This window comes from Hevea brasiliensis, chromosome 9 (genome assembly GCF_030052815.1).
Source record: "Hevea brasiliensis isolate MT/VB/25A 57/8 chromosome 9, ASM3005281v1, whole genome shotgun sequence".
In the NCBI taxonomy this organism is placed as follows: domain Eukaryota; kingdom Viridiplantae; phylum Streptophyta; class Magnoliopsida; order Malpighiales; family Euphorbiaceae; genus Hevea; species Hevea brasiliensis.
The window spans coordinates 17,201,005-17,309,081 of NC_079501.1; the positions used below are offsets into that span (position 1 = coordinate 17,201,005).

At 33.4% G+C, this 108,077-nt stretch overlaps 12 protein-coding genes, 2 long non-coding RNA genes and 1 other non-coding gene across 27 annotated transcripts; 4 read left to right on the top strand and 11 right to left on the bottom strand.

Annotated features, from left to right (window-relative positions):
- The first annotated feature begins 249 nt into the window (after positions 1 to 249).
- On the top strand, positions 250 to 1,196 carry LOC110665015 (uncharacterized). Its single transcript, XM_021824961.2, has one exon. It carries the CDS (start codon positions 331 to 333, stop codon positions 1,171 to 1,173), a length of 843 nt encoding a protein of 280 aa, XP_021680653.1. The 5' UTR covers positions 250 to 330; the 3' UTR covers positions 1,174 to 1,196.
- Positions 1,197 to 1,374: 178 nt separating this feature from the next.
- LOC110665014 (vacuolar sorting protein 39) lies at positions 1,375 to 10,915 on the bottom strand. The gene is made up of 12 exons (XM_021824960.2): positions 10,216 to 10,915; positions 9,718 to 9,929; positions 8,449 to 8,580; positions 8,213 to 8,356; positions 7,812 to 7,924; positions 6,490 to 6,925; positions 5,654 to 5,983; positions 4,930 to 5,151; positions 4,503 to 4,745; positions 3,519 to 3,971; positions 3,080 to 3,178; positions 1,375 to 1,935 (listed from the first exon to the last, which is right to left on the bottom strand). The coding sequence occupies exons 1-12, from the start codon at positions 10,655 to 10,657 to the stop codon at positions 1,735 to 1,737; spliced, it is 3,027 nt and encodes a 1,008-aa protein (XP_021680652.2). The 5' UTR covers positions 10,658 to 10,915; the 3' UTR covers positions 1,375 to 1,734.
- A 395-nt stretch (positions 10,916 to 11,310) lies between these two features.
- On the top strand, positions 11,311 to 13,624 carry LOC110665016 (protein AE7-like 1). 3 transcript variants are annotated; one of them, XM_058153203.1, is made up of 5 exons: positions 11,311 to 11,539; positions 11,719 to 11,824; positions 12,014 to 12,113; positions 12,812 to 12,884; positions 13,208 to 13,624. In XM_058153203.1, the coding sequence occupies exons 1-5, from the start codon at positions 11,428 to 11,430 to the stop codon at positions 13,306 to 13,308; spliced, it is 492 nt and encodes a 163-aa protein (XP_058009186.1). In that variant the 5' UTR covers positions 11,311 to 11,427; the 3' UTR covers positions 13,309 to 13,624. The 3 variants fall into 3 exon arrangements, 2 of the variants coding, with proteins under 2 accessions (XP_058009186.1, XP_021680654.1); XR_009151281.1 differs by having other exon boundaries at positions 11,312 to 11,539; positions 12,812 to 13,032; XM_021824962.2 differs by having other exon boundaries at positions 11,316 to 11,539; positions 12,812 to 12,857.
- A 3,060-nt stretch (positions 13,625 to 16,684) lies between these two features.
- LOC110665017 (CRAL-TRIO domain-containing protein C23B6.04c) lies at positions 16,685 to 20,152 on the bottom strand. 2 transcript variants are annotated; one of them, XM_021824964.2, is made up of 7 exons: positions 19,993 to 20,147; positions 19,762 to 19,873; positions 18,888 to 18,958; positions 18,254 to 18,430; positions 17,997 to 18,095; positions 17,645 to 17,890; positions 16,685 to 17,195 (listed from the first exon to the last, which is right to left on the bottom strand). In XM_021824964.2, the coding sequence occupies exons 3-7, from the start codon at positions 18,951 to 18,953 to the stop codon at positions 16,896 to 16,898; spliced, it is 888 nt and encodes a 295-aa protein (XP_021680656.2). In that variant the 5' UTR covers positions 18,954 to 18,958; positions 19,762 to 19,873; positions 19,993 to 20,147; the 3' UTR covers positions 16,685 to 16,895. The 2 variants fall into 2 exon arrangements, with proteins under 2 accessions (XP_021680656.2, XP_021680655.2); XM_021824963.2 differs by lacking the exon at positions 19,762 to 19,873 and having other exon boundaries at positions 19,993 to 20,152.
- A 6,970-nt stretch (positions 20,153 to 27,122) lies between these two features.
- LOC110652157 (uncharacterized) lies at positions 27,123 to 29,280 on the bottom strand. Its single transcript, XR_002494346.2, has 3 exons — positions 28,980 to 29,280; positions 28,822 to 28,880; positions 27,123 to 28,718 (listed from the first exon to the last, which is right to left on the bottom strand). It is a non-coding gene; the product is annotated as an uncharacterized LOC110652157 (long non-coding RNA).
- Positions 29,281 to 31,988: 2,708 nt separating this feature from the next.
- Positions 31,989 to 34,499, bottom strand: LOC110652158 (SCARECROW-LIKE protein 7). The gene is made up of 2 exons (XM_021807688.2): positions 34,337 to 34,499; positions 31,989 to 34,219 (listed from the first exon to the last, which is right to left on the bottom strand). Exon 2 carries the CDS (start codon positions 34,194 to 34,196, stop codon positions 32,376 to 32,378), a length of 1,821 nt encoding a protein of 606 aa, XP_021663380.2. The 5' UTR covers positions 34,197 to 34,219; positions 34,337 to 34,499; the 3' UTR covers positions 31,989 to 32,375.
- Positions 34,500 to 39,494: 4,995 nt separating this feature from the next.
- On the bottom strand, positions 39,495 to 46,474 carry LOC110665020 (succinate dehydrogenase [ubiquinone] flavoprotein subunit 1, mitochondrial). Of its 2 annotated transcripts, none has more exons than XM_058153206.1 (16): positions 46,052 to 46,474; positions 45,445 to 45,612; positions 44,914 to 45,001; positions 44,351 to 44,497; positions 44,113 to 44,253; positions 43,161 to 43,246; positions 42,972 to 43,064; positions 42,818 to 42,881; positions 42,495 to 42,638; positions 41,910 to 42,097; positions 41,440 to 41,614; positions 41,181 to 41,351; positions 40,801 to 40,870; positions 40,593 to 40,713; positions 40,475 to 40,512; positions 39,495 to 39,949 (listed from the first exon to the last, which is right to left on the bottom strand). In XM_058153206.1, the coding sequence occupies exons 1-16, from the start codon at positions 46,157 to 46,159 to the stop codon at positions 39,847 to 39,849; spliced, it is 1,905 nt and encodes a 634-aa protein (XP_058009189.1). In that variant the 5' UTR covers positions 46,160 to 46,474; the 3' UTR covers positions 39,495 to 39,846. The 2 variants fall into 2 exon arrangements, with proteins under 2 accessions (XP_058009189.1, XP_058009188.1); XM_058153205.1 differs by having other exon boundaries at positions 41,434 to 41,614.
- Positions 46,475 to 48,749: 2,275 nt separating this feature from the next.
- LOC110665021 (cholesterol 22-monohydroxylase CYP90B51) lies at positions 48,750 to 53,136 on the bottom strand. Of its 4 annotated transcripts, none has more exons than XM_021824971.2 (8): positions 52,663 to 53,134; positions 52,257 to 52,581; positions 51,997 to 52,149; positions 51,655 to 51,873; positions 51,471 to 51,563; positions 51,308 to 51,386; positions 51,116 to 51,225; positions 48,750 to 49,306 (listed from the first exon to the last, which is right to left on the bottom strand). In XM_021824971.2, the coding sequence occupies exons 1-8, from the start codon at positions 52,863 to 52,865 to the stop codon at positions 49,091 to 49,093; spliced, it is 1,398 nt and encodes a 465-aa protein (XP_021680663.2). In that variant the 5' UTR covers positions 52,866 to 53,134; the 3' UTR covers positions 48,750 to 49,090. The 4 variants fall into 4 exon arrangements, with proteins under 4 accessions (XP_021680663.2, XP_021680662.2, XP_021680661.2 ...); XM_021824970.2 differs by having other exon boundaries at positions 51,655 to 51,876; XM_021824969.2 differs by having other exon boundaries at positions 51,655 to 51,906; positions 52,663 to 53,131.
- A 5,906-nt stretch (positions 53,137 to 59,042) lies between these two features.
- LOC110665022 (uncharacterized) lies at positions 59,043 to 66,464 on the bottom strand. Of its 2 annotated transcripts, none has more exons than XR_009151282.1 (4): positions 66,312 to 66,464; positions 65,557 to 65,773; positions 62,230 to 62,594; positions 59,043 to 59,439 (listed from the first exon to the last, which is right to left on the bottom strand). It is a non-coding gene; the product is annotated as an uncharacterized LOC110665022 (long non-coding RNA). The 2 variants fall into 2 exon arrangements; XR_002496782.2 differs by lacking the exon at positions 66,312 to 66,464 and adding an exon at positions 66,014 to 66,177.
- Positions 66,465 to 66,630: 166 nt separating this feature from the next.
- Positions 66,631 to 66,702, top strand: TRNAE-UUC (transfer RNA glutamic acid (anticodon UUC)). The gene has a single exon. It is a non-coding gene; the product is annotated as a tRNA-Glu (tRNA).
- A 276-nt stretch (positions 66,703 to 66,978) lies between these two features.
- Positions 66,979 to 75,533, bottom strand: LOC110665023 (ATP-dependent DNA helicase DDM1). 2 transcript variants are annotated; one of them, XM_058153209.1, is made up of 16 exons: positions 75,402 to 75,533; positions 75,100 to 75,176; positions 73,762 to 74,025; positions 73,572 to 73,655; positions 72,732 to 73,078; positions 72,442 to 72,631; positions 71,538 to 71,713; positions 70,163 to 70,232; positions 69,889 to 70,078; positions 68,898 to 68,993; positions 68,719 to 68,813; positions 68,516 to 68,635; positions 68,258 to 68,377; positions 68,079 to 68,177; positions 67,891 to 68,001; positions 66,979 to 67,497 (listed from the first exon to the last, which is right to left on the bottom strand). In XM_058153209.1, the coding sequence occupies exons 2-16, from the start codon at positions 75,166 to 75,168 to the stop codon at positions 67,264 to 67,266; spliced, it is 2,265 nt and encodes a 754-aa protein (XP_058009192.1). In that variant the 5' UTR covers positions 75,169 to 75,176; positions 75,402 to 75,533; the 3' UTR covers positions 66,979 to 67,263. The 2 variants fall into 2 exon arrangements, with proteins under 2 accessions (XP_058009192.1, XP_021680665.2); XM_021824973.2 differs by having other exon boundaries at positions 66,979 to 67,500; positions 75,402 to 75,532.
- A 5,196-nt stretch (positions 75,534 to 80,729) lies between these two features.
- On the bottom strand, positions 80,730 to 84,560 carry LOC110665024 (sulfite exporter TauE/SafE family protein 3). Its single transcript, XM_058153211.1, has 12 exons — positions 84,177 to 84,560; positions 83,926 to 84,085; positions 83,553 to 83,753; positions 83,366 to 83,430; positions 83,236 to 83,275; positions 82,680 to 82,747; positions 82,510 to 82,596; positions 82,277 to 82,327; positions 81,619 to 81,840; positions 81,429 to 81,522; positions 81,215 to 81,355; positions 80,730 to 81,088 (listed from the first exon to the last, which is right to left on the bottom strand). Exons 1-12 carry the CDS (start codon positions 84,393 to 84,395, stop codon positions 81,009 to 81,011), a joined length of 1,428 nt encoding a protein of 475 aa, XP_058009194.1. The 5' UTR covers positions 84,396 to 84,560; the 3' UTR covers positions 80,730 to 81,008.
- Positions 84,561 to 86,799: 2,239 nt separating this feature from the next.
- On the bottom strand, positions 86,800 to 92,137 carry LOC110665025 (U1 small nuclear ribonucleoprotein 70 kDa). 2 transcript variants are annotated; one of them, XM_058153210.1, is made up of 10 exons: positions 91,816 to 92,137; positions 91,507 to 91,621; positions 91,337 to 91,416; positions 90,737 to 90,812; positions 90,579 to 90,643; positions 90,418 to 90,480; positions 89,044 to 89,125; positions 88,809 to 88,959; positions 88,264 to 88,335; positions 86,800 to 87,899 (listed from the first exon to the last, which is right to left on the bottom strand). In XM_058153210.1, exons 1-10 carry the CDS (start codon positions 91,912 to 91,914, stop codon positions 87,179 to 87,181), a joined length of 1,524 nt encoding a protein of 507 aa, XP_058009193.1. In that variant the 5' UTR covers positions 91,915 to 92,137; the 3' UTR covers positions 86,800 to 87,178. The 2 variants fall into 2 exon arrangements, with proteins under 2 accessions (XP_058009193.1, XP_021680667.2); XM_021824975.2 differs by having other exon boundaries at positions 88,797 to 88,959; positions 91,816 to 92,136.
- Positions 92,138 to 94,525: 2,388 nt separating this feature from the next.
- Positions 94,526 to 99,994, top strand: LOC110665026 (uncharacterized). Of its 3 annotated transcripts, none has more exons than XM_021824978.2 (10): positions 94,526 to 94,679; positions 95,976 to 96,130; positions 97,076 to 97,147; positions 97,279 to 97,353; positions 97,653 to 97,736; positions 98,715 to 98,784; positions 98,860 to 98,951; positions 99,104 to 99,145; positions 99,249 to 99,329; positions 99,711 to 99,994. In XM_021824978.2, exons 2-10 carry the CDS (start codon positions 96,014 to 96,016, stop codon positions 99,780 to 99,782), a joined length of 705 nt encoding a protein of 234 aa, XP_021680670.2. In that variant the 5' UTR covers positions 94,526 to 94,679; positions 95,976 to 96,013; the 3' UTR covers positions 99,783 to 99,994. The 3 variants fall into 3 exon arrangements, 2 of the variants coding, with proteins under 2 accessions (XP_021680670.2, XP_058009196.1); XR_009151283.1 differs by having other exon boundaries at positions 94,534 to 94,762; positions 99,087 to 99,145; positions 99,711 to 99,776; XM_058153213.1 differs by having other exon boundaries at positions 94,539 to 94,762.
- A 1,809-nt stretch (positions 99,995 to 101,803) lies between these two features.
- On the bottom strand, positions 101,804 to 105,071 carry LOC110665099 (proline-rich receptor-like protein kinase PERK4). Its single transcript, XM_021825090.2, has 8 exons — positions 104,324 to 105,071; positions 103,577 to 104,086; positions 103,337 to 103,423; positions 103,167 to 103,237; positions 102,795 to 102,871; positions 102,425 to 102,569; positions 102,136 to 102,297; positions 101,804 to 102,016 (listed from the first exon to the last, which is right to left on the bottom strand). Exons 1-8 carry the CDS (start codon positions 104,760 to 104,762, stop codon positions 101,804 to 101,806), a joined length of 1,704 nt encoding a protein of 567 aa, XP_021680782.2. The 5' UTR covers positions 104,763 to 105,071.
- Between the last annotated feature and the right edge of the window lie 3,006 nt (positions 105,072 to 108,077).

Here is a 108,077-nt window from a genome sequence, read left to right on the forward strand (position 1 = left end):
ATTACGAGTAAATATAATATATATTAAAAATATCAATATTAAAAAATAAAAACATTTAAAAAAAAGTAAAACTGAGAAAATTTTAATATATTCTTATTAAAAATATGAAATAATTAATAATATTAAAATAAAATTACGAAATAATAACTTATCCATTATTTTTTGCCAGCCGGATTCTGACGTGTCACACTAACCAAATTGTCGACTCCTATTGGTTAAGTTGGTTGAGAAGCACTGGATAATGTCTCAAGTGGCTTTCAAAATAAAAGCCCTAGCTACACGCCGAGTTTCCAGCAACCTTGAATCCGAAAGCAACGGCGTTGACGGCGCATGGCAGAGCAAGAAGACCTACAGGACATAGATCCCATCTCCACTCTTCTTCTACCGGAATATCATGAAAACGGATTCGACATGCTGGCAGACGGCGCAGCCAAACAACAGCTGCAGCACCGCCATTACCTCTCTTCTATTGACTCTACGATACTCATCAGGCAGCTCCCATCGCAAGGCCTCTCCTTCCAACTCTGGCCGGCAGCAACCACGCTCCTCACTCTCCTTGATCGCCACCGCTCCCATTCCGCTACCAGCCAACTCTCATCGATCCTCGCTGCCTTATCATCCAACAACTCGCCTCTCAATGTACTCGAGCTCGGTTCCGGCACTGGCCTGGCCGGAATCGCAGCAGCTATCACTCTCGGTGCCAATGTCACGGTAACTGACCTACCTCACGTGATTCCTAACCTCCAATTCAACGTCGACGCCAATGCTAACACGGTGGCTCTTCAAGGCGGGAGCGTCAAGGTGGCGCCACTCAGGTGGGGAGTGGATGGTGATGGTGATGTGGAGATTATAGGAAGGGATTTTGATGTAATATTGGCATCTGATGTGGTTTACCATGATCATCTTTACGAGCCTCTGCTTTATACGCTGCGTGTGCTAGTGGGCGTAGGCGAGCAGAAGAAGAAGAATGTGTTTGTCATGGCTCATTTGAGGAGGTGGAAGAAGGATTCCGTGTTCTTCAAGAGGGCAAGGAAATGGTTTGATGTTGAGGCTTTTCACATGGACAAACCGTGCGATGGGTCAAGAATTGGTGTTGTGGTTTACAGTTTTGTTCGCAAGAGTCAAAAATTGCAAACCGGGCTAGTAAACAATCAGTCATCATCAATGAAATGAATGCGTCTATTTTTTTTCATGCATATCTTTTATCTGTTGAAGGAAGTTCCATCAAATTTTAATCATTGGTCTTCAATTCAACCGTAATTATAGAATACCATCGTTATCAAGGAGGAAAAATTTTCACAACCTGCAACGGAGTACTTGACATACAACTAGAAGTCAAACTATTTTTACAATAAAAGCAACTTTATCAGACTATGGAACCTTAAAACACCCTCATCATATTAGAAACATAGTGAATCTAAAAGCCTTACATAATGCAAGCCACACATCCATTACTATGCACAAATTAAATATATATGGTTCTCTGCCGAATGAGAATTGAGAAATCACCATCTCATCATCCCTTCATGCAGAGACTACAGTTTTCGACTAGCCACACTCTGTGAACATGGCCAAGTGGTGCATCACTACCATAGTGGCCAACACGCAGGTTTCAATCAAGGATCTAATGATTACGAAACATCTTTGCAGCTTAAACCTGTTGCAAAGAAAAACTGCCATTCTCAAGTTGAAGTAGAGGAAAAGATGCCATTCACTGCACGTGAATACACAGCCTCATCGCTTCCTTAGTGGTGTGCCTTTACCCACAGCTTTCATACTCTGCGAGTCCTTAAAACAAACGAAGTGCACAAGTGTTTTCCCATTGGGATAGACTGCAAAAACACTCGTTCCAATTTTCTTGCTGCAAAGAGAGCACATACTATCACTGGTGATCTTTACTACTGTTTTCCTTTGGTTGTACAATTCCTCTTTCACCTGTTTCATGAGATCATTTGTTTAGAAAGGTAGAAGTAATAGAATGACGTACGAAGCATGCAATTGTAGAAAAATGATAGAAATGGCAAGCTTGTAGCAAGCAAAATTATCTGAGCAAGCAGCAAACTCAAAAATTAAATATATGCATAGATGTCATAAACAATGGGAAAAAAAAAGTTCAGAATACACAGTTAAGTAAGTGAATATAAAGACTATCAAGATTGAATAGTTTCCTGTGCATTTTGCTGTGACTTGAATTTAATACAAAAATGCAGCCCTCTATTGAACATCATCATTAGGCGGGCTTAAGAGAAGGGACTTTGCAAGTGAAGGAATGCAAAAAAGCACACTAACAACAATAACAGTGTGAATCATAAAAGAGATTGAATAAACACATATCTTGGACAGAATATTAAGCAGATTGAGAGTCTAAGGATTGTTCTACAGATTTGTGGCAATTAAGCAAAATTTTGCTAAGCATCTACAGCTGAAAATGAACCAATACGCTAGCCAAACAGTTTATGAACAGGCTTGACAAAGGCTTATTTGCACTTTTACTAGAACAAAAAAATGAGTTCAACTACAAATTTTAAGCTCGTTTAATAAATGAATGAACAGACACATAGATGAGCTTGGCTTCATTCTTTTCTCATGAACAGGTTAATTTTTTAAGCTCTTCTTATGTTTATTAATTTAGTCTTTTAAAGTTTGATAAAGTGTTTTCCCCCTTATCAAGCCAAGCTCAAGCTTCATTAGCAAAGCTCAAGCTTCCTTGGAATACACCCAAGACAAGGTAAGTAAGAGCTTGTCCAAGATTTTGCACGGTTCAAGCTGGGTATCAAGCTGCTCAGCTTGAATAGAGCAAAATCTGGCTGGTCTTGACTCGGCTGGTTATACTCCTATATACTTTTCTGGACCAGACAATTGAATACTGAAACAGTTTAAGTATAAATTTGGCATAAGAGATAGAAGATACAACAGATAAAAATAAAATGGCACAATTCTAGTGTCTTCATTACAAATATATTCTTGTATTGGTTAAGGTACCTTCATAAATTAATGCTATGATGATTTAGGATGTTTTGTGAACAATTTAGTATTAATGTATTTCCCATCAAACTTATACGCATTATGAAGTGGATACCTGCAAGCTCTCACTTTGCCTCAAACTCTTGATAACCAAGAGATTCCGGTATGCTTCGCTCGATTTTCTCATAAGAGGTCCAAGAAAAGGAAGCAAATTCTACAAAGGAAAGATGAAACATACCATCAGCATGGAGCTTATAGTCAATATTCTGACGCTTAGAAAAGCAAATTTAAAAATGGACGACAAATTGCATAATAAAAAAAAAATAATAACAAAAAGAGGAACTTTTCCCATCTATTTGAAGAAACACAATGTAGAAATAATAACATAAAGTTTTACTTTAAATATCAGAAAGTAGGTAACCTAGCTGGGATAAAGGCATAACAATCATGATCTAACCACATTGTGCCCCAAAACATGCCTCATCAATCTGGTTTAGATGGAGTAGGGCAATTAATATTTCAAGTCTGTTAGTCCTTTGTTGAATACTAAATACCTGCAATTTAGTTTCCTTTGGCAAAAGTTTGAGTGCCTGAGCTCCATTGATTCTGTCCCACCTTCTGCTCAGAAGGTCAAGGACCCCATCAAGCATGATCGCTGAACCTCCTTCCTCCGTAAATTCATCTGCATCACCATCACTTCTACTACTGTCAGTACTACTAAGACTAAAACGCATGTCCTCTGCACCCACTATTGCAGCAATTTTCTTAGCTCCACGACCTCCTTTAGCTTTAACTGATGTACCAGAACCAACCCTTGTAATACTTGTACTATGAGACGACACTACATTTGTAATTAGCTTTTCAAAGTTATTGATTGTCTTCCGGGGATTCAGATAAATTTGCAGAAGAGTAAGGTATATATTGCCAGAAGATTTTGCAGATGGTTGATGAGATGCAGACTCATAAACCCGATCACAATAGGACAATGCAAGTTCAGGAACATGAAGCTGTAAAGGTCAAATAATCTAAACCAGATATTTTTGGAAAAGAAAAAAAATAATGAAAAGATAGATAATCAAAACAAGAATAATCACAATACAGAAGAAACCTACTCATAACTACACTAAAACAAAGAGTTAGATCAACCTTAATTAAAGAACTGAAGTCCTTTCTATCTACGCCTTGCCATTTGGGGTGGCCAGGGATCAGACATGGGCTGGCATGGTCAAGTTCCAGGCCCAGGCCGGAACTGGAACCAGTTCATATCCGGTCCCGTTTGGTCAAATCTGACAGTGAAATTTTTTTCTTTAAAAAAAAAAAGTGAAAAAACCAGTTTCGATCCAGTTTAAGATGGTTCCAATCAAATCTGGTTTGAGTGTTCCAGTCCGGTTTTGGTCCAAACCCAGTCTGGGCCCATGTCTAGTACGGATATCCCAAAATTCCCAAATAAAAGGCAAACCTTACATGAGGTTTCCCTGTGAGTGATGTCACTCGTTAATGATCTCACTTAAACAAATTAGTTTACACCAAAACAATACCTTATGAACATAAAGAGATAAGGCAAGCTCATGCTGGTTCATTTTCCCCAATAAAATTGCACGCTCTTCATATAATGCATCTGCTGGAAGCCGTTGCAACAAAGCCTCAGGGTTATAACCTGAGATACTCTCCAAAGCAGACAATAATTTTTTCCTTGTTGGGGAATAAGCCTTCTCATCCCATTTCTGCTGAGCACTCAGATCTGTGTGCCATTCAAGTACTTCCGAAAGATAGATTTGTACCTGCCACTCATAGAATACATAACTACTACATCTAATCAATCATTTATCAAAATTAGCGCAGCAACAATGGTCATACAAGTCAAGCAGCACCATCTGTTTTGCCAAGTCAACAATAATAATAATAATAATAATAATAATAATAATAATAATAATAATAATAGTGCTAAAAGCAAGAGATCTTCACCATTTCATTCTGCAGGTTTCCAGAGATTCCATTTTCATTCATTGCAAGCATAAGTTCTAAATATCTGCCCTGCATGCTTGGAGCATGCTGCTTCAGATAAGAGTTGACCAAGTCTGCAGGGATATTCCCAGACAAGAAAAGCTCAATAGTTTGCGTTGGACAGCTTTCAAGAACAAGCATTGAGAACTCCAGGACAAGCATGGGTTCCGTTCCACAGAGAGGCTGCATAAGAAAATCTATCAAAATGGTGGCTGTAAAATCTAACCCATTAATCAAGATACAATCCATTTGTTTAAGCCGAGATGCCTTGAAAATCTCTTTTTTAGTCACTACATGAACAAAACCTCAAATAACTTTTTTCACCACATCTGTAGGTCAAAAGAAATTGAAAAAATTAATAAATTAAATGCTTAGACTCTAAATTTAGGATTGGATGAAATCTTTGCCATTTTTTGAACGCTGCAAGCATATTCTAGTTCACTTGTTTAAAGTTAAATTACTTGAATCTAACTGGAGTAAAGCTTACAAAATAACATGAAAATGGTTGGCATTCTTACACTATTATATATGGATAGCAACAGAACAGAAAGGACTGATAGAATGCCATCATTTACTTTTAAATTCTGTAATGAGAATTTGATCAATGCTTTTATGTGAACGTGTTCACTTTTTATAAAAATTAGGAAACCCAATAAAAGAAACCTAACCAAACAAGACAACCTACCTTAAGATATTCAATAATTGATTCAGGTTTGAACTTTGAGTTAAGTTCAGTTTGTGCTCGGCTTGATTTTGACTCTTCAACTAATTGATGCAAGAGCTTAAGAGATTCTCGGTGCATGGAGTTGCACTTATAAAGTTCCAATAAAGCAGTATAATGATTCTGTTTTTGAAGAATCTCCTCACATATCTTTAGGTCACAGTAGTTAAGACCTCTAAGTAATTCTAAAGCTGCCGAAGATTGTCCAGTAAGAAGAAGAGCTTGAAGTAGTGCCGTATCCAGTATTGACGCCATTTCCCTGGCAACTGAGTTAATGGAAATTGTACCACGCCCCTAAGTGACAAAAGATAGCACACAATGTCATAAAGCATAAGTCAGTAAAAAGCCACAGCACATGTATTTTGCTTTCATAAGTATATTGGCCATGCTGGCAAGCTTTAACACTAATTCTGATAAAGAAAATGTTTAGACATTGGGTACAACAACAATAAATGTAACATAGATGATAAATGCTATGCATATGCTTGTAAGACACTTCTTACAACAGAAAATTTGTCATTTGGATATTTGATCTGTCTAAAACTTTAATTGACAACTTCAAGCTCTGGTTCACTCTCATACATGGTCATATTACCTCTCCCCCACCCAAAACCCAGCCCCCCTCTCTCTCTCTCTCTCTCTCTCTCTCTCTCTCTTCATATATATATATATCAGAGGCACATACACAAAGAATGTTCAAAAAATAGTATTTCTCATATGAAGCTTAATTAGCGTGTTTTGCCAAACAAAGGAAGATTACTTAAATTTTATTAAGGACAGCCTTGAGAGTCCATATCTACCTTGTTGGATTTCTTAGACCTACTTGAGTCATACGGTCCAAAATTCTCTCCAACAGCATCAAAAACAACTTCTTCTGTTCCCTCAGAAGTGGCTTTTTCAATTATACTGAATCTCTTTTTCTGCAAGAACTTAATGAGAGCCATGAGAGTATTATGGCTCATTTTCTTGGATTCAAGGGCAGCATGCTCATCAAATTCAGTTAACTGCGGTGGAGCTAAGGATTCCATATCATCCGATACTCCAGATGAACCTCTTGAGAGATATGGAGCATCTGAAGAAATGTCCATTAGCTTTTCTGGTTCACGAAGCATAGATGTCTTGGGAAGAACAATAGATGGATACAAAGAAAGGACATATGTGATATCCACTTGGGATGCTAAAAAGTGTTCCATAGCCTCTTCATAGCTCCCATTCTCAAAAAGATAGTGAGCATATCTGCATGACATTGGCATAAACTCATTCAATGCAAGAGTATTATTAAGAAATGCAAAGGTGAACTGCCAAAAGAAAACACGAAAAGCTTAAGCACATATGCAACACAAAAAGATCCCATACGCCGCAATGTTCAACTAAAATATGTCTTCTCTTTCCCCAGCACTCATAAGCTATATTACTGTAAACTTTAGTACTTATGATCAGATAAACAACCCCACATTAAATAATCTCATGCCAGCATATTAGTTCACAACCAAGACTAATTTTAAATATTTTTGAACCTCAGAAACCCACATGATGTAGAACAAATAAAGAACAAGGATCAATCTTAGGAAAGAGAACTAATTCTCAATAATTTTATCAATCTCAATGGTAATCATAGTCCAAAACTACTGAGTAATAGAAAATTAGCTCTATTTATAGAGCTTACAACTCTAATCAAATTAGGAATAGAAACCCTAATAAACTCTAATTAAGAATACTAAATAAGATAAGCTAGGAAATAATAGGCCTACTAATAAAATTCCTAAATAATAAAAACTCTTTAAATTTCCTAATTCTATAATAACTAAAATTCTAAAATAAAATTCTAAAATAAAATTCTAAGTTTCTTATACTGCATTACCACTATTATCATACAAGGAATTAAGAACCCACATCCGGTTAGGCAACTAAGTTTTTTAGGAAAAATAATTAATTCATGAAATAATAAGAGATTGTATGTAATAAACTTGCACTAACAATCCTCCATAATTACTTGCAATGAAATATACAAATCTCACCCTTAAAATAATAAACTTGTAAAGGGAAAAAAGAAGAAGAAGAAGAAGAAGAAGAAGAGTTAAAAAAAGGTTCAAAACAATCATCTCAAAGGGAAACATCTTACCTTATATGAATTGACCCTTCCTTTGCTGCTCGCAAGCTTGAATCTTCAGGTGGAAGCAGCTTGCATAAGGCCAAGGCTTCCTCAAAATTCCCAGATGCTGTTAACTGTACAATCTGTGGTGCAAACTTAATCTTATTCCTGAAGCAAGATATCATTATCCCCTCTAAAGCTAGAATATGATGGTTACGGCTAAAACAATAACTGAATTGCATGGAAGCCCATAGTGAAAAGACAAAATACAATATTCTGAGAAAATGTTATCCAAGGTTCGTTTGAATTCCAAGGGAAGGAACAGTCAGATCCTAAATTTAACATTCATCCACTTTAAGTTGGTCTGCGCCTATGCTACAAGCTACAAGCAGATAGCATAAATATCAACTTATAAAAAGCATAAGCATTACCTGTGCCCCAAGTGGAACAGGGAAGAGCCCATATACAGAATTGTCTAACGCAACGATTACTGCATTATTGCTTTGAATAAGATGACGGACATTTTGAAGTACAATGGTCTGTATCAATGGATATGGAACTCGGAGAGACCGAATCTACAAAAGCAAATAGTGATAATGAACAAATGGACAGCTTTTCACGGAGCCAAAAAAAAAAAAAAATCTTAAGTACTAGTTGATTAAGCTACCTCAACACGTCTTGGAAGCAGAGCTATTGCATAAGGTTTCTGAATGACAATGACAGAAGGGGCCTCCGACCAACAAATCCTCTCTGCTTGAAGAAGCTTGCCATTTTGGTCCACAAAGACCCCAATGTTCTCCTAAGGCAGCAACAAAAAACACATTTTTCTCTTGTTGCATGTCTTTTGGATAATAAATGAAAATAATTAAATGATGCAAATTGGAACAGCCATCATGCACAGGATATACATATCAACCAAATTCTAAAATCTGTACATTTTGTAGTTCTCAAGCAAAGACATCCCAAAGCTATATTTTCAATCATAATATTCATTCCATTCACTAATATTATCAAGATACAAATTATTGACCTTCAATTTGTAGACACAGACTGTTATCTTTAATAGTTATTAGTGAAGAATACTGAGAGTGCTTTATGCAACAGCATTCCAGTTCTTTTGAAACATAGCAATAAGAGCAACATAAGTGTTCTGCAACTCATAGAATTGCATGCCAAGATTCCAACTTACATTCCCACTCTGGATAGCTCCTCAAAGTTTGTATAAAAGGAATATCAATAAATTGCACAGGGAACTCAAAAACTTGCTAGAAAATCTTAAAATGTTTTCTTTGTCATTTATAATTCAACATTTAAATTTTCAAAACTCACCATACTCAGAACAAATTCTATCAAAATTGATGGAATTTGAAAACAAATTTTTCCACCACTCATATTATATAATGATTGGAGTGGGTTCCCTGCATATTAATCTCTCTTTCTCTCCTAATTAAAATTCTAGACCCTGTGTATGGTCCAAAAAAAAAATTCAATTACAACATGAATTCTTAATAGAATTTATTTGCATTTGCTGTAGAATTCATATATACAAATGAATTTTATATTAGAATACATTGGAGATGAAACGAATTACTTGTTCATTTGATTCCAAACATAATGTGATAAAATAGATGTATTGGATTCCTGACACATAACTCAAGTGTAATGTAACACAAGGAACCTAGCATAGTTAAAAAGCCTAAGTTCACTTTTAAAGTAGACTAACTAACAAGTGCTGCCTTACCAAAACAGAAAAGGACATCTCAAGTTCTCAACCTGAATAGGTTACTAATTTGTTATAAGCAATAGTATTTAATTAAAACAGCATACACATATTAATACAATAACTAAAAGGCAGAAGTGATTTAAATAATACTCATTAATGAAGACATGGGAAATAAACACCAAAAAATGTCAACAATGGATATAAGGGAAATACCTTCCCAAGAAGGAGCTCCCCAGAAGGAAGAGAGACCACTAAAGGAGGAGCTAGTCTACCAGAAGGAAATACATCAGTCAATGCACCATTAGTGGCATTCAGTATCATGTACTCCTTTCTAATCCCTAAACAAATATTTTCACCACACCAAGACATGGACTTCACAGTATCTGGGACACCAAATTCCTTAACCTCCACAAATCCTCGTCCCCCTAAACATGGACAAAAATTCAGTTCCACCTAAAAATTACCAGCTCCAGATCAAGCTCGCAAAAACTTCAACAACCATTAAAGAAAATTACAAAAGGTAATAGATACTACAAGTCACCCATATTTTCCGAATTTCAGCAAATAAATAAAAGCTTCAAGGATAATAATGTGATTGGATTAACCACCACGTTTTGTACAAGATTATTATTGTAATTTCTAATTCCTTCCGGTACAATTTATCAGTAATAATTCAATACCAATTTCAATCTTAACGATTTAGATCATTACCATCATGCCGGAAGATGCTGACTCGCTTTTGCCTAGCGAAGCACAAAAATCCTCTTCTGTCATCCCATGAATACACATTGGCGCCTTTGGCCTTGGTGATGACTGCTAAAGTTTCCAAATTGGGAATTCTATGGAAGGCGATTGATTCAGAAAGAGATAAAAGTAGCTCTCTGGATGCCAACACCTCCATTGATAAGAGAGGCTTCTTTGAAAACCCAGTAACAGTTCTCTCCAGTGCATAAGTTTCCTTTCGCAGCTCTTGAGCTTGGCCAAGGTAATCTGAGGATGAAGATCGGTCGGAGAAGGAAGGTTCGGGGCCGTATATTCGAAGGGCCCCATCGGAGCAGCTGACAAGGAGCTTTGAGCCATAGGATTCGATGGCATCAATTTTCGTGGGGCACCCACTGAGAAGCTGGAAGGAATCGTAAGCACTGTGCACCATAATTGTAGTTTCGATATCGAGCTTGGAAGAAAAATTAACTATGAAAGAGGCTCAAAAATGCTGAATCTGATCCTCATTTTCCTTGTAGCGCTTGTAAATTTCTCTGGGCAGTTCCAATTTCCAGAGAACGATCACAGTGTTATTGTGAGTGGAAAATCATTAAAATCTAATCAAATAAAAGAGGAATAGAAAGATCAAATCATGCAACGAAGCAAACAAAATGCCTTTTTTTCTTCACTTTGGCTCTTTTTTTTTTTCAAGTAAAAGTACATGATTTATAATTAATTTTTTTATTTTTGTTTGTCTATTTTCTGTATCTGTGATTTTTTTTTTTTGCAATTTAAAAATTCAAATATTATAAAATTTATAGATTTTGTAACAAGTTCTTAATTCTAAATATTATTTATTCAACTTTTTCTATTTAGATTTACAAATTAATCATTTATTCCTAACATTTCTTTAATTGAGAATTGCTGTTGAATAAATAAAATTAAAGTGAATTAAATTAAATTAAATTAATTATAATTTATAAAAATTTAATTTTTTCATTTTTAAATGAAAACAAATAAATTAAAATATAAATAATCAGCTGGGGGCTGCGGGTGTGGGTTTTGGCCCAAATCATTAATCACTAGCATGGCCCGCTATGACTTCTCATCTTTCCTTCTTGCCCCGTGACTTATGGCAGGAAAAGGAAAGAAAACATCAACGCAGCAAGACGGGGAAGCCGAGAAAGAAACGCAGGAGAAGAGAATACAAGAGCTACAGAAATGACTCTGGGTCTCATCAATGCGAACCCTGTGGTTCACGCTAAAAAGGAAAGGGTCGCCCGCTCCGAAGATCTTCACTGTGATGACGCTGTTGATCCACTTGAAGTCTATGATATCCTTTTTCTTTTTCTGCACTTTCTTTCTTTTTTTTTCCTTTTTTCAATTGGGAATTTTAATTGTAGTCGACTCAGTTCAGTGATAATTGATCAATAGTGTTTTTTTATTCTTTTTTCTTTTGTTGGTTTTTTTTTTTTTTTAACAAAAAGAAGTGATCTTTGACTGGAACTGCAAATTTTGTAAGGGATATAAGAGATCCAGAGCACCCATATTCACTGGAACAGCTCAGTGTTCTCTCAGAGGAATCGATTACCGTTGATGACAAGCTCGGCCGTATTCTGTGAGTAATTTTTTCTGTTGTTTTTAGTATTGTTACAAAATAACCTTAAATTGAAGATTATGAGTTCCCTTTCTGAAAATTTGAATCACAAAACTTCTTTTTTTTTTTAAAAAAAAAATTTCAAGAGAAGGTCAGGTATGGTAGTGCTTTAAACCCAATAAGTTGGTTATTTGTTTATTTATGTTTCAGGATTACTTTTACTCCTACAATTCAACATTGCAGCATGGCAACAGTTATTGGTCTTTGTCTTAGAGTAAAATTACAAGAATGTTTCCCTCCCCATTATAAGGTCAGTGTTGGTGTTAATTGCTAAATTTGCTATATATCTATCTCTGTGCTCTTATCTGTGCTATGATACATTGGTACTATATCTTTGTTTTGTGGAATGACTAACTTACATTTATCACTTCCTGATATGTTTAGCAGTCTAAGTTGCTGAGCAATTTCCCCATTCATTTCATATTGCATATATAATTGATCATTTACATGCACTTGCTTGCAAAAATTATAGCAATCGATAAATTGGATCAATATGGATGTTATACTTTATAAGTGGACGTAGGGACTTTTTTACAGGTTATTTCTGGGTTGTTGCGGCACACAAGTGCTAATCCAATTGTAAGCCCAAACAGCTTCGCACGGGAGGAAAAAGTTAAAAATATTGCATGCCAATGAAATAATAAGCCCTACAGTGAATAACTAATCTGCCATCAGGCAGAATATCATGATGTGTTTGAATTTTCTACGGAGACCAAGTCATTGCAACTTTTCTTTTAGATGCTTGAATATTGATACTTAGTTCCAACGCCAATTTATTTTGGGTTCTTTTTGGCCCTGCATATTTTATGCTTTTTAACCATAGGCATCTCTGCATGTTTGGAAGAACACTCGGGGATAGTAATGCATTTTGATATGAAAATGATATTGAATAATTCATAATTATAAGATATTTTCTGATTCATAAGTTTGATGCTGCTTTTTCCACAGGTTGACATTAAAGTTTCTCCCGGATCTCATGCTGATGAAGAATCTGGTGAAGTTAAACTTGGCATTAATTTTGGTGCTTTTTGTTTTGCTACCTTGTCCATTTATGTTGCCTTCATGCTAGAAAGCATACATGTTAATTTATTCAACTAGTCCAGTTATCACCCTAGAGCATGTTCATACTCGTTCACTAACATATCTCAACCTTGATATTTATGTGAGAGGTATGTAGAGAGTATGGCTTTTGCTCTTTTCATCTCTGTGTGTGTTTGTGCCCTTTTTTTTTTTTTTTTTTTTTCTAGTATTAGGATGCTACATGTGATTGTCCCCTTTATGCTTCTAGTTGATCTCTGTCTAGCGCCCCTAGCTAATACTGTTTCTGCCATTTGTCTTTGGCAGTGAATAAGCAGTTAAACGATAAAGAAAGAGTTGCTGCTGCACTAGAGAATCCGAATCTGCGCCAACTTGTGGATGAGTGCCTTTACTCCAATGAACTTTGATCAAGCACACTCACCTACCTTTAGCAGCTGTACATAGAATTTAAGAAGTTGTTGTTGTTGAATGCAGTAAATGACTTGCTACATAAAATTGATCTGCTGAATTCAATTTATCCTATGTTTGTATGAGTATTTGTTAATTCTCATAGTTGCCTTTAGGAGTCACAATTGCAATTGTGGAAAGAAAATATGGGATACAACATAATGCATCCTGTGTAGTGTAGATTTCCCAGTAATCTGTGGCTTGTATCATTCAGTTAGAACTTGGACTCTCGTTCCTGAGTAAGCCTATCTATCAGATACTCAACATTTTCTGTCATTTTTGCGCTCGAAGAATTTCTTTTTTCCCTTTCAGTCTTCACCTTTATTGATTTCTGTTCTTTTTTGCAAGAATTGAATCTCCTATACAGGCAGATTCCCAGTTGAATAAGGATTGACACCACAGGCTTTCCAGGTGAGGCAGTGAGCTGCCACAGCTGGTGGGCATTGTGTTTTAATGCATTCTTGGTTTGCTCCCTATTGCCTGTGCAAGGCTTCTCCTATGAAAAGGCAATAATGAAGATCAAGTTTTCATTTCCTTTCTTTACACTTTGTTTCGTTTGAAAGGGGTGTAAGGAGGTAAAGCAAGGTAAATTAAAACTTTTTAATATTACGTTGTTTGAAATGAAGGTAAAATAAATGATGGTTTACTAATTTTATGTTGTTTGGATCAAAGGTATGAAAAGGCAAGTATTGGTAATAACTAATATTCAATTTATAAAAATGTTTCCAACACCCGGGTTGAGAAATTGAGGGTTTTTGAAGTTTTAAAAACATTCAAAAACCCTCTTTTACCTTACCTTCCCTATAAAACCTCCCTCCTAAACAAGTTTATATGTCTCAATTTTATTTAAAAAAAAAAAAAAAACTTTTACCTCTAAAAACTTGCTTCCAATGTATGGTAACATGGAAGAAAGAAAACTATAATGAGAATATAGTGAACAAAGGCTTCTACAATTTGAATTAATATTACCACCTGGGTTAAGGTACTAAAAATGAGAATAGAAATGATAAACCATATCTATTTCCATTTCAAATTCCCGTACTCATAATGGAATGACTCATTAACGTGGCAGTGTCTCCTTTTGCCTTAATGAGCTAGCTGGTTCTGTTTTCAATAACCTTTCGAGCATTCGATGCTGCTTGTGAATACTGTGCTATGATGCGCGAGTTTCAATCGCATTAATAGATGCAGAACAAGATTTTCCCATTAAGCTTAAGCATGAACTTCCAAGTCCCACATCATCACGAGTTTAACTTGAAACGTTTTAAAGAATTTTTTTTTTTTTATGTATCTGATACTATCCAGGTAAAATCAAGATAAGTAATTAATGCTCGAGTCAAATAACTCCAATGTGACGGTCAGAATGTCAATATTCATTCAAAGGGTCAAAGTTGAACGAACGGATGCATAAACCGAGCATTCCTAATCCAAAAAGATATTTCAATCCAAAGTCCAGACGAACAAAAAATATTTTTGCTCGATCTAGCTAACTGAGCAAAATAAATGCTAAACAATGACCAAAGTCAAAGATAGAAAAGCCATTTTTGGGAAGGAGGTGATCTCGGCATGTCAACCCTAGATTACGTCCACAATTAAAGCAACGACTACTATTCCAAAGCCTATAAATATTAGAGGAGAACAAGGAAGAAGGTAGACATATTTTCACCATCTCAAATCAACTATAATTTTTTCCTGTTCTCTTATATCCAATTCATTGACTTTAGTGTCAGTGTGGCTGGTTATAGGAACTCCCACTTCACTTTTCATTGTTTACAGATTCACATTGCAGTGGAACTGGACCCTTGAAACTCAGGGCAACATCAATATCTATCGCAAGATATAGTGTATTATATGTATTGTTTAAGTAGGACACATTACAACTTTTGTCAAGGTCTCAAAATGCAATTTTCAAATTACAAGATTATATTACAAAATACGTGTATAAATTACATACTAAGATTAAGGCTAACTCCAATCAAGTTTGGAAAAGAAGAAAATATTTGTTAAATTATATTACATCAACTGGTGGAATTCAAATACGTTTCACTATAATTTGGAATTCATATCTCACCATAATCTAAGAGTTTGATGAGAAGAGAGACAACATACTGCATTTAATTATGAAAAAGGAATTAAGGAAGAAAGAAGAAATAATACACTAGTACATCACTGTTTAAATCAAAAAGTACACAAGATTTAGCAGTAAGCAGTTCGCAAATTGCAGCATGAAAACATAAATGGAAGAAATGGTATATTGATAAGATAATGGAAACTAAATTAACAATAAAGGGGGTATTTTAGTAGGCGTTTCATGTTGATCTAAACTTTAATTTATTGCAAGAAAATCCTTCAATTTTAATTTTATTTTAAAAATCATTCCTTTTTCTTATAATAGAAGGTTTGTTGGTAAAAAAAAATATAAAATTATTATTTTATTATTTTTTTCTCTTTTCTTCGCTCCCGAATAGACATCTATAGTCTATTATTTAATTTAATTTAATTTAATTACTAGCAAGTTTAATTAATTTAATAAAATTTAGTTATAAACAACAAATAATAATAGATTAATAATAAATGGAAAAATTCAAATTAATTTTATTAATAACTTTAATAGATAAAAATTTATGAAAAATAAAATAATTTTATTAATTAATAATCATCTATTAATTTAAAAAAAGAAAAAGAGAAAAAAAATAATAAAATAAATTTGTTTGGTTTAATTTTATAGTAAAATTTATTTCATTTTGTAAATAAATTTCATGGTAGAATTTATTCACTAATGAATTTTTTTATTTGGTATATTTTATATTAAATATAAAATTTATTTCAAATGAAATAAATTGTGTTTGAAATAAATAAAATAAAATAAAATAATATATAATAAGAGAATAATTGTCACTTGAAATATATATGATTTTAAATTTAAAATTTATTTACAAATTATTTATTTATAATAAATTTATAAAATTAATTATTAAAAATTTTAAATAAATTTTTATTTAAATCAAACACTAAAATCTTAAATTTATAAATGAATTTCATAAAATTTTGTTAAGTTCATTGATGCCAAACACTACCTTTTTCAGGATAACAAGTGTAAATTACCTAACAATAAAGCTTTGCTTTTATTTTATTTTTCTAGTCAGAAAAATTGAAGGGCAAGGATGCTGAGAACAACGAGTGGAAATTACCCAACAATAAAGCTTTGCTTTTATTCTATTTTTCTAGTCAGACAAATTGAAGGGTAAGGATGCTGCGTACACAAGAATAGCACATGCGTTTTTCTAGTTAGAAAATTTGTAGGGGAGGCTGCTAAGGATAGGAGGAAAACACAGAGCAAAGGAAGAGGCAGAATTATTAATGTCTATCTCATAGTTAGCAGTACTCATAATTATTACAATTTAATGTCTTTTCATCTGAGCCTCACTATGATTTTCAGTTTCTCAGCAAACTCGGTCACGAAGTCCCTACGAGTTGATCTAATCCAGGCTTCACTGTCGTGTCTTTGGCTTTCTTTTATACAAGTACTAGGATCAAGCAAACCAAATTAGCTAGCTGGTGGTGCAAGAGGCGTTGGCTCTGGGGCCACCTGAGCACCCAAATGGCCATTAGCAATGTGGGTTGGCTTCTCATCAAATCCCCAGTACTTAGCAGTTTTCACATCATCCTGGGCCATCAACCGTGAGAACTCCTCATGATCGTACTTCATAGTGGCTTTTCCCCCAAACTCACCGGGAAGGTTGTCAATATCAAAGAAAGACCTCATGAGCTCCACACTATCTTTATTCTTTGGATAAACAAATTTCACCTTCTGGGAAGTTTTTGTATCTAGGAAGTACTTGACAGCCTATAGAAATGGAAGTAAAACAAGTTCCATAGGGATAAGGATGCTAAATATTATTTATTGTAACATAAATGCACTAATTTATATGCGTATCTGAAGGAGACTCTAATCTAATATTAAGATTATAGTTGTCTTTTATGATGTTCTATCTTATAGCTATATCAGCTAATCCTTTACACCCATTATAAAAGACAACCATAATGCTATATCAGCTAATCCTTTACACTTGATGCAAAAATATGAAACTTTTTCCCATTTTTAATTATTTAAGATAACTGACCGGCAGACTAAAATATGGGACTTTTCCGATTTTTAATGCAGGTATTTTCCAAGCCCAAACAAACATTTTCTCACGCATCTACACCAACATGGTAATCACTAACCAAGTTTGCGATCAGTGAGCATTCAATTAATCTCATAGACCAAAATGGATGAGCACAAGATCAACAAACCTTATAGAATGCTTCAAAAATTCTTGGTGGATTATAGAGAAATGCTATGGCAAGCCTTTCAGGGTAGTGATTCTGTAAAATGTTAATGATATCACGAGCTGTTCTGACCGAGACACTGTTGCTCAAGGATAAGCCAGTAAAGTCTATTAACCAAGACATTTGTTCTTGACCCTCAGCAAGGTTAAGGATGCTATTCTCAATAATATAGACCAAATGGCGGATATTGTCTTCTGCACATGTTGTGTTCTGCCAAGTGTAATAAAAAGTGTTCATTTAATATACTTGATTTTTTATTTTCTTGAGGGGAAATAATGATAAATATAGGAATAAAAATAATAAAAACTGGTATAACCTGCATCCCTGGCCTCATCATAAGCACAGTCCTCCCATATCGATCATGAAAATTTGCTCTGAAGACTTTACCTGTCTCACCTTCATGTGATATTTCATGCTGGACATATGACATGTCTAAATCGTAAGTGAAGGCTTAATTAATCTAGTACAATGAAAAGGCTATAAAAAGCTGAACCACACATAAAATACATCAGATGCCTATCATATATAACAGCATAGTAAAGAAGACATGTAGGAAATATACATATCACATACCCAGCGGATTTCTTCAGGCTTATAAGTTGCCCTCCACTTCAGTGTCTCTTCTAACATTTTGTGTGCCTTGTCAACATTCCAGTTTCGAGCTTCCAGATATCTCCTCAGGCAGGCATCAGTACAATACTTCAAATTACGTCCAGATAAAGGTCCAAGAGCTGCCTTGAGTTCACTGACCTGCTCATTGGAGAAAAAAAAAAAAAAGAAGAAGAAGAAGAGAGAGCAAATAAAACAGATTCAATGCCCTATTGAATTCTTTCTATCTTATTTGAACAAAGTAAGATTCATATTGCTCTGCCTTCAATTCCTTCAATCATATATTGGTCAAGTGAAATTTAAACATCATATCAATGCAGATGAAATAATTAAATTGATATGAGGTTTAACTCTTCTATTTTGTTCTCAAATATTCTTGCAAAATGATCCATGAATTTATAACTCAGTTGTTACCATAACCATGATGCTGGATCAAGCAACAAAATCAACATTTGATCATGAGGTGTAAGCAATTTATAATGGATAATAAACGAACGTAATAGCTATCAAAGATGTTATCTAGTAAAATTACATGGACCAGAAACAATTACAGGGAAGATGAAAGAGATTCAAGATGTCCATCCATATTTGTAATTACCTTGGCTTCTTGTTGTGCAGCATCATTCTCTTGATGATTCTGCGAGTGCTTTCTTCGAAGAAACATGTTGACTGTCAATGGAAGTCAACGGATAGTAAGTAATTATCATTAAAAAAACCGCTGATTTTAAGCCTTTTTTTTAATTGTTCCATTGGGGCTGCAAACTAAGATGGTAGGTTTTATCTAACAAAGGTTAAATCTAATCAATCATGCATATCGGCATTGCAAAACCAAGAGAAACAGAGACGGAACCAACATTTAGAAAAGAAGAATTGCAAATACCACATCCACACAAAATGTAACCAATTATAAATTTAATCTTACATGAAAACAGGATAAAAAATAAACATCGGATTCTATTATACCATAGACAATCCAATAGGTGAAAAAACTAATTAAAGTCAACCTCTTGCTCCCCTGACAGGCATTACCCACCTACCCACCCCCAACCCCACACCACACAAAACGCAAACGAAAGGAGAAAAAAAAAAAGGAAAAAAGAAAATCTGATACTAATTGTCAGTGTTTTGATCTATTTTATCAAACATCATCTATCAGCAACAGGAAAATTTACTTAGAAAATAAAGCTATATGAACATCAAACACCAATAACTAATACAGTACAATAGTTTACTAAATCCAAGCAATCCTAAAACTCTGGTCTCTGAGATTAATAGTCAACATTAAAACAGAGAGATTTCTGCTCTAAACTAAAACTATCTAAACCCATGAATCTGAACTACATCAGTGCTGGGAATTATATCTTTCATCAACACAGGTCCTCATAGGAATCGTCAAACTCAGAGTACAACCCAATATTACATTGAAAGACTCACGAATAAAATGATTCAACAGATCTAAAAAAGCAATCAACCTTTCCAAATTCAGCTAAACACGGAGATAAAGAAAATAAAAAATAAATAAGAAAGAAAAGATAAGAAGGGGAAAAAAAAAGGCTTGAAGCCTGACGGATCTTCTCCAAATTCCTAGACAACAAAAGTGAAAAAGAACAAAAGCCATTTAATCATGGTTTGGTCGATTTCAGAATTACAAGAAAAGGGCGACGACTGATGATCGCAGAAGAAACAAATGTTAACAAACAAACCTGATGAAGCTGAAGGAGGGAGCTTTGAGCAATAAGAGGTATTGGAAATTGGTGGAGAAAGAATGGATAAGTTTTCTATGTCCTTACAGAAACTGTACCATCAAGAAGAGAGCGGGAGAAGGAAGGAGTCCATTTTCAGAGGATTCGGCTTTTAGCATATTTATACTTGGAATATAATGCTAAGGATTTGAGTGGGGACCTACAGAGGCCAGCCCGCAGGGTCAGGGGGACGCCTCTCATCATGCGTTTGGCCTTTGGAGAGGGATGGGTCCCATTCATTTTTGCCCCATTTTCCACGCCACGGGTGTATGACTTTGTGAACTGAGAGATGGAATTTATTAATTTATTAATTAAAATTTTAAAATTGACGTAAAATTTTGTATTGATTGAATTATAATTTAGGTATAATTTATTAATTTAAAAATTAGTTTAATATCATTAAAAATAAAATTCATTAATACTAAAGCTGGATTAAAGTCGTTAATTCACAGTTTAACTGGTGGTACTTGTTTTTTTAAGCATTTATTTATGTGATATTTAAAAAAAAATAAACCGTATAATTTTATTATTGAAGTTTAATTTATTATATATGTAACTATTAAAAATCTATACATACTAAAATTCTATTTTTATTTTTAATTATAATTATTTTTAAAAATAAAATAATATTTAAATGTTTAACATATAATTTTTTAAGTTTTACGAGTAAAAATTATTTTATTAAAAATTAAAATTCTAAAATATCTTAGAAAGTCTGAATACTAAGAGCTAAAATATATAATAATTTGATAAAATAATTGAGGTGTAGTGAAATTAAAATTTTGAGTACTATTTAATTTAATGTAATGTAATGTAATATAATTTTAAAAGTAAAAAAATTAAATATAAATATTTTAATTAAATAAATAATTATGTTATATGTGTGTGTGAAAGGAGAAAGAGAGCATGGTTTAATGTTGGGAAAATTAAATTATAAAATATGGTGTAACAAAATAGAAAATATGGCGTAATAATGTGCAATAGATTGAATGGGGTGGGAGGGGCGTGAGTCCTTTCAACCGCACCATCCAGCTCTTCCAGAATACATCAAGTGGGTTGGTGAGGGCGCGAGGCTCGTGACCAAAAAAGCTTCTCTATCTCACACGCAACAAACAACGGCCAAGCCGGCATGGCAGGTGTTTTTTTTGAAAAAAAAATGTTTAATCTTATTATTATAATAAAATTAATTATTTAATTTTTATTTTTTAAAAATATATTATTTAATTATATTATTTTAAAAAATAAAATATATTGAAATTTTAATAAAATTAAATTACATATACTAATTAATTTTATTAAAATAAATTAATTAAATAATAAATAATAATTTAACTTACATTAAAATCCGTTATTTGATGTTAACAACTCAGTCTGTAATCTTTCACCTATAAGGACTTTTAATATCATTTAGTATTTAAAAATAAATAAAAATAAAAATCAACTCAGATTGGAAAAAACATTTGGAATGAGTAAAGGCCTAAACCTTGACCAAAGTTCGTGGTACAAATTTGAAGGTCAAGAAAATAAAGCTTCTAGAAGATCAGCTAGAATCAACTTTTGGATGTGAATTCTATTTATTTATTTATTTATTTTTATAATTTAATAAGGCATCACTTTTTTTAACACACATATATAAAGCTGAAATTCAAAATTTTATAATTTTATAAATAATTATAATATTATTAAATTAAAACTCATTAATATTAACTTAATAATTTTAACTTTCAGTCCTCCCATCTTCTTAAATTTTCATTGATTTGGACGTTTATAAGCCCATTTTTATCCGTTGATAGTGATCCTCAACTTTATTTTTCTTGGCTTTTTCTTTTACTGATTAGTTGAACAAATTAATAGCAGATTTAAGTTATTAATTTTTATTTTATTTTGCTGTTATATTTCCTTATATACGAGTTTTTTTTTTTTTTTGGATTTTAGGGTCTAATTCTTGCATGGGATGACTATATATATCAGTTGGATTATATTTATACATAATTAATTAAAATATATAATTAAAATACTAAATATATAAATTTTATTTTACATATTTAATTTAAAAATTATTATATTTATTAGGTTGAGTTTATAATAATTTTATTCATAAATTTTATCAATATGATAATAATAGGATATAGCTATTATGAATCTATTCTCACTTAAGAAAAATTTAAGAGTTTTTAAATTAAATATTTAATATCAAATTGAAAAATAGCTAATTCACATATATATATATATAATTGAAAAAATATACATTTTATTTTTTATGAATTTTACAATAAATAATTAATTTAAAGAAATGAATTTATCAATCAATTTAATGTAATAATTTTGCCGCACTTATTTGGTCATCTACTTTTGGATAAAAGTATAAGTAACAGTTATAAGGCATGAATGAAAATTTTGATGGTTTATTTATTTATTACTTAATTTTTTTAAAATTATTAAAAAAAAAGAAAAAAAAAAAAACAATGGACATTATCAGCGAGAACGTTGAAGTACCAAAAGGTGAAACCAATTTCCAAATGGCCTAGAGAACATTGAGCTTCACGGCCACTCCAATTCAAGCAAAGCATTAGTACATGTTCAGGCAAGTGGGCCAATGAGCCTTCCTCAAAGGAGCCGAAACTTTTTTTTCTCTCTAAATATAGAAGGTCTTCATTGAGCAGAAAAAAGCCCATAGACCCAATTACAAGAGGAGGGCCATGGCCGAGACAACAAAGGATAGAGCCACAAGAAACGAAACCGAGTTCAATACAAGAGGGCTAAGCTCATGCCTAACAGAACATGGTCTTCACCCAAACCCATGACCCGCCTGAAAGAAAGCTTCCTACGCTGCCTAGCATGAAACATCCAACAGAGGGGCAAATGGCAAGAGAACTCATCACATCCTAGATCTATCATTTGGGTTAACGCTGAGGTATAGATAATAACTTGTTACAGCACCAACAAGGATAATACTTGGTTCAAATGCCTGAAGAAAAAGGATCCCCAGATTGGGGCAGACAAGCTAGACCCAAAAAATAAGAAAATTAAGAAGCACTGACCATGGAACTGAAACTACAAGGAGGAGCGTAGAGCTCTGGCCTTCTCATTCTTCTATAGGCTATAAGGAACTAGTAATACCACTAATGTAACACCGAAATGTTCCCGAGGTTGCCCTTCCTCAACAGAGAAACTGAAAACCATCAAAGAAGCACACCAAGCAGAGGACCCTCCTAGATAAGCTCATCCTGCAAACAAAACCATCAAAACCTATGTACACCCGTTCAAAGGAAGGGAGGAGGAACCCACGTCCGGGTAGGGAAGGAGAAGCCGGCCCCTGCCCGAGAGGGACAGAGGACTACCGGAACAACCGACAGAGAGCGGAGACATAGAGTCTCAGCAACCTAGAACCAGAAGACTTTCTCTCTCTAAAATAGAGAGAGCCATTCTCGAATAGCTATATTTTTTAGAGTAAGAAGTCAGAAATTTGGCAAATCTAAAACTGAATATGTCATCAGTAATGTTAGACATTAAGAGATTTCAACTTCTCTATTTCGATGCTTAAAAAAATTGAACTTTTTTCGATTTGGGTTTCTTTCTCCCATCCACCCTTGTTCAATAATAAATAAAAGTAAATAAAAAATAATATTTTTGAGATACCGATGAATCATAAAATTCTAACAAAGAGTTAAGAATGCAAATAATTATTCCCTGCAAAGTTAAATTAGCTGTCTTCCATTCTCCATTGAATTGCGCGCTAATTGTTGAATCCTTCACAACTACAACTTGCTTTGTTTTACGATTTTTCTAAGCCGTTAATTAATAGTTAATCAGAAACAAGAAGCAATGTTCGTCACATCACACCATGATCTGTCCCACATAATTATAAACCCATAAACATAAAAAAGGCCCGGTTGTCAGCTTTTCAATTAATTCCCAGAGAAAATGATCATACTGGATGAACGGAAGGCACGTCCGCGCAAGTTTACTTCTTAACAAAAACCCTTTATCGTCCTCTATTTTTCTATGTCAATTTTCATGCTCGCCAACAAATATTAAGAAGAAGAAGATGGAGCTTGTTAGCAGAAGCTTCAGGCTTGAAAGAGGTTCATCGTTAAAAAAAGGTGGATCCAACAGTTCGCTCCTGATATCAGAATCCCTATCATCAGAATGCGCGCGAGTCGCCAGTTACCAGAGGCTGTCGGAGTCTATGAGAATGGACGGCGGCTATCGGAGGAAGAAACACAAGGCTTCCGGGTTTATAAGCAAGGTTTTCAGGATAATTTCAGGATATGATCACGAGACAGCAAAGCAAAGAAACGCAGAGGCAACTGAGGAAGATAAGAGGAATAAGAAGAAATGGTCCTCGTGGCTACCTGATCCTGAGAGGAGATGGCCAGTGCAGGGATGGTGATCTCATATTCTGATGATGTGCAGGTTGCAACTCAACTCCCAAGTCAATGAAAAATCACATGGACAAGCAAAGAATCTTTATTATTATTATTATTTTGAAAATTGGAATCTTTATTTACGAATTAATAATAAGAGGTTTCTTCTAAAATTTTTTACATTAAAGTCTCCAATAAACTCAAAGGTCAAACAAAAATCACAATGTTCCCTGCTTAAATAATGATGCAATATTCTACAAATATTCTACATCACTGATTATCGGAAATAATTAAGCTTTTATACAATTTATTTTATGGCTATTTATTATACTTATTTCTTTTTTATGTTGTCATTAACTCTCACCTAATTAGTAACTAATTACTATTCTTTTAAAAGAATAAAAAAAAACTGTGTATATGCAAAGATAGAGAGAGATAGAAGTCTTTTGTAATCACTTACTTGTTCATATTTAATTTTCTTTCATAGAAATAATATATTTCATTGGATAAAATGAGTTACAAGGCATAAGCCTACATAAAATGAACAACTATAATAAACCCAAACCTAGAAATTAAAGATTTAATTTTAAAAAAAAATCCTAGATTAAATTAGTCAAATCGGATTAACCAAACTTCATCAGTTACCAACCTCAACATCACCTTCTCAACCTCCCATTACCGGCCAATACTTGATCTGAAGAGTTATACAACAACCCACTAGGGGACAGGGGACCAACTTCAATATGCAGTCTCCCTTTTATATTCAACAAAAGTCTCATCCTAAATAGAGAAACTAAAAAAAAAAAAAAACTCTATATTGGAGACTCTAGAAAAAACTAGAAGAAGACAAATAAAAAGCTAAACTACTTTAAGAAATAATGAGGGGCCATAAGCGGCTGGGCCTCTGGAAAAACCTTGCCAAGATTGTGTTGGAAAGCAGGAGGAGCGTTTTTTGTTTAGAGAGAAAAAAAAAAAAAAAAAAGAAATAACCCATATTAAAATTTTTTTTGTTTTGTTGAATTTATTGATTATAATTTAAGAGTTCTTTTCTTAAATTTATTATGCGAGTATTTTAATTTATTTTCATCTTGTTTAGTGTCAAATTTTTTGCTTTGCTTCTGATTAGGGATAGTTGGAAGATTATTATTATTATTGTCATTATTGTTATTTTCATCTTGTTTAGTGTCAAATTTTTTGCTTTGCTTCTGATTAGGGATAGTTGGAAGATTATTATTATTATTGTCATTATTGTTATTATGGCAATGAACCTTGTATCTAATATTGTGTGCGGATTGATGTTCTCTAGTATTAACTACAAAGAAAGAACAATAGAAAGAGAGAGCAATGAAGAGAGTGCAATGATGAAAAAGGAGAGGCAGAGAGAGGAAAGGGAAAGAAGAAAAAAATTATGTGGAGATTGAGAGAGAAATTCAGAGGAACATACAAATAGAGAAGGGTGAAGAAAGACGAAGAGAGATCAAACAAAGGGGGGGGGAGAGAGAGAGAGAGAGAGAGAGAGAGAGCACAAAGAAACAAATAAAAAAAGAGAGAGAAGAGAAACTTAATCTTCCTACGTCTTGAAAGGTTTTTCAAGTATCTCCATTTACCCATACTCACCACTTTGTAGATCTGAGTGGATTTGAACCACCAACCTCTCAAATCCCCAATTCGGGATTTGAGCGCTCTACCCTTTTGAGCTTTCAGATCTTCCAAACATATAATATTCATTTACATACTTTTAAACTTTAATAAACCAATCCCATTGCGGATTCATTTTCTTAAGACAAGCAACATTAACCCCAATTCCACCACAGAGCTGTAAAACGCTATCTCATGCAGATATTGAATTAACCAAATAGAAAAGCTAATTTCCCAAATAAATTTAACATTATTTCATCACAAATTTCACAGGACACTTAAAGTCGCTAAATTTTCTTTATTTAAATCATAATAGTTTAATCTTGACCAACTCTTCACTTGATAAAGAATATCTCGACTTGATTAGTTAAATGTAACTTGGGGTATTTTAATAAAATTTAACAAAAAATAGAGTAGTTAAATTTTCTTTAGTTTACCATATCAGGAACTCAAAAAACTGATACAATCATTCCCTCCCACTTTCATTAAATCTTAAATGCTTTCCAGCGCAACCCTTGTCTACAATTTATTTCTAAAATGAAAATTTTTCATTTTGTAGAGAGTCGGGAGAAAATTAATTATTACAACTAATCGAAATATAAATTCATGTTTTAGAACACGATATTTAATCCCCAACAAAATCACAGACTCAGAAATCGCAAATTTGAAATTGCCATATCCCAACGGTTTTTTAAAATAAAATATAATTATATTAAAGTCATATATAAAAATAAAAATTTATTAAAATACAGGAGAATTTTGCAAAATACTGTTTCAATATTGCAACAGAACACCAGAGCAGAAACAAGAACTTTTTTTTTTTTTTTTTCAGAAAAGAAGAAAACAATCCCCCCCCCCCCCCCCATCCATAAACTTCAAAGGAAATTTCATTATATTTTAGAATTTGAGGAACAAAATTCAACGTATTTCGTCTGAAAACCACAATACAAAAGTTAACAAATAATTATAGACGTAGTTTATATATTAAAAATTACTTGGCACTCGAAATCAGTTTATGTTTATGTTAGCATCCCAACATGTGCCCAGATGTGCACAGCTTCAATCATGGTCATTACAAGTTAGGTGAATAAAAAAAATCTAAATTACTGATCAAATACCATACTTCATATAAACATCATATATGAAAAATTAAACTCGTAAATAGTAAACATTCACTATCTGGTTGAGAAGTGCGAAGAATATCATAAAACTTGATTTTATCACCTCAGAGGCCGCAGCAGAGCTGAAATCCCTCCTTAGCATACACTTTTCCTCCAAGAAATCATTATGAAGCCACTAGCAATCATCCTCCATGTACAAGCAAATGACCAGACTATGAAGCAAGCCTTCCATGCGCCAAACGATTTCCGATCCCAACAAAAAGAACAGATAAATAGGCACAATTGCATACACAATACATTTATTATTTTAGTAAAATACAATCAACTTACAACTGCAAAAACTGTAAACTAGTTCCTAAAACTCTCAAAAGGTAAACTACATCATTAGAGAATTTGGGCTAACGCACAGCAACATAAAGTTGCTTTGTTATATAACTATTTCAGTAACTGATCCAGCAAATTATAAACATTCAGCAAATTTTCAGTACTATTACTAGCTGTTAACTGATTTGATGATTGAGAGACAATAACAACAAAATATTGTTTGATCGGCATATGCTTGGACGAAACAAAATGATTATTTGCATTGGCATCGGGGAAAAAAGAAAAATAAATATTAACTGCAGATACATGCTTGCAAGATCATTAAATAATTGGAATTTGTTAATTTGCAGGATCAGGGCAACTCATGAATCAACATAGGCAGTGATTTCTTTTGTTTAGCTTTGAAAAGACAAATTTTATACCATTTTCTCCAAATCATAAACGCAATTTCTTTTACCTTGATAAGGTAACCCGGGTTTCGAAGAACTCCACAATCTATGAAAACTGCCAATTTCAAACATCCAAAATATTATTTAGTTATACCCATTTAGAAAATTAAAGCAATCAAAGAGAAGCATTGCCCCGAATAGCTAGCAAGCATGTTGCAAATGTAGATTTGAGCAATATAATTCAGGAAGGCCTTTTGAACAAATTCGAATACGGGAGATCAGTTAGAGATTACCTTGAGAGCAAAAGCCTTCAAGTTGTAAATTGTTGACGCGCTTCAAGAGAGCTCTGGTATCAGTTACGGATTGGAATTTTGGAGGAGAAATAAAATAAGAAAGCGGAACAAATCACACCAGAGAGAGGAGAACCCGGGCAATTCCCGTGCGATCTCCCCTCAAAAAACACGAAATCAAAAATTTTATTAAGAATTTTGGTGACCTGCCATGCAAGCGCACCTGTCATGGCAAAGGTCGGATGACAAAGATATTAACCGAGGACTTCAAGCCCCCCATGAATCAAACAATACTGGGCTTTTCGTCCTGATATATCTTATACATCCATATGTCACAAAACCCATCTCCTGCTATCCACATCAATCAATGAATTACATGTCTTCTTAGCCTCATATAATTGCATGATATAAAGGCTACCCAGCAAAGATCAGAACCAGTGATCAAGTACACGCATGCATATAGAAGTTCCAGCCAAATAAATCAACACCACCAGGAGGAAATAAACTGCAAGCTGAATAGAACCCATGGTCATCCTTTTTTGACAAACGCCACAAAACCTGCAAGACACCACAACAAATAAAACGAAAGGAATAGCCGTTTTGGTGACAGCAATATTCATTTCAAGCTTTCTTATAAACAACCAGAGCTAGGAATCCATACCCTTAAAAGGATCCATGCAGGGAAAATTTGAAGCAGCAGGCAACAGAACCATGACAAATCTAAAAAAAAAAAAAAAAGTTTAGAACTAATCAATAACACAAACAATAGCTTAAACCAGGCTAAGGAATATAAGATAAAAGAGAAGGAATACAACAAACCTGCTACTTGTCAAACCATAGATTCAAACGACCCAATTCAGATTACCCATGAAACTACCATCAGTATGTAGATCAAAGAGAGATCTACACGACAGCAGAAACCATGGACCTTGAAGAGAATCCATGAAGACGAGATCTGATTCAAAGAGATGAGCAGAATAGGAAGTAGATAACGAAGAGAAGAGGGGCGCCATCCTATTACTATATAGTGGGGTGTGTAGAATGGACGCACACGATTAATAACAAGCGGAAAGATCGATGGCTAAGAAAAGTTGAACGTGGCCAAGTTGGTGGCCCTCCCTTTCTTGCCGATTAGGTAGTGATACAGAAATGGAAAAATGAACTGGCAAGCAGATAACTTTCGTTAGCGTTGCCTGCACGCACGTTGGATATGCATTGACTTTGTCAAAGGCGGCACCTTTTTCTTTTTTTTTTTTTTTCCTAAATTTAATCATCAACTCCACCTCCAACATCAATCAAAATATAATATTTCATTTTTTTATTTTTTTAATTTAGCTAAGCTTTTCTCAATTTTAACTCTTATAAAAGGATGATTCTTGAAGCCTGCTGATTTTTGTTACTAAGTAGACTGTAGCTGACGTTTTAAAGCAGATTATAATTAATATTTAATAAAATTATATTTAATTATTATTGTAAATAAGTAAAAAAATTAATAATAATATGTATTTTATTATTTATTTTATTATTAAAATATATATAATTATTAATGGGCAGCCATGGTGAATATTCATCCTTCCTCTCTTCGTAGTTTTCTTTATAATTACAGAAATTTAATTATTCAAATTCTTTTCTGTTATAAAATTTTGAATAAAGAGAAATTAAATTAAGAATAATTTTTTATTAATAAATCTAATTAATTAGACATTCATAACAACTGCTTTAAAATAACAAGGTAACTGAATGCAGCCAAACTTTTTTGTATGCTTTTCGCGAGATAAATTTATGATTTGTCACTCGTTAAAATAATAATAATAATAATTTATAATTTATGCACATGCCTCTACTAAAAAAAAAAAATTAAAATCCTCAATGCCTCCAATCATATTTTCATATTTTTCTTTTAAAAATACACAGAGAACATAAGATTTATTATCAATACTTATATTTAGATAATTACTAATAGAGAAGAACCTTGATAATGCTTATTATCAATATTTATATTCAAATAATTGCTGATGAAGAAAAGCCTTGGTAATGCTTATGAATTCAAATATATTATATCAACACTCACACTCAGACAATTACAGATTAAAAGAAATCTTGACAATGCTTATGAAATCACATATAAATACATTCACAGTCGATGTGGGAGCTCGAAAGCTCTAGATTCTCATATTTCAATAGATAAAATACTTGTACAAGAATTGTCATTGCTTAGGAAAACTTACACTATGTTTGAAAACTTTATTACAGAGGAAAGAAAATAAAGGAGAGAAAATAAGGAAGGAAAATAAAAATAATTTCAAAGTTATTTTTATCTCTTTCTTTAGATATTAAAGAGAAAATAAGGGGAAAAGTTACTTTTTTAAATAGTAAAATATCTATTTTATCCTTTTTACTTGAAATTAAAGTAAATAATTATAGAGAAAAAAATAATTTTATTTTTTTTTTATACACTTCCTCTCTAAAATGAAAAAAAAATGAATAATAATACTCATTTATTATAATTCACCCTTATTTTCTATCATTCTTAAATTTTTCTCATTTTTAAACAAGAGATGAGAGAAAATATATTTTTTATTCTTTATAATTTTCCTTCTTTTCTTATTTTTTTCTAATCCAAACATAGCGATAAATATTATGGGACCTTAGGGCCAAACCCTTTACTACTGTTTTGGATCTGGGTTTCAAGTGAAAAAATCAGGAGGAAATTCTTTGTAAAAAACGCTCATCATCTCACATTGCATGGCTGCAATCCAAGGAGAGAACAACTTGTTTACAGATGACATATGTTACAGTACGGGGCTCATTTGCATCCGCTAGTTCAAAGGTTTTTCGCTCAGCCAAATCATTAGATCGTTGAAATTATAAGCGCAGTGAATGGAGAAAAGCAAGATTTTTTGTGGAAAACAAGAAAAATTTGAAACAAATAGTTGGAAGAGCAAGGTATTAGATAAATGAAAAATCAGAAAGTGCATCAGCATCCGGATTAAGATGACCCTGGCATATCAAAAAATTCTAAATACTGTCATACTTCCACTAAAAGATGACCCGGAATGGTCACCATCACTCGGACCAGGAACAACACTATCATGCCTTGTCATGGCTGGCCCTGGCCCATTGATTGAAGGAAAGCTGGAGGAGGATGATTTCCCCCCATTTTTTTCCTGTGTGTAATGTCATGAGATATCATATAAATCTCTATCAGCGTTAAAAGATGAGAGTCTACTTGCTGGATGAAAGGGACAAGCATTAAAGCCATAATGAAGAGATTAAAAAAAAAAAAAACTGTGCGAGTCTGAGATTATGCAATTGGCAGAGAGAGGGCAGGCAGAAAGGCCCCATGTACAAATTCAAGTCTTTTTCGATTTATAGATTTAGGGACAATGATAGCAGAGCAAAGCAATCAGAAGCCAACAAAGATAAAAGGAAGTTGAACAAGTAGATAAGAAGACCCATCTATTATATCATTTACTCAAAGACACAGATTTGTGTAAAGGTCTGCATCAAAAAACCATTTACATGTTCAAAATCACCCTGAACTGGTCTTCATCAAAAATACTAATTTATAGTCATCAGTACCACAGATTTCGACAGACTATATCTTAGAGCCATGGGTGTCTATATAAAACAACAATTACAGAACCTGCTGGATTCTTGTAGATTATAACACCCTTTACTGCTTCCAGTGATCTTTTTACCATTTCTATTCTGCCAGCAAGTCCCAGAAAATAATACAAATGGTAAAGAAAAAACATATGATGTCATTAGTAAAGTTGCTGAATCCTGAATCGTCTCTTTCTATTGCAGTATTGTGGAATGCGGACAAAACAAAGAAAACTAAAATCTCATATCAGAAATTAAAAATTTTATGTACAGAGTTACAAACATTTGAAGGGAGAGAAACATTTCTCGTCTCCTTGAATTTCATCATTTCCCTTTTTCTGTTTTTACAATTTGTTTCAAAACAATAACCCAACAAAAGCAATAACACCATATATCTAAAGACCAAACTCAAAGACTAACAACTAAGTGATTAATTTGTCCCAGAAAGCTGCAAAGGGTTTCTAAATGCATAATAATTGCAATTAAAAATAACAAACTATAACTAGGCCAAGACTGGTTTCAAATAATGGCGTATGGACACTAATTTGTTCCACACCAGAGAAAAAATACTGGGTGAGAACTAATACCAATCCAAGGAACATGCATCCATCAACGCCATGAAGAAACAGTGAGCAGTGGCACCTCTTTCCAGGCTAGAGACAGAAACCCAGGTTGAGATTCTATCAGAGAATACAAAGAACTGTAATTGTAGTTCCACAAAAGTATCTTAGCCTGACTCATGGCATAATGGCTAAGAGCAACTGACTCAAAACCACAACTTTCCATCAAAACCCTCCACTGCTCTTTATCCTCAACACGTTCTCTTCTAGTTTCCGCCTCCTCTGGCCCAATAACACCAGCAATTCTGCGACCCAGTAACAATTTCTCAACTTGGAGTCTCTCTGGTGAGTCCCTGCTCAAGTTCGGCTCGAGAGATTCAAACACAGCAGAGTAGTATCCCAGAGCGTTTTTGAAACGGTTCACGTATCCAACCTGATTCAAACTCGCTTCATACTCGCCTAAAGTAACAATCCTCGGGTTCAACGATTTGGCCATCCTTAGAGCAGTCTCTACAGCAACTGGAGTCTCAGCCAGTAAATTATACAACTGAAGCATGAAATTTACTGCTAAAACCTCATCAGGATCAACCCGGAAACTGGATTCGTTCAACTCTTGAATTGGAGTCAGAATCGGCTCGAACTCGAAGTTCAAATCTAGAAGCTTTGCGAAATCACGAAGCCTATTACCAGTGGCAAACAGAGAAGCCGCCGGAGATTTACCCAAAACTGGCGCTGGTATACCCGATATACGAATTCTTGCAGGTTTCCCGGCGGAGCGAGTAGCCAATGCTTGTAAAAGAGCAGCCCACTGAACCCCTTGAACGATCCCGAAATCGACTATGTGAATCTTGCTTGCTCTCTCGGTGGCCTCGATAATTGCCTGGTTCGCTGTTAAATGAGCAAACTTCGAATAAGGACACGCATCATTTAACGCTTTGTAAGAGAGAGTGAAGTCCTCGCAGGTAGTCTCGAATATGGTTAAGCTCTTTTCTGCTTGTAGAGAAACTCTGCTATATAAAGCTTCGGCAAAGTAAGAGGCTACTCTCTCAGTTGGATCTCCTTGCTCAGATACCGATTCCCTGACCTTAACCAGCGATTTCACTGCTTTCTCAGGTTCTGACTCGGCGAGTCGAGCACACTCTAGCAGAGCTTTCAAGAGCGGCGGCGCTGACTCGATTTCTGGCGAACTAGAAGAGATACCAATTGCGTCGTTTTTGAGAGTCGATGGTGGAGGAGGATTGGCCGGCTTGGCGTCTTTCACAACCGCTTGCGGAGGAGGAGGTGGCGGAGATGGAGCCCAGGCCGGGACTTGAAGTGGGTTAGGGCTTTTCTGGGTTTCCGAGAAGATGACTCTGTTGAGATCGGAGGGCGAAGAGCAAGCCCCGCTGAGACGAGTTGGGCAGGCGGTGAATGGATCAGGACCGTAGAGACCAAAATCAGCATTATTTTGCCACGCGTCGCAACCAGAAGGCAGATTCGAACTATCCGTTGAGTCTCCACCACCCATCAAACTATCCATCCACTCGTCCGAGTCGAACTCAGCAGCAGCCCCAGCACCGAAATCCGAAAACCTGAATCCAGTGGAGTGGTGATCCATCTGGGAGAACTGAAACCCGGGTTCTCCGGTATCTCCGCCGGGAGGAACCTGAAAGGGGTCTGCATAAGCGGCACCAGAGATCCCAGAAAAACCGAGATTGGGATTAGTAGACATTGTAGGAGGCCAGGGATTTAAAGGTAAAGAATTAATGCCTAATAGTTGCTGTTGCTGGTGGTTGTGATGCTGCTGTTGTTGCTCCTGCTGCTGTTTTTGCTTGATAACTTGTTGGGCTATTGCCATTAGATTTCCACTGTCAGCGCACATATATGCCATTATCCGGCTCGCCGGAAAATTAACTGCAGTCACATCAGCCCAAAAAGAAAAAACAATATTGGTGAGTAAAAAGAGGGCAAGGGAATTGAAGTCCTGAAATAGCAGAGTTAAAAAGAGGAAGAATATAGTACAATACATACACTGCTGGAGACCCAGAAAAAACGTAATCGCACGCAGTAGCTCACTGCCTGGATTAGCTTTGAGCCTGAACTAGGAGAGATAGAGGGAGTGATTTTAAGTATGTATCGATCTTTAATGAACCAAAGCGCCAATCAGTCCCTGCGGATGACAAATACTGATTGAAATCCATCCAAATGAAGGGGCCCCGCTTCTTCTGTACTTAATTTTTTTTTTAATTGCTAAATAGTATAAAATTAATAAATAAATTTTTTTACATAAAATTAGAATATTTCCGAATTTTAATTTTTTTTAAAAAAATTAATTTTTCTTAAATATTTTAAAAACACATTTTTATATTAATTTGAGATGTTCAAAATGAATAATATTGAAAATTCTTAATAAAATTAGATTTTAACAAAAATTAACAATGCAATACAGCGCTTCGTTGTCGCCGTCTCTACTGCGTCATAGCCCTTTCTGGCCTTCTTGGGAAGAGTTAAGCAGATCCTCACTGCCCATTTTAGAGGTTGCGCTCGGGCGACCTCACTGCCCAAAGCGGACTGCCCTACTCGTCATCTCCTCTTTACGGGTCTAAATTTAATTTCTATTTTTTTTAAGCAAAATTGCAAAAGGCTCTGTATCTATTTTCTTTTCTTTTCCTTAACTAGATTAGTATATCGGATCTACAACTGAATATTAACTATGAGAGAGTGAATGTATATTGCTTAAATTATGTATTAATTATTTATTAATTAAATATAAATATTGATTAATATAGTCAAGAAAAGTAAAAAGGCATTATATTAAAGTAGAGATTAAAAGAGGAGGGAAAGTTATAAACAAAGTTAATTAATTAATTAAAAAAAAAAAGGGCCAGGGGGGGGGGAGGGGGTGGGATGACATAGTAATCAGGATCCGTTCATTTTGGGCGGTTGTGGGACCCATGTGGGTCCGAATGGCTAAGGAAGGAAAAGTGGAAAGGAAAAATGGGGTCCACAGAGAGTGGCAGAATAAAGAAAGTAGCAGCGGTGGAGGATATTTGGAGGGCCCAAAACACAAAATCAGCACAGAGAAAGCAAAAGAAAGGAAGGTCTCTTCTCTACAGCTTAGTCAACTTCCAACGTCTATATTTTGTCGTTTACTACTAAAACTTGCACTTACCCATTATTTTAATTCTCGTCAATAAACGGTAACCAACCAGTAAGTTTAAATCCCAGTTTGTCATTGATACCAATAAAAACTTATTCACATATATGTGTAGGATAAGAGAGAAATTGTTGAGATGGGGCAGTTAGGATGTTAATCGGTGTATCAATTTCAAATGGTGGTTATAATAAATGGAAAAGATAGTTATATTAGTTGATTATGTATGTGATTGTGATGGAGATAATATATATTATATATTGCAGAGCTTCGCCACCTTTCATTTGGTCCGTTTGAGTATGTTGACTGACTTCTAATTTGGACCACATCATCTTATGCAAACTCCATCTCTAATCTACACGCTTAATTTGGGCATCGCCCACTCTCATTGTTGACTAATTGTGTTGTAAATATAATAATAATAATAATTATTATTATCATCATCACCTATATGCATTTAAATTAAATTAATTACTTAATTTTTATATTTTAAAAATATATATTATTTAATTTTTATGTATTTTTTTATTAAATTTTTTTTATCTCATTGTTAATTTTTTTATTTATTAATATCAATTAAATTATTATTTAATTTTTTTTATTTTAATAAAATTAATTAATTAAACTTTATATTTTTAAAAAATACATTAAGTAATTTCTGTAATTTTATTTTTTTAATTATTTAATTTCATAATTATTTTTTACACTTAAATTACAATAAATTTCTTTCTTTATTTTTTTATTTTCCTTTCTCCATGTTTCTTCTTTTACTCTTCATTCTCTCTTTATTTTTATCTTTTTATAAAAATAGTAGAAGCTATTTATATAAAAAAAATTAATAAATTTTACTCGATTTATAAGAAATCAAGAAAAATTATTTATCAATAGAGAAAGTACAAAAATAATATTTAAGAAATTTAATGAAAATATTTAAATAATTTAAAAAATATATAAATTTATATTTAGTCTTCATAAAGTAAATTTTCTATTTTTATTTAAGAATTTGCTTTTAAAATATTATGTTTTTAAAAAAATATGCACCAAGTAATTATTTTAACTAAAATAAAAAAACTAAATAATAATATTTTTATTCAAATTACGTGAATCAATTATTTAATTTTTTTTTAAATATAGAGATTATATGGTAATTTAATTAATGTTAACTAACTAAAAATTTGACAAAAAGATTAAATATTTTAACGAAAATAATATATTTATCAAAATATAAGATTAATTAGTTATTTTTATTATAATATATAGATTAAAAAGTAAAATTTTTAATAAATAATCATTGAAAATTGCATAAATTATAAATTTATTGATTTAGTTTTAATTTAATAGTATTTAAATTATTTATTGAAATGATAAAATTTTAAATTTAAAGGAAACTAGATGGGAAATCAACTAAAAAAAAAAATGCATGATATTGGAGTGATGGAAAGGTAGAGCGATGCGTTGGATAGCATTAGCATTGAAGTGATAGTGATATATGTGATGCCAGTGGTGACGATAATATTTTATTGTAAGATTATTGAATGTGATTAGATAAAATGGATTGGTGCAAATTATAATGATAGTGGTAATAGTAATTACTTTATTGTGGTAGTTGGTGGTAATTACAATTAATTATGTGAAAAATAAGTGAACAAAGGGAATTTACATGAGAAATAACAACAATAAAAAAAATTAAATTGTTATTCCTAAATTGAAATATATTGTATTTAAATCAAAATTTCATATATTAAAAAAAGAAGAAAGAAAATTACAAATTTTATTTTTTTTCAAATCAATATGTCCATCTTAAGGCCTAGCTAGAAAATAAATATGGATAAATCTGTTTGAAATTAAAAAAATAATAATAAATAAGCAGTTCGATATTTTTATCTTTTAAATATAATAAAATATTCAATTATTGCGAATGAAAATGGTACTCGTTATAAATATTTCACTTATTCATAATTCATTAAATTAGAGATATTTATATAATATTTAAAAAAATAAAAAAATTATAATATTAAATATTATTTTAGTATTATTAGATTAAAATTCATTGATAAAAATGAGGGGTTTTCATGAAAGATGAAAATTTTGTGGATTTTTTTAGTCAAAGTTGAGATGAATTGAAGTATTGAAGAAAGGAGATGGTTTTGTGGAAATAGGAGTCGTCCTTTGGTTTGAATGAAAATACATAGTAGTGGGAGACACTGCTCTTTTGAATAATCAAGAAAAGCTACTCATTGGATCGTCTTCCCCTTTCTTCATATTCTATAATTTTGAAAGCTAAAAACACTGTCCATTAGTCGTTTCGGAGGACAACAATCAAAGCCCTTTTTTTTTTTATTTTGTTAATCGGAACAACAATCAAACCCTATTAAACAATACAATACAATACAATGATGACTTAAAACATATATATATATGGAGAGAAAGAGCACCCACTCCGTCTAAACATGATTAGCCATCCTTTGTCCTTTATCTCTTTTATCAAAACATGATTATCCACATCCTCTCTCTCTCTTACTTTTAATTTTTTAATTGATTCTTATTTTATGGGACGGTGCTTAAACAATTATTTTAATAGGTAAATGATTTTAATTAATTAAATTATTTTAAATTTACAACGATTAACAATACTATATTTACTTTCTACTTAATTTAAAATCTTTTAATTCTATGATACTTCTCTAAAATTTTAATTTTTTATTGACTCATTTTCACATCTCATCTATCAAAATTATATCATCCGCAAACATCATGCACCAAAGGATAATCTTCTATATATGTTTCGTCAATTCATCTAAAACTAATGTAAATATGTAAGGACTTATAGCTAAATCTTGGTGTAATCTAACTGAGATAGAAAAATCTCTTGTGTCCCCTCTCACTATGCGCACAATAGTAGTTGCTCTTTCATACATATCTTTCAACACTTATATGTACCTAATAGATACGCTCTTTTATTTCAACACTCTCCATAAGACATCTCTTAAACACTATCATAAACTTTCTCTAAATCGATAAAAATCATGTGTAGATTTTTATTCACATCTATATATTTCTTCATCAAGTTTCTAATGAGAAAAATCGCTTCCATAATTGAACAACTAGGCATGAAGCCAAATTGATTGGGAGAGATAGAAGTATCATGACGTAGTCGATGTTTCACAACTCTCTCCTACAACTTCATAGTATGGCTCATGAGTTTAATTTCCCTATAATTTGAGTAACTCTGTATGTTTCCCTTATTTTTAAAAATATGTACTAAAATATTCCTCCTCCATTCATCAGACATTTTTTTTGAGTTTATAATATTATTAAACAATTTAGTTAATTATGCTACTCATATATCTCCCAAACACTCCAAAACAATTGGTATTCCATTGGGTCCACAGGCTTTACCCACTTTCATTCTCTTAAGTGCTTCATTTATTTCTAAAGATCTAATCCTTCTAGTATAATTCACACTCTTTTCTATTGCTCTGTAGTCTATATTCACGCTATTATCATTTTGATTATTATTAAAGAGATCATCAAAATAATTTATCCATCTTTTTTTAACGTCCTCATCTTTCACTAATACTTTTCCTTCTTGATTGATGTTCCTAACTTGATTGAGATCTTTCCATTTCTTTTCTCTTCTCCTTGCTAATCTATAAATATCTTTCTCCCATTCTTTAGTTCCAAGTTTGCTTGACTAACTGTTTTTTTTTTTTACTCTTTCTTTGCTATCTTGTACTATTCATATGTCTCATTATTACCATACTTACGTAATTTTTCATACTATTTCCTCTTTCTCTTCATTGCCTTTTGTACTTTCTCATTCCACCACCATCTCTTTTTTAAGGGTGGTTCATGTCCTCTATATTATCCAATTACTTTTCAAACTACTTTTTTAATATTTGATGTCATCTGTATCCATATATCATTGGCCTTCATATCCTTCTTACCTAACTTGAATTATTCACAAACTTGACATTCAAGACCTGATGTTAACATCATAAAATTCAATATGATTTATTTTGAAAAGAGCACATATTAGGAACCAAATAAGGCAGCAATTTATTATCATATTAACAGTTCTAAATGGAAGAACAGCCAAATTACATGCCACTTCAAACCAGTGACTAGGTTACAAAGGGAAAAATGCTCGCCAAACTATCAGTCAATCAGCATGAACTTTTTCGTACAAATTCAAAATCCATGTTTTCCATTATGATTTGCAGATACTTCCAATCTCAACATTGATGAATGCAACAATTATCGCCACTTTTGCTCCACCTACAACAATTTTATCGTATCTGCACTGCATGTTTATTAAGATCAGTAATTGTGTCCTCATAAAACCACCCCAATACACCATGCCCAGTTTCTTCGATAAGGAAATGCATCAGTAGACACGAGCTTTAGGTGGGAATGACTCAACCTCGTCATCTAGTGTATTCATGTGTACTGGCCTGTAATCGAGTCGGACCTTTTCCTTCTCCCAATATCTGCAAATAAAATGAAGAAAAACTATGTTAAAATAGCAACGAAAATCAATTATAATCCTCTGATATTTTACTACCTGCATATAAATAAATAAATTTCACTGCCCTCAATTACATTAACAGCTAACTAACAAGTCATTTCTCAGAGCCCTAAGCATGCTGGCAACCACCCCCCAACCCCAAAAAAACAAACCAATACTAAAGGATGCAAAGTCGTACAATGACATCAAAAGTTACTATCTATTACATCCTAAATGTATTCAAAGGATAACTGATTTCTCTTTCCATTTTAAGATATCATTTCTATTTCCTTAACCTACTAGTTAATTTGAGAATAAAATTTCCAACATTAAATTTTTAACGGATAGTGGACAATGCCTTGCCCTACATCACAAGATAAATATTCTTATAGACGCATGTCACTAAGCTTGAGAACAAATCAATTCCTTATTAAAGGTAGACTCATTTTCTACAGTTTGACTTCAATATTACTCATATAACAACAGCAGACCAATATCCAATACTTACCCCAAAGTGTGCTTCATCCAGTTCTCATCATCTCTTTTCTGCAAAATCAAAGCAAATTAATTTATTACATGAGAACTGGAAATGAATAGAATATCAGTAAATGATTATAAAACCATACAGTGAAATCTTCACGGGCATGTGCTCCTCTGCTCTCCTTCCGAGCCTCAGCAGAATGCATTGTGATGCAGGCATTTATCAAAAGGTTTTCCAGTTCTATGGTTTCTATCAAGTCAGAGTTCCTGTCAAAATAAATCAGGAAGTAAAGCTAATTTGATAGGTCAATCAAGAAAATAGTTAAAACATTGACGCCCTCAACAACAACAAACCATATTAAACTGCGATCTTTCAACTTAATATCATGAAAGCTCTCCCATGCCCTGTCGATCAGCTGGCAACCTGCAGTAGCAACAGATTAGGAAGAAACAGCCTTACAAGAGAAATATGCTACCAAGAAGCAACGACTAAAGATTGCAACATTACATAGTCATGCAATTAGAAAACCATAATAAGATGGAGATTTTGACTGTAAAATCTCGCCTTGCTCAATGCTAACTACAAAAGAAATGAGGGGAGGAGACAAGGGGAATGGAGTGAAGGTAGGAATAAGGGAAACAAAAGGAAAATCATGGCACAAACAGCACCAAAAAATCTCTAGGGTTTAATATTTTAAGGAACACAAAATATTAATTACTGTAAAATACTGTACCTTCTTCCAGAGTTTCTTGCGTACGGAACACAGCAGCATTATTTTGCATTATCCTCTGCATATTTAACCGAATTTGTGAAGTTGGCATTGATCCATTTGAATTCCTCAGTTTGTCCAGCCATGCAATGGTCCTCTCGCCAGCATCCTTTTCCAAAGGCTTCTGTTTCTCCCCTGTAAAGTAAGAAGTGAACTTGTCAAATTCTAAAGTCTTTTTTTCTTTAAATAAAATATTAGATTCTGCTAGTTCATTAGCTGAAACCTGGTCTCTGGATCTCTGCCACTCTACTTGCACAAGCTCGACCAAAAACAACAATGTCAAGCAGAGAATTTGCACCAAGCCGATTGGAACCATGCACTGATGCACAGGCCGCCTCTCCAGCAGCCATCAATCCAGGAACTACAGCATCAGGATCATTGCCTTTAACGGTGACCACCTAAAGAATTAATAAGCACACCTTTAAGCAGGACTTGAAAAGCAGGTTAATGGCAAGTTTCTTATACATTGTAAGAAGGATTACATCCTTCCATTTCAGGGGAAAATAATACCTGCTCATTTAGAGTATTCTTTCATAAACATTATGCTAGAAGCATAATATTTAAACCATAAAGCATCCACAATTTTTTACTAAACTTTTGTCTCAAACTCTCAATGGAACATCAAATCAATGTTAGCCACAGATGCTGTTGCTGGTGGTAACAGATTCTTAAATATGTGACTCACTAACTCACCTCTCCATGGTAATTTGTGGGAATTCCACCCATATTGTAATGCACAGTAGGTAAGACAGGGATGGGTTCCTTCGTAACATCCACACCAGCAAAAATGGCAGCAGTTTCAGAAATACCAGGAAGCCTTTCTTTTAGTACATCTGGGGGCAAGTGATTTAAATGCAAATAGATATGGTCCTTCAAAGCCCCTGCCAAAAATTGACATCAAACTTGACTTCAATGCTAGAACAATTATTGATACAAGAAATTTGGCAGTTGCTGATTCCAAAAATAAGTCAAACTTTTTTGCAGCATATTATTATACAAAACATAGGTAACTGTGAGAATAAATATTTCTTACTACTGACGCATAAAAAAAAAAAAAAAACTACTATGCTAATGGAACTAGAACCAGAAATTTTACAGTTATGCAAACCATAGACATAAGTAATTCAAGAATGGCGCATCAGCAAATCAATGCTTTAGGCAAGATCATAGAATAAGTACAACAGTTAATATGTACATATCTCATTGCTAAAACAAAGACTTAGCACAGAACTGCCTCCCTGCAAGATGCAAATATCTAATTATGGAAAACAGTCGTACCAACACCACGACCCTCCCGAATCTCCATGGTCATAGATCTTGAAACAACATCTCTTGATGCAAGATCCTTGGCTGTAGGAGCATATCTTTCCATAAATCGTTCACCTTCACTGTTCCTAAGAATACCACCTTCTCCACGAGAACCTATAAGGATAACAAGGTGCAGAAAAGATTAGTAAGGATGTTATTCAACTTACATTTGAACTGAAGTTAGAATCAACTATTGAAGAAAGTAATAATGATAACAATTAAAGCAAGTAAAAAAGAGGTCTGAATGGTATTTGTCCTATGAATTAGAAGAAAAAGAAGAAGAAGAAATCAACCTTCAGTAATTAGGCAGCCAGCTCCATAAATGCCTGTAGGATGAAATTGAACAAATTCCAGGTCCTGCAGAAAGAATACATCTGGAAAATAAATTTCTGGATAAAAAGACAAACTCTATATGAACTTACTCAAAGATTAAGCAGCACAACAAACCTGGAGTGGGAGCCCAGCCCTAGCAACCATAGCATTGCCATCTCCAGTGCATGTATGAGCTGAGGTTGCTGAAAAGTAAGCTCTACCATAACCCTAAAAGAAACCCACAATAAAATACAGATTTTTTGAAATAAGATAATCTCTCTTCAAGTATTGGCAACAGACAAACATCAGCTGCAAATGAAATACCCCTGTGGCCAGGATAGTTGAAGCAGCACGGAATCTATGTAACGTTCCATCCTCCATATTCAATGCAATTACTCCTTGGCAGCTACCTGAATATCAGATATCAATTAACAGTCAATTTCACACAAATGCAGTCTCCAGCATAAAATTTCAAATACAATACCTTCGTATATGGATAATATGTGCTTATAATAATAGACTGAAAGTCAATGCAGCCAAGCATAGCTCAACAAGAGAATAAAATATGCAAATAACTATGATCTACATAATGTGCCATGAGAACTAAAAACAAAAAGGATTTGTCTTAGACTGTTACGTTGGTATTAGTAGCCCTTACTTCCTCCCAATTCTTTGCATTATGCATGAAACCAAAGAGTTGGTCTTGGGTTTCCAATACTTCTTTAGGTGTTTCCCCTACTTTTAGTTACTTCCTTCCAACTCTTTGGCCTTAAGAAAAAGTGTCCATGGCATTGTACATACATGCAAAAGCATGCATAATTATACCATCATGTTTGTCAAATCAACATCATATGAGAAGGCCCAGAAGTAGAGGAAACTAAACAGTGCCAAGTGAACAAGAAAAAGGCACATGTTAAAAACCACTAAACGCACTGATTATCAAGAAAGAAAATCAGTCCCTTAGAATAATATCCATCTGGTTCTGTAAATGTCCCGTGCCATCCTATAATTAGACCATAGTTCAAATATGGTGATCCTGTAATTAAATCATAGTACTAATAAGCAGAGGAAACTGAACAGTAAGTGAAGAAGAAAAGCACATGTTAGAAACCACTAAACTGCGCAGATTATCAAGAAAGAAAATCAATCCCTTGGAAAATTATCCATATGGTTCTGTAAATGTCCTGGGCCATCCTATAATTAGATCATAGTACAAATAAGCTGATCTTATAATTAAATCATAGTAGCTGATTGCAAATTACATCAGTAAACTTACCATCACTATTCATAAGTAGATCCAAAGCAAAATATTCCACAAAAAATTGTGTATTATGTTTCATAGCTTGGCCATAGAGAGTATGCAAAAGAGCATGCCCAGTTCGGTCAGCAGCACATGCACAACGATACGCTTGTCCACCTATAGCAATTACAACATTGAGAACCCCATATCAGAAAGCTATTGACAAAGTCATCTAACTCAATGATTGGCATTCCAAAATTCAACTCAGTTTCACCTTTTCCAAAATTTAAACTCTGACCACCAAATGCACGCTGATAAATTCGTCCATCTTCTGTTCGGGAAAATGGTAGCCCATAATTCTCAAGTTCTATGACTGCCTTTGGTGCCTCTCTACACATGTATTGAATGGCGTCCTGATCACCTGTAGATATATATTTGGACATCAATGCGCAACAGACAAAAAAGGCAAAAAAAAGTTCAACTTATCAACACAGCAACATGTGAATTGACTGGAGTCCACAGTCCAGTTAGGGCAAGCCTTGTTTCTTGCAAATACGAGGACACTTCAAATTGGGAAGTAATGAAGGTGGCATTCTGTCACAGGTAGTACACATTTCAATAAATACAAGAAAACCTTGATAGTCTACTGTGCTGGATACCACTTTATTCTTACTTACAAAGAAGCCAAGTTAAAAGGAAGAAAATTTCAGCAAGCCATCTAATTCAACAAAGCAAACTAATTGCCATATGGCCAAATTTCAACTGCCCAGTTTCATATTTTAAGTAATGAAAGCCTAACCAAAATAGCTTAGTTCCAAGCAAGAATAACTGACTTACCTAACCAGTCACTTCCCTTAACAGTGTCATACATGTGCCATCTCCAATCATCTTCTGTCATATTTCCCAAAGCTGCATTGATGCCTCCCTACAAAATTTTTCCATCACGTTTTTAGCAAGATACCAAACCAAAAGAGCGCAGGATTTTATGAGTCACTTATTTGACTGGCATTAATGATGGTTCGACTTAGATATGCAGTAACAATTCCCAATTCAACAGACACGTAGCTACAAAATGATATCAAACACAGAGAGCATATGCCCTTATGATCCCAATTAGTAATCAGATTAAACACAAAGCACCCAAATGCTCTATGATTCCCACGCCTCATTAAGCCAAAGAACAGCCAATAATTAACTATTGTTGAAAATATGAAAGCTATACTACCAACACGCGACAATCCAGGACACTTAATGAAATTCCATTAAGAAGCTTGGAATGAAGAATAAATTTATGAATCTAAAATACTAATCCAACCAACCACATGAACATACAATATCCATAAATTATGGATTATCTAAAATTTCTACCTGAGCTGCAACGGTGTGTGAACGAGTTGGAAAAAGCTTGGTAATGCAAGCAGTATTGAATCCATGTTCTGAGAGTCCTATGGCAGCTCTCAACCCGGCACCACCTGCTCCTACGACCACTGCATCATATGTATGATCAACAATGGTGTATGAGGATCGCCCCCCAGTCTGCCACATGATCATCGCAAAAAATCAAAACTAAATATAATTTATTAACCAAAATGAAAGCAGACTACATTGTCAACTCGTTGGGAAAAAGCACAAACGTCTACAACAAAACAACGGAGGGAAGGGGACAGAATTATTCCAAATTAAGTTGTAATATTGGTTTCCTGCAATACCCAAAAGCTCATCTCTACTGAACCAAAAAGCAGAATCGAATAAGTTTTACATTCCCAAACGCAATCAATAAATAAAAAAGTTTAGATTCCCATATTTTTTAACACTTTCTAAGACTGCAAACAGAAAACAATCAGAAAAAAGAAGAAGGAAAAAAATTTTTTGATTTTCTTTTAATATAGTAGAGCATTAAAGGCCCTAAAGATTTGTTGAAAACAGAAATGGCTAAATTCAAATAGATAAGCTGAAAACGAAAGAAGAGACATACCGATTCAGTAGAGACAAATCTGGAAATGTGAGTTCTAAGAGAGTCATTAGAGATGGATTTCTTAGAAAAAGGAGGAAGGCGAAGGCCACGCGCAACGAACCTCCACATCTCTGGCTTTGTCACTCAAAAAAATCTAGTGGTGGGTTTGTTAATGGACGAAGCAGTTGGGTTAAATAATTGTTTAAATAATTGTTGAAGGTAGCATAGAAGAGAGAGTTGAACGGAGAAGCACAAAAGGAAGAGGCCAAGGGAGACAGGTGAGTCGAGGACTCGAGGACTAGTCGCTGCTGCCCGTCGCCGAACGCTGATGCATGTGATTCAGTAAGCAGCTAGGACTGCCCCTATGGTTGCAACGAACTACGGAAACGCCACCGTATAACAGTACTCATAGATTTTATCAATAATTATAAATTTTACCAACCTGTTTTTTTTTTTTTTTTTAATTGTAAATATAATAATTAAATATCTATATATAATATATATAAAAAAAGAGTCATATCTCTGTATTTTCTTTGACAAAAAGTAATTCTCTATATTTTTAAAAAAATTTTAAAATGTCAATATGTTTATTTATTTTGCAGCGTTCTCTTTACACTGCGATCCCAAAATCAGGAGATGCTTGACGCAAACGGCAAATGCGGTGGCGCTATTTTAGCCGCGATGGATTTTAAAGGGGAACGAAGCCACGTTCCCTGATGCTCCACCGCACGAAACAGGAAGAAAATTCCCAGTTTGTGTTTCCAAGTAAGCAATTAATATTAGCAGTGTATTACTTGGTTGACAAACCATTTTTCAGATCACATAATGGCAATTGCCTTTAATGACTTAAAATCAGGATCACATAATAAATAAATAAAAATTATAATTTACTTTTAATTATTAATTAACTATAATTAAAATTAAAATTAAAATTTTAAAAAATATTTTAATATCACAATGAGCCAAAAAGTACATAAATTTTAGAATGGCATTCTTTTGCACAATTAGAACTGCTTAGAATCATTTTTATTTATAATTTCAAGTCCACGTGATTATAGTTCAGGCCTACATCTCATCATTTGAATCATCATATGGGCTTTTATGACAACTATCAATTAACCGTGCAATTTCTGAATATCATATGGGAGTTCCTAATCTATTATGATCTCACACTCTCTAGACAACCACTTCATTCAGTTTCTGAAAAACATTTTATTCCCAAGTTTCTTACTTTCCCACAAACTTGGTAATGCTGGGAACAACTTTTATTTACCGCAACTGAGAATTTAAATGCCCATAATGAGCTTTTAACTTTTGGGTTTGAGCAATGTAAAATATTAAGCCCATATATGGGTGGTCCATTTCCTTCATATAAGATAATAGATGCATCGTTATTAACGAGTCTCATTATCAGAATTACCATGTCTTTCACTAATTCACTACACTTGTGTACGATTACGCATTATTCATATTTAATTAAAATAAAAATTAAAGATTTAGGTGTTTAATATAACTCCAAATAAAGTTTGATGAAAAGTAGTTGGGTTGGTGTTCATAACAGCTGACATAGTAGCGTCCAACTTGATAATTTCAAGTAAAGTTACAGAATTTGGATTTGGAAGCAATCTTATTGGGCCTCCATACATATGCTTTTCATAATTACATTCATATATAGTAAGTAGATATATAGAAACATGCATCATGTTACAAAAATTAATAGAATGGTTCAGGTGGCATATTAATGCAGAACCCCATGAAAAGCCTAATTGCCTAACTAAAACTGGCCCTATCCTATCGTATCCTTTTACTCATTTGGTGGAGACTGTAGACGGGTCAGTGGTGTCTGTAGAAGAAGAGACTCGAGAGCTCCCTCCCAGAAAATGAAGAAATTGCAAATTGGTCAAATATCTGTCGGCAATCCATACAACAAATAATTTGGGTAAGCTCAATATATGATAAAGAAGGTGAAAAGGGCAGTGGCTAATATGAGGAAGAGAGCCCACATTTAAACCCACAGCGTGCAGCTTCCCAGACCATCCTTCACAGATAACTGTTGCCCCAAAATCCATGAATCATTCATAAACAACAAAACAAAACAAAACCACCTTGGAAAATGAAAGCAAACCTAACAAGGAGGTGTTGGTTGGGTCATATATACAAGAGAGAGAACAAACTAACTCTTATATCCCATGAAGAATTATGGTCTCGCATAAGTTTTAACACTAGCTTTCCTTAACTCTCAATCATAACCGATAAACTAAACAAGCCCTAGTGTAAGTTAAGCAATTACAAAGCAGTCGGGGACCCAGGAAGAAGTTCTCCAACTTGCAGATGCATTTTCAAAAATAATTTAAATTAAATTTCATTGAATTAAATATGTAAACTTCGTTATGGATTTGAGCTTACATTTAATATGCAAGGGAGCGGGACCTAATAAAATTAAGAAATCTAAACAATGAACGCCGATCCCTTCCCAAACGACAAACACAGCCTTTATTTTAGGCCCAGGGTTACGTTTCCATTTCGTGCACTGCCAACATCCACAAAGTGTCACTTTCCTTTTCCTAGAAAGTGGCAAGACCCAAACATGCACTGAGGTTGGGGTTCCCTGTCATGGATTACTACCTGCGGCTGTGGGGACTCAGCCCCACCTTCAATTTACAATTTTATTTTTTTATTATTATAAAAATATTTCTTTCAAATTAATTCTCTATCACAATTTAAATTTAAATTTTCTTATGATTTATTATAAAATTTATCAAAGAATTATTTTTCGTCTCATTCACGTGAATTTATTCACCTAGTAATTGTGTAATTTGAAATTATTCACGTGAGCTGCTACATATAAAACATCAAAAGAAATAAACTTATACACTAGACCGTTGGGAACAGAATAGTCCAAGGGGCTCAAAATCTTCACATACAAACGAGACGACCTGTTGCCTTCTTCAGTAATGTTACAAGCTATATAAACGTCTTCCATGGGCTTTGCAGAGGCTGATATGAGGATGATGAGCGATTTGTCTGCATGTATAACAAGTGAATTTGTTTTGTTTAATTCTATATAAAATTGTGGAGCTTGACCACCCTGATAGGCAAGCCTTTAGGAAAATCGACAAATGGAAAGGCAAAAGCTTCATCATGATCGGCTAACTCCCATTGATAATTAAGCACCAAATGGTGGATGAAAACGGCCATTTCGAGTTTTGCCAACTCTGAGCCTGCGCAAATTCTTGGTCCTCCCCCAAATGGCATGAAGCAATGACTACTCTGCGTCTGTTCATCACAAAAATAAAACACTCAGAAGCCAGAACAAGAGCGTAAAAAGTGAGTATCTCAGGACAAGCACCCACTTGAAGTCACAGAATACTAAATAATGACAAGAATCCCGTTGAATTCCAAGGATATATATATATATATGTCTTCTTATTTTACTTGTAATTTAATTAAAAAAAATTATTATATACTTAAAAATATATTTATCAATACATACTCGCCCTACATAAAATTATGAATTTCATGTGAAATTTTATTTAACAGCGCAAAATTAGCGGATTAGATTGACGAGGCAGACAGATACCAACCAACTTCTTAGACCATTTCCTATCAATGTGTCAAGTCGCAATGTATGTGCATATTTCCGAACAAGTTTTGAGGAAATCATGGAAAGAAGATTTGGCCAATAGGTTTGAATGGAAAAATAAACGCACGTGTAGGAAAATTCAATGCAATGAGACATCCATCCGTCCATCTCCTTGATGGGATCGGAGGTCAACTATCGGGGAAAGCCATGTCACTTGCGCTTAAATAATAACAAATTAAACACAAAATAATTATTAATTTTTTCGAAATGGGTAATAATATTTTAATAAATAAAAGCAGTGACGTAGGTGCACGTGAGAACCCACAACCAAATGGGGCTTTAATCACGTGAAAGACGATACCACAGGGTGAGAGAAAGTGGGACCAAAGTGATAAGATGGAAAACATGCCGTTGAATGATGACGACAGTTCATTGCTTGATCTGGTGGGGATATCGCGAGATCGCACTGTGCACTTAGCTTATCTTCTTTCCAGTACGTCTTATGATCTTATCTATTCAACGGCTTTGATCAATTCGGCGTCTCCCCGCGTATATCTTATCTTCCTCATCTTGTGGTGGCTGTGCCGGTGAGGCCTATTTTTATTTTGAAGAAAATATTTTTATGTTTGAAAAGATTTATAATAAAAAAAAAAAAAATTATTTAATGTAGATGAATGATAGAATTAGAAATCAACACGTTTTAGGTAGGTAATTATAGCCGCAACCATGACAATGTTTTCTGAAAGGGTATCCTTGATTAATTATGCGTCCACTCAAAACAAAGAAACAAATAGCTAATTAGTTGCCTGTAAATAATAATTAATTGTTTTATCTAAATTATTTATGATTTTATTTTAATAATATAAAATATTTATATTTTATTTTTATATTGTTTAAATTTATAATATAAAATTTTATGAATGATAAAATTTTTAATTAATTATAATTTTATTTCATGTATTAATAAATAATTTTTTTATAACATTTGATATAATTTTATATTTAATAAAAGGTATTATAACATTAGATTTTAAATTTTAGAAATAAATTTCAGTCAATTAAAAAAAAATAAATCACCACTTTTTCATCTAACTGAAAGTTTAATGCTTAAAATTATAAATTTTAAAATTTTTAAAAGATGTAATAAAAAAGAATTTTAGATAATTTTTTTATAAGATAAGATTTTAATAGTTGAAATTTAAAAATATTTAGATAAAAAATTGATATTTAATATAATAAGTTAATTTTTTGAAAAAATATAAAAATAAAAATAATAAAGAGGTTGTGTCATATGATAATTTTTTAATTTACTTTATTAGTTTAGGCGGTATATTCTTGTAAATCAATTTTTAATATTCAGTTTTAATAAATGTATATATATAAATAATAATAATAATAATAATAATAAATGAATAAATAAATAAATAAATAATAATACAGTGATGATGACGAATAAGGAAGGCATCTCTGTCTTAAGTCTTTAACTCTAAAAGCTTACCGACCTGCAGCCATCTCCATGGATTGAAGTGTTGGGGATGGTCAAAAAGAGAAGAATCCAAATGCACGGCTGCAATCACTGGTAGCACTTTCCATCCACGTGGAATGTCATAACCTTTCACAATTTAACCCAAATTTTAATTAATTTTTGATTTCTTGATCATCACATTAAACATTATTGTAATCTCTTTCTTTACCTTCATAATGAACATCTTTCAGAGCTTTCCTATGCAGGAATCTCACTACGTTTCCAAGCCTAAGTGTCTCACTGATAACCTTCACATACAAAAACACTCGTTTATTATTTCTGTTAGAATGTTTTTTGGCATAACAAGAAAAGAAGAATGCTTGATTAATTACACATTGAGTGAATTCCATTTTCTTGTAATCTTCCCAGTTCAATTCTTTCTCTCCTGATTGCTTCTTTGCTCTTGCAATTTCCAGGTGTTCTTCCTTTGTATAAAGAAAGAAACAAAACATATAAATATTACAAGACTAGTATTTGGTAAGAAGTAAAAGTGGCATATATATAAGACATGCTTACCCGTAACTGCTGGATAGCACTTGGACAAGCCTCCAAGAAATAAATAGCTAAAGCTATGGCTACTGAGGAAGTTTCATGGCCGGCAAAGAGCAAGCTCAGTATCAAGTCAAGGATTTGCTCACCATAAAGATTTGAATGCTTCAAAACCCATCCAAGAAGATCATCTCCCTCCAAATTTTCTTCTCCTTCCTTCATTTTCCCAATTCTTTCTTCCATTTTCTGCTGTATAAAATTCAGGATGATTGATCGAGACTGCCAGACAGAATTTTAGTCCTGGTTCTTTTGTCAATTCATTTTATGTTTTATACGAAATTTTTAGGTAGTAACTGGCTAGCCTATTACCTGCAAGGCTTTCCTGTACGCAGTGCCGGGCAAATTTAATGGAGCAGATACCACTCCTTTCATGAAAGTAACATACTCTTTCTTCAGCTGCTCAGTCTCTGGCTTTCCAGGATCCATGCTCATGATGTGTTTCGCCATCAAATTGAAGGTGAACTACATTTTTTTTTTATTTGTCCTTACCGATAAGCTAAGCATTTTTCTCTTGAAAAGAGTGCAATAATGAAATTCATCTGTTTGGTTATGTAAGTTTCAAGAATTACCTTCTTTGCTTCATCCTGAGCTGAAAATATAGAATTCTCCCTCCAGGAGTTAAGAACAAGCAAGGTATGCCTCTCCATCTCTCTCAATAGTTGAGTCCTGAGCCTGGCATGGCTCAGAAAGTTGAGAGATATAGTCCTCATATCTTTATGCAAGTCTCCAACTAGAACCAGCATAGACCACTTTCCAAGAATTCCACCAATACTTCTTGGATAGCTGCATTCAAATAACCTCCCTTCATTCTGTAGTATAAATCTATTGAGTCCAGCATCTGCAGAGACTACTGTTGGCTCCCCAAATAAATAGGACTTGTATATCTTCCCATACCTGCAGATTAAAATTGAAGCTTTAATTGGTATAATTTTTGCCTAAACAAAATTTGTAGTCAGTTTGTAGCATTTAATTTACCTTAAGATATGCTTTTCCATGAAATCTCCAATTGAAGTAGCAGAGTAAGGCTTCAAGTAGGCAAAGGTTTCACCAATAAATGGCCAGCCCATGTTGCCTGGTGGGAGATTGAATCTGGCATGCTTTCTTTGAAAGAGAATGAAGATTAGAAGAAGAGATAAAATTGATGGAAGAAGAAAGAGAACAAGCTCTGTATCAGACATGAAGCCTCTACGTTTGTGTGCGTGGAATTTGCTTAGCTGTTTTAAGCAGAGAAAAATCAGACAGCCTCTGCTTTTTTGGAGTTCTTCATCTGAACTGAAAAGGTTACATGGAGTTTTTAAAGTTAGTTACGCAGGTGGTTTTGAGGAACCGCAAGCTTGAGAGCAAAGGCTAAGAACCCATAGCCATAGGCTGCTTTTACAAGCTTCTCTTTTGTCATATAACTAAAACAGCGGAAAGCAGCGACGATTTTGGCTTTCTGTTGCCCTTTTACTTTCCAAGTCTTTTTTTTTCCCAATAATTTTTATTTATGAAGAATATTCTTTCCTTAGTCTTTATTTTATTAAATTAAAAAAATCCTTAATTAGATTACTTAAGATTTCTAATTTTAAAATGATAAAAATTAAAGTATATTCTAAAAAAAAATTCAAAAAATTTTAAATATTCTGATTATGATTTTTTTAAAAATGAGATTGAACTACTTTAAGCCTAAACGGCAATATTTAATAAATGCAACTTTTAAATCACCTCTTCAAAACGAATGGAGGTTCTTTGGTTTTATGAAGGCTATAAAATGAGGCATTAGTTCTCCTCAGTTGGCGTGCCACAAAGTTTCGTGAGGCGTGTGCCGTGTGAAGCAGAGCCGAGCCAATTGGCTTTGCCCATTTTGTGAGATGCCGCGAATTGTTGTTTCTTTTTTTTTTTAATTGAAAGTTAGCAGGATTCATTTATGAAAAAAGGGCTAGTGAACCATTGCAAGATAAAGTTCCATGGCCCAAAATAAACGCAGAGCAGGCGCAACCCACATCGTACAAGGAGCCCTAGCATAGATGATCCGAACCTGGACCCTAAACCTGATGAAAAGGGCCGCACAACACTAGAATCTAGAACGCCACTGGACGGCCAGTCAAGTCGTTGGAGGGGAGAAAAACTCCCCTTGAAGCGCCGAAGGGAGTGAAACTCGACCTACAACACCTGATCAAGGATCCCTAGAAACACCCCATGGAACCAGCCAAAGAACTAGGAAGCCTTGCATGACCTTATAAACGTTGGGCTTTGGACATCGACACCATAGCTCATAAGGGGAGAAGTAGAACCTTCACTGGGGACAGAACTAGTAGAGAGCACTACAAGGGACTAAATGTCGGCCAAAAGATCCTGAAAGAAATGTACTAAGCTATAACAGAACCCTTAGATCAGAGACGCACAGCTAAAATAGAAAACAAAAAACCAAGGCCATGGACTCCAAAAGCGGAGGAGGAGAATAGAGTTTGGTCAATCTCGCTCTCCTATATTTTTAATTTGATAGTTTTGGGATTATTTTATATTATTATTAAAATTATTAAATTTGAGAAATCAAATTTTAAATATATTAATTAAAAATAATAAAACTTAATTTAAAATTAAATTTAATATATTTTAATCATAAAAATTTTAAAATAATGAAAATGACCAGCATTTTCAATGACTTAAACATCCTATTTAATAAATTAAATATATATATATATATATATATATATATATATATATAATTGTAGTATAAAACTTTCAAATGAAAAATAATTTTTAGTGACTTGTACAATTAGTTTAATAAATGACATAAATTATAAAATTAATATAAGAATAATTTATTTTTATATGATTATTTTATTTTATTTTTAATGATTTAACACTTTAACATTTTTATATTTTATCTTTTCATATTTACGTAAAGTAATATAATAAAAAAGTATAACTATAACATTCTTATAAAGTAATGTAATAAAATATTATTTTAAAAATGTAATAAATTAAAATATTTAAATTCATTAATAAAATATAATATAAAATATTATTTTTGTGTAATAAAATATATTTTTTAATAAAATAACTATAAAAATCTCTTTTATTTACATATTAAAAATTAATTTTTGAAAAAGAATATTTTTATATGGAGCAAAAAAAAATTATAAAATGATGACATTATAGCTACTTGTATAATCATCACCCATCAACTTACATGACCATCGTCCCACAGTAAATATCATGTGAATGTGTGATTATATATATAATTATTTTTATTAAATAATAAATTATATAAATTGTTATTAATTTAAAAGTATTTTATTAAAAATTTGAGACTTAAAATTATTAATTTTTGAAAAACTAAGACTTTTGTCACGACCCAACCTATGGGCCGGACCGGCACTAGGACCTGGGCCAGCCTAAAGCCCCCGAGGCCCGTAGTAAGTCTAACTGTTCACTTAACCCAACTCTAAGGCCCATTTGGGCCCAATTTCAAGAAATCAACCGGGCAGAGTCCGGCCATAAAGTGGACCTTTCAACGGGGAGTTTTTGACTCACCCGACCTGTAAACAAAATATAACATCAATTGGGGAGCTCAGCTCACCCTCCACATACTCATCATCATAAACATAAATGGGAGCTCAGCTCCCTCATCCAATCCATCAATCACGCATAGAATATTATGTTTACAGGCCCAAAATAACAATTTAGTTTACAGACCCAATTCAAATAATATTTCTATCACATGCGGAAATGCTAAGATTTAACAAATTTATACAAACATTAATACTCGACCTGCGAGGAAGAAAGCAGGTTAATCTCAAAAATATCCTCCTGTGGCCTGAAAAAATATTGAACAGGAGTGAGCGTTCGACTCAGAGAGTAAAATATCAATTTTAACTATAATCTCTATAACTATCTAAAACTAATGCACCCTGTAGAGTGAAATGCAACACCAGCAATAATTTCACATCATAACATCAAAAAGGTAATTTGGAGCACTCACGCACTCAAAGAATATCAATCATATATATATGGGAGTGATCCCTATGACTCTCTTAATTCCAATCGTGTACAACAAGAACTCAGCTCGGACTTCCACTTAATAACCAAATCAGGGTCCCAGCGAAGAACTCAAGCCGTGTCTACCCCGAAAGACCGGGTCCCAGCGAAGATCTCAAGCCGTGTGTACCCGTCCTATCCATAGTCCACACCACATCACACGCACGCCAACGCACGCACACTGCTCCAAATTACCACAATAACATACATGGCACTTTCATAATTATGAATGCAACATAAATCGTGCCTAAAGTTTATTTACATAGATATATGCATATAAGTGATGCATGGGCATGCTTGAACATATAATAATAGTGAAATTACAATTAAAATTAATATTTTACTCACAGATTTGACAACGGTCACTGTGGCGGCTGGGCGGAGGAAGAAGGCTGTCCCGGCTCACCTGACAATTACATTACAATTATTTAATACAAATGACTCAATACAATTTAAGAAAAGACCAAATACGTCCTAAGTCGTGCCGAAAATCCGGCAGAGTCTCCCCTATACCTAGGACCTACCCAACCTGCAAAAGGGCTCAAAACACACTTATATATTCACAACCCATATATCCACAACTCAATCTCATCACACAACCCCTCCTGGGTCCATCAAATCAATCATCCATCACAATATGTAAAATTTCAATTTAGTCCTTATAATTAATCATTTTTGCAAAAATTGCCCAAATAAGCTCTAAAAATTCTAAAACTTTGTCCCGCGGTCCTTAGCAATATTACTAGGCTATTGCAAAAAGAATCATAATTTTATGAGCTACCACGAATATTTTATGGATTTTTAATCCTATTTAAGCACTAGAAAATTACGAAAAAGCAAGGTTCGGGTTTACCTTTGCCGATTCCGACTTCGGGAACGCGCTCAGGATGTCTGACAATGGTGAGGTAGCCAAAACCTCAATCCAGTTCGGAGACTTTTCCGGTAGCAGGTTTGTCTGGCCGGAAATTCACAAACCCGGACAATTGTCGAATTTCCGCGAATTGAGGATACCTACACGAAGGCACAACACGGGGGTTAGTACATAAATTTTACAGAATTTTCTAAGCTCATTTAATGCTCGGAAAAACACTGCGAAGTTCCGTGGGACCCACCGAAAAATGGTGTTGGAAAAATTCAAAATTTATATCGCCGCGAGCTCTCAACGAATTGAGCGCTCTAGTACTCTCGGTTTTTTCGTGGGATTCACGGTTTGCGAGAAATCTAGCCCAAAAGTCAAAATGGGCTAAAACTTCTCGGACAAAAATTGGACAAACAGCTAGATGGATTTCGGTGTTCTTGGTGTCTATGGAAAGCTCTCGACGAGTAGATGAGTTTAGACACAAGACCCGGTCCGATTGGTGGTCGGATCAATCGGATTTTGGCCGGGAAGACGAAAGGTCGCGCGTGCGCTGCGCGTCGCTTCTAGAGCCGTTTTCCAGCGTTCCAGGCGGCGGCCGGCCGTGGGGGAGGACCGAGGTGGGGCGCCGGCGAGGTGGGAAGGCAGGGGAGGCGGCGGCGCGGCAAGAGGAGGAGGGAGGAGAGAGAAAAGAGAGAGAGAAGGGAGAGGGGTCAGACGCGCGCAGTAGGAAGAAGGAAGAAAAAGAAAAGGCCTGTCCGATTCGATCGGTCCGATCCGGTCCGGTTCAATTCGGTCAGTCCGATTCAGAATACAAAATTTTAAATTTTTACTCTGCCTCGGGACCGAAAACGAGGTCCAAAAATTTCAAAAAAATTCCAGAAAACTCAGAAAAATACGTAGACTCCAAATATATTTTTTAGTTTTGCCACGTGATCTTTAAATAAATTTTTTAAAAATCATCAAAGTTTATATTTTCAGAAAATCGAACCCGATTTTTAAAATCCGAAAAATCTCAAATAATTTCTTAAAATTTAAATAAAAATTAAAATACCAATATTACTCATAAAATAATAAATTTAAAATTTTTTTTGGGTGTTACAACTTTATTGTTTTTTTATTAAAATTTCAAGTATGAATAATTTTAATTTCCCAATTAATCCTTTTAGGTTTGGGCTTCCTACCCAAATGAAAGAAAGGGACAATCTTTGACTAGTTTGAAGGGTTTCGTAGATCTGTATTTTTATTTGGATTTTAGAGGCCCTCACTAAATTAATCTAAATCATGTTGTTTCTTTAAATAATTAATGCTTATTCGTCTTCTCTTGGCATAATCAATTTGAGGAAATTTCAGTGTTGAAGGGCCATACTGAAATGACAAAGGAAGACATTTTTATTTTCAAATGGTTGGGTCACTTACCACTTAAAATGCATTATCACAAATAGCAATACAAAAATTTTTTAATAATAATAAATTTGCAAGATCTTCTATAATATATGTTATCAGTCATTTTGTATTTTTCTTTTTTAAAATGAAAAACACAAATATTGGACGTTTGTTAAAGAATTCTAATTTCATGATGATAATAATAATAATAAATTCAAATATAAAATTAATAGATTTATAATCAACTCTAGCCGCCACTTTTCTTTTTTTTTTTTTTTCTCTCTTTTTTCTTCTTGTGGGTCTTTAGAGTGATCATGGGCGATTGTTTTCATTGATTGTTGCCCCTCTGCCTTTTACTTTTTGTGTTTTTTTTTTTTTTATATTTAACTTATTTTTTCTCAATAATCTTCATATTTGTATCTGTTTGTAAGTTTGTCCACACTTCATCTGAGTTTTTATTTTCCCCTTTGGAAGAATTTATTGCCTTCCTTTCTATGAAGATTTGATATTTTTTCATTTGTGAGTATTTCTATTTCTTTCATCATAAAAATCTATTTTTTTTTCCTTATTATTTTAGAGTTGTTAAGTGTTTTATTTTATTATTTGAATAAGAATGCAATGATATAAGAAGTATATATTTTTTTCCCATAAGAATATCAAAGTTCGATACTTTCTAGTTAAGCTTGTAAAAGGAAAATAAAATCAAATAACGATGACTACTAATGAGTAGTGTGTACTTCCTACTAAATGACTAACTCAAATGCCTTTTTAATAAATTTAAAATTTTCAAATCTAAATAATTATTATTATATTTTATATAAGTGATATATCTTAAATATTATTATACAAAATTATAGTAATATTTATACTTCATATTTATATTTTACCTCCATTTAATGAAAGATTTATCTTTTATTTGTTAAAAAAAATTACTAGGTTTTAAACTTGTCAATGTAATCACAATAATTAATAGATTAAAAAAAAATTATCATTGAGCATTTAAATACCGAATATTGGTCTCCAAAGAGGGAAAAGAGGGAAAAATGATTTCCCTAAACAACCAAAAGAGAAAAACAAAAGGAATAGAATAGAGTTCAAAAGAATAGAATTAATGAATCTATTTCTTTGATTGCGCATCAGGGCAGAACTTTCACTTAACCACCAATAATTATATATAAAATTTGCTTGAAATGCCTAATCTGTAAACCTTGGCACAAAAACTGAAGGTTTCATGATTGCAGTTGGCTAATGTGACCTTAAACAAATACTTAAATTTCACAATTATTGGCAGACTATTGATTGATTGGCCCTTTGAACATGTGTTACCCAACAGCAATTTTACCATTGCCCTGTCTTATCGATTAATAAGAATAATTAAAGAAGCATAGTATAGTTGCCCAGCGTATTGAGCCCTTTGCCTTTTTTTTTAATGCCAACATCCACTGTCCTTGATCTTCACATCCAATTCAACACATGGAGCCTTATCCCTTGCAGCAAATATAAATAAAATAATAATAATAAAGGGGATATTCTCTACTTGAGAAAACTGCACTACATGCAGGCAGCATGCTCCATAAAGGTACTTTCTGGTGCCACTAACATTACCTTTTTTTTCACTAACAGAACAAATCCCATTCCCATGGGCCATCAGCATTTTTCAATAATAGCTTATGAATCATAACATGATGAGCCACTGCTATCCACAGCATAATCATATCATTTGAGTAGCTCATGAACTTTACAATATCCTGCCTATAAACCTAACCAAATAGTTTATAAACAAGACCTGCCATTACTCCAATCAAAACACCTATGATATAACCATCAATGGCACTTAAAGGAGGAAAAAATAGTTAAAGAGGGCATGAAGCTATAAACTAGAATAGATATGATCTGTACTGCATATTAACGTAAGTGTTGAAAAATGAAGAATAGAATCACAATAATCATTACCATGGTTTCACTTTAAGCATCATACAAGAAAAATATCGAAGTCGAACCAGAGTAATGAAACATCACTAATGGGCATTATTCACGCTCAAGTACAAGTCAAGAGAAGGCCCTCTGCATTCCTAGGACATATGGGGCCATATACTTATTGATTAAGAGCAATCATTTCACCTGTATGCCACCCGTCGCCATCAGCTTTTCATTTTATTCTTCTACTTTCTTCTTTCCTAGCTCATGTCTACTGATGTCTTAGACCCATGTTTGAGGAAACAGAACAAAATGGTCCCCTACGGGACCATGAAAGGAACCATAAAAAATCACAAACACAACTACTTTGCAATTGTGATATCAGCCAATTAGGCTTCTTATATTTGATATAGTTTCCTTTAATGTATTTAAAAAAAGATGAAAAACATTTGAGCACACAATATTATGTCAAGGATAGTTTAATTTTAACAGTGTTAAAGTGAAATCTACCAGAGTCTCAGCACCCAAGGTGTAATAAAAAATTTTAAAAAGCCAAAAAATAGCTTTGCTCTGAAAGTCCTTATAAAATTCAAAGCCTAATCCAAATAAATGAAGTGCTGATATCAAACTCTGGACAACTCAATGGATACATATTTTAAAATGGTATAAATTTTCTTCACTTAAAACAAAATTGTTTATCTTACAAGTAACAGACATTATTCATTTTTCAGAGAGGGTATGACCACTGAGTTGTATGATTATATATTTCTGATTTTACAATGCTTACTTGTTGCTTCAACAATGTATCAAGTGTTTCCTAAGTTACATGTTTAGTTTAAGTGGCTTCATGTCTCAGCCAAAGAGGGGGAAGAGTGCAGGCGGAGAAGCCTGAACAACAAAAAGGCAACATTCAGGACCAAAAATATAAGCATGGTAAATACTGAAATGACACTTGAAATGTCAAATTCTATCAATTAAGTTTTGTTACTAAGATCCAGCTTCCTAATGCTTTTGTGTAACTTACAAGTCAGGTTATATTAAGTGATAGCAGATCAGGTTCTTTTTCCTAACGTCACAATCTCTTCCTTCTGAAATGCCTTACCCATGAAAAAAATTACATAAAGCAACGATTTCAAGATTTCATCAACCACAAAATCTAGATACCAAAAAATTTCAATTTATCAGACTTTATGAGTTTCTTTCTAATGCCACAAGAGAAGGGAAACACAACACTAGATAAAACTCAGGAGGTACCGGAGAAAGCTGAAAGGAAGGGAGGACAACTAATGGTGATCCTTGTTGGTTGTCGATAAATAAATCTGCCAAACTTGAAAATAAGCACGAACTATATATATAGGGAGAGAGAGAGGATAATGATGACATTGAAAAAGCCACATGAGTTGTCTTAGACATTTATAGCAGGTGAAGATTAAGTGTTGCAAACTCATACGGCATGCAAATAACATATGGGCATATGGCTTAATTTCACAGTGGTTGGACTTCTGACTAAATTTTAGACTCTTTTATTTTGTGTTTTAACATGGTCACTAAGCTATACTGAGATCTAGTCAGATTTCCAATTTGACAGCTAAAAAAGAACTCTTGTGGTTCACCTTTAAATTTAATTGTACAATTATATTATAAATAAATAAATAATTAAAATCTTGACTACCACATTAGAAATCCAACTGAATTTCTCTTACACATGCAAATAGTAAACTTACTGAAGAACACATTAAAGGAGTGTATTTTTATGTGATAGAATGAAGACCTCATAGAAGTTTAATGATAAGACTAGTGAAAATTGCTGAAATTAAGTCTATTGACAATTTAACACATAAGGTCAGGTTAGTTCTAGTCAGGTTATCAAATATACCTACCCAGGAACCGATTTAACCTTAGAAGACACCAAGATCTAAACTGACATGCCATTAACACCATCTTGACTTCACCAATTCAATTAATTGTTAGCTCTAGATCTCAAGTTACCTAGAGCGTAGTTGCATTGCTGCACCCTGTTCTATTCTTTAGCCCTTCAACTTTGGCCAAAGTGAAATTCAAAGCTTTTTACTATAATTTTGGTCCAGATCTTACTCATAAGAAGATTAAGAGAGAGGGAGAGTACTAACCGTCATGACTTTTTTGCGTTTCAAAATTCAAAATAAATATTTATATAACTTGATCTTCAAGAGATGTCAAAATAAATTTTCTTGAACTATACTGAATTTACAAGACTAGTAAATAGTAATGTCCAGTAACATTGCTCAAATGTATAGTGTTTACGCATGAAAAAGAAGTGTTGGGTAAATTCTCACTGCTTTTGTGTATTTGTTATGTAGAGGGACAAAAAAGAATCATACCATTTATCTCAGAGTGTAGAGACTAGGGAACTCTCATGGTTGACCAAAAGGAGTGCTCCATGCTTTGGAATTGCTCTATAATATGTCACAGCACTCAAATGCAAGTTAAAAAAATCATCACTGGTCTACATGCTTGAAAAACTTTACTGCCATGGCAAATTCACATTGACAAAGGTAATAACAATCTTCTCTCCCTCTTCCGGGTCAGTACCTGCCTAGAACTTCGCAAGCGTATGGGAAGAAAAATCCCAAGGCAGATTATGAGAAAAGAAAGCCAAAAGTGCCTGAAATAGAGGGTCACAAAAGATGATATGACAAGCATGCTAAACACGAATGCCCAGCAGATTGCCACAGCAACATCAACCCTGCAAGAAATTAATAGTATAATTTACATGTGCAAATAACACAAAAGGACATAGATGTAGTCTCAAACTATGAAGATCAAGATATTCATAAAAGGTGTACATGATGTTCTGATTCTCCTCAGATATAACAGAAAGCTGAAAGGCTTAATATTATTAGTAGTAGTACTAGTAGAAGAAGAAGAAGAAGAAGGTGGGAGCCACAAATCCTTCCCTAAATAAAAAGAGAAGTGGTGTTACAGGTTAGTTCTTACAATGATAAGGGAAAAAGAAAGGCTGCAGAGATTCTTACTACCGAATCTACTATGAAATGGGTCTGCAACTATAACCCATCAAAATAAGCATAATTGAAACAAAATTTGACCTTGTCATTAGCATAACTGAAACAAAATTTGACCTTGTCATCAATTCAATGCTACTATTGTTCCCAATTAATGATCCTTAAATTACCAAAATATGTGATCCTCCCAACCTCCACCTTATAAAGTCTGTCCCTCTCTATGGCAATGGATTTAGATGATGCAAATTCATTAGTTGATGTAGAACAAGTAGAGTATTTGTAATCTTACAAATATTAGGATTAGGAAATCCAACACTAAATAGGAATCAAATCACACAAAATCCTAAACAAAATAAAACTCTACTTCTAATATTTCTTCCTAAAATAAGTAGTCCTAAATTCCTGGCATTTCCTACATCATTAGTCCTGATCTAAAAATACTAAATGTATTTAACAATGCAAAGGTAAAAGATGACTTTCAAGAACCTTAATATCATAATTCCAATGCTTTGAATAATTCATGTAACTGTGACCATAGCAAACATATGAAAACAAAACTATGTTCATCTATAAAGAATGAGTTGTATTCAAGAAATTTTTTCTACGATAACAAGAAATAGAGTTTTATGCTCAAATGAAATGTTTTTCTCAATGGTGTAAAAGCATTTTTCATAATTTTCCAAGTTACAGCTCATTATAGGAAAACAAGTTTGGTTAATTTTTTTTAAGTTTTTCTATGACGTAAGGAATGAGCTCTCCAATGAAAAACACAGAGTTTTCTACATACTCTCTCTTCTGGCATCAAATGCTTGGGGCTCCAACCCCACCAACAACCCTTTTTTTCTCGCACATTTTACATGCATGCACACAAAAATATAAGTGCGTGTATGAGTAGTTGAGTACACATTTTTTACTCACAAAGGCTGTATTGTAGTTCATATGCTCCATATGCAAAGAAAATTTCTAATCAGATATCATGGGATCAAATCCTATCCATGTCAGATAATTGATCATTCTTTTCCTTTTTCTCTCACTTACAAAGAGAACAATTTTTTTTTTTCCATGGGTTAGTTTTTATTATGTAAACTATAAATTAGGCAAAAGATAATATATAGTATAAATGGAAAATGATTGTTTGTAAACATGTTTTACAATTTTCCAGTTTTATATTAATTCAGAAAACAGACTTAATAGAGCATGTTTTCTAATATTTTGAACTGGGAAACAACTTTCTGCTTGTAATAAATGAATGAATATTTTCAATTTCCACTAGTAAATGAAAACCAGAAATAGATATGAAATGGGGAAAAAATAGCCAGTCTCACAACCCAAAATATGTACACCCCCCACCCCCCTCTTCTCTCAACTGCCTTCTCTTCTGCTTCTCCTGCTTCTAATTGATGTATCAGCTGATACATAACTTCTACCACATTCCAAAACCACATCCCAAATTGGAATGATATGTCAATACCCTCTTCTCTCAACTGCCTTCTTCTTCTTCTTCTTCTCCTGCTTCTTCTAATTGATGTATCAACTTACACATAACTTCTGCCACATTTCACATTAGAATGATATGTCACTATTGGATCAACACTGGTATTGCCCAAACCCATATGGAAAGAAAAATTTTTTTTGTAGCATTACAAGTGATATAGGATATAACCGTATTTAAAATTTTGGTTCAAAGTAGTTACACCTTCGAGATTTCTGATTGTCCAAAATGCTACAGTTTTTCAAGAGGGTTGATAAAGCTTCAACTAGGCCTCAATCAATAATTGGAACCATATCCATCTTCCTTATTCATTTTAGAATGCCAGTTCAAATTCAATGTGGAATAGAAAAATTTTATGACTCCTAAAACTGGATCCAGTTGGTAAAAATCATGAAGCCTAGGATAAAATTTGAAAATTTACACAAAGTTAAAGATTTATTAGACTAGTTGGCCCTTTTATTTTTTTGAAACAAGATAAATACGTATTCCTAGATGTCCACATAACTTGTAAGGCATTAGTTCACAAACTTGCAGGTATGATTTCTCATAGCTTACCCATATTTAAGATATCTACGCCCCATTTTGGAGCTCTAGAATAGGAATATGAAGTCATCAGCCTTCCACGTTTTTGAAGGATTTGAGGGCACAAGTCCTAACCACCATTAGCCCTTAACAGTCGGACAGCATGTTTACAAACTAAACTAGGCACCACCGTTCAGGTAACTGGAGTTCCTTATAAAACTGAACAGGGCTTATATAGAAACTCTCTCCATAGAATTACAATCGAAATTTTGGTAGTAAGTTAAAAAAAAAAATGTATTGTCAAAAAAGTTGAAGAAATGTACCATACCAAATGCGAATTACAATTGTCACATCCTAGTCATACATAAAACGCAGCTCAAACTGCATATTACATGATCACAATGCCAATAATCATTAAAAAAAAAAAAAAAAAAAAAAACAGACAACCCATTTGCACATAGTGGATGCAAGATGCCCACACCACTGCTATCATTGTGTCTACTTCAGGAGGAAAATGTTGTAAAAACTAAAATGCACCAACAATGAATCCCCGGTTTGTGGCATGATCAAGAAACAGCAATTCCACTACTGATTATAATGCATCGGATTTTCCAATTACCAAAGAGTGAACAATAAAAATCAAATAATAAAAGAGAAGCAAAGAGAGTTACCAAGAAGTGATGTGGGGTTTGGGAGAGAAGATAGTTAGAGCAGGACACTTGTGCTGCGATCGGATCTGGTAATCCCTGAGTTGCTCAACGAGTTTAGACCGAGTTATCATATTCTGTATTTCTGTTCTTATTTATGTATTTTGTTTCTCCGATCAAAAAACTAGTAGCAACTGGGATATTTTGAGGCTGGATTGCAGAGTGTCGCTCGCTGCTCGATCTGAGATAAAAGTGGAATTAAGGTTGATTGTTTTGCTTTGGAGTTGAGATCGAGACCTTAATTGTTTTGCTTTGGAGTTGAGATCGAGAAGAAAACATATATATATATATATATATATATATATATATATATATATATATATATATATATATATATATATATATATATATATATATATAATTTAAAAGAAGAGAGAGGGATAGAAAGAAAGAGGGAAAAAGCTGTAACGAGGCAACCAACCAGTGAAATTCGTTCGGATTTTCCAGGGGAAACTCCTCGTGCCTGGACGATCCGCGACCCGCCTACCATTTGGTTGGGTTAATTAACCCGTTTTCTTAGAAAATTTAATTTTTAAGATATATGATATTTATTTCCTAATTTAAACTTTCTTAGATAATGGTTTTTGATATGTATAATTTATGTGGTATATATATATATATATATATATATATATATTGTGATTGCTAAGTTTCATACATGACATTAACATATATAAAATCTATTGGTATCATAAGAGAAAATTTTCTTGGTAGCTTACCATGAACAGGATTTAAATAAATGTCCACTAAAAACAACATTGTATTGATGAAGACTAGTTGGTAAACATCCTTCATTGAATTTGTTCATAAAAACATGTTAAAAATGGCTTCCGTTGGGGAGGCTTTTCTTAGGGAAAAAAAAAAAAAATCATGCGGAGTTTGTTTATCGTAAAATTCTTGTGGAGTCTTCTTGTATGTGGATCTCATTTCTTTATCTTTATAATCCATCCAAAACTAGGTTTTTTTTTATCATTGAAATGAGAGGGAAAAGTGTCGCAAAGTATGTAATTGATTTAGTTGCAATATTCAAATCAGATATCCGTTGTCGTCCAGCGGTTAGGATGTCTGGCTTTCACCCAGGAGACCCGGGTTCGATTCCCGGCAACGGAATTTTTTAACCTTTTTAAGTTTTGACGTGCGAAATTTTAATAATTATCTCTTTTCCATTATTTAATTATTATTTACTAATTTAATTTCAACTAAACATTCAAATTTAAAATCTTACAGCAACTGCCAATAGGCCATATTTTAAAACAAAATTTTCTAACCCAAGATAAACTTGGCAACTCATATTTTACCACCATAAGCAGCCAGCTTATGGAGCTTATATAATTCACCTACAAAAGACTCCTTGTTGCTTTCCATACCACCAACCATTCACATCAGTTTAAACACAACACGATTTCAGCTTAGATAAGCATTCAAATGGTTTCACGTTTCACATATTGTATCTGAAGATGATAATTCATCAGATAATAGACCATTACAAAAATCACTTCTTCTAAAGAATTAGAGCCCTTTCCATAACATTTCCAAAATGGAAGACGTTCCCAGAGCAACATTCTGCTCTCAAAAATTAGAGCCCAAACAAAGCATCCTCCAAGATCAACCCCAAAATGGCATAACATCCCAATCTATAGACAACCTATCCCAATTCACTAAAGCAACCCCTTAGCTGTTAAGGGTGGAAAGCATGCTCCCAGTTGCAGTCGGTATTACCACCTCCCAACCAGGCCCTTTAAGGGGGATTGTGCCAATCACAGCATCATCATTTTGGTCATCTGATAAGCCTCCAATCAGGTCACTGCGATCCATTACCCTTTCCAAATCCTCATCACTAATATCTGTCTGTATCAACTTGTCTTCAGCACTTTCTTCATCTCGAAGCAGTGCCAACAAGTCCTCCTCCTGAAAATTTTGTAAGAAAAATCCAACTTTGAAAGAGAATATAACTAGTGAAGCTCGTCATTGCGGCTAATAAATCAGCAAATCACATCCCAATATGGTCAACCATGGTCAACAATCAATTAAATATCCAGCCTTAAGTATTACAATACTTTCATTTTTCATTACCTACATTGTCATTTCAACAGTCAAGGTTTTATTACCTATATTGTCATTTCATCAATAAACAACCAGTGCAATAAGAAGGCAAGTTCAAAAGTAGAACAATAAATGACAACAAATATGACCAAAGAAAATATAACCCTCCCAATTAGTAGATAAGGCACGCAACCACCTCCACCAAAATGATAAATAACATAATAGAAAAAGAGAGACAAGGAAGATACAACAAACCTCCAAATCATTCATCAAATTAGACTTTGTTCTTTCTTGATGAAACTGCCCCTTACCAATAACCACATGCTCAAGCTTCAACTTACTAAATGCTCTTTTCAATATGCGACCCTGTAAACATACAATTTGTCAATCTCCCAATACCAATTAGTGTTATTTCACATTATGACCACCACTGATATAAATACCTCAATGGATTGAGCTGTTGCAAGTCTGTAAACATGAACAGGCTTGGTCTGGCCAATTCTGTGACATCTATCCATGGCCTGCAAATCCATTTGTGGGTTCTGGAATACAGATGCAAGTAAGCAAGCTAGCTCAACATTCTGACTGATGAAGGAAAAAGAGAATGACATAAAGAAAATACCCAGTCACTGTCATATAGTATGCAAGTATCTGCTGCAGTAAGGTTGATACCCAATCCACCAGCTCTAGTGCTGAGAAGAAATATCCTATAGTTGCTATTCACATCATTGAATTCCTTGATCTGATTCAGGAACAGAAATAGTTAACTATGATTCAACATTACAGCTTTGAAAAATTATCAAGTGTAGCGCACTGCTGAAAATAATAGTTAGATCACAAAACATTCAATTTCATAATTATACAACATTATACAACCAACCTGTCTTTTCCTTTCATCCAACTGCACACTGCCATCAATTCTACATACTTCAAAACCTCTTTCACTAAAATAATAGTCCATTATATCCAAAATCTTAGTCCACTGAGAAAATATCAGGACCTGTTTGGGGGGACAGTTGAAAATAAGTAGGAAACTTATGAGAAACAAGCAAACATTATTATTTTCTAACTTCTACATCTTACTTTGTGCTCAAGTGCAAATAACCTATTCAACAATCTGTCCAGCAACCTGAACTTGCCACACTGATTAATTATCTGTTCCACAGGTGGGTAGAAATCTGTCAAGAATGCAAAAAATCTCAAGTGAAACCGTAAAGCATGAATTCCCAATGAAAGTACAAAATGGATTTAAAAGCAAGTACATGAGCCATCAAAAGCTGACTCCAAGAGGTCAGGGTGGTAGCAGTTCTTCCGAAGCTGAATCATCAAATTGTTGAGCTTTCCTTTCAAACCACGCCCTGAAATTCATAAATTGAAGTCACATGAGAACATAATGAAGCAATATTTAAGGGAGAAAAACAATTCAAGTTTGCAATCAAGTAAAACAATCTACCAATAGCTACTATAAACTCAATAAAGCAAATGAACAGATTGTGATTCAACCATAATCAGATCATATTAAAAACATTGACAAAACAATCAACATTGACAAAACAATCATTTGCAAATCCCAGGAGAACAAATAACCAGTACTAGCCAGAATTTAGTCGCCCAAAAACAACCTAAACTTTAGCAATTCTCATTGTTTTTACTGTGAATGAACACTTGATATGCATGTCTCAGAAAATTATTATCACTTTGTAGAGAGAGGCCCTACACAAAAGGCCTTCACCAGATCTTTCAAACCAGCCAATAATAAGAAAAATATAAATGATTCTCCTTGTTCATTTTGAAAGTAGGCAGTTAAATTCTTGACCTCAGTAAGCTATCCCCCAGGTCCACAAATCTTCCAATACCTCAGGTTCAGAAATCTTCCAATTTAATGATTAACTAATAATCCTTACTAGCTTATGAATTTACAGCTCCTGCCTGAAGTTATCAGTTGGAAGCCATCATACCTTGCTGGTAACAGATTCCACATGCATGTTTTTGAGCATGCATCAGATGTCAGCAATTGGCTCTGCTCTATTCACCAGATCCAATGGCTAACATCACCATATGCATAGAATCAATTTCATAATTTAATAGCCAGAAGTCCCAGTACCCAACAAACAACATCAATCCTAAATTATAATCAACGAGAAAAAATATCAAAAAGGAAAAAAAAAAAGGGACAACGAAACATTCACTCAATATCAGCCTTCAAATGAAAGATATAATGTGGCTCTCCCACAATTGAAAGTAATCAAATACCTGTATCCAACTTCTCTCTTAAATAGCCCTCCAAAGTCTTATTAACTAAATGATCCTGAAAGTTCTTTTGATGTTCAGTCAAGGTAGCATATAGAATTATCTCTTTTTTCCGAGGAAGCATCCACTCAACATCAGTCTTCATTCTCCGGAGGAGAAATGGACGCAATATGGCATGAAGTTTAGCTACCACCTGAACGTTACAAGCCAAGTGCTCACCATATCATGAAAAATGGTTTTATAAAATCTAAACTGCATTGTTAGCAAGGACACTTACTTGTGCCCTTCTCTTCTCTTCCAGCACCTCCTTCATTGCTTCACCGTTAGCCTTTCCTGACAGATCAAACCTGAACAGAAAGCCATGTTGCTAATTACAGAATTGATCAGGCCAAAGCAGCAGCATCAGTGCTATCAGGTACAATTATTGCCTCTTTCCTCATGAATGAAACTGTTAAGGTTCATGCCAATTTCAGCATATTCTTAAACCTGTCCAGGAATTTTACATTGCCACCCTTACCTTTAGGAGAGAGATCCACTCTCTAATGTATATGGAATAAGCAAGTAACAGTGGGGCCCACAGATGAAGGAATAATACATACCCAAGAATGTAACATTTCCACACAATGCAAACACAAGGATGTTACATTGCCAGATATTGTCAAGGATGGTTGATGGCAACATACTCACCCCATAGGAGATAGGGGTCAGGGAGATTTTTCTTTTTCTTTTTTTTTTTTTATTTTTTATCATTATATAATATAAATTCATTATTTCATTTATTAAAAAATAATTATAAATTAGAAATATAAGTTTTAAACATATTTTAATAATATAAAAATATTTATTATTAAAATTAAAATATTTATATACATAAATATATAAATATAAATCATTTTTTAATAAAAAAAATATAATATATTATTGTGCAGGGGAGTTCGGGAACAATTGCCATCCTTAGACAGTTCCAACAAACAAATGGCATCAAATACAAAAGACCAACTAAAATGTAAATGCACAAAATAAGAGAATGATATGGCAGAGAAGAAAGTTGCACTGAGACATCAATCACAAACAGAAGTCTAAATAACATTGTACAGCACCAAATATAACTGCAGTGTCCTCTAAAGAACAAAAGGGAACATATCAGCAAATCCAACAATATAGATTAATAATCTGATTGTCCTGTTAGTTGTTTTCACAATTACTGAAAAAAAAAAACTAAAACAGGAAATGATGAAATCTGTCCCCAAAAAACAAATTTAAATGGAGAGACTGTATCTAGCTAATGGATGTACACTAGGCTTAGAATTTCACCAACTGTTTTTGAAAAATATTTTGGTGACAAAGGAAATAGTCTACAAGATTATATCTATTGAGAAGTTTACAGAATTGGTCTGCGACAAACGAATCCAAAACCCCCAGTTCATGCCATCCGCAACAAACTAAGGGCACCTCCATGGTGTCCAGAGACAGACAAAGCAAGAAAATTTCCATATAGAAAATTTAGGTACACAAAATAATATATATGGAGCATGTCAGACCATGGTTCTACTGCAGAATTGCAGGAAAAGGCAAGTTACTTCGCAAGAACAAATGAATTTTCAAACCAAGATTGTGTAGGGAAAAAAAAACAATAGACTGAACTAGCTTACCATGACTCAAATTCAGCATGGGATTGGAAAATATCAGGCAAAATGAAATTTAACAATGACCAGAGCTCTGCTAAATTGTTCTGCAGAGGTGTCCCAGTCAGCAGGAGCTTATTTTCCATAGGTAAGTATTTCAATTCCTTCAGCAATTTGCATTTTGAATTTTTCAACCGATGTCCCTTCAGGAAGAAATTTAGTCAGAATAACAAAAAAAAGTAAAAAAAAAAAAGCTTTGGAGGAATCAGGATTGTTAAAAAGCACAAAGTATCATTAGGCACAAAGGTCTTTTAGAGATTAAGAGCAAAGAGCAAGTGTGGTCTTCACAAAGTAGAGGGCAAATCTTCAAGATGCAATAGAAAATTATCAACATTCAACACAAACAATTGAACAGGTATTTGAAAAAATAAATATAATAGCAAGGAATTAGCATTTAGTTCAAATGATTAGAGCCTACTAGATTAAAAAGGGTTTAGTGCCATCCCCACATCTATCTAAACTTCATGAAATTCAGATTCAAAGCATAAACTGAAACTACTTTTAGTCCACAAATAAGAAAGGACTAAAATATACCAAAAGATTTTTGAACACACACACACAATCAGCAAATCTCATGTATATCATGGTGGACCAAACACGTTAATTGTCTCAGTAATCCATGATAAATCAAACTTAATGTTAATCAATGACCCAAAATAATTTCCTTATATTTTAGTTCAACACAAAACAATCAAAATTACTTTTAGTGTTTGCTACTTTAACCAATTTTTTTTTACCACACCAGGGCAAATGCACCTCATCATTAAGGGAAACAAAAACTTCCCTTGGTGCTTTGCATGTTGCAATTTAAGCAGACAAAATGTTAAGAAAACTGGGAGGATTAAATCTACAAACTCATTAGAACACTGACCTCATCAACCACAACATATTTCCAATTGTAATGCCTCAGATGCTTTTTTGCATCAAACATTGCAACCTCATAAGAAGTAACTACAACAGGAAACTTGGGGCCAATAGATCTGGGCATGTATTTTCTCCTTATCTCATCCCTTTGTTTCTTGCTGCCATGATAGATAATAGCATTTATAGAGGGAGCAAACCTAAATTGAACAAATTCATAGAAAATAAATTAAAATTTCATATTAAAAGTTCAAATCTCACTTTATGTCATTTCACATGAAAAGCTAGTTAAAAATTTACCTTGAAATCTCATTCACCCAATTTGAGAGAGTAGAAAGAGGAGCAATCACAATATATGGGCCATCTAAGCCATTCCCTTTTAGATGCGCAAGGAAACCAATTGTTTGAATAGTTTTTCCAAGTCCCATTTGATCAGCAAGGATCCCGTTGAGCCCATTTTGCCACAAGGAAATCAACCACTTCACACCTTTGATTTGATAGGACTTTAACTTTCCACCAGTCAACAAAGGTACTAGCTCTCTCTGCTCTTTCTCAAGTCTTTCTTCCTCAGTTAGATCTCCATCTTCAATATTTTCAGCTTCTTTAGATCTTGTCAGCATCGCAGCAACAGCTCTCTTGGCTTTCCTCTAAAAGCATGTCACAGCATTTGTCATGATATTTCAAGAACTAAGGGTCATGAAATGCACCCAAATACCTACTCATTGTGAAGTACATTAAAAAAAAAAACAAAACAAAAGCATGCACAGAAGATTAAGAAGGCAGGCTTATATAAAATTCAGATTGACAATTAGTTAATTGTAATGCAGCTATTGTTGACACCATGAGAAGAGGGGGGCAAGCAAAGTTATTGTCTGCTATTTTCATCTTCATTTGGCTACACAGAGATGAAACACCCTTAATCCGATTAATATCTAAATTTATTACAGCCTTTCAAGTTTCGAGTTGAACTGTTTTGATTCCATAGCCTTTTAAAGCACCAACATAGTTATGCTTGGAATGCCTAAGGACAAGGCGTCTAATCATGTTTATCACTTAACAACAGTTAAAATATATGTGTGTGTGTGTGTGTATCATATGAAATAATTCATTAACAAGGTTAAGAAGCATAGGGAGAATTACAGAATTGTATTGTGCAGCAGATTTTCTTTTTGCGCCACGACCTCTCTTTTTCTCAGCAGTTTCACTCTCCTGCTCCACTCCATTCTAGCAAATGCAAAAACATAGATCAATTTTAAACAGGAATAAGAAAAATTAGTTCCCAATCAAAAAAAAAAAAAAGATTCATCTGAGAGGGAGTCTGAAAGGATACACGAGTGATTTCATCCATCTTTTCCAGCAAAAACTCTGAGTAGAGTTGCGTTTGTGTTAGAAGCTCATCTAATTTGGTAAACTGGGTGCCATTTAAGTGAGGTGCCTCCCCTGGCTCTTCCTCTTCTTCTTGTCTCGTTCGTGCTTCCAAGAGCTTTTCTTCCTCCTCTGCCATGGCTCTAGATACAGGAGAAGAATCACCATTTTTTGCATCTGGAAGGACATCTTTTTCCAACTTGTCTCCAGTTTTGTCCTTGCATTTCTCCTTCAAATTAAAAAACATACATCAATAAATGAAACAGATGAACAAACTTGTCGCAAAACAGCATATATATGTAAAAATTTTAACATCAAGCATATTAATAAAATTTTAGGCTCAGGCACAAACTTAACAGGATAAACTTCACAAGTTTAACCTTTATGACAGATCAAAAGAAGATTCAAGTACTGAAATAACATATGCACGCTCAGACACAATAGACTAATGTGACAAACCCAATCATTAAATCTCAATAACTTTAAAAATGTTGTCCCTTTTTGTATCAAATGTTCAGAAAACAAGCATTAAAGCTTATCAAAATAAAGGCACAGAAAATTATAAAGAAGTGCAAAACAAGACGACAGAAAATTATAAAGAAGTGCAAAACAAAAAGAAGTACCATAACAGAAAGAAAATAGTGCACTAGTATCACAGAATATCTTTTTCAAACAACAAAGGCTCCATTTGGTTTGTTCTCTTTTTTTTTTCTTTTTTTTTTTATTTTGCTATTCTAAAATAGTAAAATCAAAAAAACAAAAAGTAATTTTTGGTTAGAATTCTCAGGCATCAAAAAGATATATTTAAAAATTAAAAAAAAAAAACTTAATTCATATGAAAAGTACAAGTGTTTCTTTACTTTTCTCACATGAAACAGGATTGATATATTTAAAAAGCATACTTTCATTTGATGACATTTGCATCTATAAAAACTACTTTTAGAAAGCAAGAAGTTGAAACAAATGGCACAAACAATACTACTAAGCTCACAAATACTAGGAGACCTAATACATGCGCATCAAATCTCACCCAAAACACTTCAAAACAACAATGGCCCTCTAAAGTAAAAAAATAAATAAATAAATAATACTGAAATGCTTATAAAGCCTAGAAAATGAAGCCGTTTTCCAGCACATTTCCTTCCCTGCTTCCTCGCAAAAACCAATAAAAGGATAAAACAATCCACTTTCCCATTCCTCATCGCCGCCCTCCCCCCCCCCCCCCCAAACCCCAAACGGAACCCTAAACGATTTAGTTTAGAAAAAGAAAAAAAAAGTAGGGAGAGAGATGCCGATAACACACCTCGTCTTCAAGAACCGAAGTCGGGGAATCAGCAGAGGCATCGTTCTTCACCTCGATCTCGGCCATCATTTGAAGCCCTACAAAAATCAAAATGAAAAACTAAAACTCTAAAAACCACACAAATAAACACACACACACAAAACATAACCATTTCCAGAAAACAGAAGAACCCTAGGGTTAGAAACAATCCCATCAGGCCATTACTAACATAAATTGGAGAAACTTGGGATTTTGACCAAAAAAAAGAGCAAAATTAAGAAAATCAGAAAGGAAAAAAAAGGAAAGAATAGGCAGAAGATTACAGTGAGCTTAGCTTTTCTCAGTAAGAGAGAGAGACAAAGAGAAGTGTGAAGCAGGTGAAGGCAGCAAGAAGAAGAGGGAAGAGTGAGTGTAATAAATAAATGGCATTTAATTTAATATATTGGTGATGGATTCCTGTAGGCGCTATGGGCGGGAAACGGGAGTTCAAATGTTTGCCCAGGAATGTGTTTTAAATTACTAAATTACCTCCCCAGTCTCCACTGCTCTACTCGTGCTCGCCGCTGCCCTCTTTGATGCCTATTTTGGGCATGTCACTTTTTTCATTTTGCCCTTTTACATGGCCTAGTAACAATTTGGTCCACCGATAAGATTAATTAAAATTAAGGTCTCAAAATTAAAAAAAAAAATATGAAAATGGTCCACAATTAAGGCCTCAAAATTTAGTTGAGCTTTTGTTAATTGATATCAAAATGGTACATAAATTGTTTCTATAAGATTAAGAATTTAAATTCTTTTCAAATTTTCATAATTGGCCCAATCAAAATTCATTATCAAAATTTTTTATTATAATTTATTGATAAAATTATTAAAATTGGAAGTTTTATTTTAATCAATTAAATAAAATTGAAATAAATATATTAAAATAATAATAATAAATAAAACTATTTAGTCAATTAAATAAAATTGAAATAAATATATTAAAATAATAATAAATAAAACTATCTAATTAAATTGTAAATTCATGATAATAGTTTTTTATCATTAGGATTTTAAAAATTACCTTACTTTAGGTCTTGATATCTTTAATTTTAAAATAAGAAAAATATAATATAATATTCTCATAAAAAAATATATAAATATAAATAATTAAAATACTTTAAGATGAACTGAGTATAATAGCTTTCAAGTTTCGAACAGTAACTAGTTAATTTTTATTTTGGATAACTAAAAAATATTATGTAATACTGCTCTTTCGAAAATTTATTATCTTTATAATTCACAAGAGATATAAAACTACTAACTATTAATAAAGTAATAAATTGTACTACCAGCTCCATTAATAGAAGAGCATTATCTATATCTAAATTTCAAAATAAAAGAAATCAATAACCACACTATATCTTGAATTGTTAAATAACCAATTTAAATATTAAAAAAAATAAATTAAATCTCACTAAGGGATAAAAATAAAATTTCACTAAGGGTTTATTTAGATGAGAAACACAATATATAGTCAATTGGGGAGCTCACTCACCCTCCACATACTCATCAAGATAATAATAAATGGGAGCTCATCTCCCTCATCCAATCCATCAAATATGCATAGCATATTAAGTTTACAGGTCCCAAAATAATAATTTAGTTTACAGACCCAAATCAAATAACATTTCTAACACATGCGGAAACTCTAGGAGTAAATAAAATTACACAAATATTGATAAACAACCTGCGAGGAAAGGAAGCGGGTTAACCTCAAAATATCCTCTGTGGCTGAAAAATATTGAGCGAGGTGAGTGTTCGACTCAGAGAGTAAAATATCAATTTTAACCATAATCTCTATAACTATCTAGTACTAATGCAACCTGTGGAGTGAAATGCAACAGCAACAACATTTTCACATCATAACATCAAAAAGGTAATTTGGAGCACTCACACACCCTGTAGTATCAATCATAACATATAGGAGCCGATCATACACTCTCTTAAATCCAACCCGGTGCCAATTACTCAAGCTCGGACTTTCACTTAATAACCAAATCGAGGGTCCCAGCGAATTACTCAAGCCGTGACTACCCCTTGAAGGATCGGGTCCCAGTGAATTACTCAAGCCGTGACTACCCCGTCCTATCCATAGTCCACACCATATCACACCCACGCCAACGCACGCACACTGCTCCAAATTACCACAACAACATCCATGGCACATCAACAGTTATGAATGCAACATAAATCGTGCCTAGAGTTTAACTACATAAATATATGCATATAAGTGATGCATGGGCATGCTTGAACATATAATAATATCGAAATTACAATTAAAATTAATATTCTACTCACGAGACTTGTGGTGGTCATTTGGGCGGAGGAAGAAGGTATCGGCTCACGACAATTATATTACAATTATTTAATACAATCGACTCAATACAAACAAAGAAAAAGACCAATACGTCCTTAGTCGTGCGAAAATCAGTCTCCCTATACCTAGGACCTACCCAACTGCAAAGGGTTCAAAACACACTTCTATACTCACAATCCATATATCCACAGTTCAATCATATCACACAGCCCCTCCTGAGCCCATCAAATCAGTCATCCATCACAATACGCAAAATTTCAATTTAGTCCTTATTATTGATCATTTTTGCAAAACTGCCCAAATAAGCTCTAAAAATTATAAAACTTTGCCGCGGTCCTTAGAAATATGACTAAGCTATTGCAAAAAGAATCGTAATTTTCCAAGCTACCACAAATATTTTATGGATTTTTAATCCTATTTAAGTACTAGAAAATTACGAAAAAGTAAGGTTCGGGTTTACCTTTGCCGATTCCGACTTCGGGAACGCGCTCGGGACATCTGACAATTGGGGGCTAGCCAAAACCTCGGTTCAATTCGGAGACTTTGCCCGAAATTTGCGAACGGCCAATCGCCGAATTTCGCGAATCGAGGATACTTACACGAAGCCTATAACACGGGGGTTAGTACATAAATTTTTCAGAATTTTCTAAGCTCATTTAATGCTCGGAAAAACACTGCGAAGTTCCGTGGGACCCACCGAAAAACGATGTCGGAAAAATTCGAAATTTATGTCGTTGCGAAGCTCTCGACGAATGGAGCGTGCTGGTGGCCTCGGTTTTCTCGTGGGATTCACGGTTTTCGAGAAATCTAGCCCAAAAGTCGAAATGGGCTAAAATCTTCCCAAGCAAAAATCGGACAAACCGCTCGATGGATTTCGGCGTTCTTGGTGTCTATGGAAAGCTCTCGCCGAGTAGATGATTTTAGACACAAGACCCGGTCCAATTGGTGGCCGGATCGGCCGGATTTGGCGGGAAGTCAAACGAGGGCTCGCGTTTTCAGCCGTTTGGGGCGGCCATTGGGAGGGTGGCGGCGCAGCTTGGTGGGGAGGAGAGAGAAACGAGAGAGAAACGGGAGAGGGACGACGCGCGAGGGGAAGAAAAAGGGAAGAAGGAAAAGGCCGGTCCGATTCGACCGGTTCGATCCGGTCCGGTTCGATTCTGCCGGTTCGATTCAGAATACAAAATTTTGAATTTTTACTCTGCCTCGGGATCGAAAATGAGGTCCAAAAATTCTGAAAAAATTCCATAAAACTCAAAAAAATACATAGACTCCAAATATATTTTTAGTTTTGCCACGTGGTCTTTAAATTAATTTTTAAAAATCATCAAAGTTTATATTTTCGAAAAATCGAACCCGATTTTTAAAATCTGAAAAATCTCAAAAAAAATTCCTAAAATTTAAATAAAATTAAAATACCAAAAATGCTCATAAAATTTAAAATTTTGGGATGTTACATGTACTATCAGCTCCATTAATAGAAGAGCATTATCTATATCTAAATTTCAAAATAAAAGAAATCAATAACCACACTATATCTTGAATTGTTAAATAACCAATTTAAATATTAAAAAAAATAAATTAAATCTCACTAAGGGATAAAAATAAAATTTCACTAAGGGTTTATTTAGATGAGGGTGAGAGAGGGTAAGTAATTATTTTACTTTGGAAATAGGTGAGTTAATGAAGGATAATGGTAAGTAAAAGTAAGTCTTATTCTTTTTTAACCCTCAAATTTTAATTTTTTTACACCTCAAATTGAAGTGCGAAAATAAAAATATTGAGAATCATGAATATTTTTATTTATACACTTTTTAAATTTTCTCGTATTTTACTTATTCCTAGATATAAAGAGTATATATTACATTTCGTTACCTTTCTATTAATTCACCGATTTTCAAATAAAATATTTTTTTATTATAATTCTCTTTATCTTTTTCTTTCTTTATCATTTTTTGTCATTTCATTATTTACAATTCTTTCATCTCATCAAAATAAAACGTTAATAACGATGAGAAATAAGATTTTAATACTGATGAGAGAATCTCGATCTATTTTTAAAAATATATAAATATTAAGAGAGAAACTTAGATTTGTTACAAACAAATATATATCTAAAAGATTATTAGAAAAAAAATAAAAAAAAAAAACAATAAAAAAATCAATTTATGGACAACCATTGGTGGGCCGAAAAAGAAAAAAAAAGAGAGAGAAAAGAGGAGGAGAAGTGCAGAGTTAGCTTGAATGTTTTTACCATTAACCATACAGCATCTTTCCGTATCTTTCATATATATCAAAATCAAATTACATTAATTAAATAACTATATAAATAAAATAATTAGTAAATTTCAATATATGATAATTATAAAGAAATGAAAATTTATTCATTTTATTAACTTTTGACTTGAATAATTAATTGTATAAATAATTTATTCTATTACTGTGTTAACTTAAGTTATTAATTTTTTATTTTATAATCTTTTATATTTTAATAAGTATAAAATTTTCTCTGCTAAAAAAATTTAATATATAAAATTTTATATGTAATTAATATAAATAAAATTGTCGTTATGAAAATTTTATACTAAGTATTTTTCATTATAAAATATTATTATTTAAAATCTGAAATTTCAATTAACAATTTTAAAAAATTATTTATTCAATTTTAATTAAAATTTAATAATTATTTATAAAATGTATTAAATTACTGATTATAATAATGAATTATTACTATTTTAAATTTTATAGTGCATAATTAATTTATGAGATTAATAAAGTAATTATAACTGTTATAACTTTTAACCCTTAGTAATATTATTTAGATATTTAAAGAAAATAAATTAATTTTTTATATTATTAATATTCATATCAAGATTAAATAATTTTTTTAACTATTTACTAAACACACCGTTTAGAAAACAAACATTAAGGATACGAAAGTGGCGAGTGTTGGTATAAATAGAAACAAGAGTTTTTGTCTTATTTTCCAATGGAATGGAAAGAGTGATATAAAAATTATGGGAAGTTTGACAAGCTTCAGTGGGCAACAGCCAAGCCAACAGTCCAACTGCTGCGCACTTTCGCCTTTATTTGCAGTTTGAAAAAGAATAATGGACCTTGTTATCTCACTGTTCCAATCATTGTTTTAAAATACTATTTTTGGAAATCATTTTAAAATTAGCACAATTGGTATACTCTTGCTGATGATTGTATGCAAGTATCAACCATGTACGACTTGTTTATTATAAAAAAAAAGTAGATCAATTTGGGTTAAATTGATCTACTTTGCTAATAATTCATGGAATGCAGCTTTGTTGCAAAAATTGTTATAGAAGAAATTAACATTACTAATGCGATGCAAGAGAAAACATGAAGAAGCTCAGCTGGGGTAGTTTTAGATGATACTTGTACACACAATAAAGAAATGTTCAATGACTTATATATGTATCTTTACTTGAAAATTAATAAATGGAGAAATTGAAGACTATGTAGCAGTTTGTAGTAGGGTGGATTAATTTAGCTGTCATCGGCTGAGAAAAATCCCACTCTGCTATTCTGATACAATTGAACCTGGTCACTGGTAACACAGATTTTGAAATCCCATGTACTCTTCATTCTCCAGCTTCTCAACCATGTCTGCTATTCCCACTCCACCTGCAGTATCATCCAGGAGCAAAGATTAGCATGCACATTATCTTCTATTCAAAACACAAACGAGTTTAGATTTTTTTTTTTTTTCCTTTTTTTCTCTATTCTTGAGACTCTGGAGATACTTTATACCTAAGCTGATTGCGCTCACAAAAATTGTCAAAGCCAGTATGAAGATGATTATTGATGCTCTTCCAAGAAGAGCAATGATCTTTCTGACTACGTGCTGGCCAGCCAAGGCAGCAATTGTTGCAATCAAAACAAAATAAGCAGCTGCAGCAAAAGTTGCAGAAGGTGAGCTTGAATTTGCTTCAGAAGAAGTAATCCTCCTGTTACTTTCACTTACCATACGGGACTGGAAAACGATTGATAAGGTAGTACTGAACAACTGACATTGAAGATGAGAATACCATTGAAAAGGTTGACGTTGCGCTTGCCACCTGAAAAGGAGTTTCATTAAAAAAAAAAGGCCTGGTAATATTTCTGTACGATATGTATTTTTTGGATGTTTGAAAGGTTTAGTGATATGGATGTACCTGAGGAGGAATTCCTAATTCAAGGAAAAGAGGTCCCAAGATGAAGCCACCTCCTAGCCCAAGAAGTCCACCCACCATGCCAGCCACTATCCCACATGAACAGTAAAGCAAAATCTGAAGAAACTTCCAGTTTGTGACTTCCTTTCCTTTGGAAGCTATCACCCTGGTCCCTTTGCGCAAGCATATGGCTTCAAAAAGTGTAACTGAGGCAGCAATTGGTACCTGCACAGCATCGAGCTATCATGTTGAATTCTTTGCATTCCTGAGACAATTTTACTGTTAGTTTTTGTCCCCTTCTGCTAGAAGCCTAGCAATTACGGTAGAATTTTCTGTGCCAGTTTATGATCCTAAGAACTAAAAGTGATAAGAGAAGTCTGCTGCTATCAAACTTGAGCAAAAATATTCTTTAGCTATGTCTAGTTTTGGGTTTATAAGCCACTACTGTTATGTTCTTATTTCTTGGTGTCATGGGATTATTTTTAACCAAGCACTCCTGTGAGGCACTAGCAATTCTCCTACTTCACTTGACAAGAAATGCTTGTAGCAATTTTCTAGCACAAGTTAAAATTTATAGCAGGTTTTGCTCCTGTACTTGTTGTTCATGCCAAAGGTATTTTTGAGAAAAGAAAAATCCATTGTTTCAGGTTTCAGAATTTACCTGCAATGCGTTCAGAACCCAGTACGTGATGGAGCACGTTTTAACGTATGACTGCGAAGAGATATACAAATAAACAATATGATCAGTAAACTTGAGGGCAAATCAATGGCTTCAGATTTTGAAGACTTTAGTTCAAACAATGCTAACATTGAAGGGCAGAATTGCCGATACACACTAAGAAAAGACTGACATAGAGTTGCGTTCTTGTGACAACATGGAATGTAATGGCTCACCTTAACGATTTGAACTGCCAGAAAGCCCACCCATACATACACTAGCAGGGCTAACTCTTTCCAGTAAATATTTTGCAATAGGGAGACCTGGATAAAGAACAAGAAACAAACGTGATTATAATTTGTTGAAACAACTTGCAGTTTTGGACAAGCAGTTTTCTTGGGCTCACCTCCTCGTCATCATTTGTCAGTGCAGCTGGTCCGCTTGGCAGGGGCTTGTAATCTTGTCCCTCACCATCTGCAAATGGTCGTGAGTTAACAAAAACCTCTTTTAAGTATACACTTGTAGAAATACATTTCTCCCAGCGGTTGAGCTCTTCATTTTACGGTTGACATTCCTGTTGTTCTCAGGAATTGATATTTGAATAGATAATTAAGGCTACCACAGCAAATGCTTTATAGTTTGGTTAAGATTGATTCAAATATATTTATGTGAACATTTTAATTAGAAGAATTGTTTGGCTATTAACAGATCAATCAATCATGAATTCACAACTCTTCCCAAATATAAATGCTCAATTCTGATTTAAATAATAGTTATTGACAGGATTTTGAATTTAATTCTTGAAATTGATTTATGGTTGGTGACGGTGTGGCAGGCCAAGGTACTGCCCGAAAGCTTGTAGACTATATTTTTGAATCTTGCCTGTCAATTTCTCAATGTAAAATTTAAAAAGAAAGTATTTTTGTAGGAAATTATGCATGGAAGTGATCATCAACACTCACCACCTGGTTTGGACTCTGATTCCAATTGCTTGGCTGCTTCCTGAATGTCAACCAGAATCTTGAACCAGTAAGCAGGAAAATATGGAATACATCACTAACAGTTCAGAAATCACTGAGTAGAAAACTTTACCTTCTTCATCTTTGTTTCTTTCTTCCATGTGTCTATGCCTTTGAATAAAGCTTTAGTTGACGTACCTGCCATGAGTTTACAGGAATTGGTCATCATATATTCTTCAGTGTGTTCTAATTCCTAACTCTCTTTTGTTTAATATGAAAATAGATTGTTCAGGAAATGTCTCAATAAATGTTGCTTTTACCTATGAAGAGAATAATAAGCAGAACTGTGACCATCCAATCAGCAAACATGACATTGAATGCTACTCCAATGCTGATTCCTAGCATAAGCATGGGTTGAAAAAGCAATGCCAGGTCATAGTCTATGAGGGGCATGTCCAGTGTTGGATGCCTAAGCCTCAGGTTATAATATACTGTTGATCCTGCAGCACCCATGATCATACCTGCAATAAGGAAATCACAAGTAAGAAACTTAACATGGTAATATCAAATTTAGCGACATAAATGGTCAAGTTCACTAGGCTCTGTACATGAATTAGAATATGCGCCATGAGAACCAAGACTTGGGTTCCAATTTTCCCATCCATGTAAATTAAACAAGTGAACGTTACTTACATTTAGAGATGGCTGTAGAAGACTTGGGATCAAAGCCAATGATCAAAGTGAGCATTGGCACAAAAATTCCACCACCTCCAACTCCACCAACGCTACCCAATGCTGCACCAAAGAATCCAACTATTGATCCTACAACGATCTTCCAACCAAACTCCATCTCCTGTTCAGGCGACCAACCAAACTTAAAAATTAATTAGATGACAAGAACTTGTTTCAAATAATCAATACTATAGCATATAACAACTCCTTACCGGCCAAACAGGCTCATAAGAAGTCTTGTCACTCTGCCAAAGGAAATTAGACATTTTCACTAGAAAACCAGGCTTGTTCGTTTCTTTCTCAACCAAAACTAGTGGTTTTTGCTCTTTCAGTCCTCTTTCTGCACTAGTGAAATTGCCCATCATAACTAAAACAAGGAATAACACTAATGCTGCTATTACTGAAGCTCTCTGCAGCTTATTGAGCTCCATTTTTTGGGCTGTGAGAATGAGAATGTTGAAAGAAGTGGGAGATGGAGTGGTTTTATGAATTGCAATGATGGGTTTCACTGTAATTGTTTTCTCTTGGATTAGGTTCCCCACTTCTCTTTTATGTTCTCTCTCTCTCTCTCTCTCTCTCTCTCTCTCTCTCTCCCTCTCAACGGTAAAAGCTTGCTGCAGGCAGAGAGAAGCATGAAACAAATAAGGAGCGTACTCAGGAGTACCTGCCCAACGTCTACACATACATAACTCTCTTTGTTTTCTCTCTGCCCAACGTCTACGTATGCATAACTCTCTTTGTTTTCTCTCTCTTTCTCTGGTCCACTGATATATTTATTTATTTATTATTTAAATGGGTGAGTTATTCAAGTGGCCATACAAAATAAAAAAATCAATGATGGGTTACTGTTGTTGGCTTCATCTGGCAAGTTTAGAACCTAATTAACCCCCTCTACCTGCTGCAAGGATTCAACAGGTTTAGACTTGGATCCTACAACCCAAATGATACATACAGCCAAAACTATTTTAATATATTTCATTTGAGCTTACTCTGAAATAAAGATTAGGAGGAATTATTTTAATTGGCTGATTGCTAAAATTTGTAAATTGTAAAAAATATATATAAAAAAAAAAAAAAAACTCTTTTCATCTCATCTTGCAATTTCGTGGAAACTGAGTTAAGCAACTATTCCTGATGTATTGATTGCATTATTCACTAACAAGACTAAGTTTGAAATGTTAATTTGATTTTGGCAAGCTTCTATACTATGATTACCAGAACAATGTGCAATAATTTCTTGCAAGTTGAAGTAAACAACTTCTTCATTTTTAGCACCCACACCAACTAACTGCTTCTATTTCGCCAGTTCTCTATTGATGTTATGATGGAAGCTTCATAGTTTCTTCCATCATTATCCCAATTAATTTGAAATTCTCTATTTATGGAATTGATTAAAGTAGAACCATCTAAGATTTGCAAAACTGAAAATAATTTTTCAAGCATAATATATGTTAATAAGCATAATAGATGTGATGCTTATTAATCCAATCTCATCCCAAGTTGCAACGACAATATTCTGTGTCAGTTGAATTCAGATTTTGTTGGAATGAAAGACACTATCGTCAAGTAACCTTGTAATGTCAAAGCCAGAAGCTGTAGGAAATTTCCAAGAAGCAGCGCAAAGTTTTGAACAGTGTCTGAAATTTCAGTACCTATAGTCGCCAAAAGGATCAAAAAGGAGTTAGTATTCGATGCTACTAGTCGTTTTATGGCATATAGCTAAGAAACTTCATAGCTCTTGAATGTTTATTGGCTTCTTCTTCACTTGCATGCAGAAACCGAATCACACAGCGTCCTCCCTGTGTTGATGATTTTGATATTTTCCGACTTGTGTTGTAGCCTTATAGGTTTTGATTGGTGGTTTACATTGGCTTTCCGTTCTCCACTCCTGGATTTGAATGTGCATCAAATTGTTTTTAAAACTTTCTTTAAGAAAAATAAAAATTTAAATATAATAATTATATAATATTAAAAAATTATTTAAAATTAAATTTAATAAAATTTAATTATTAAAACACTAAAATAATAAAATAATTTTTTAAAATAATGTTTTTTCCCTTAAAAAGTAATTTTGGCTTTAAAACCTCAATGCTAATCACCCACTCAGGGACAATAAAATTTGATAAGTAAAATTTAAAAATTTAAGCTTGAAAACTCAAATTTTATAATTTGGGATAATTGCATGGACTAATATAACATTCCATTTAGATAATATTTTGAAGACCCGAATATCGTATTATAATTAAAAATCTGGATACTCCATCCCCTTTTCAATACTTTTCCGCGTAAAACGAGTAAGACCAATATTGTGTCACAAACCCTTGACTCGTGTAGAGGATAGGGCATGGCACACGACAAGGCGCTACAGGGGGCGGCAAGCTTTCTTTTAACCATTCTAAGAATTTGACAAATTGGACAATCAACAGATTGTGGCTTCTAAATGGTTGCTCTGGAATTTTTATTGATATTTTTTAAATCTGCCTTTTTATGGATTTCTTTTGGGAGAATATGTCCAATCTTTTTTCCGTCGCATACCGTGTAGGGTCATGCATTCAAATTCCAACATCCAACAATTTCCAAAACGTTCTCATGCACCCCCGCACGAGTACTTGTTAAATGCCCAGATGAACTTTTCAAGGATGAAAAGAACCCAGTCCGATAAATTCTTGATGAAGATAAAACCACCTACACACGCCACCATGTGAAAAACCAGTACCAAAAATTTTGGTTGAAAATCAACCACAAGCTACTACTTCCAAACTACGATGAGAATCAACCACAATTATTAAGATGTAATACAATATACAATTGTACGGTTTACCTCAGTGCCCAAGCTAAAAAATAGTCATGCGGATGCCAATTAAATAAATTAAATTCCAATAAAGCATAACATTGTATTGCAATCTGAGAAAAGAAGCTAAGCAAGGCAAATATCCCGAGTCATTTCAAATTTAGGAACAAAATCCAACAAAACGACCAAATATACTTGAATCCTATTCACTTACACATAAAATGGGAAGTTCAACAGCCATATTTTGAAGTAGAGACAACAAACCAGTCTAGCTTTTGATCAAACACGCACCTAAACTCATTTATATAATTCAAACCAAATTAGGCAGGAAAGACAGAGCAATATAGAGCAAAAAGGGCTTCTGTTAAATTCAGTGACCTTACCGATAAAGCATAACGGCAGGATTACAGCAAACTTGCACTTTCAGTTATCATTGTCCTGGGAAAGTGATCTCTTTGAGCGCCGATATTCACGATCTCTCTCATGTGACTCGGATGCTCCACGATCATAGTGATAATCATCGTCATCCATTTGATCATAACGATCATGATCATGGTCAGGATATTGATCATAACGGTCATGGTCACCTCGAACATCCATATGATCATATTGTCCCCTACTTCGGGGACGTTCATAATGATCATAACGCTGATCATGCTCTGCATCTGGCTGCCTGTGCCCCTGCTCAGGTTGTTCATACCAACCATGGTCATCCTCTAGCTCAGTATGATCATAGTCCCTTTCAGCGCGGCGATCCCTCTCGTGTTTTGAGTCAACATGATCATAATCAGATTCTCTATCATGTGAACGCCCACGACCATGGTCACCAACTTCATAATCACTCTCCCTCTCCCTCTCCCTCTCCCGAGGGCGATCACGATCAAGCTCCCGACCACGCTCTCTGTCACGATCACGCTCATAGTCCCGACCACGGTCCCGGCCTCTATCACGATCACGTGCACGGTCACGATCCCTGTCCCGTCCACGTTCTCTCTCCCTATCTCGGTCCTTCTCCCTGTCACGATCTCTGTGGTGCCTATCTTCTCTATGGTCACGTTCCCTTGGCCTGTCATGGGAGCGCTCACGAGACCTCTCCCGTTCCCTCTCTCTTTCCCTTCCTCTTTCATGAGATTTTTCCCTTTCACTGAGATACAAATGTATAGCAACATATCAATACATGCAGAGTAATAAATATCAATCAACTATACAAAACACACACTCATGAAACCATCAAACTACAAAGACTTTGCAACACCTTTATGTCTACACTTGAACAAATTGTAATTTTCATGTAGGAACGTATTAATGTAAACAAGTGATTGTGAAGCTCGTCCAACCACTGGAACAAGAAAAAAAAAAAATGGCTGAATGGCATAGAGCTAAAGCCGTAAACATCTGTCTAAGCTTTTCGCCCTTCAAATAAACAAGTGATAAGTAGAAGCAAACAGAAGAATACCAGGGAGATGTGGTAGGGGGTTGTGGCGGACAGAAGGAAAATGAAAACTAACCGTTCACTGTGACGATCTTCTCGCACCCTTGGCTCCTCAGATCGAGATGATCCTCCCGATTGTTGTAGCTCTCTGATGAAAGTTAAGAACATTAATACAAGTTCCAAGTCAGACAAGCACTGTCATTTCACATGAATGTATCATCAACCATAACATTAATAAAATTCAATAACTCATGCTCAGTATCTTGACATTAATAAAATTCAATTACGCATGCTCAGCACATAGCCACTTTTGAACTCATTAAAAAACGTTAACAAGCATTAAGCCAAGAATAAATAATGTAGATTATCCTAATGTACACAAAACCAAAATCAACTATACTCCAACTCAAATAAGAACATATATCCATCTTTATATGCATGTCTTAGACAAGACACTCCTTGCATTCAAACATTTTTTTTTAAAAAATGATAGGTAGCGCTTCCAGGATAAAAGATACCAGCATGAAAAAATGAGTGCCCAAAATACAGTGGAGTATCAGCATCCAAATGCAAAAGTCCGAGGAAAGAGCTGTAAATCAGAGAAATTACCTCCCAGAATACCTTTGATTAACTTCTTCACCCCCTACTCGTGTAGTTCCAAGTCCACCACCTAGTCTGCGAGGCCGCCAATTTGGGACAGTTCTACCCCGCTCAACATCCACAAGTACCCTTCTGCCATCAAGCTTCCTCCCATCAGCTTGCTTATATGCAGCTGGACATGCATACAACTACTGGTTAGGGACAAAAGGAAAAGTATATCAGCAAACATTAACAGTCCCAATATATAAAATCAAACCTTTCATGTCTCGAGTATGCATATATTCAATGAAAGCATAGCCTCTAGGTTTATTCGTCATTTTATCAGTTATCAGTCGGACCTGCAATGCTCAAAGCAGAACAATTGAAGTGCATTTATGGGTCAGCTATTTTTTGAATGATACCAATACCATAGTATTTACTGTTCATTTTTATACAACTAAGTGCCAACTCTTTAAGTGTAAGATAATAAAGCCTAAATGGCACGGCAGACAGGCAATAAGCCTCATTAGCCGTGCTCACCTTTTAATCATAGAGCTTCCATTCGCGAGATGCATCACCACCAGTGCTAGAGTTGCAGAAAAGCAAATTTACCAATTCTTGGACTAACATCCCCTTACCAGGGAACAAATGTTTTAAAGAAAAAAAATATAGTAATCAATAAAAAAGCAAATACCAGAACATCTTCTCAACTGCTGATATGTTTTTGATAGCCTTTGAAGCCAAAAATAAAATTTTCAGTAGCAGGGAATTACCAAAAAAGAAAAAACTCAAATAAAGAGAAAGAGATGCTAATACTCCCAAAATGTTTTACCCAGTGCAGGGGAAAGGACAGATTCCAGTCTCCTTTTGTTGCTTGAAAATAAAGGCTAAAAGGCACAGTATATCACTTGCTCTGCTCAGCTTAATTTTCAGCTTTCCCAGCAGGATGAAGGACATTGTTGGAATTCGATAGTAAGGAAAAGGGGAAGTAAATTTTCTATTTATGGAACAGAACAAAGTGAAGAACCCCCTTACCAGATTCTCTTAACATGAAGAATCTTAATACTAAAATCAATACCTAGAAACGGAACATCCCCCCATCCTGACGATGATTTCTAAACCAAACTACAAGTAAAGCAGAGTTATCAAAGGATCAGTAGAACAAACCCGTGCCTTTACCAGTAAATAGGCAGTGGTACCCGTGCTCTTAATTGCAAACTCCACCAGTGATACAACACAACAGGTAGATGCTCAGCATTCTCCCTTTCATATAGATACTGAATGGTAGATGCACTATGCATGACTAATTACACTTACCACCAATACAGAACTGTTGCAACTGTGATACTCGACTGAATTCAAGTTTGACTAAAAGGGATTTTAGAAATAATCTTACCAAGCACCAAAGCTTTAATGCTGAATTATCATAGGTTCAACTAAGGAATATTAGAAAATACAGAGATGATTGAAGAAACTTTAGAGCCCTTAAAATCTTTTATTTAGTTCAAAAAAATGATAATAGAAGGCATGAACTTAAGATTTTCAAAAAATAGAATTTTGAAAGGAGGAAAAAGTTAATTGGGAAACATTTAAATAATGCCACTGCATAACCTCTTACCAAATCCGCTTGGGTATACTCAAAAATACCTACCCGTTTTATTGGTCCATAAGACTCAAACTCCCTTTTAATTCTACTCTCGGTTGTCTCATAATTCTGCAAGAAGATAATATGAACAAATCAATCATCCCAGCAGGGTTTTTTGTACACCTGAATCCTGAAAATTGATCAAGAAAAAGAACAATAACGCTTACAAGCCTAGCAACGAACAAAGTCTTGTATGGATCTCCTATAATATTTGAGTCATTATTTGGATCATCTGTAAAAGTAACAAAAATAAAACAATATTACACACTAGCATAAATCAAATAACTAATTGTCTAATAAATAGTAGCCAGAAAGGCAATCTTACATTTCTGAAGCTCCTCGGCAGCCTTCTCAGCACCTTTCTCTAATCGTAACTTGTGAATTCTAGCCCTTCTTTGTGCCTGGAACCATTAAAAACACAAGGGGAAAAAAAATTTATGCCAGGTCATCTTATATGTGCGTGTGCGCGCGTGTGAGAGAGAGAGAGAGAGAGGCGCCAAATTCCAACAAGTCAAATATAGCAGAAAGTAGATATTAAAATCCATCCCACTAACTTGATTCTATGATCTGCAATTTTGCATAGTAGAAATATTTTACGAGTGAAACTCAACTTGTCAAATCTGAGTTCGTGTAACTGATAATAATTTAGAAATGCCTATCAGGAAGGCTTTTGAGTGGCATGTGACACCAAATAGATCTGATTATTGATTATTTCTCTGTTCCCACCGCCATGCCAAACCAATCAAGTTTACACTCAACATACATATTTTGCTTCAGCAAACAAAATTAGAAGGAAATATCATGCAGATAATCAAGTGAAAATTCACAAAACACAAGCTAAGGACGTCAACTCGAACAGAAACTATGAAATCTATATTGGAAGAAGCTTTAAAGAGGTGATGTCCTCTGGCAAAGGAAAACTTACAGGAGTTTCACCTTTCTGGACGGGCCGAGAATACTCAGGATCCCCAGGCTCAGCAAATTGACTGACAAACTGGGCCATGCCTAAGATGGACAACAAAAGTGAATTAGAATCGGAGAACATCACAAAAAAGAAACCTCCAGGAATATGCATAAAACAAAATACAGTTATACCAGTATATGATGGGCATTTTCTCTTCTCTGGAGGGGGTTTAAAATCCAGTGGAGGTCGAGGCTCAAATAGTTTCAACAAATTAGCTGTTAAACCAGTCGGGTGGCTTTGCCCAATCTGCAAAATCAAGAAATTTGAATTTGAATTCAAAATTCCACAAATCACACGATTTTCCCAATCATCAATCAAAAAACAAAGCCATCCGCACAAAAGTTGAGAACCATAAACAAATCGAGATGTAGACACTACAAATGCAAAGTGAAAACCTAGGGTTCCACTATTCTAGGGAAAAAAAAAATTATGGCACAAACCAGTTTGAGCTGGAGAACATTAGCGCGGTTCTGGCCCTTGGTGGTGCCGCGAACGGCAGCGTTTTGGTTGCGCATGAAGGCATCGTTGTAGTCACCCATGATGATGACAACTGAAGCGAGCTAGGGTTTGGGTTGTTCTGTGAGAATGGAGTAGTTGGAGAGATCAGCTTAAGAAGATAAGATGCGTCGATTTGGGTATTATACTTGGATCGGAGTTTTGCGATTCAATGGAAAATCAGCCACGAAGCGGCGGCATAATCAGGTCGAAGGGATTTGTACTTACAAAGTAGGAACTTGCAAAACGGTTCTATAATTTTTATAGGATTTTTTTAATTATATATTTATACAGAGAAAAAATATATTTATAATAATTAATAAATTAATTTTATATACAGAGATATTTCCGTTGAATTGTGATTGAAAAAATTTTTTTTTAAATATATTAATTAGGAAATATTAAAAGGTGGTTTAAAATTAAATTAAATTAATTTTAATTATAAAAATAATAAAATAATTTTTAAATAATTTTTTTATATTATTTTATTAATAATATCTAAAATAATATTTTTATTTAAAATAAATTCTAAACTCTTAAATTTAATATCAAATAGAGCTAATTATACCTCTTAAAATTTTATAAATTCACATAATAAAAAATAAATAATAATTAAAATTAATATATTTTAATTGTAAAATAATTAAATATTTTTCAAATTATTTCTATTAATATTTAAAATAGTAACTTTAAATAGTAAAATTTAATTTTAATGTTAAACAATCTTTTATGAAATTAAAAATTATAAAAATAATATAAAGATAAAGGTTGATTATATTTTAATTTGCAATTTGGCCCAAATTTGGCTTTTGGTCACAATATGCTCATAATTGAACTCAATTTCGATAGATCAAAAGGAAAGATACACATGTATACTGAGTAATTGCTGTGCTTCTGTATGTGGCAAAAATAGTTTTAATTTATATATTTTTTAATTTAATATATATAAATAAAATAATGTTTATATTTTATTTTTATTGTTTTTAATTTTTTAATAAAAATTTCATAATAAAAACAATAAAATATAGTGATTTGATAAAAATAATTGATTAATATATTTAATAATTTTAAATTAATTAATTATTAAATGTCAACAAATTTAATATCATTTAAATATATTAAAGAAATATAACATAATCATTATTTAATAATAATTACTTATCATAGCAATAAAAGAATATTTATTAAATACTCATATATAGTAAGCTCTTTATATGGCATCACTATAAAAAAAAAAAAAAAAACTACATATGTATAAATAAATATATTAATCTCCTTAACCATCAAAACTTAAAAAAGAAAAAATCAAACAAACACAGATAGGTTAAGTTTATTAGAACAAAAAATGAGTGCATATAAAATAATTTTTTAACATCACCATAAATTAATAATTAAAATTGTGTTAATAAAATAATTTTTCTATTATATTTTTAAATTGTATTTTTATTCTTTTATATAAATAAATATATTTATTATATAACAAAACGACATTAAGTGTATGTTTAGTATTAAGGATGGCAACAACATTGGATATTTATGAATATTTTAATATAATAAATTTTGATAGTATATAATTGAATTTGAAATAGATTTAAGTTTGATAGATAATGTGGATGGTTAAAATTTTACACATTTTTATAAAAAATAATTAATTAAATATAAAATTTATATTTTTTATAATAATATTTATAAATATATATAATTTAAACATTTTATAGAATTATATATTTTTAAAATATAAATTATTAATTAAAATATTTTTTAATTATTAATTAAAATATACAAAACTAAACAAGTTTGACTATGTTTCGAATAATCATATTTAAAATTTTAGACAAGTTTATATAGTCGATGGTAAATTTTAATAGAGTTTGATACATGTTTAGGGATTGACAATATTAATTGTGTTCAGACAATTTTTGCAATATTCTATTTATTGCTATCCTTGTTTGGCATTGAATAGAGATGACAACAAATTAGATATTTGTAGTTATCTGATCTGATCGAACCTTAATATGATAGGTTTAAATAATACATAATGAATTTGGATTTAAAAATTAATATCCAATATGAGTTTATATTGGGTTCGGATTTTATATATTGAGTATTTATTATTTAAACTTATTTTTATAAATAATTAAGTAAATGTAAATATATTTTGTATAATAATATTTATAAATTTGTATATATATTATATTTTAAATAAATAAAATTTAAATATTTTATAAAATTATTAAAATTTTAAAATATAAATTATTAATTTAAAAATATTTTTTTATGGAATATTATTAATTAAAATATAAAAAATTAAATAAATTTAGTATTTTTTTATATTAATAATTGAGTTTGAGAGTAAATTTTAAAGATTTTAGAACTGATTCAAATAATGAGAATATTAATTGAATTCGAATAAAATAATTTTTAATTATGAATATTTTATCCTTAGCAATAACGTTTTAAATATTAAAATTATTTAAAAAAATATTATTTTAAATATTATTAAAATAAAATTTTAAAAAAATTATTGAGACCATATTAGTTATTTTGATTTAATTTTAAATTACTTTTTAATACATTAAGTAACTATTTCAACAACAATACCAAAACCCACTTGTAAATCATTCTGATTAGGAATAATAATTGCAATAATGGAATAAAAGGGAATTACAGTAGAGAAATTAATGATAATGAATCTGGAAGAATTAATGATAATTTTGTTGTCTTGCACGCAAAAATGGAAAGCTCTCTGGCCAGAAAAGAAGGGAAAATTTTTATTGTTATCGGGAACGACGACGTTTCGGAAGCCAAGGTATGATAGTATTCTTTCTTGCTCATGTGCTGTTATGGTTGCTACTAGCTAAAGAACACGGGAAGCGAACGTCCAGTGTTTTGGTAAGTAAAATGTAAAAGCTGCTGCTTCTGCACATTTACTGTTCGACGAAATGTCTTGCCTTTGTTTTTCGAAGTCGTGGGTAGTTTTTGGTAGTTCCTGCTCTTTGTATGTGTCTAGTTGAATCATGCAAGTTGAAGTAGTAACGCATCTCCTAACTCCATTTATGTTTTCATTTACAGACTCTGCATCAATTAGTTACCCTGTTGTTTCAATAGTATTTCTTGTTATTGGTGGATTCAAGCAAAACTGTTACATATGGATATGGGATATGAATTTTGGAAATTCTTGTTTTGCTGCTCCAATTGGTTGTTGGTTGATTATCTCCCAAATACTAATGCAATTTAATTGCATGATGGGTTGCCTCTGCTGTGTTACTTAGTTTAAGAAAAATTTACTTGCTATTAGATCAAATGCTCTTAATTTCACACAACTTGTGAAATTATTCTACTTATTCTAGGTCATAAAAGGTTGCACGCTTAGGTAAATAGTCTACAGTATGAAATGGGATCCCTAAACTATCTCTTGCTACGTTAAGTGAATTTGAAACTATTCCTTTTGACATAAGTCTTAGCTGGGTCCACAAGTTCGCATTACTAGCTTTGCCATAAAATGTTTTGCTTGTTAACTTGAAGGTGTTCCATATAATTTACTGGTGAACCTCACACGCTTAATTAAACACATAAAACCTGTCCATTAGAACTGACATATATAAAAGACACCTAGGGTATGCTTGATATTTCTGTTGAAAAAAAAAAACACCGTAGTCATAAGCTATTGGAAAATGGTTTCAAGTTAAATTTAACATGTTTTAGTCCTAAGGACTTAAAAACAGCTAAACAATTTTTCAATTTTTTTCCAACAGTGTTTTAAAATTGTGCTTTTCCAAAAAGCAGATTTGAACTATAATGCCAAACAAGCTCTCATTTGAGTAGACCAACTACCATCGTTAACCACCATATTGGTTGGACAAAATTGTCATCCTCAGCTTACTAATTATCATTTTTTATTGTGTGCAAAAAGCTTTAGTGGCTTTAAGTAAAATATTATGAAGAACTAATCCCATTTCAATTTTGAGTAGTGTTGGTTCTTTATTTGGAATTTTGGATGCTTGCATCTCTCTCTCACTCCCCCTCTATTGAAGAATGATGTACAAATTTGAAAATGAATTGGTGTTTCATAAATTTTTATAAATATGCATTTCTTATTCCTCAGGTGTGCACATATCTAGGTATTGGGATACTTTGCACGCCATGATGCGTCTAGTTTCTTTGACAACTATGTTAACAGCCCCTATTGTCCGCATAGCATCCCTACGAAAATGGAGCTTGCAAGAGATAGAGATGGATACATGCAAATCCTCATATAAGGTTTGTTATGTATACATTACTACATTTTGCCATTTGTTATATATATTAATTAACAATTAAATAGAAATATGTGTGTGTGTGTGTGTGTGTGTGTGTGTTTGTTATGCTAGTGCTTATGAAATTTGAACGACAAGTTATGGAGTTTTGAAGTTTGCTAACAATTGGAATTCAAATCATATTTACTTTGAACGAGGAATCCCTCAGTATGTGGTACAGATAAGAAGGCATGATATGGTGCTTAATTAAATGAAGCATATGTGGGGATAGATTTAGTTGGTACACTAACTAATATCGTGGTATGCAAATTATATTTGTGGGGCACAATTCATTTTGTAATTTTTTCACATAATATACTTATAAAAATAAAAATATTAATTTAATATTAGTAATTAATTAATATGATATATTTTTTGACATAACAAATGCATTATTGAAATTTTAAAATCATATTATTGTTAATTTTTTTTCTTTTTTTTTATGGAATATTATTAATTGTTTTCTAATATTAAAAGTAAATTTAATTAAAAAATATAATTAGTAATTATTACAGTTTGTATTTCTTAGGAACTCTCATCTAAGCAGCCATTTAGTCAAATATTATCATCACCTAACCCCAATAGCAATTAAAAAAAAAGTCTCATTTTATGTTCTTCTTCTTCTTCTTTTTCTTCCTCGTGTGCATAGCTGTTGCTGTTTCTTCTCCTTTTCTGTTTGTCTTTCCTTTTCTCGTTCTTCCTTGAAACCCCTGTTTTGGCAAACTGGAACGGACTCCACTGTTTTCCAGAACGCCAAATTACTACATTTTGGTTTGGTGTGTGATATGTTGGGGGGAGAGTGAATTATGCAACTATGATCTAGACATTGCATTCACCAGCAGTTTCTGACATTAAATATCAAAATACCATTTTCTAGCAGTTACTTTAATTGGGTGTAATTTTTTGACAGATAATATTGGGTTCATCATCCATGGCTCGGCGGCAAATTCTATCTGAGATGGGATATGAATTCTCAATTATGGTATATTCTTAAATAGCTGATATTCCATTGCGTGTGTGAGTTTAAGCACATATATGTGTTTGTTCCCAACTCCCACTTCAGATTATTGTCAAGGATATGAGGTAGAAAGTTTAATGGATACAAAAATTTAGACTGCAGATATAGATGAAAAGTGCATAAGGAAAGAGAAGCCAGAGGAATTGGTTATGGCTTTGGCTCATGCCAAGGTTTGACTACTTTACCAGCCACTATTTTCTTGCTCTTACATATCTGAAATGTACTCAAATGCCTTGAATAGGCAATGTTAATGGGCCACTTAAGCTAAAGATAATCAAGTGGCCAATAACTTAGCTTTTTCCTTTTGAACTTGCTATATGTAGACTTTCATTAATCTATCCATGCTTAGTAAGATGAAAGTATGTTAGACAATACTTATTAGCTTGGTGGCATCGAATTCATGACTTAATATTTATTTTTGTTAACATGGTTCCTACCTTTATTTATTAATACATATATATTTTCCTAGGCAGATGCCATTGTAACAAGGCTCCAAACTATGGGTCAATTGGAAGAGAATGCTCATGCAACCTTGTTGATTACAGCAGACACAGTTTGTCCTGATTCCATTTTTTTATTTCCAATTCTATCTTGTTTTGGCCTAGACATGTACACCCAAAATCTGTTGCTAAAACTTGGAGTTTTAATATGAAAAGTGTGGAAATGTCGGGACTAACTTCACTTATATTATTCAATGACTGGCTATTTCTAAATTAAATTATGTAGATAAGAAAAGAAAATGAAGAACTCCTAATAATACTCTTAAATAGTAAACTTTTGTATGCAAGGACTTAAAATTTGATAATTCTTATATTCATTATTCCTTGTCCTGTATTGCTAGAAGAGCTTGTTACTCTTGTAATTCTAGTTGACTGCTATGTGTAATTTTAGTAAGAATCATCGAAAATGATCTTAATTTATTACATAGATTAATCTTTGCCCTTCATCAATGTACTATCTATCTAAGGCTATCTTAATTGAAGGTCTTTTGCTGCTGATTTATATATCTAATTGTGTTCCTTTACATGGTTTGTTGTGATGCTTCTATATCATTGATCATATCTCCTTTTAACATTGCATGATTATTTTAAATATTGAAAAATTCAAGGAAAGAAAGATGGAGCAAGCTTTAATAAATTATTTGTAAATTTTTACACATGCAAGATATTTATGAGAAAAAACAGACATGTTTCCATTTTATTCCCTCCATAGAATTAATACAGCTAGCCCAACCTAGACCTCCTGATCTAGGAGCTCTTCCTTGGAGGATATTTGTGATCAATTTTGCACATGGTGAATATTCTTATTTGCCATTGCCCATTTTGTTGGCATGTTTGGCACTTGAATCGCAGCTTATAGATACTCTTTTCTTAAATGCTTACAAGTGGCGTGCCATTAATAAAACATGTAACATATTACAGTATTACGCAAGTATTAGAAATCACAGGTTGCTGTTCAATTATTTTCTCTTCAATTGTGAGTAAAAATTATTTAACGTTATATCTTACTGCTAAATCTCATGGATTTTGAGGTGGTCTTGTACAAAGGGATGATTAGAGAAAAGCCAACCACAAAGGAAGAAGCACGGAATTTCATCAAAGGTTGGTTAATAGTTTTCTCCTCCACTGTTGACAAGACTCTTACTGGTTCAGTGGTCATATGGCTATTGGTTGCAGGGTATTCTGGTGGTCATGCGGCTGTTGTAGGATCCGTACTAGTAACTAACCTTACTACAGGAACAAGGAAAGGAGCATGGGAGAGGGCAGAGGTACTTTTTATTGCTGTAGTATTTGGTGTATAGATTTTAGTTGACTAGAACAATTAAATAGTTTTTATCCTGCCCAATCATTGAGTATGTCTAAAGCTCATTATTTATGAAAATTTGGTGAAATTTCCTTTTAAGCTTGTACTTGTTTACAGGTTTATTTCCATGAGATACCGGATGAGGTTATTGATAGTCTGGTAAATTTTGCAAATTCTTGATCACCATTTGGTACCAATTGGAGCTACTATATTTGCCAAACATATTTAACAAGTTTCTTTGTTGGTGGTGAGATGTTCTCAGATTGAGGAGGGAGTTACATTCAACGTGGCCGGGGGTCTTATGCTAGAGCACCCACTGACATCACCTTTTGTTGAAGCAGTGGTAGCTCTCTCTTTCTGGATTAGGCATTATGTACTTAATCTCATGGAGTTTCAATTTTAGTGGTTTTTTTTTTCCTTTTTTCTTTTTGTAAATCTCTCTCACTATTTTTGGTGGTGGTGTTATTATTATTATTAGTATTATTGTTATTATTATTATTGCATACTTTTTCCTGGCTAGTCATCGACACGATAGAGCTTTATCTAAGATAAACTTAGTTTGAAATTAAGGCCTAGTTGAATGCTGTCTACTTTACCAGTTACCATCCATTGGCATCTTTGATTTCATGATTAGAACCCACCTGCAGAAGTGACCCTTGTAACTTGCAAGAGGTTGATTCGTCTCTTATTTGTCTGACAAAAGTCTTAATTTGATATTTTGCAGGTAGGGAGTACTGACACAGTGATGGGACTTTCAAAAGCTCTTACTGAAAAACTCATTGCAGAAGCCCTATAGCATTTATATCGATTTAGAGCTGTTTGATTTAATTTAAAGGAAAAGGAAGTTTTGTGTAAAAACCAACAATTGGGTTGCCCCCAATCATATGGCGTCTTGATGAGTAAACCATGATTGAATATATAATCATTGGATTATTATTATTTTTTCTTTCTTTTTTTTTTGAAAGTCAGGTGAATTCTAATGAGATTATCTAATCTGCTTATTTTTTTATGTGGAGTTTGAGTTCTCTTCTGTCAATGGCTTGATTCTTTTGTCTCATCACAATTTATTTTCCTGCAAACAAAAGGATGCATATTCAATCAAATGTGTATCCACAATTAATTATTTGTTTGTTGTTTAAATTTGGGGGTGACTGTTACAGCTATTGAGGTTGAGATTTGGAAATTTCTCAACCAGGAAATTTCTTGCATTCCAGCAGATTGAATGAACATACTGTTATAGACCAATACGTAGTGTTTTTTTCCACCACAATTTCCTTTTTCTTTTATTTTAAATCTTGGACTGTTTAACTATTTTCTCTTCCTTCTCTTCTCTTCTCTTTCATTCTCCATCCTCTATTCTGTTGCCCTTTTACATTTCAGTGTTTCACTGCCCTTTCTGATAATCCTCTCCATCTTCCTCCCAATTTTTGTCTCTTCACTCCGAACCGATTCCTCCCTAGCTCAGATTGTGAAAGACTCTTCTATTTGGCCTTTTCCTTCCTAAGCCTAGCTTTCTCCCTCTCCTCCAAGAAATCACTCACTCCTAGCAAACCAAAAAGCTGACAATCTTAACATAAAATAAAAAACTCACTTTCCATATTTTAATCATTTTGTTATTTGATTTCTTAATATGCGATCACCACTTGCAATAAAGATGACCTATGCTCACTAGCAACTTGTACTCTTGTTGCAAAGATTGGCCATTTCTTAATAGACCTTCGCCTAGATGGAGAAGTTGAGTTTGACATGCAAATAACAAAGAAATGGATGAATGGTATAGTAGCAAGGAAATGTGTTTATCAATACCCAGATTGAAATCAGAAAATTAAAGATTTGGACTTCGACAGAAGAGAAGGAATTGAAGGATTGCACTTAGATCCAGATGACACTTTTTTGTACCAAAAAATGGTTTAATCTCCACAGATTCAAAAGAGAAGTAATAATAATAATAATAATAATAATAATAATAATAATAATAATAATAATAATAATAATAATAATAAATTTAAAAAATAAAACAATTTTATTAATAAATAATTATCAATTAATTTGACCATTAAGGATGTAAAGGAGAGAAAAAAAGAAGACAAGGTATTAAGAGAATTGATAAAGTTTATATTTTTAATTGATAAACTTGTTATTATAAGAGAGATTTTTCTGAACTGCAAATTAGAGTTATAGAATTTTTCAATAAGAAATTAAATGAAAATGAAATAATCTTTATAGTTGAAAAATTATGAGTAAAAATTAACCAGTGGTCAAATAATGTAGAAATATCAATAATATCATCTCAGTTTTTGTGAAATCAAACTTTTGATAGAGTTTGTATATCAACTTTAAGCAACAAGAATGAATTAAGTTCATCATAACAGGATAAGAATGAATTAAGTTTATCATAACAGGATGAAGAATGATTGAAAAGGTTCATTGAAAATGTTTCTACAAGGTGTACAAAAAGAAACAGTTTTACAATGGAAAATTAAGACAATCCCAAAGGATTTAGCAACTTAATATTTAGAGTATAGTACACTTGCATAATTATAATACAGACAACTCATGTTCGCAGTACAAGCTAAATCCACCCCAGAACTTGAAATCCAAATAAAAATCGCAATTCCATTTCTGAAAGATGCAGACGATGCAATCTTGGTCCCTAATATATTTAATTTCAATCTCCACTTTCTAAGTTAAGCCCTTTGAACAAAACACAAGTTCCAAATCAACTAAATGAATTAAAAGCAATGATGAATAATGTTATGTGTATATTTGTTGTTCTTGACCTCCAAAATGGCCTTTACTTAGGCATTCAAGCTTTGTCTAAATGCTTATACGCTGCCTGCTTATAAATTGTTCTTGCGTCCCACAAGGGACATCTCTCTGGAGTTGCCTAAACTTCTTCATATCTGTATTATATGAACTTGAATCGTAGTCTGAACTTCCATTTGAACTACTGAACGCAGAACTGTGACCAGGCTTCGCTCCCTCGTTTAAGTCATCCAGTAAAACATCTCCTTCCAAGGCACGGACTATCTGTTTAATTTGCATATATATTATTAATTCGTTAGGACCAATAAAAACTACAAGTCCAAACCCTCCTGACCTCATGCACTATGAATACAAGCACATGCGCCAGAATTTGGAATACGTACCTGACTCATTTTCGGGCGCTTTCTAGCAGAATGGCGAATGCTGGCAGCAGCACAAGCAACCATGTGCTGCATCTCTTCATGGTTGAAGTTATTGTTCAAGCGCAAATCGACCAACTCACTATAGTTGCCATCCTCCAATGAGCGACTTAGAAGTGGTCGAGCCTGTTCAATGAATGCACAGAGATTTATTATTATTATTTGGGAACTTGGACACAACAAACCCAGGAAGATCAGATCTTCCAAAAGTTATACTGAGTCAAAATTAAGTAAGAAAAGAGGAAGTACAAACCCAGTCCACTAAGCTATCTTCCATTGCATTTGTAGGATCCACAGGTCTCTTTCCAGTTATGAGTTCCAAAAGCATGACCCCAAATGAGAAAACATCTGATTTCTCCGTCAACTTTCCACTTGATGCGTACTCTGGAGCCAAATACCTGCATTATATCAAGGAATATTATATTGGGCTGTGAATTCTTGTCAGCTAATTCCTTTCTTCTCTATTCAGTGTTTTGAAGCAACTTCAGATAGGAGATGCTAAATCGAGAATCATATCGGACGATGACAAATTTGCTGCAGTATTTGATTTTTTTTTTTTAACTTTCTTATTTCTTTATCTTAATTTTAAATTTTTATTTGACTGATTTTTTATTGAGTTTTACCCGAATGTCCCCATGACACGGGTAGAGACATGAGTGTAATTGTCAGAAGACAGCTTAGCCAATCCAAAATCAGCCACCTGAAAGCAGACAAGCAACATGATATATATAATTGTGCAATGGAAATTTGTTTAAAATTTTCATTTAAAAAGGAAAAAAAAAATTCTACACATAAATAATAGAAATTTCCTTCATAAAAGGAGAGAAGCAACATCAATTTGTAATTAAAAAAAATGTAAGAATTGAAGAAAAAAAGATAATATATATTTCATTCGTCTTTGTAAAAATGTATTCAATTCACTAAATTAAAATCTAAAATTATAGTTAAATATCCAGTAGAGTGCAAATATCTAATAGAAATTTTTGAGGAATTACCATAGCTTCAAAGTTGAAGTCAAGGAGAATATTAGCAGCTTTGATATCCCGATGAATAATTCGAGGATGACCTGCACACATTTTTTAACAAAGAAATGTGATTATATGATATGTGCCCTCATTTGAGACGCATATAAAGATGCTAGGCCAGGGAATGAATGTCTTATTACAATCTTCATGGAGGTAAGCGAGCCCCTTGGCAGAGCCTAATGCAATACGGAGCCTTGTTGGCCAATCCATCACAGGAAGACCCTTTCCTGCAACGAAAAAGATTGAGATCATGAAAATTTAAATTTTCTTGGCAGGGAAAGCAATAGTCGGAACTTGTAGATTTCAGGATGCCTTGTAGGCATATAGATGCGCAGTTGCAGGAAGTTTTGAACTCCTGATAGCAAAAACTTGGAGCTTACCATAGAGGTGATATTCCAAGGTCTTATTGGGAACAAATTCATAGACCAACATTCGCTGCCCTCCAGCAATACAATATCCAACAAGGGACACCAGATGGCGGTGATGGACACGGCTAATGATCTCAACTTCAGCCTGGAATTCTCTCTCTCCCTGTCCACTGCCAGACTTGAGGCTCTTAACAGCAATTTCCTTTCCATTAGGTAACACACCCTTGTGCACAAAACCAAATCCTCCCTGACCCAATAAATTGGCCTGAGCAAACCCTCCTGTAGCTGCTGCAAGCTCATCATATGTGAAGGTACTTTTGTTGAACCCAAGAGCAACATTTGGTGACGGAGGAGGCAAAGGAGGAAGGTGTGGACCCGAAAAATTAGAGCTCATATCACCGCTCATCATCATCTGGGGAGGCGGAGGAGGTCCATGCCAGCCACTAGCTGGTGATGATGCCATTTGACCTGGTGGCATGCTCCAGTTTTGGTGGACTGAGCTGTGGTAATATTGATCACTACCTGTGCAAAGAATGAATGAAGCATCCTATTGAGTTCCACTGAATTACACCAGAAAATTTTCCATTTCCAAATATCAAAACCAACAACTAAAAGAAGACATTCTTGAAAAAATCAAATGAGCTTAGCTCAGTACTACTAGAATCTTTTCCGGTGCTTTGAAGTTTTTTACGAGTTTGAATCCTAAAAAATGAAAAAACGAATTTCACATGATGAGGTTAATCATCTAGGACCTATTACCTCCTTGATAGTCTCCATAATACTGCACATGCTCATGCTTTCTCTTCTTCTTCTTCCTGCACATTGTTGTTGCACAGATGATCAGAAAAGCAAGCAATAATCCAATCCCCACTGATACTCCGACTATAATCTTTATCTGATCTTGACTTAGGCCGCTGTCGTTTGAGGAAGATGAACGTGATGAATGTGATGATGATGATGATGATTTGTGTGATGATGATGATGATGATGCTTTATGTGGTGGAGGTGGTGAAGCACGGCTGTGGCTACTATTATGATGAGATGGTGGTGGTGGAGGATGACGAGAATCGCTCGATGGTGGTGGGGGTGAATGTGAGGATGAAGGTGGCGGGGATGATGACGATGCTGAAGAATTTGATGACCGTGACGGTGGAGAGCCAGGAGCAGCAGCAGTAGTATTGTCAGGAGATGAAGGCATTTTTTCTTTTATCTCATGAAGGACTTCCGGCCAGCCAAAAAGGTTATTTGCGTCGAAACACACGGTTTAAGGACAAGCCGGAAAACTCCACCTCTCCCCTAACTGCTGCTCTCAAGATTTAAGGACCCCTAAAATTAAATAAATCACAATATGTGTATATCAGAAGCAAACTAGTTATAGCAAGGAAAATCAAATGATAATTCTAAGTTATATGTTCTTGTATTCTACTCTTCTCCAAGCACCAATATTTATGCTTCACCATTTTCCATATGGTGAAGAGTCCTATAGAGATTATGACCTAAAAGTTGACAGAGAATGCTATGGATAATATCTGAGGAAGGAATAGACACGGTTACCTGAAAGAAGAAAATGGTAAGGAAAGAGAAGGAAAAAGGTAAACTTCCCATTGAAAGCTCTGCTATCATTCCCTTTGGCTGCCCACAAAGGAGGGAATGGGATGGAATCTTCTCTTTTCTCTCTCTTCTTCTCAACCTCTTGTCTTAGCTTCCCTTGAATAGTTTTGAGTTTGTTAGGATCCTTTTACCATTTAAAGCCTTGTGCTTGTGCTTTTTGTCTCATTGAAAATGAATGACAATCCTTAATTTTCTTTTGTGATACATTGATGTCCTGAATTTGATGAACTTCACACTTGTAACAATAAACATATCCATGCTCAGAAGTCAGACCTCAGCAATTCATATCCTATCATATGCTTTAACTAAAATAATAGCCTACCTATCATATCATTTATCTATTTCACATGGGATAGTATTAGGGAGGTAAGATTTGTTACAAATTTTTACCATTTCAATAAGTGTTTGCAAATTTTTACCAACTTAATTATAAAACATATTATCAAAATTTTTTTTTCTTATTAATTTATTTCACTTTCTCCCTAATTCTTCTCATTTTCTCATGAATTTTTTTTTATCTAAATTAAGTCCACTATAAATTGAAGACACAAAATATATGATAGATCCACCCATTAAATATATGTATTCCACATATTTATATCTTGAATCAACGTTGATGAATTAGATTAAGGCAAGAATTTTCTTTCTCACATACCACTTAGACAGCACAATTCACATTTTATCTTTACTTGAATTATTTTGTACCCAATTGAACATACAAATACAAAATAAAGTACCCAATTTCACATATAGCATAAATACATAGGCCTTATTCTAATGAAGGAATGGATTCAGCGGTTAGAATCAGTAAATTTAAGATATTTAAATAATTTTTCAAAATATCATCAGCGGTTCAAAAATATAATTATAAAGTCTGATTTATTTTCAAACGCTAAAATTTATAGCATTTAAATTCAAAAACTAGGATTTTTTTTTATACGAAAAAACATTTCGAGTTATTTTAATTAACAAAAAAACTTGGCCATAATTGTATAAAAATATATTATAGAAAATATTTTATCAATATTTATAACAACTGAGCATTTTTAATTATAATTATTAAGAGATTTATAAATAAATAAATTTGATTTTGCCAGGATTTCTTGAGTTGCCGAACCATAAAACCGAACCGCTAATATAGTTTGCATGAATAATTATTAATTTAAATTTTATATTATGAAACTTATTTACTTTACATTTATATTATATTTATTTAGAAAATAATTTTACATGTACAATTATATATGGGTAACTTTCCCATTTATTTGTAATTTTTAAGTTTGTTAAATTTATTTTAAAAGGTAAAGTTATAATGAAATTAATTCACATGAAAAAAAACATTATTTCACATAATATATTTATAAAACAAATTTATATTAATGGGTTATTAGTCAAACAATTAATCACGAGTGCTTTTTCCCTACACCAGGCGCATACACTTATCTAATTAAGGATTGATATATCATTAATCGGTAGAATCCTACCATAAAATATGATAAATTCTTAGATTAATTACAAAAAAATCATAAAATTTATTAATTTTTATAATTAAACCCTAAAGTTTGTATAATTATCAATTAAATATCCACGTTTGATTGATGAATCAAATTGAGCCGACTATTAATAAATTATTAGTATGTGGTACTTGATAGGTAATTATAATAATTTTTATTTTAATTATTTTAATTGGGAGTGCACTTTATAAGTTTGTTGATAGTTAATATTAATGGACAATTGATCGAGGAGAATGACTGTTCTTTATTCTAATGGTTTGATTCATCTTATAATAGCCCAAAGAAAGAGCTACTGACTAGGGATGGCAACGGGTCATATTTTTTAGGGTACACGATCCGACCAAACACTAATAGGACGAGTTTGGATATTATATAATTGGATTTTAGATGGGTTCGAGTTTGAAAAATAATACCAGTGGCAGGTTCGGATCGGATTCGGGTTTTATATGTTGAGTATCTATTAACCAAACCCGTTTACATAAATACTTAATTAACTTTAAAATATATATTTTTATAATAATATTTGTAAATTTTTATATATTTTATTTTATATAAAATAGAATTTAAATATTTTATGAAATTATTAAAATTTTAAAATATAAATTATTAATTAAAATAATTTTTTATACAAAATATTAATTAAAAAATATAAAATTAAACAGATTCGGGTTCTTTTCGGGTAATAATAATAGGGTTTGAAATGGGTTTCGGTAGTTGATAATAATTTTTAATCAGGTTTGAGATGGATTCAGGTTTTGATAATATTAATCAGATTCGGGTTTGTGTTGGGTAATTTTCGCTGGTATCTTATCCATTGCCATCCCTATTACTGACATATTTGTTTCAACAAAGAAATGCTTTTTAGGAGAAAGTTAGAGGGTTTGAGGAAATTAATAATTAAATCACTAAGAATGATGCAGCTCAATGAATAGCATAATTAAAATGATACACTGATTAATAAAAATAAAAAATAATACAAAATTTAACTTGTGATTTCTTAGTTGTTGAAATATATTAATAATTTATTAACGACCGAATCAATTTAAAATATCAATCAAACGTAAAGATTTATTTGATAATTATGTAAATTTTAAAATTTTATTACAAAAATTAAAAAATTATATATATATATATATATATTACAATTAGCCCTAAATTCTATTATAAAACATGACTTTTTAATTTTTAATTAGTTGAAAATGTAAAATAATTTATATGCCTTGATGCATCTTAGAAATTTCCACTAATCATTAATTGTTAACCGTAGTAAACCGACCGTTGAACCAAGCAAACCCGAAAATTTACAGTAGTACCTAGAAGTGATACCTCTGCATAGCATTCTTTCGGTCATGATACATATTCCAATGAAAATTTAATAGAGAAAAGAG

Bases quoted from the DNA above. Each gene is read 5' to 3' on its own strand.
- LOC110665021 (XM_058153207.1), bottom strand. From the start codon at position 52,865: ATGTCTGATACAGAGCTTGTTCTCTTTCTTCTTCCATCAATTTTATCT. The intron at 52,582-52,662 runs GTAAATTAAATG...TTTAATCTGCAG, and splicing joins ATGGAAAAGCATATCTTAAG to GTATGGGAAGATATACAAGT. The intron at 51,226-51,307 runs GTAAAGAAAGAG...AAATTGTGAAAG, and splicing joins GAAAGATGTTCATTATGAAG to GTTATGACATTCCACGTGGA.
- LOC110665017 (XM_021824963.2), bottom strand. From the start codon at position 18,953: ATGTTTCTTCGAAGAAAGCACTCGCAGAATCATCAAGAGAATGATGCT. The intron at 18,431-18,887 runs GTAATTACAAAT...TCCAATGAGCAG, and splicing joins CTGCACAACAAGAAGCCAAG to GTCAGTGAACTCAAGGCAGC. The intron at 17,196-17,644 runs GTTTGTTGATCT...CCATTTCTATAG, and splicing joins TTTTTGAAGCATTCTATAAG to GCTGTCAAGTACTTCCTAGA.
- LOC110665024 (XM_058153211.1), bottom strand. From the start codon at position 84,395: ATGGAGCTCAATAAGCTGCAGAGAGCTTCAGTAATAGCAGCATTAGTG. The intron at 84,086-84,176 runs GTAAGGAGTTGT...TCGCCTGAACAG, and splicing joins CTTATGAGCCTGTTTGGCCG to GAGATGGAGTTTGGTTGGAA. The intron at 81,523-81,618 runs GTACATCCATAT...ACTCCTTTTCAG, and splicing joins AATTAGGAATTCCTCCTCAG to GTGGCAAGCGCAACGTCAAC.
- LOC110665025 (XM_021824975.2), bottom strand. From the start codon at position 91,914: ATGGGTGACTACAACGATGCCTTCATGCGCAACCAAAACGCTGCCGTT. The intron at 91,622-91,815 runs GTTTGTGCCATA...TTGATTTTGCAG, and splicing joins ATGTTCTCCAGCTCAAACTG to ATTGGGCAAAGCCACCCGAC. The intron at 89,126-90,417 runs GTAGGTATTTTT...TGAGCATTGCAG, and splicing joins CTTATGGACCAATAAAACGG to GTCCGACTGATAACTGATAA.
- LOC110665023 (XM_021824973.2), bottom strand. From the start codon at position 75,168: ATGATGGCCGAGATCGAGGTGAAGAACGATGCCTCTGCTGATTCCCCG. The intron at 68,814-68,897 runs GTACTTGCTTTT...CATTCTTGACAG, and splicing joins GTCAGCTTTTGATGGCTCAT to ATTTCTACCCACCTGTGGAA. The intron at 68,378-68,515 runs GTTGGTTGTATA...TTCCTGAATCAG, and splicing joins TGGATGAAAGGAAAAGACAG to ATCAAGGAATTCAATGATGT.
- LOC110665020 (XM_058153205.1), bottom strand. From the start codon at position 46,159: ATGTGGAGGTTCGTTGCGCGTGGCCTTCGCCTTCCTCCTTTTTCTAAG. The intron at 42,882-42,971 runs GTTTGTTGTGCT...TTCTTTCTGCAG, and splicing joins GGGCTGGGCTCCCACTCCAG to GACCTGGAATTTGTTCAATT. The intron at 41,615-41,909 runs GTGAGTTAGTGA...TTAATTCTTTAG, and splicing joins CCACAAATTACCATGGAGAG to GTGGTCACCGTTAAAGGCAA.
- LOC110665099 (XM_021825090.2), bottom strand. From the start codon at position 104,762: ATGCCTTCATCTCCTGACAATACTACTGCTGCTGCTCCTGGCTCTCCA. The intron at 104,087-104,323 runs GTAATAGGTCCT...TTCTTTGCACAG, and splicing joins TTATGGAGACTATCAAGGAG to GTAGTGATCAATATTACCAC. The intron at 102,298-102,424 runs GTTTGTACTTCC...TTCATTGAACAG, and splicing joins AAGATAGCTTAGTGGACTGG to GCTCGACCACTTCTAAGTCG.
- LOC110652158 (XM_021807688.2), bottom strand. From the start codon at position 34,196: ATGGCATATATGTGCGCTGACAGTGGAAATCTAATGGCAATAGCCCAA.
- LOC110665016 (XM_058153203.1), top strand. From the start codon at position 11,428: ATGACTCTGGGTCTCATCAATGCGAACCCTGTGGTTCACGCTAAAAAG. The intron at 12,114-12,811 runs GTCAGTGTTGGT...CTTTTTCCACAG, and splicing joins GTTTCCCTCCCCATTATAAG to GTTGACATTAAAGTTTCTCC. The intron at 12,885-13,207 runs GTGCTTTTTGTT...TGTCTTTGGCAG, and splicing joins TAAACTTGGCATTAATTTTG to TGAATAAGCAGTTAAACGAT.
- LOC110665015 (XM_021824961.2), top strand. From the start codon at position 331: ATGGCAGAGCAAGAAGACCTACAGGACATAGATCCCATCTCCACTCTT.
- LOC110665014 (XM_021824960.2), bottom strand. From the start codon at position 10,657: ATGGTGCACAGTGCTTACGATTCCTTCCAGCTTCTCAGTGGGTGCCCC. The intron at 6,926-7,811 runs GTAAGATGTTTC...AATGTCATGCAG, and splicing joins GAAGGGTCAATTCATATAAG to ATATGCTCACTATCTTTTTG. The intron at 5,984-6,489 runs GTAGATATGGAC...TTTGTCACTTAG, and splicing joins GGTCTAAGAAATCCAACAAG to GGGCGTGGTACAATTTCCAT.
- LOC110665026 (XM_021824978.2), top strand. From the start codon at position 96,014: ATGATGCGTCTAGTTTCTTTGACAACTATGTTAACAGCCCCTATTGTC. The intron at 96,131-97,075 runs GTTTGTTATGTA...ATTTTTTGACAG, and splicing joins CATGCAAATCCTCATATAAG to ATAATATTGGGTTCATCATC. The intron at 97,148-97,278 runs GTATATTCTTAA...ACAAAAATTTAG, and splicing joins GATATGAATTCTCAATTATG to ACTGCAGATATAGATGAAAA.